Source organism: Jaculus jaculus, chromosome 1 (assembly GCF_020740685.1).
Source record: "Jaculus jaculus isolate mJacJac1 chromosome 1, mJacJac1.mat.Y.cur, whole genome shotgun sequence".
NCBI classification, from domain to species: Eukaryota; Metazoa; Chordata; class Mammalia; order Rodentia; family Dipodidae; genus Jaculus; species Jaculus jaculus.
In genome coordinates, this window is record NC_059102.1 from 34,682,060 (window position 1) to 34,825,149 (window position 143,090).

At 43.5% G+C, this 143,090-nt stretch overlaps 5 protein-coding genes across 6 annotated transcripts; 2 read left to right on the plus strand and 3 right to left on the minus strand.

The window, feature by feature from the left end:
* Window positions 1-330: 330 nt before the first annotated feature.
* On the minus strand, window positions 331-15,911 carry Hif1an (hypoxia inducible factor 1 subunit alpha inhibitor). The gene is made up of 8 exons (XM_004659446.3): window positions 15,724-15,911; window positions 15,243-15,493; window positions 11,510-11,658; window positions 8,234-8,379; window positions 7,294-7,400; window positions 6,840-6,903; window positions 6,464-6,574; window positions 331-5,721 (listed from the first exon to the last, which is right to left on the minus strand). The coding sequence occupies exons 1-8, from the start codon at window positions 15,898-15,900 to the stop codon at window positions 5,677-5,679; spliced, it is 1,050 nt and encodes a 349-aa protein (XP_004659503.2). The 5' UTR covers window positions 15,901-15,911; the 3' UTR covers window positions 331-5,676.
* A 6,687-nt stretch (window positions 15,912-22,598) lies between these two features.
* On the plus strand, window positions 22,599-27,884 carry Ndufb8 (NADH:ubiquinone oxidoreductase subunit B8). The gene is made up of 5 exons (XM_004659447.3): window positions 22,599-22,746; window positions 22,979-23,105; window positions 24,788-24,887; window positions 25,262-25,417; window positions 27,690-27,884. Exons 1-5 carry the CDS (start codon window positions 22,662-22,664, stop codon window positions 27,780-27,782), a joined length of 561 nt encoding a protein of 186 aa, XP_004659504.2. The 5' UTR covers window positions 22,599-22,661; the 3' UTR covers window positions 27,783-27,884.
* Window positions 27,885-34,405: 6,521 nt separating this feature from the next.
* LOC123457647 (uncharacterized protein C14orf119 homolog) lies at window positions 34,406-35,365 on the minus strand. Its single transcript, XM_045141748.1, has one exon. It carries the CDS (start codon window positions 35,332-35,334, stop codon window positions 34,906-34,908), a length of 429 nt encoding a protein of 142 aa, XP_044997683.1. The 5' UTR covers window positions 35,335-35,365; the 3' UTR covers window positions 34,406-34,905.
* A 443-nt stretch (window positions 35,366-35,808) lies between these two features.
* Window positions 35,809-65,082, plus strand: Sec31b (SEC31 homolog B, COPII coat complex component). Its single transcript, XM_004659448.2, has 26 exons — window positions 35,809-35,847; window positions 36,376-36,499; window positions 38,541-38,664; window positions 42,811-43,006; window positions 43,192-43,287; window positions 44,122-44,265; window positions 44,946-45,088; window positions 46,604-46,703; window positions 46,843-47,004; window positions 47,911-48,045; window positions 49,455-49,685; window positions 52,217-52,291; window positions 52,517-52,615; window positions 52,938-53,037; window positions 53,534-53,712; window positions 53,938-54,064; window positions 54,357-54,502; window positions 55,444-55,617; window positions 56,176-56,337; window positions 59,452-59,626; window positions 61,514-61,828; window positions 62,060-62,118; window positions 62,918-63,064; window positions 63,316-63,435; window positions 63,832-63,903; window positions 64,135-65,082. The coding sequence occupies exons 2-26, from the start codon at window positions 36,409-36,411 to the stop codon at window positions 64,312-64,314; spliced, it is 3,552 nt and encodes a 1,183-aa protein (XP_004659505.2). The 5' UTR covers window positions 35,809-35,847; window positions 36,376-36,408; the 3' UTR covers window positions 64,315-65,082.
* Window positions 65,083-67,628: 2,546 nt separating this feature from the next.
* Window positions 67,629-99,281, minus strand: Wnt8b (Wnt family member 8B). 2 transcript variants are annotated; one of them, XM_045139196.1, is made up of 6 exons: window positions 99,097-99,281; window positions 72,138-72,171; window positions 71,277-71,415; window positions 70,389-70,514; window positions 69,483-69,625; window positions 67,629-69,387 (listed from the first exon to the last, which is right to left on the minus strand). In XM_045139196.1, exons 1-6 carry the CDS (start codon window positions 99,162-99,164, stop codon window positions 68,842-68,844), a joined length of 1,056 nt encoding a protein of 351 aa, XP_044995131.1. In that variant the 5' UTR covers window positions 99,165-99,281; the 3' UTR covers window positions 67,629-68,841. The 2 variants fall into 2 exon arrangements, with proteins under 2 accessions (XP_044995131.1, XP_004659506.1); XM_004659449.3 differs by lacking the exon at window positions 99,097-99,281 and adding an exon at window positions 76,376-76,392.
* Window positions 99,282-143,090: the final 43,809 nt, after the last annotated feature.

Genomic DNA, 143,090 nt, shown 5'->3' on the forward strand with positions numbered 1-143,090 from the left:
GTGTCCTGAGCACAGTGCCTCACTGTGAGGGGACAGCAGCTTCTCCAGGTGGAATGGGCCCAGTCAGCCCACAAAGCCAGCCAGTGAGGATGCTCGACCCAATGGTTCCTCACCAAGGTCCAGGCTGCTGTGTGCAGCTAGTCAGGCTGACCTGGCAGGAGAGGCATCAGAAACTTTTCTGGGATGGGTTTTAGGTACCAAAACTCTTTTATCTGCCCCCAACTCAACAGAAGTCCTTCAAGCGTATTTCTTTTCTTCCATTTTTCTCAAGTGGAGGAAATTACTGAACCCAAGCTTTTGAGTAAGACACATAAAAAAATGTAACGACCACCACCACCACAGCCATTTATTAAGTGCTTGCCAGGCACTGTGCTAAAGCTTTACAGACACTGTTTCAGTTAATCCAACAACCCTGAGGTAGATAATTCCCTGTCCCCCACCCCACATGTGATAATAGTTAAGGAAACTGAGGCTCAGACAGGTGAAGGGAAATTAACCAAGATCAAACCCAGCTGGTAAATAGCAAAACTAGTGAACTGAAGATACACTCTAAAACTCATGCCTTTAAACACTATGCCATTACCTCTAGAAGTTAATGAATACACACTGCTGAGCACAATGAGACCAGAAGGGAGGAGGCAGTTTTCTTTTTTAAACTTGAGTTAGTTCTTATACTTTTAGTAGAATTTGTTTTTGTACTTTTGTAGGAATGGGAAGAGTCTGGATATAAGCTGACCACTGGGACCTTTTCCATTTCCCTTCCATCCAGAGCCTTTCTCATCTGAGGTCGCCACTCCTGACACCAGATCATTCAATATGCTGCTTCCATTCCAGCAGCTTCTGGAATGCAGAGGTGTTACCTGGTAACATGGAGGCAAAGACCTGAGAGAAATTAGGGGACGTTTAGGAAATGAACCTCATTTGTAAACTACTGGACCTGATGGTACCAAGACAGGTTTAGATGGAACACAAAGGCCAGCTCCTCCACTCTGGTTGACGAAGCCCATGTCCCTTCTTGCAGTCTCCTCACTAACTCACTTTACAACTCTAGGTCTCTCCACAACCCATCTGAGGCCTCACCAGTCATAGGCCCATGGGCCTTGAGAATGCCAGTTTCTGAGCCTTTGTCCACCCAGAAATACACCCAAAGTGTTCACCAGGGCTCCATTCAGGTCATTATGACCTAAGACTAAACAGAGCTGGCTAAAAGATAAATGGAAAGGGCTGTTTGAGCCAAAGGGAACTATTCCACGTAGAGACAACAAAGGAACGGCAAGAGGACAGAGCAGACAGAACACAGACTGATCAGGGTAAAGCAAGAGACCTACTTGAGGTCAAGCAGGAGATGAAGAACAGGGGAGATCCCAGAGAGTAGTTCTCATAAAACCAAGCTATCCAATGGGGCAGGGACCTTTTTGACAGGGCCACCATAGAGTCTGGACAAGGGGAAACTGAAAAATCTTTTTAGAGCAGGCAGTGTAAGACAACAGCAAGTGGGCAGGAGCTGTAAGACAAGTAGCTGGAGGTTTTCAAGGTGAGGGTGTCCACTGAAAAGGGCAGACCCTCTAGAACCCTAAGCTACTTCCGTGCATATCCCATCTAGGTAAAACTGGTCATGGGGGCAGGGGGTCACTGCCTGCAGCCCTTGCTAAATTCTGCACCAAGGTTTTGAAGGGTTGAAGAATCAGAGGTAGAGAACTTTCCAGGGAGTGAAACAGCACCATCCTTGAAAAGTTCACATTATAAAAGGAGAAAAGGCCCCTCATCCCTCCTCCTGAGGGAGCCTGGGATCTAAGGATCAAACCACAAAATTCAGAAACAAATACTTGGTGCAACAGTTCTTCAAGTCTGAAGAGACAGAGGGGTAAGTGGTGAGGTAACTCAGACATGGGATAATCTAAGCTTGGTTTGCCATACCTTGAAGACTCAGCCTACTGGCCTTATCACTGGCTCACAGGTCTGGGCCAGGGTCCTCCGTGCCCTATACAGCCATGGCAGCACTGATGGAAGCCTGGAGGACAGGTCCCTGCCTGACCCCAGAATTCAGAGGAGCCTGGAAAGAGCAGTGCACACTTGCCCACCAGCACCAGTCATCTTCCTCACCAGCCCAGATGAGATGTTACTCTTGCACGCTTCCTCTCCAAGCTCCCCGGGGTCTGGTAAGACCTATGCTTCCTTCACATCCTGCAGTGCTGGAACGTGACAAATACTTATCACAGGTAGGGAATCAACAGTGTTGACGATTACAGAAACATTTCCCTAATAGAAAGCACATGTCACATCTCTCCTATTGTTATTCTTTGCCCTCAGGCTTGTATTTGACACTCATCTATCTCCATCTTTGCTGGCTCCTGACCAAAGATGTGTTTCTATATCCACCTCGGGCAGGGGACTGGCCCTGTGATCTGCGAAGAACAAGCCCCACCTACTTGCTGGAACTCCAGAGGGTAGTGGGCTCAGAAGACACTGGCCGTCAGAAAGGGAGTGTCTCCCCACACTGGGCTGGCCCACTGCTAAGGATCCTTCCCCTCTCTGTCTCCTAACAGATTCAGATTAATGATGGCTCATTCCTAATTGTCAAATTTCTTTTCCTTCATCCTGTGTCTAATCACCAGTGACAGAAACCATTACGCAAATGAGAGCATACGACTTCCCCCAACTGTTCACGTTGGTAAAAACCTTGTAATTTAGAGCTCTGATTTGTAGGGGAAGCTGGTCTCCCCCAGGCATCCTGGGCATCTGCTCAACTGATGCCCAGAACAGCTCCTCCTCCACCCTGTAACTCCAACCCTCCAGCAAATATTTGATTTCACAAAACAGTAATCCTCACTGTACTGCTAATATGAAAACAGGATCATGCAACATGGTTGACCTCTACATAAGTTGGCCAAGTCTCTACCTTCCCTTCTCATGTCTGCCTCCCATGCTACCGGCTAGAATGGGGTAAATGCAATGTTTCCTCTGTTGCAAGCCAAACCTAGGTAAGTGAAGGTAAGAGCATTCCTCTCATCCTTGGAGGGTACAGCAAGAGCCTGAATCAAGTGAGTAAGCATCTAGAAATATAACTTCTACTGGATGCACATGCATGTTTGGAGGAGTTATGAGGACCCCTTCAAGGCCACATAATAAAGCCCCAGGATCTACAGCTCAGCCTTCCACAGATCCTCTAAGCCCTCTGCTTGTAATGTGTCTTCACAGTTTCCCCCGTCTCTAGCTGGAGCCCAGAAGGGCTTTCACCCTGAACTGCACCCTCATGGGCTAGGCATGCCTACAGACACTGCCACATGGGTTAGCTCTTAGGGCAGGGCATGTGTGGTTCCAGGGGAGAGAGGCAGGGTGGAGAGTCAATAGAGTTTGGTGTAAATAGAAACAGAGGGCTTGCAGCCGAACAGCATTAGTTTTGAATCTTGATTGCCGCTATTCACTTAATTGCTTTAAGCCAATTTCTTCATCTGAAAAGTGAGAAGCCTACCTTGTAGGGTTGTGAAGAACACATTTTACAAAAGCAATAGGCACAGATTAGGCATCTAAAAATTAAGGGTGGCTACTACCTTACCCAAGGGCCAGAAGCACTCCTGTGAAGACGAACATTAGCCTTCTCTAGAACCCAGCCGCAGAGCACTTGCCTACTGAAGTTGCTCTTCTCTCTCCTCCCCCTCAGCCATCCTAGGCCTGACCTGTGTCAGCGCAGGACACTTGTGATCAGTCAAGTGGCACCAGGCTCCCTGGTGCACTTCACCCACATCTCTGAGGGCAGAGCCACAAATGCAAGAGATCTGCTGAGAATGAAAATAATCTATCATTCCAGTGTAAATGGGCTGTTCAGCCTCCATTTGCCTTGCTCTCTTTGCTGCATTTCTTTTTTTCAAGAAAAGAGATGGAAGCATGGAGTTCACTGCAATCACATTTTTCAGCATTGGCTGTATTTGAAGAGCTATACTTTAGAAGGTACTGTCTGCACACCCACATTGCATTAGAACCCAGAATAGGGTATTAAAATATACACTCCTCTGCAAAATACATGCACAGGTGTACACAAGCATATATGCACATCTTCTCAGTCCATCAGGGCACTGTAAAGTGAGCTAGCTTCAGGGGTAAGAGCCGTAACTCAGGTATTGGTAGTAAACCTTTGGCAAAAAAACAAACAAACCAAAAACACAACAAAAAAAAAGGAGTTATGTATGTGAATAAAACCAGACTACCACTCAGACTTTAGAGGATGATGATAGAGGAGGGGGAGAAGGGACTGGAGAAAGTGGACACAGGACCACCACTCCACCCAATTCCACGGGCCCCATTTCCTCTGAATATATGTGAACAATGACCCTTTGAGTTGTGCAACACTGAGCTGCCCAGCGGTAGGCTGCAGCTCTGATGAGGGTTCCCATGAGTAGCTACTGACAGAATAGGAAATTCTACTTCCATGCTCTACCAGCTAGCTGCCCCACTGGGAGTGTCATGGGACATTACAGCAGGTTTGGCAGAGGCGCTGGCTTTAAAAGGCAAGAGCACACTTTTGCCCTTGCCCTGAGGTGGATGAAAGGTAATGAGTTAGCTGCCTTAGCCTGATCCTGTTGCATCTACTCAGGAAGCCCAGCAGCAGAAGGGGATGTAGCCTGAACAGGAAGGGGAGTTGCCAGTCAGCCTCAAGTAGACTTCAGTGAGACTTGACCAACATAGGATGGCTAAAATCCAAGTTTAAAAGCCGTAGGCTAAATCAGGCAGTATCTGTGACTCACAATGTGTTGTCACACCAGACAAGATAAGCAGGGAGGTTGGCCAGTGAGGACGGACACACACATACAAGTGCGCAAACAAGTGCACACACATAGAGAGATGTATACCCTCGCAGCCTGAAGAACCAGAGCCAGGATAACTCCCTTAACACCTAGCACATGGGCAAGAGCTGGTGCTGAAAGAGAAATGCTGCATGTGTCTGTAATTTGGAACATTTGCACAATACTTGGGTCTTATGTCCCATGGTTCCTCTCTATGTATGGCTTGAGTTTGTAGGTCCCAAATGGAACCCTATCTAATCCTCTCCCACTAGAAGGCTATCCATGCTCCCTAAGACAAGCCTCCTACCCAATTTCCCCATTAGAGTCCCAGCACTGTTCCTACCTGGCCGAGCCCAACTATGCTGCAAAAACTGGCAGAAGGCAGACCGATTTATGGGCAGACTTTGGTCCCCCCAGTCCAGTTGCAGAGGGGATTCAGGAGCATCTCCTGTCTCAGGCTGAGGCACTGAGGCTTCAGGAGATACGGCTGAGAGCCAGAAGTCACAACCTGACTCAGAGGGAGGGAACAAGAATCAGATACATACATGTGTGCATACACACATATACATACACGCACGCGTGCACCCTGAGGTTGACAGACTAACAGAAAGACATGATGACAACCAGAAGCCAGGACTCCACACACTGAATCAGGACTTTAGGTGCAGAGACAGAAGGTGCTGGAGCATAAGAGGCAATGGTGAGAAGTCCTTCCAAATGGGAGTGGAGCGCCAACCACCCTGCCTCGTCCCAAACACCTGCCTCCAGGGCCATGGCAAGAGTCCAGTCCATTAAGTGCAGCGTGCAATACTAGTGCTTGGAGTCTCCTGTCCTCATCAACAAAGCGTGTGGACGGGATAGCAGTCACCTGGCAGGAGGCCTCGATCCCTGGCAGCTAGTTGTAACGGCCCTTGATCATTGTGTTCAACAAGGGCCCCACCTGTGAAGAAACAGAGAAGCCCATCAGAACTGCTTGTCCTTTAGTCCGGGAGTAGGACTGGGAAGCCAAAGACAAAGTGATCATTTAATCTTGTAAAGCTTTTAATCAACCTTCCTGAATGTCAACTCACAATTCTGGGTCTTGGTCCTTTCCTGGAGCCTACTGTTTTACCTTCCCCCTTGTTATGTAGGACACAAAACACGGTGCAGAGAGCTAATAACCCCAAAACACCTAGACTCAATCTGCATGCTTCTCTAGTGTTCCTGAAGAATTTTAACTACTTCTCTATCATCAACAAAAGGCCGCCTGCACTTGGGTTTGGTGCCATCTCCCACCTCTACAGGCATGTCTGAATGCCAAGGCTACCGATGAAGGAGGCAAGACTATTACCATACAAACCTCCCTCCCTTTACCCAATGTGCCAGTACAGAGATGCACCTGGATGCCAAGTAGGACTCTACACTACCTAGAGCAGCCCTAGTCCAGCTGGAAGAGTGCAAGAAGATACTTTATAGCACACTCTCACTCCAGATGAATCCCCTCAGGGGTCCCCAGATGGCACACAAGCCCCATGGGGGACATTACTACCAGCATGGAACAGATTATAATTGATCTGCTAGTCAAGTCCAGCCCTCACCAGAAAACAAGGATTTCCTAAACATGCATATAACCTCTATGGAGAGAGGGCATCAGCGACTGAGACAGAGGAACTATGGAGAATGTCAAACCAACACTGACTTACCTCTTGTGGGTTCCCCAAGGCCTCTCCAAGCATCTTCTCAATGTTTCTCATGATAGCCACTTTCTGATGAGCTTTGAGAGGATATTCAATTCTCTTAGGGGTGGGAGCCCCCTACAAAACAAGCAGTAGCTCAGGAAATGCCTTTAGTAAGCAGGTTTCAGTGTTACCCTTCTGCTCCTAGGACCATCCTCCCTTCTAAAAAACTAATTCCATCCCATCACTTTAAACTCCCTGGAAATCACTTCTGAGGTTGGTCAGCCATCCCTCCAAGCCAAAACCACTTCCTAAACCTACTTCTCCCCAGCCCAGTTCCATATGGGCAAAACACCTAGAGCAAAAATCAAAGAACAACCAAAAAGTCCCCAACAATATTCACCTTATACCAGAAGTTCACAGTGATGGTAATCCCCCCATTCAGTAAAGACTCTATATGGTGCCACCTACAAGAAAACAAATAGGCTCCTGTTTACTTTTCAGAGACGGGATGAAAAACTAGGAAGAGCCCAGTTCAGGGGAACAGCAGAAACATTTTTACATTCATTCTGTAAAACACAGTGGGCAAGAGACTGTGGTGTACAGACTCCAAATACCAAAGAAGTTTCTCTAGCTATAAGCTTCTGGGATCTCTTTAGATCTGAGGAATTATTCTCTGTTCTTAAGAGATAGGATTGTCATGTCTCCCATGCTCAGTATGTTCACACTTGGACAGATTAATCTTGCAGACCACATAAAAACAACCCTGCCACAACTCAAAAGGGACACAGATAAAGCTTTCCAGGGAATAGAGCAAGAAGTCTTCAAGAGGTCCCCGTCCCTAGCCTTCTCCTCACCAGTACATTGGGATGTAAAGAACATCACCAGGGCCAACCACTGTTTCATAACCAACCACATTTTGGAAATTGGGGAACCTCTCATAGTCAGGATTGTCAAAGTCCACCTAAAGATCAAAAAAAAAGAAAAAAAGATCAGTCAGTCACCAAAGCTCTACCAATGATTCCCATGTGCGACTAGCAACTATGTGTGGCAACTTAAAAAAAAAAAAAAGTCTTAAAAATGTCTAGAACTTGCATCCAGCAAAAGATTCAATACACAATAAACTCCTCTCTCCCTCTTCTTTCAGAAAAGTTCAGGCAGTTCATGCTTGCATGTTACATGCTAATGAATCTTGGGCTTCAGTGCTCCTAGGATCTGAAGACCTCAACAGTCTGAGGATAGGAGGAGTTAGAATTCATCCATCACCTCTAAACCCTTACAAACTTTCTCCCCAAAACAAATTCTACCAGAAAGGACTCCTATATGCATGAAGTAACTAAGCAGGAAAGAGGAGGATTTCTCAGCTGGCCATAAAAGTCAACCATATGCTTCACTTAGATCCAGAAAATATACAGACAATATCTCAATTTCATGTACCCATCTTCATGTCAAAAATAATAGTACACATGACAAAAAAATTAAAGTGACAGAGACATACATATTTTGTTCAGTCAAACTCAATAACCCAAGTCTACCAACATTAATGATGGGGTCTGACCCCAACAATTAGCTCTACAGGCTGTTTATACTTACAAATATCTGGGAACCACCATAAAAGCCTGGAATAGGAAAGCTACACTGTAAAATTATCCTGTGGGCTTGTTTGTAAGGCAAGACCAGACAGCAATCCAAACCTGACATACCACCAAAGGGTAAGGCAAGAACATTCCAGCCTTTGATCTCAAAGGCATTCCTAGGATTTGAGTTCTATACCCTCCTCGGACCACATAAGCTCACCTGGCTCTGTCTGTCACACGGGTGATGGACAGGGTATGGATAGAGGCACTCAAACTGATCTGGAGGAAATAAGATGCATCGCTTGTGGCCTTTTATCTGAGCAAAGAAGTTCTGTTGCTCATCATAGTGAGCAGGTGTCACATTTCCTGTGGGAAGAAAGACATCTCAGTTGGCTCTTACTGCATGGATGAAATGCAGAGCTCAGTGCTGGAGTGAAATCCAGCTTACTCTCCCAGCTAAGGGCTCCAAATCAAATCTGAGGCAGAATCAAGGAAACTAACTGTATATCTTAGCAAACTAGGTGTTACATTTTATGGGTAGTAACACCAGAAACAACCAGTGGATAAGGGGCTATCATCGGCTAGTAAGGCAGACTTTCTTAAATGATGTCTGATGTCCTTCAAAATGATACTCACAAGTGTGGGAGGGCACTATACTGTGCATACTTGCACTCTTCTTGACTATGGCAAGAGTCAAGGAAAGCAAGAAAGTCAGCAATGACTGAATGACTGGTACCAACAAAGCACACACCATCTATTCTGAGGAGTTAGCCAGTCATTTTAAGTGCTTTGAAGAAGTCCTTGCTCTTCTGGAGCCCAGAGGTTCTCAACTATTGCTCATCTTTTAGCACACCTGTGGGATGCAGCACTTCTCAAAGCAACACTGGGACTCAATGGAGCTGCTGACTCGGGAAGATCACGTTACCTTACTGAAGAGGAAGGTTATAGTTTAAGTAAGATTATATAATTTAAAATACCACCTTGGCCAGGCTTTGTACTGTAGACCTGTAATCCCAGCTACTAGGGTGGTTGAGGCAAGAGGATTGTAAGTTCAAGGCCAACCTGGGAAACTTAAGAGAGAGCCTGTCTCAAAATACAAATTCCGGGGCTGGAGAGATGGCTTAGCGGTTAAGCGCTTGCCTGTGAAGCCTAAGGACTCCGGTTCCAGGCTCAACTCCCCAGGACCCACGTTAGCCAGATGCATAAGGGGGCACACGCGTCTGGACTTTGTTTGCAGTGGCTGGAGGCCCTGGCGTGCCCATTCTCTCTCTCTCTCTCTCTCTCTCTCTGTGTGTGTGTGTGTTGCTCTCAAATAAATAAATAAACAATAAAAAAATTAAAAAAAAAATACAAATTCCATGGAAAGGACTAAGGATATAGTTCAGTGGTACATCATTTGCGTAGCATGTGCTAGGCCCTAGGTTCAATCACCCTCCCCACCAAAATATACACTACATAAATGACATACATAAAATGCCACCTTGAATTAGTTCTGACCTAGTGCATGTGTTCTATCTACTCCTGTGTAACAGAGGTCACATTCTTTTCCTTTGTATAAACCTTGCGTTTTAAAAACATTCCCATATGGGCATGGTGGCACACACCTGCAATCCCAGCACTTGAGGGGCTAAGGCAGAAGAACTGCTGCAAGTTTGAGGTCAGCCTAGACTACATAAGGGAGTTGAAGGCCAACCTAGGATTAAGAGCAAAACCCTGTCTTAAACAAACAAGCAAATAAATAAAAAGTAAAAAAAAAAAAAATTCCTCAGGCCTGCTTGGGTATGCCAAAACATCCTCAAAGGAGAGTTGCTCTTGTCTCTACTAGAGGAATCCACTTCCCTGTACTTTACCACAGGGGAAAAAGCAATAGTTACGAATAACTTAGAATCAAGGAAACCAGAACTGACTTCTTGGTAGACCAACCAAAAGCTGGCTTCAAAGGAGCAGGTCAGTGTCAACTCATATGTTGCAATGCTGGAAACCTTTTTACTATTGCTAGCAAAGGGTCCAAATCTGGGAAAAAGGACAATCAAAAGAGAGGAGACTTGAGCACTCAATCAGGCCAATGATAAACGTTTATTCACCATTTACGAAACACCTACTGAAGACCTAGCACTGCTATAGTGTTTCTTCTCCAGAATACAGCTTATATACATTTTCCATTTTTTATTAAAAAAATCAGAAAAACACATTCAAATATTTCTTGTGTGCACCTAAAATTGTTTATCAGGAAATGCTAACAACCATAACATGCAGTACCTAAAGGGAGGAAAACCTGAGAAAATGGGAGACGGAGGAAGGAGAGACTCATGGCCAATACCTACTTATACCTTTTGAACTCCATAAATACATCACTTATTTAAAAGACAATCTTAAGGACTAGGAAAATGGCTCAGCAGTTGAGACGCTGGCTTGCAAAGTCTGCTGGCCCAGGTTCAATTCCCCAGGACCCAAATAAAGACAGATGCAAACAAGTAGCATGTGTATCTGGAGTTCATTTACAGCAGCGAGAGGCCCCTTGTGTATCCTTTACTCTCTCCACTCAATAAACAAATTTTTTTTTAAAACATAAAAGATGGGTCAGGGAGATGGCTTAGCAATTAAGGGGCTTGCCAGCAAAGCCAAAGGACCTAGGTTTGGTTCACCAGTACCCACATAAAGCCAGATGCAAAAGGTAGCACATGCATCTGGAGTCCATCTGCAGTGGCTGGAAGTCTTAGTGTGCCTATTCTCTTCCTATCTGCCTCCCCCCCCAAAAAATATATAGTTTTTTTTTTTTTTTTTTAAAAAGAGAGAAGGTTGTATCTAAATTAGAAAAATAAAGTTTAATTTTTTTTTGAAAAATGGATAAAAACCTCAATACAGACAGACGTTAACAGAGAAACAGCAACATTTCAGTATATGCACTCACAGAAGAGCTAAGGGGGGAAAGGTTTGTGGTATGAGTACACGTGTGCATATGGGCATATGTGTGGGCAGATGCACATGTACATGGCCAGAGGTCGACTTCAGGTGTCCTCCTCCCTTACTCTCCACTTCATTTACTGAAGTGTCTTTCAGATGAACCCAGAGTGCACTGATTCAGTTAATCCAACTGGCTGGCTCACTCTGGGGAGCCTGTCTCTCCCTCCCCCAGTAATGGGATTATAGGCAGGCTGCCATGCCAACCTGAGATTTACATGGGTGCTGGGGTCCAAACTTAGGTGATCATGCTTGTGCAAAAGCACTTCATCAGCTGAGCCATCTCCCCAGACCCAAGGGAACTGTTTTGTAAGAGTGCATGACACTATCTTAAAATTTTAAGACATCCATTATTTCATTTAATCACTTTCAAATTATTACTATGTTCCTTTTCCAGGAAGGAACATGAGGAAGCCAAGGCTTTAAAAGTTCAGTGACTTGTTTAAAGGCATGGAACTAAGTAAGTGGTTGAAGCAAGATTAGAAATCAGATTTGCAGGACTCTAAGCCATGCTGCCTTCTGAGGAATTTCTTACCTTCCATGCCGATTAGCAGCAAGTTAGAGGTCAGCTGTCCCCAGCCACGCTTTCCCTGTTGTTTATTAATCCAGTTCCAGTTAAAACCCAAGAAGTCCATGACAATCTTCTTGCCCACGGTGTCATTGAGTGTTTGTTGTAGATATAACCTACATTCCCCAAGAAAAAATTCTATCAGTGCATGCAACAGTCCCTGGCATGACCCCCTACATCTGGAAATGCAAGTGAAAATCCACACCAGTATCTCCAACAGAAAACAGCTAGTCAGGTTAAGTCTTGAAAAATATGGATTCTCACAGAACTGAATTTGTACCTTTCCACTGTAATGGACTGTAACACTGTTCATCAGGAGTAACTCTTCCCCGTGGGAAAGTTACTCTTCTCTGCCTACTGAAGGCAGGTTTGCTTATTTAACATATTTTGACCAATGAAATATCCAAAGAAGGGATATGTGTTGCTTCCAAGTGTAATTTAAAAGACACAGTATACACAGCCCTATTTTTCCCTAAGCTACAACAGCTAAATTCAAAATAGTAACTACTGGGATAATCTGGGTCCCAGAATCAACTATGACAAACATGTATAGGAGAGGGAAAAATAACAAAACCAAAACTTTGTTTCAGGCCACTAGGCTTTGTTTGAAGTCTAGTTTATCTTAACTGATTTAGCCAGCTATCTGTAGCAGCCTTCTACAGATGTGATATAAGTAGGGGATCTCATCTGGGGCATGCTCAAGGTGCCTAGATACCCAAAGGTCACAAGTTATTTAAGAAAAGTGTGTGTCTCTGTCTCTCTGATTCATAAATAGGTAAACAAGCAAACAAACAGACCCAAACCAGTCCTGTCCTGGTCCTTCGAAGGCTCCAAAGCGTTTCATGGCCCAAATTTAACAGATATGACAGTATTAATTAGAAATTTTACTTACCCAGTTAGAAAAACTATTATAAGAAACCTTAACAACTCAAATATAATCTTTAGACTCTTTCTAAATTATAATATATGTAATTTTGTTTCTTTCCTTATTTTGTTACAGAGTCTGTTGTTGCTCAGGCTGGCCTCACACTTACTATGGAATGGAGGCTGGCCTTGAACTTGATCCTCTTGCCTCTACCTCATTAGTGCTGAGATCATAGGCATGTGCCACCATGCCAAATATAATACATACTTACAGAAAAATTATGCAAGTAGGACTTAGATAAGCCCAAGAGAGAAATGTAAGCATTTCTACTGAGTAACAAATGCTTGAATAGGATTCTAACACTTTTTAACCAATCTGAACAGCATGTACAATTTATAGTAGAGTTGGCTGGTGTTAAGATCAGATAATAAGACAAAACTTGCAAAAAGTATTAAGTTTCCTTGAAGATTCTTTAATCACAGCAAAATGCAAAGTGCCTTTATCACACATGTATCAAGACACAAAGTACACTAAGAGGCAAGAAATTTCAGAAGATTCATGTGTCTAATCTCATGTTCATTCTAGGGCCTATGCACTGGAATTACACACTCCACCAGCACCATTCAAACAAATTTCTCCCTTAATGTTGAGTGTTTCTGGAACCCTACACATGCTACACTGTATTAAATTTGAGGAAGCTAATGTAGGGGACTCAAATCAGTCTTTTTAAAATATTTTACTTATGAAAGGGAGTCAGAGAAAGAGAGAAAATAAATATGAATATGGGTACACCAGGCCCTCTAACTCCAGATGCATGTGCTACCTTATGCATCTGGCTTTACATGGATAACTGGAGAACTGAACCTGAGTCCTTAGGCTTTGCAGGGAAGCACCATAACCACTAAGTCATCTCTGCAGCCCACAAACCAGTTTTGGAAAGACATAAAGGACAGATCAATCACAGTGCAGACTTCGTAAACACTTTTGGTAAAGTCCCAACAGGAAAACTGCTCAGTGTCAAGAAGAAAAAAAGACATTTAAAAATCTATTTGGGGCTGGAGAAATGGCTCAGTAGTTGAGGTGCTTGCCTGCAAAGCCTAATAACCTGGGTTCGATTCCCCAGTACCCATGTAAAGCCAGACGCACAAAGTAGCACACATATCTGGACTTCATTTGCAGTGGCTAGAGGCCATGGCACACCCATTCTGTCTCTGCTTCCAAATGAATAAATGAGTTTTTAAAAATTGAAGAATCACTTTCCTAAGTATATCTATTTGCTAACATAAGTGCAGCATGGAATATCAACAACCAGTCTAATCTGATCAGAGAACCTTAAACCCAAAACCAAAACAAAATACTTTTCAGCCACGTATGCTGGTACATGCCTTTAATCCCAAAACCTGGGAGGCAGAGGAAGGAGGACTGCCATGAGTTCAAGGCCACCCTGAGACTACATAGTGAATTCCAGGTCAGACTGAGCTAGAGTGAGACCCTACCTTGAAAAACCAACACACACACACGCATATTTTTTTTTCCAGCCTAAACTGTCTCAAGCACCATACTTGTCTTTTAGGACAAAGGCTGCAAACTGGCCATCTTAGAGCTAAATTCAACAATAATTCTGTTGTCCCATACATCTTGTTTTTTTTAAGAATATTATTTATTTATTTATTTGAGAGCGACAGACAGAGAGAGGCAGAGAGAGAGAATGGGCTCTCCAGGGCCTCCAGCCACTGCAAACTAACTCCAGACGCATGCGCCCCCCCCCTTGTGCATCTGGCTAACATGGGTCCTGGGGAATTGAGCTTTGAACTGGGGTCCTTAGGCTTCTCAGGCAAGCATTTAACCGCTAAGCCATTTCTCCACCCTATTGTTTTTGTTTTTTAAAATTGGGTGAGCTGCCTTATGATTTAAAAGTCATAAGATATTAAGGGGGAGCTGAAAAGATGGAGTATAGCTTAAATGTGCTTGTTTGTAAAGCCTGCCAGCCAGGGTTCAATTCTGTGTCACTCATGTGAGCTGGATACAAAATGTGATACAAGTGGAGGGACATACACACACACACACACACACACACACACACAAATACACATACGTGAATTTGTTTGTTTGTTTCTGTTTTTCAAGATAGGACCTACTCTAGCCCAGGCTGACCTGTAATTCACTATGTTGTCTCAGGGTGGCCTTGAACTCATGGCAATCCTCCTACCTCTGCCTCCCAAGTACTGGGATTAAAGGCGCGAGTCACTAAGTCCAACTCCTACAATTTTTTTTTTTTTTATTTAAGATTCCTCATGTTGCAACACTAAGACAACACTCCCAAATGAAAACAAGCCAAGTGGGCTGCCCGTGAAGCCAAAGGACCTAGGTTCGATTCCCCAGAACCCACGTAAGCCAGATACACATGGTGGCACATGCATTTGGAGTTTGTTTGCAGTGGCTAGAGGACCTGGTGTGCTCATTCTCTTTCTTTCTTTCTCTCTCTCTCTCAATAAGTAATTTTTTTTAAATAAAAAGCCAAGTAATGACTTCTCACATTGAAAAGCTATATGCCTTCAGCTTTACTGTAATTCCCAAACAGACACGTTCATCTGCCTGATCCTTCAAGGCAACTGTGACTCTCAGTTAAATGCGAATAATATCCTTCAAACTAGAAAACTGCCTGTAGCCTCAAGAACCACTAAGAAGTCAAAGTCCCTACAGGACAGAAGAGCAGAACACTCGTTCAGCAGGACATTAGAGGCATGAGAGACGGCAATCTCTTCTCACTAAACCTTCAAGTACAGGAAGATGGATGCCTCAAATCTACTGCAAAATGGAGACAGAGCAACTTACCTCTCTTCTCTTCCTCGCTGCTGTATGTCCTGCAGCTTCTCCACAAACTCATGAAATTTCATCTCTTCCCTGTTGGACCTCGGCTTAAAGTTCTGGAAATTAGCCATCTTCTTCTCATCATAGTATAAGAACTTATGGGTGCTGGCACTGTACACAGAGAAATCTCCGTTGCCAATATTCTCTTGTAGGTAGTCAAGGTCCCACTTCAGAGCAGGATACACAAGATTTGTGTCTGTGAGCACCACAGGCTCCTAAGCAAAAGCACCAGGAGGGAAAAAGCAAGTGAAGTCACTCCGAGGAGCTGGCGGGTCCTTCTTTTTTTTCCAACTACTTTTCAAAATCACAATTCCTCCCAGTCCATGCCAAGAACTCGCGTACCGGTTTGCCTGCCTCTCCAGCATCCCTTAAAGCCCAGCCCCGGCCCGGCCACTTTCCCACCGCTCCTCCCGATTGGGTCCCTTCGCCCAGCCCCGCCCCCCACCTCGTTCTCAATGAGCTCCTCCGCCCGGGGGTCGCTCTGACTCAGACGCGGGATGGGCCGGGTCGGGAAGCTATAACTTCGCAGCTGGGACTCGTCCCAGGCGGCGCTCGGGATTTCAGCCTCTTCCCGGGGCTCTCCTGAGCCAGAGGCGGCAGCCTCGGCCGCCGTCGCCGCCATCTCTGCTCCGGGGATAGCCCACCGGAAGCGGAAGCCCCGCCCCTTCCGGATGCAACAACCACGGACATCATAGAGATGAGCTGCAAGAGAGACCGGTCCAGACACATGAAGAAGGTGGGGTCGTGGTCTGGACGAGCGCCTCCACATGGTCACCTGAGGCTCTACATCTTAGGTTCCACTCCTGCAGGACTGGAGCTGCAAGCTATTCCTTAGAATTCTACAGCCCAGGGATGCACACCTGGCTAGCCAGGGTACAGAATATCGCTACCTCAGTAGGCCCGGGTCTACACAAGAGGCAACGAAAAGGACAAGACTTGTTAAATTTTAAACTTTACACTAGTTTGTGGGGAGAGAAGGAAACGCCTTTTTTGTTTGTTTTTTCAAGGCCAGGTTTCACTCTAGCCCAGGCTTGACCTGAACTCATTTTGAACAGCCCAAGCTCAAACTCACAGTGATCCTCCCACCTCAGCCTCCCAAATTCTTGGACTAAAGGTATGTGCTACCACACCTGGCTAAACTCTTGAGCTACCTAAAGAATCACCAAGTGAGGTAACCCAGACCCAGAAAGTCAAATGTTGTATGTTCTTTCTCATATATAGATCCTAGCTACAAATGTTTAGATTTGTATGTGAGTTGGAGTAAAAGTCAGTAGTACAGGCCAGGAAACTAGAAAGGGACCCTGAGAGGGGAAGGGGTAGGGAGGACATAAGGGGAGGGTATTGTATATGTAAGTAGAAGAGTAGGTCACTGGGGATGGAATGGCCTAAGTGGGGTCAGGGGAAGGGATTGAGTAAAGGAAGGGTAGGAGGAGAGTTAATCAAAATTTAAGATATTATGAATAAGCCATATGGAAACCTACTTGTTTGGATAATTGTACACCCAGAAGGCATAGACTGTTACTAGAAAAATTTCAGTATCAGGGTGGGATACCTTCCTGTGAGTTGTTGGCCAGGGAGGTCCCTGATGCCCCAAAACAAAATGGGCCATTTCTAAGACTCTTGGTTACCCACCAGAACTAGATGGTAGTAAGAACCTATGGCTGAAGACTCCAAATGGTTGGGCTACAGGTCACAGAAATCAAGCTGGAGCTGAGCTGGAAAATTCTTCCCTGTTGACTAGCTGTCAGAAAGCTGGAAAAAAGCTATCCTGCATGCAACCCTTTGGAAGAAAGAAGTCATCATTGGTGTTAAACAGCAGTGGACCTTGAAAGCCCTAAGATGGGTGCGAGCCAGGACAAATGTGCCAACTGGTACAATAGTGGCATGTCTGTTATGGAGGAAACCAAACACTCTCTAATTGTACTGAAGGCCCACTCCACAGGTAGGAATACATGCCTAGTACTGCAAATGAAGTCTATGGCTGGGGAGGTCATGAACCCTAGGGGAGTAACACCTGCTATTGTTTGATTAAATGCATATATTATGCCCACCAAACTACTCTGTAAGCACTTTTAAATATTTATATCCATATATATATTGGTTTTTCAAGGTAGGGTCTCACTCTAGCCCAGGCTGACCTGGAATTCACTATGGACTCTCAGGGTGGCCTCAAACTCACAGCAATACTCCTACCTCTGCCTCCCAAGTGCTGGGATTAAAGGCGTGCGCCACCACACCCGGTTTATATCCATATATATATATTTTGTTTGTTTGTTTGTTTGTTTTTGTTTTTCGAGGTAGGGTCTCACTCTGGTCCAGGCTGACCTGGAATTAACTCTGTCATCTCAGGGTGGCCTTGAACTCATGGCAATCCTCCTACCTCTGCCTCCCGAGTGCTGGGATTAAAGGCGTGTGCCACCACGCCCGGCTCATATCCATGTATTTTTAACTTTATTGACAGCTTCCATAATTATAAACAATCAACCATAATAATTCCTTCCTCTTCCCCATTCCCTCCCCTCTCAAATCCACCCTCAATCATATCTCCTGTCCTTTTCAATTAGTTTCTCTTTTATTTTGATGTCATCATCTTTTCCTCCTATTATGAAGATCTTACGTAGGCAGTGTCAGGCACTGTGAGGTCATGAATATCAAGGCCATTTTGTGTTTGGAAGATTGCATTGTAAGCAGTCCTAACCTTCCTTTGGCTCTTACATTTTTTTCTGTCACCTCTTCTTCAATGGACCCTGAGCCTTGGAAAGTGTGATAGAGATATCTCAGTGATAAACAACACACTCTCACTTCTTCTCAGCACTATGGTGGCTTTTGAATCACTCCAGTGGCCACTACCATCTGAAAAGAGAAACTTCTCTAACCAAAAGTGAGAGTAGCATTAATGTATGGGTATAAACATTTTAAAAAGTGCTTACAGGGAGCCAGGTATGGCAGCTCATGCCTTTAATTCCAGCACTCAGGAGGCAGAGGTAGGAGGATTGCTATGAGTTCGAGACCACCCTGAGACTACATAGTGAATTCCAGGTCAGCCTGAGCTAGAGTGAGACCCTACCTCGAAAACAAAAACAAAAAAAAAAATAGTGCTTACAGGGCAGTTTAGTGGGCATAATAACACACATTTAGCCAGACAACAGCAGGTGTTACTTCCCTAGGGCTCATGGCCTCTCCAGCCACAGACTTTTGGCTAGGTTTTTAGTACCAGTTATGTATTCCGTCCCATGAAGCGGTCCTCCACTCCAATTAGACAGTGGTTGGTTTCCCCATAACAGACATGCCACAATTGCACCAGTTGGCATATTTGGCCTGGCTGGCTCATCTTAAGGCTTGCAAGGCTGCTATTTAACACCACTGATGACATCTTTGCCATAGGGCTGCATCAGCATAGCTTTTTTCAGCTTTCTGTCAGTTAGTCAACAGGGAGGATATACCCATATCCTAATGCTACTCTTAGAACTCAGTAATAAAAAGAAAACTCATGAGCTGGAGAGATGGCTCAGTGGTTAAAGGCACTTGTTTGCAAAGCACGACAGCCTATGTTGAATTTCCATTACATGCCCATTCTCTCTCTCTCTCACCCTCTCTCTCTCTCTTTGCAAATAAATAAAAAAAAATTTTTGAAAAGAAAATAGTTAAAATGGACAAAAGACTTATTGGTCATAATATAGTAGAAAAATAGCCACATAACTACATGAAAAGGAAAGAACAGGAAAGTTTGTCCCAGAGGATCATAAAACTTTCTGTATACAAGAAAGAAAAAAAAATTACAAAAACATGTGGTATTTTTTTTTCCCCAGATCTATGGAAAGAACAGGTGCATATAAATGGAATCCAAGTCTTGGAGTATATCAGAAAAAAATTCTCAGCTAATTATGGTGGCACATGCCAATACTCCCAGCACTTGAAAGGTTTAGGCAGGAGGATCAGGCTAGTTTAGGCTACATAGATCCTCTCCAAAAAAAAAAAAAAAAAAAAAAAAACTTCCAGGTGTGGTAACACATGTCTTTAATCCCAGCACTTGGGAGGCAGAGTTAGGAAGATTGTTGTGAGTTCAAGGCCACCCTGAGATGACATATTGAATTCTAGGTCAGCCTGGACTAGAGCAAGACCCAACTTCAAAAAAAAAAAAAAAAAAAAAAAAAAAAAGAACTAGGGCTTGGGAGATGACTCAGCAGTTAAAGCACTTGCTTGCAAAGTCTGCTGGCCTGGGTTCAATTCCACAGTACCCATGTAAAGTTATATGCATAAGGTGGAACATGTGTCTGTAGTTCATTTGGAGTGGCAAGCAGGAGGCCCTGACATGCTCATACTCTCTTTCTCTCTCTCTCTCTTACTCCCTCTGCTTACAGATCAATATATGAAAAAAATGTATATATTTATATTTGTTATTATTCTTATTTTTGTTTTTTTGAGGTAGGGTCTCACTCTGGTCCAGGCTGGCCTGGAATTAACTATGTAGTCTCAGGGTGGCCTTGAACTCACAGTAATCCTCCTACAACTGCCTCCCGAGTACTGGGATTAAAGGTATGTGCCACCACACCTGGCTGAAAATATATTTTTTAAAAACACAGAAAATAAAGAGAAATGAATTCCCAGGTCCTTTCTTGTATAACCTACCCATTCACATCAACATATATACACTCACTTTATTCTTCCTAATAAACTATCTTTCCTTCATTTCCTCCCTGTCTCTTTCTGTTCATTCTTCTCTCCTTTTTCCTTGGCTCAACATTAGTAGTCACCAAGGTTGTACAAATTAAAATGACAATAAGATACTAACATGGTTTGAATGTGTCCCGCAAAAAAGTCTGTGTTGGAAATTTAATCTCTAATGCAAGTATGGGAAACTGGAGCCTGATGGGAGGCATTTAGGTCACAAGTACTTCTTCATGAATGAGTTATCCCATTATAAAAGGGTTTATATTAGGAGGGACTAACACATGCACATTCAATCTCTTGCCCTTCTACCTTCTGTTGTCATGGAATGACAATGGCAAAAAGATCTCTTAACCTTAGATTTCCTAGCCATCAGAACTGCCAGAGATAAATCTCTGCTCTTTTAAAAGTTCCTAATCTCCAAACATACTCAACATTCACACTCACTAGGATGGTTACGATAAATTAGTACTCTTCATATACTTCCAGTAGAAATCAAAAGTAGTGTAACTGTTGTAAGAAATAATCTGTGAGTTTTTCAGAAAGTAAAACATAAAGATAGCTTAAGACCTAGGAATTCTTCTTTTAGAACACCCAAGATAATTGAAAAGTATACATCCAAGTGGGGCAAGATGGTGCACAATGTAATCCCATCACTTGAGAGGCAGGGGCTGGAAGATTTCAAGTTTGAGGTCATCCTGGGCTACAGAGTGAATTCCAGACCAGCCTGAGTTACAGAGTGAGACCTTGTCTCAAAAACAAATGGGGCCGGGCATGGTGGCACATGCCCTTAATCCCAGCCCTTGGGAGGCAGAGGTAGGAGGATCATCATAAGTTCGAGGCCACCCTGAGACTACATAGTGAATTCCAGGTCAGCCTAAGCTAGAGTGAAACCCTACCTCAAAAAAAAAAAAACAAAAACAAAAACAAAAAACAACAACAACAAAACAAACAAACAACAACAAAAAAAAAAACAGGGCTAGAGAGATGGCTTAGTAGTTAAGATGGTTGCCTGCAAAGCCAAAGGATCCAGATTTATTTCCCCAGTACACAGCTAAGCCAGATACACAGGGTGACACATATATCTGGGGTTTGTTTGCAGTAGCTGGAGGCCTGGTGTGTCCATTCTGTCTGTCTGTCTCTCTTTCTCTCATTACCTCTTTCTCTCTCTCAAATAAATAGACCTTTAAAAATGATTTAAACAAACAAATCTCCAAACCAAGTTAAGCCCACAAAAATAAGAAAAAAAATACATGCATCCACGTAAAATTTTTGTACAAGGATGTTTATAGCAGTATTATTCATAATAGCCAAAACCATGGAAATGACCCAAATGTTCATTAACTGATGAATGTATAAATAAAATGTTGCAAATCCATATAATAGACTATCATTAACATATATTACAACATAATCTTTGAAAACATTATACTGAGAGAACACACATACATTGTATGATTCTATTTATATAAAATATACAGAATAGGCAAATGCATAAAAACAGAAAATAGGTTAGTGGTTACCAATGTATAGAAATAGGGCAATGTGCTAATGGGTATGGAGTTTCTGTTGCAGTCAGCTTCTTATTAGTGGCAGAAAGCACCTGACCAAAAGCAGCTTGTGGGAGGAAAGGGTTTATTTTGGCTTACAGACATGAGGGGAAGCTCTAAGATGGCAAGGGAAACATGGTATGAGCAGAGGCTGGACATCACCACCTGGCCAACATCAGGTGGACAACAGTAGGAGAGTGTGCCAAACACTGGCAAGAGGAAGCTGGCTTTACCACGCATAAACCCACTCCCAAAAATACAATACAATGCCTCTAGGAGGCTCCAGTTCCCAGCTGCCACCAGTGCTGGGGACCTAGCATTCAGAACACATAAGTTGGTGGGGGACATCTGAATCAAACCGCCACACTTTCTTTGGGGAGTGATGAGCCATTTTAGATGGTGATGGTTTCACAATTTTGTATTATACATTAAAAACCATTCACCTACACTTTTTTTGAGGTAGGGTCTTGCTCTAGCCCAGGTTACCTAGAATTCACTACATAGTCTCAGGTTGGCTTGAACTCACAGCAATTCTCCTATCTCTGCCTTAAGAGTGATGGGATTAAAAGCATGTGCCCCATGCCAGAGAGAGAGGGGGGGGGGGAGAGAGAGAGAGAGAGAGAGAGAGAGGGAGGGAGGGGGAGAGAGAGGGAGGGAGGGAGAGGGAGAGAGAGACGGGGGGGGGGGGGTGTGTGTGCAGAGAATGGGCACACCAGAGCCTCTAGCCACTGCAAATGAACTACAGATGCATGAACCACTTTGTGCATCTGGCTTTATGTGGGTACTGGGGAATTTAACTCTGGTCATTAGACTAAGGAGAGGAAAACGGCAAGCAGCCAGAGAAAAGAACAAGGCTCACTTTATTTTGGTCAGCTGTCTATTTGAAACGCTCATGCGAGTCCTCTTTATCTCGGGATTGGCCTCAGTCACCTGAGGGACAAAACAACTTTGAAATACCAAATAAGTACTCTCCCGGGTTTTCTTTCATTCCCACCGTTCCTCCTGGTCGCTAGTCAACCGCTCACCTTACTAATGGATTTCAGCACAAAGTTTAAAACCCGCCCAGCTGGCACCCGAAGGACTGTGCTTCGGCTGCGTTTGGTCCCGCTCGGCCGCCGTGGCTGGCCTTTGCGCATGTGCGGGGTGAACCGGGAAGAAGGTGAAGATGGCGGCGGCCAAGGCTGGGACCTTGGGCGTCCGGTGGCTGCAAAGGGCAACGAGCAGCGTGGTGCCATTAGGGGCACGGACAGGTCCGCAAGAACGGGGATGTCTGGATTTTAGTGTCGGGAGGGAACTTTCTGGGTACCAGGCAGCGGTGTCCTGGCCGGGGGCGGAGGTGAATTCGTATACCCAGAAAAGGGGTGGGCGGTGGCGCCGATCCCGCAGAGGTTCAGGCTGCGACCACGGCAGCCACTACAGCTTGGAGCCTTTCGGTGGCTGGAGAACCGAGATCATTTGACCTGGTATTCTTGTGCGCTCCAGCCTCCCACTTTACCAAGGACATGCTGCCCGGATCCTACCCTAGGACCCCAGAAGAACGAGCCGCCGCCGCCAAGAAGTATAATATGCGCGTGGAGGACTACGAGCCTTACCCGGATGACGGCGAAGGGTAAGGAAGAAAGGGCTGCTCGCGCTTGGGGCAGTAATGGGAGAAGACTGCTGGGGAGCGTGGGTCGACTCTGATCCTTTCCTCCGAACCTTCTTGTGGCTGCTCCGAGTCATTGATGTGGATGCTTTTGTTGATAGAGGGAGGTGGGAGTGGTGAGTGAGCAGCTGCAGCCGAGAGGACTTTAATTTTCTCCTTGGCTCGGGCTGTTTCCTCAAATGAGGAAGCTGAGGCTTTAATGGCTCCCTCGAGGACTCCCGAATAACAAAAACCTTCTTTGGCTCCATTCAGAGCGCTGGGTTTCTTTCAGATTGAGCATCTGCTGGGCTCAGGTGCGATCGTCCAGGCACGTGATCAGGCTGGTGTAGTGCTAGACTTCTGTCATGTGAACCCTATTGTGGATGGAATATTCATTCTCTCTCCTTCCCCTGTCTCGCTCTCCCTTCTCTTGCTGTGGAAAGTTCAGCAACTGGAGCTGGAGAGATGGCTTAGTGACTGAGGGTACTTGTTTGCAAAGCCTACTGGCCTGGGTTCGATTCCCAAGCTTCCATGTAAAGCCAGATGCACAAAGTGGTGCATGCATCTGGACCTTGCAGCAGCAAGAGGCCCTGGTGAGCCCATTGTCTGTCTGTCTGTCTCTCTCTCTCTGTCTCCCCTCGCAAATAAATAAAAATATATTTTTAAAAATCAGCAATTGCAAGGCAGATTAAACAGCCAACACTGTCTTGTCCCTCCCATTCATTATGTATAGTTGTGTGCTCTCACCTTAATTCTTCACTTCCTTGCTCTTCAGATTTGTTTTCAGTGGCTCCTGTTCTTGTATTAAAAAAAAAAAAAAATTAGCCCGGGCGTGGCACACACCTTTAATCCCAGCACTCTGGAGGCAGAAGAAGGAGGATCGTAGGAGGATCGCTGTGAGTTCTAGGCCACCCTGAGACTACAGAGTGAATTTCAGGTCAGCCTTAGCTAGAATGAGACCCTACCTTGAAAAAACAAAACAAAAAAAAAAAAACACAGAGAGAGAGAATATGAGAATGAGTGAATGAGCCTGCCAGGGCCTCTTGCAGCTGCAACTGAACTCCAGATGCATGCACCACTTGGTTTCTCATTATTTATTTATTGTCCTTTTGAGATAGGGTCTCACTGTAGCTCAGGCTGAATTTACCTGACCTGGAATTTACCATGTAGTCCAGGGTGACCTCAAGCTCACAGTGATCCTCCTACCTCTGCCTCCCAGATTAAAGGCATGTACCACCATGCCTGTCTTATCTTTTTTTTTTTTTTAGACTTTTATTTTTATTTATTTATTTGAGAACAACAGACAGAGAAAGAGGCAGATAGAGAGAGAGAAAATGGGCACGCCAGGGCCTCCAGCCACTGCAGATGAACTCCAGACACATGTGCCCCCTTGTGCATCTGGCTAATGTGGGTCCTGGGGAATCGAGCCTTGAACCAGGGTCCTTAGGCTTCACAGGCAAGCGCTTAACGGCTAAGCTACCTCTCCAGCCCTCTTTTTTTTTAAGTTAAAAAAAATTTTTTTTAATTTATTTGAGAGAGAGGGAGAAAGAGAAGCAGAGAAAGAAAGAAAGCCAGCCAGCCAGAGCCTCTTGCCCCTGCACACAAGTTCCAGATGATTGTCCTAAGACTGCTCAAAGTCCCTTTCAGAAGTTCTTGTTGTTTTTCAGGTTTGGTGACTACCCAAAGCTCCCTGACCGCTCACAGCATGAGAGGGATCCATGGTATAAATGGGACCACCCAGACTTGAGGATGAACTGGGGTGAACCGGTGAGAAAACCATTGCCTATTTCACCTTTTTTCCCTCCTTCTCCTTATTTTGTTCTGGGGATTCTCTCTCTAACTTAATGGTACTTTTTTGTCCAAGTAACATTAAGCCTTACTGCTTAAGGTAACAAGGTCCAGTGATAATGAGACCTATATGCTGCATTTGGAATGGGATTTATGGGAGTAACCAAAGCCCTGTACTGTAAATGTTGTGCATTTTATGATTGGGCTGTCTCTGGTGAGACCAACATTCAGTTGTGTGTCGGAGGCCTGACTCTTACAACATTGCCCCCAGGGAATGGAATGCTACTGTTAAGCCTTATATCATGCTGTGGCCACTCTGGTCTTTATGACAGTTACTTGTCTTTCTGCCGTAGTTACACTGGGACCTAGACATGTACATCAGGAACCGTGTGGATACATCCCCCACACCTGTTTCTTGGAATGTCATGTGTAAGCAGCTCTTCGGCTTCACAGCTTTCATGATTTTCATGTTCTGGGTGGGGGAAACATTTCCCTGCTACCAGCCTGTGGTGAGTATCTGAGAAGAACTCCCAAAGCACATTTGCCTAGCCTTCTTTGCTGAGGCAGTACAGTCTGGAGTAGAAAGCCAGCCAATACCACATTTGGCTATCTGGAATCTGAGGAAATGGGAAACTAGAAGGGCCTTACCCCTGGCCTGGCACAAGTACCAGAGCATTGCTCCACCCCTACTTCTTGGACCAGCTTGGGGGAGAAAATTTATTTTAGCAGCAAGTAGTGAATGAGAATGTGAAATCTTCAAAGTTGCCATTAAAGGATGTATTTACCAACTTCATCTCAGTAAGTGATCTTTCAAAGCAGAGTCCAGGAATCTAGAGTGGAAACTATCCTTTGTTGGATTTGTGAAGGGAACTTTCTATAGGGTACTAGAAGCAACTGTCTATTGCAAGAGAGACAATTAGAACAGAAAATATACTCTAGCTTTAAAGGAGTTTAGGAAAATTTAGATAAATGATATGATGAGCAATATTAGAACACATATGTGTGAGTTTGGCATGGTTTGTGCATATATGTGTGCAGTGAATCAACAAAATGGAATTAGCTGTTGTCAGGAAGTAGGGTAAAGCAAGATGCTAAAAAATAGAATTTTGAGCTGTCATGGTGGCACATGCCTTTAATCCCAGCACTCGGGGGGGCAGAAGTAGGAGGATTGCTTTTAGTCTGAGTTTGAGGCCAGCCTGAGACTCCATTCTAGGTCAGCCTGGGCTAGAGTGAGACCCTACCTTGACCCACCCCCCCCAGAGAAAGAGAAAACACCATAATTTTGGTGGTGGAGAGAAGTTGGAGAAAACATGGGACAAGAGAAAACAAAGGAGAGAAAGGTGAAGTGGGATAGATATATAAAAATGGTTCCTAGGGCTGGAGAGATGGCTTGGCGGTTAAGCGCCTGCCTGTGAAGCCTAAGGACCCCGGTTCGAGGCTCGATTCCCCAGGTCCCATGTTAGCCAGATGCACAAGGGGGCGCACGCATCTGGAGTTCGTTTGCAGAGGCTGGAAGCCCTGGTGCGCCCATTCTCTCTCTCTCCCTCTATCTGTCATTCTCTCTGTGTCTGTCACTCTCAAATAAATAAAATATTAAAAAAAATGGTTCCTAGAGAATCAGTTGTGTTGGTTTCCTAAAGATCTGCAAAAAATTTAGATTCTTTGGCCCCAGTTCTTGGAGGCCTTAATTTAGTGACTCTGCAGTAGAGTTCTACAATCAATATTGTCAGTAATCTCTGAGTAATTCTGATATGCTTCTAGAATTGGAGATCACAGTATTAAAAAATATTGTGAGGTGAATGAATCATTTAGGTTGGGTAGGATTTGATAGTGTAGTGATGTATTAGTTCAATGAATGTTCATGTAACACCTACGATGTATCAGATACAGACTTTGTTAGGGGTTGGAGATGCAGGAATGGCTTGGTCTGCCTCCAATAGCATGGAGCCATTTTCCTTTTTGAATAGAAACGTGACATGATAAGAGTTGGGTTTTTAGGAAGATTAATCTGAGAGTAGTGTCCAGTATAGATTGGAAGAAGAGGAACTGAAGGCAGGGAGGCTGCGGTGTTTGCAGTTGGCTGCCCAGTGCTACCTCTGCAGAGATAATCAATGTCCTGAAGGCAGTGGGTATGTCTCTGTGCTCTGACACGAGCCTTCCTGTCAAGCCCCAAGGGGCTCCCTGCTGGAGAGTGCACGTGGAGATGGGGTGAGCACTAACTTCACTTCAGGAGAGCAAGAAACAGTATGGCTCTTCCATTTTTCAGTTCTGTAAGCACATCACCCTTTTCTCCTCCCCTTGAGCTGTGTTCTCTGACAGCTGTTTGTTAGTAAAACCAGCAGCCCCTAAAGCACGTCCCAGCCATGTCTCCTCTGTGTTTTCCCCTACTGCTGCTCCTGCACGCCTCATTTGCCAGGCCACTATAGTGGTGGAACCATTAGAGGCTGAGTGACTTAAAGGAGATTGAGTCTGTCTCGACCCCGAGAGAGAGTAGGATGGATGGATGCATCGTCTCATTTAGAAAGCTGTGACTGACTCCCCCCCTTCCCACCTTGCACTTGCAGGGCAGACGCCACTTCTACAATTTAGGCTGTGCTGTGGGTTGAGTGGGGAAGAACACTGCTGCTGCCATCTTAGCCCAGCTGGGTCTGATCTGAGGCTGCTGCATACCCTTTGCTGTGCATGATTGTTAACTCAGAGTAGGGTGTGGTCAGGTATTGGCTGGCTGGATATTGTTCTTGCTGACCTGTGTTTATTTTTATTTTTTGTTTCTTCTTTTAGGGGCCAAAGCAGTACCCCTATAATAACCTGTACCTGGAACGAGGCGGTGATCCCACCAAAGAACCTGAGCCAGTGGTTCACTATGAGATCTGAGGATGCTTCATGGGCTTTCTTGCCCTCTAACTAGGACTCCTTCATTCCTAGAGATTTAACCTTAAAGAAATCCTTAATAAAACTCAGTGCTGTGGTATCTGTCTCATATCTCCAGGAATAGTCACTGCTGTGAGGAACCTCATCCTCATATTTTTTTCCTCACTCATGCCTACTGCCTGTCCTCTTCCCCATTCTGTTCTGCGATTGGAAGGATGGGGGCTTTATAAGCATAATAAGTACCTGATTTTGTTAATTTCATTGGAGGTGTGAAGGTGGTTGAGAGTTCCAGTTGTATAGCAGGTCATAAGGATTGATTCTTTCCCATTTATAGGGGCAAAGCAGGAGGAAGATACGTTCTGATTTCCCAAGTTGGGACAAGACTTATTTCCTATAAAAGCCCTTTTTGGGAGCCTGGTGTGGTAGCTCACACCTTTAGTCCCAAAGCACTTGGGAGGCTGAGGTAGGAGGATCACTGTGAATTTGAGGCCTACTTCAAGAACCCCCCCAAAAGCCGGGCATGGTGGCACATGCCTTTAATCCCAGCACTTGGGAGGCATAGGTAGGAGGATCTCCAAGAGTTTGAGGCCACCCTGGACTATGTAGTGCCTTCCAGGACAGCCTGAGTTAGAGTGAGACCCTACCTTGGAAAACAAAACAACAGAAAAACCAATAAACTTTTGGGGCTGAGGAAATGGTCCAGCCTAGGTTCAATTCCCCAGCTACCCACGTAAAGCCAGACACAAGGAGTAGTGCAAGTGTCTGTTACTCATTTGCAGTGGCAAGCAAGAATTCCTGGCACACCCATATACACCCACAATTTACAAAGCTGTTTTATAGTGTACACCTGTAATCCCGTCAGGAAGTTCAGGTAGGAAGATTGCAAGTTTGATGCCAGCCTGGGCTACATAGACTGTCAAAAACAAAATTTTACAGGGCTGGAGAAATGGCTTGGAGATTAAGGTGCTTGCCTGCAAAGTCAAAGGACCCTGGTTCAACTCCCCAGGACTCAAGCCAGATGCACAAGGTGGCACATGCGTCTGGGGTTCATTTGTAGTTGTTCTCTATCTGCCTTTCTCAAGTAAATACAATATTTGGGGAAAAAAAAATTTTAAGCTAAAAATAACAGACACCTATCTGGATGTGGTGGCATATACCTATAATCCCAGCCCTTGGGAGGCTAAAGCAGGAGGATTTCTACAAGTTTAAGGCTACCCGGTTGTATAGAGAGTTTAGGGCCCGCCAGAGCTATAGAGTAAGACGCTGTCTCAAGACAAAAAGAAACCAAAAATAATAGTGGCTAGTTTAAAAAAAAAGTGTTTCAAGTAAATTATAGAATGGTTAAGTGTTTAGGAGGACTAATCAGCCCTGACCTGATCTCAAAATATTTTTAGTTTTTTTTTTTTAATTTTACTTTTCTAGCTGGGCATAGTGGTGCATGCCTTTTAATTCCAGCACTCAGGAAGAAGAGTAGGAGGATCACTATGAATTTGAGGCCACCCTGAGACTATGGAGTGAATTTCAGGTCAGCCTGGGCTAGAGGGAGACTACCTCAAAAACAAAACAAAAAGTATTGAGCTGGACAGACAGATGGCTTAGCAATTAAGGTGCACTTGCCTGCGAAGCCCTAGGAGCCAGGTTTGACTCTCCAGCATTTATGTATGCATAAGGCTACATGTGTACAAGGCTACACGTGCACAAGGTGGCACATACATCTGGAGTTCAATTACAGCGGGTAGAGGTCCTGACCACCAATTAGTTTTTCCTCATAAACAATAATAAAAATGAAATTATTAACAGTTATTAAGATGGACTGGCATCTACAAGGTAGACAACGTTTGCACTGTTGTGGACTAAACAATAAGGCTTATTAAGTAGAATATACTGAATCTTGGAAGTATGGAATTGAAGGCAATTTAAGCAGGTGTTTAACTCCAGGGAAGAACTGGCAGAAGGAAGCCTGGGAATGGTGGTGCAAACCTGTTGTCCCAGCAACAAGAAGGCAAATTATAACACTTTATGATTTGAGTTCAAATTTCATTTGTAGTATCTATTTGGTGACACACTTCTGCCTCATTTCCTAATTCTAGGTATTGACTAAGATTCAGGCCGTGTGTGTGTGTGTTTGTGTGTGAGAGACAGGGTTTAATGTATTCCAGGATGGCCTCAACTTGGTATGTAATCGAGGATGAACTTCTGATCTGCCTGCCTCCACCCCACCCACCAGGATTACAGACAAGCACCATCACACTCAGTTTAGGCAGTGCTGGGGGTTGAACGCAGGGGTTTGTGCATGCATGGCAAGTGCTTTATCAACTGAGCTACTTCTCTATCCCCTAAAGCTCAGTTTTTAATCTTGTTCACTTTTCCTCAGCTCTTATCTACTTTTGTAGTGCCAAAAAGTTCAAGGAAAGTATAAGGAATGTGCTCAGAAGGTAGAAAGACTGGTCCAGGCACAGATAATCTCAGAACTCCCATGTCCACATTGTGTTACAATGAGTTGTCTCATCATCTCATAACCAGCAACCCAGCTTCAAAGATAAATTGGGATTACAATGCAATTCTTGCACTATGTGGAACTTTGGAAAGCTTCAGGTCCAATATCTCAAGCTGCCTGTGGAAATTTTTTATTTGGAAATGCCATCAATCCCACATAAAAAGCATTAACAATCTCTTCACATCCTTTTTCCATCTCGTCATCTTTAGCTCTGTTAATAGGACCACATTTTCTAGTCTCTCCTTTGGCTCTAAAGCCAAAGCAGTCTTGAACGTTTTACCTTTCTCAGTCACAAGAGCCAGTGCGGCTCTCCTTTATGATCACCACTCTATTAATCCAGGCTTTCATCACTCTAGCCCAGGTTGACCTGGAATTCACTGTAGTCTCAGGGTGGCCTTGAACTCAAGGTGATCCTCCTTACCTCTGCTTCCCGATTCATGCCCGGACTACTTTGCATTTTTAAAAGATTATTTATTTGTTATTATTTTGGCTCTCCGAAGTAGGGTCTCACTCTTGCTCAGGCTGTCTTGGAATTGACTATGTAATGTCAGGGTGGCCTTGAACTCACGGTAATCCTCCTACCTCTGCCTCCAGAGTACTGGGATTAAAGGCGTGCGCCCCCACGCCCCCGGCTGTCTTAATTGTTTTAAATTAAATGGGCTGCACTGAGATGCCCTAGGGCTATGGCTGGATCCTCTCCCTGTTTAATAACTACGTAATATGTTGTACTAGTCCTTTTCCTTTGACAGGCAATCCAAGGAGCGTGGCTCGAACTGAATAGACTAGCGTTTGCTAGGATGTGACTCCCAGCGCTAGAACTGCGCAGTCACAGGGCAGGTGATGCAGGCCCTATTTGGAAACGACCTCTCAGCGGGTCGGGAGGGATTCGTGCTGCGCTGCTCCGCGGGGCGCGTGGGGAGCAGTCCCGGCCCGAGTACGGCCACTTTTGGCCCTCGGCAGCCGCCGTTCGCCGCGCCAGCGGAGCCCTGAGGCCTTCCTCTCGGAGCCCCCGCGGTCCACGCCTGACCCCCACCCCGAGCTGGGCCCTCCGCACAGGTGGGTTTCCCCGGGGCCCGGGAGAGCCTAGACATCGTGAAGGGACCGGCCTAGGTGCCTCGGGAGCACCCACTGCGAAGCCCGGTGGGGACGGAGTTCCTTCCGTCCTCCCGGCCGCGCCCGGGTCCTCCGGCCCACGAAGTCTGCCTGTGCGTCTTCTGGCCGGCCTTGGGCCTAAACTGACCCCTGGCCCGGAGCCCATACCCGAGTCACCGTGTCCTGGCCGGCCTGGCCTGGCGGGACCCTGGTGCGCCTCCCTTGGCAGAGGGTGGGCTGTCCGCCCCAAGGATCGGGGCTTCCGAGGGTAGTGCGCTCCATCACCGCCTGTCTGTTAGGCTGTTGGTTAAATGGTCCTAGTTCCCAGATCCACACCACATCCACCTACCCCAGCCCTGCCACAGCCATTCTGACCCCAGAGAACAAAGTGGATTAAAAGTCCTTTTAACCGGGCGTGGTGGCTCACGCCTTTAATCCCAGCACTCGGGAGGCAGAGGTGGGAGGATTGCTGTGAGTTCAAGGCCACCCTGAGACTCCATAGTGAATTCCAGGTCAGCCTGGGCTAGAGTGAGACCCTACCTCGAAAAACCAAAAAAAAAAAAAAAAAAAAAAAAAAAACCCAACAAAAAACCCAGTCCTTTTAGTTACCTTCTACTTGACTTAAGCATGTCATGCAGTTTTATATAGATTAATGTGATATTTACACCTATACTTAGTCAGTTGTCTTTTCTATAAACTGGGAATAATACTTTATGGAGCCATTGAGAGAAACAAATGAGATAAGTATGTCAAATGCATGGTTGGTGATCACAGCCCCTACTTTTGTTATTAAAGGATCTTTCCCCAGAAAGGTGAAAATGTCCTTGACCTGTAAGTGGCGCTAGTGATTGAGTCGTACAATCAGCAGGTCAGAAGACACCGAATAAAGAGTCAAGTGTCTAAGAGAGTCCCTGAACATTTTAGCTTAACTGACAGCTTTAAGCTTTCTTCAAGATGGAAATTCAGTAGAGATTAAGTAATACTATCTCTTGTTTTTCTGTGTGAGTCTGACCTGACTGGCTTGCTCAAGAAGGTCACAGTAGGTTCCAAGTTTCCTCCTCCAAGTTCAGCATCATTTAAGAAAAACAAAACAAAACTTTATGTCCCTTTGCTAGTTTATTGGAATGGGACCTTGAAGGTACATTAGAATTGGAAATTACAAAGTTAAAATGAATGTCTGAATCCAGCATTTGGAAAGTAGAAACAACAGGATCAAGAGTTCAAGGTCAACCTCAGCCTCAGAGACTTTGAAGTCAGCCTGGGCTACATGAGACCCCAACTCAACAAAACAACAACAATGACAAAAAGTAACATGAATGTCTATATTTATCCGTCCAATAATGAGCACTTACATGACAGTCATTGATCTGGGGCAGTAGTTATGACATGGTGAGACATGGTGCTGGCTTTTGTTTACTTCTTCCCATATGCATGTGTATGCGCTGCGCGTGTGTGCGTTTGCTATGCTGGGGATCCAAACTCAGGTCCTCATGCTTGCACAGGCAGTCACGTCAACTGAGCCATCTCTCCAGCCCCAGTGCTGGCTTTTTTTTTTTTAAATTGTTTATTTGAGAGAAAGAGAAAGAGGCAGATAGAGAGAAAGAGAGAGTGGGTATGCCTGGGCCTCTAGCCATTGCAAATGAACTCCAGACGTGTGTGGCCCCTTATACATCTGGCTTACATGGGTACTAGGGAATCGAACTAGGGTCCTTAGGCTTTGCATGCACATGCCTTAACCACCAAGCCATTTCCCCAACACTCCCCTGTCCCCTCCCCCACAGTGCCGGCTTTTATGGGGTTGCATGTCAGTGGAAGAGATTGACAATTGAAATACTTTTAAATTACTAGGAAAAAAACAATTGAGACTGCTTTAGATTCTCATCTGCCTTGACTGGGGAGGTCACCTCTCTGATGAGGCTCAATGCTATACCCAGAAAGTTGTCATACAGAGCTAGTCATGCAGAGAGTGAAGGGAAGAACATGGAGAGTAGGTAGGGAACACTATTTGCAGAGGCTCTAGTGTAGGAAAAAAAAATCTGGAGATAAAAAAGGCTAGTGTGGCTGGAATATAATGATTAAGGGTAAAACTAGTAAGAGATGAAGTGGTGAGCTAAAACTTGAATTTTATTCTGAGTGTGATAGATCACCGATTTTATGTACAGAATGCCAACATCCTTTTTTTAAATTTTATTTTAGAAGTTTGCTCCTGCTTTGATGTAAAAGTAATTGGGGATGGCATGACAGATGATGGTACCTAAAAATGGGTTTGTGGCAGTGAAGATAGAAAACAAAAGTAGATTAATGGGGTGGAGAGATGGCTCAGCAGTTAAGGCACTTGCCTGCAAAGCCCAAGGACCCAGGTTCATGTTAAGCCAGGTGCACTAAGTGGTACATGCATCTGGAGTTCATTTGTAGTGGCTAGAGGCCCTGGTACGTCCATTCTCATTCTCTCTTTCTGTCATAAATAAATATAGAAAAAAGTAGATTAAATTACATTTTAGAGATAAAAGGAAGAGGAAATGATAGTTTGGAAGAGAGAAATGGAGGGATGAGGGTGATTTTCAGGATTCTGAGCTGAGCAGTTGGGTTGGTAATAGTGCTATTTACTAGGCTGAAGAAAACTGGATGAAGGACAGAAGAATGTGGGAAAGAAGTGGTGGAATAGAGAATTCAATTATAGACAGACTAACTTAGGTATCCTTGCTATATCCAAATTGAAGCAGGGTCTTACTCTAGCCCACATTGACCTAAACTTACTCTGTAGCCCATGCTGGCCTTGAACTCATGGTGATCCTTGTACTTCAGTCACTCAAGTGCTAGTATTACAAGCATGAAATATCATACCCAGCTTATTTTTTTTAAAAAATATTTTATTTATTTATGAGAGAATGAGAGAGAGAAAGAGAAAAAGAAAGAGAATGGATGCACCAGGGCCTCTAGTCACTGCAAATGAAACTAGACATGCACCACTTTATGCATTGGGTTCTTAGACTTCATAGGCAAGTGCCATCTATCCAGGCCTCATTTTTTTTCTTTCTTTGATCTACTTTAATTTTATTAAGTCTTCACTGGGAAACCCAGTAGTTGGGATGTCACATAATCATGCTAGAGTACGATAAGGGTGATTAAGCCAGCCACCTGAATCTAATAAAATATAAAAATGCTTCTTATTGTTCTCTCCTATTTCTGAGAAAGGAAAGTTCTAATTTATAGCCTCCATGGGCCAAGAGTAGGCTTCAGTTATAAAGGGTAGGTTCCTTTTGATTATAGTTGCAAAGTGGTCAAATTCTTGAAGTTTCAACAGTCCTTGGAAAAACGCAATGAAGGTGCCTGACACAATCAGGATTTGCTTACATGGATTATGTTGACACAAGGAGTCCACCTGATATACCATTGTTATGCTGAAAAAACGATGCCTGTGTTCATCAGCAAGTTCAGTCAGATCATGCCACCCCCTAAATCTTTAAGCAACACATCTCCATTGAGTTCTCACTGCAGTCATGTCCTTGGTTCAATTAGCTGTGGTTACTTTCTTGATCAATCCTTTCCAGCTGTAGCAGCCACTGCTTGGTAAAACTTTGCCACGAAGTCTGGCTCACTGACCTCCAGCTGCCTGACAAATTCATTGCACTCTTGTTCAGCCCAACCTCGAAACCACTGATCCCAAAGATGGAGCTGGCACTCAAATATGCAAGGTGGTCGATTTGGCCCAGACACACTAAGCTGCTCTAGACCATCCACCAGGGGCTGTAGTTTTCCTGGCACTGCTTTAGCTACCAGGTCCTGTAGAAAACATTCACGCTGGGGAGCTGACCAACTGGCAAACCACTGAAGAATACATTTCATTTCCTGGGAAGTGATGTAAGACATGGGAGGAGGGGAAGAATTGCTAATACTGTCTGGTACTGAGGGTAATGGAGAAGGGAAGGATGGTGATAATGAAGAGGAAGATGATTCCAGTGACATCCTCCCCTTTCCTCTCAGAAGACGTCCAAAGATCACAAGACTCTTTCAACTCCGGCTGGGGTAGCAGCTTCCATGTTTCCTGAAAACACTAAGCAAAGCCAGCCTGGCAACCCACGCACTTCCGGTCTTGAACCAGGCCCAAACACCCAAGTGCCCTAGCTCCTCCACTCCAGGCCCGGAGATAGCCGAATGTCTCCGATTATGGTTATGCCAGAGTCGAAGTTTTCCGAATAGATTCGATTCATAGCCTCGGCAAGACGAAGATAACCGAGCCTGAAAGCAAGGTGGGAGGGGCGGCTGAAGGGCAGATCCTCATTTTTTTTTTTTAATATTTTCTTTATTTGAGAGCGACAGAGACAGAGAGAAAGACAGATAGAGGGAGAGAGAGAGAATGGGCGCGCCAGGGCTTCCAGCCTCTGCAAACGAACTCCAGACGCGTGTGCCCCCTTGTGCATCTGGCTAACGTGGGACCTGGGGAACCGAGCCTCGAACCGGGGTCCTTAGGCTTCACAGGTGAGCGCTTAACGGCTAAACCATCTCTCCAGCCCTCTCATTTTTTTTTTTTTAAGGCAACATCTTGCTATATATCCCAGGCTGACTTAGAACTTGTGATCTTCCTGTCTTAGCCTCCTAAGTGTTGGGATTACAGGTATATAACACAAGTAGAAATACTTAATTGGTAACTGCATAAGAAATTTGTGCTCAGAGGAGAGATTTGTGTTGGTGATACAAATTTTCAGATCATAAGCATATATACAATATATAAAGCCAAGGAAATGGGCAGAATCATTGAGAAATTCTGTATTTTTGGTAGTCATCACTGAGCCTATGGCCACCAGTATGGTTAAATACTTTTGGGGTTTAGAGAATTAGATTTCGATAATTGGGTAAATGAACTGTCCTTAGATCTGCAGATGGTCTTGCTGTTCTTACCCTGTGTTGTCCTGAAATGCCTCTATCATGGAAGGGAGAAACAAGATCTTATCTCCACAGATGCTCCCTGGATCTCTAGTCCTTAAACTTGTTGGTTTCTATTTTCAGTGGGTAAAGGGCTATATCAGTTTTCTGTAACCTATGGGACTGACCATGAAGTTGAAGGAACTGCAACGGCCAGCTGTCCAGGTGTGGAGTCCAGCTAGCCAGTACCCTGTCTACCTGGCCACAGGTATGATACTACCCACCAGGAGATACTGGAAGTGTATAGATTGAAGAGAAACTTAGACTTTTTTTTTAAGTGAGAGGGTGAGAGCAAGAGAGCAAAAGAGAGAAAATTGTCGACCCAGGGCCTCTAGCCATTGTAATCAAACTCCATATGTATGTGCTACTTTGTGCACATGTGCAACCTTACATGTTTGCGTCACCTTGTACATTTGGCTTACGTGGGATCTGAACAGTTGAACATGAGTCCTTAGGCTTCACAGGCAAGCACTTTAACCACTAAACCATCTCTCCAGCCCAGAAACTAGAGTTCTTTAATGAGCATGAAGGAAAGCTTTTGGATTATAGAAAGTAGGATACTGTTGCAATCAGGTTCACATTGCTGGCAGAAATCACCAGCTTGTAGGGGGAAAAAAAGTTTATTTTGGCCTACAGAGTTAAGGGGAAGCTCCATAATGGCAGGGGAAAATGATGGCATGAGCAGAGAGTGGACATCACCTCCTGGCCAACATTAGGTGGACAACAGGAACAGGAGGGTGTGCCAAACACTGGCAAGGGGAAACTGACTATAATACCCATAATCCTGCCCCCCAAAATATACTTCCTCCAGGAGGCTTTAATTTATAATTGCCATCAGCTGGAGAACCTAGCATTCAGAACACCTTAGTTTATGGGGGATACCTGAATCAAACCACCACATTCCACCCCTGGCCCCCATAAACTGAAAACCATACATGATGTAAAATACAATGTATTCATCCAACTTTAAAAATCCCCATAGTTTTTATCAATTCCAATGATGTTCATACATCCCCATAGTCCAAGATCTTTTTTTTTTTTTTTCTTTTTTGAGGTAGGGTCTCACTGTAGCTCAGGCTGACCTGCAATTCACTGTGTAATCTCAGGGTGGCCTCAAACTCACAGCGATCCTCCTACCTCTGTTTCCCAAATGCTGAGATTAAAGGCGAGTGCCACCGTGCCTGGCATTAGTCCAAGATCTTTTAATTGAGCCATAATACCAAAAAATACCCCCCAAACCATAATGGCACAGAATAAGCATTCATGCTGAAAAATGTGGCATTGGGAATAGCAAAGAAATACTCAAGCAATATATGATTCAAACAGGACAAACACCAAACTCTGTAGCTCCAAGTCCAACAACTCTAGCCAGTGACAAGTCTCGGAGTCCGATAATTCTAACAATAACAACAACAGTAACAACAAGTCTCTGGAGTTCCAGAGTTCCTCTCTAGCTAGGCTACTCACAGTCCTGGAAAACTTCATTGGGGCTGGAAGCTTTTCTTAGCAGCCATCTCATGGTCCTGGCATTTCCACTGGGTCTCCACTGCAATCCATGGTTCATCCTCATGGCTCCATTGGGTCTTTGTGTAGGCATCCAGCAGACCTGTTTCACATTGTCCATAACTGTTTCCAAAACACAAGACCATGTTGCAAACTCAATGACCCTATCTTTCCTAAATTTCTTAAATTTCACAATACTAGGTAGAGTGCCAGTTTGTTAATCCAGGGGAGAATAGTGCAGACTTTGAAGAATAGGACACTCTTTGAGCACTCAGGCCCCTTCAAAAGAGTCTGCATTCTTCCTGTTGTCCCAGTGCAGGTCAGCTGGCCCAATCTCAATGGTTGTAATCTCTCAATTGCAGCTTAACGGGTAGCAATTTCACTCAAATATTTCATTTTTTCTGTGCTATATCCCTCTGCACACACAGTCCATTTCTATGCAATGCAACCTGGCACAACTTCTCAGGACACAGGCATAACAGCAAGTCTCTCACACAAACTGCTTGTGGCCTATATACTTCTGGCATACACTAGGAGTATTAGTTGGTTTTGATACTTGGCAGCAGTCTTGAACTTTAGCTTAACTCTAGGTACTTCATGCTTTGTTTGAAGTTTCCCTTGGAGACAGGACATTCCTAGCTCTCTCCTGTTCCTTTTCCTCTCCACTCCATGCCCCATTTATACTGTAAACTCATGCATATGTTGTTGCTCTTATGCTGTCTCTTCTTTACTTTTCTTGTGCCTAGGAACATCTGCCCAGCAGCTAGATGCCTCCTTTAGCACGAATGGCACATTGGAAGTCTTTGAGGTTGATTTCAGGGACCTGTCTTTGGACTTCAAACACAAAGGCATTCTTTCTGCCTCAAGCAGGTACTTTGGACTAGGCAGAGCAGACCCTTATTGACTATGCTGATGGGGAACCCTGGGAGTAGTGCCTACAGCTCAGGGATTGTAAGAGGGAGATAAGAAAGGAGAGAAAAGCAGGGTGTGGTGGTGCACTAACCTTTAGTCCCAGCACTCAGGAGGCAGAGGTAGGAGGATCACTGTGAGTTTGAGGCCACCCTAGACTACATAGTGAATTCCAGGTCTGCCTGAGCTGGAGTGAGACCCTACCTCGCAAAACCAAAATATAAAATAATTTTAAAAAGGAGAAGGAGCTTTGATCAACCTTAAAGGAGCTAATTCTGGGTATATTTTGCAAAAGAATTTAAAACCAACCCCATTTTTCTGGTCAGTAGCAGCAGGCTGAAGGCAAGCGATAGAGCTGCCTTCGCAAACCTGGCCCATGTGTACCTGTTCTTTCTTTGGACTCAGACATGTTGACTCCTTCCTCCCTTGGCTCTTGTGAAGATCAAAACCTTACACAATACCACTCGCCAACAAGGAGAAGAGTGAATGATCCTCTCCTCATTGCTGTTAGGTACTGATTGGGTACTCATGATTTCGTAGCTCTGAGAGGCTGCACACTGAGGGATTTCTTGGGTGACATTGTGTAACAGCAGTGAGGAGAGGATCATTTATTTTCTCTCACTCATGCTAGGCAAGTGTTCTGCCTAGCTACAGCTTCAGCCCCAGTTAACATTTTTGCTGTTAAGTGTTTTTGATGTTGAACATTTCATTTCTACTTTCTTTCCTCCAGCCCAAAACCTACTTTGAAAAACCCTACCTTGAAAAACCAAAAAGAAAAAAAGATAAACAAAAACGTGAGATTTATTTATTTGTTAACAGAAAGGGGAGGAGAGAATGAATGAATATGGGTATAACAGGTCTCGCCACTGCAAACAAGTTCCGATGCATAGGGCACTTTGTACATCTGGCTTCACATGTGTATTGAACCTGAACCAGAAAGGCTTTCCTTGTGAGTACCTTTAGCATTGAGCCATCTCCCCAGACTGATTTTTAGCTGCTTTTTTTTTTTTTTTTAAGTAGGGTCTCACTCCAGTCCAGGATGACCTGGAATTCACTGTGTAGTCTTAGGCTGGCCTTGAATTCACAGCGGGTGCTTGGATTAAAGGTGTGTACCACTATGTATTTTTTTTTTTTTTTACAGCCCACTGACTTTTCTTGCCCACTTTACTTTAGAGATATCTGGCTTAGGAAGCCTTCCATCTGGTGACTGATAAACCTTTTGTGTATTTTTCTGGTTCTTCTGAGAGATTAGTTAAATATTTAGGCAGAATATGGGCTGGAGAGATTGCTCAGTGGTTAAAGTTGCTTGCTTGCAAAGCTTGTTGGCCTGCATTCAATTCCCTAGTACACACATAAAGATGCACAGTGTTGCATGTGTCTGAAGTTGGCAGCAGCAAAAGACCCTGGTATGCTCTCTTTCTCTCCTTTTCTCCTTATAAATAAATAAATATTACAAATATTTAGTGGGGGTTAGAGAGATTGCTCAGTTGTTAAGATGCTTGCCTGTAAAACCTGACCGGCTTTAGTTTCCGTACAAAGTGGCACATGCATCTGGAGTTAAGTTATGGTGGCTAGAGGCCCTTGTACACCCATTCTCTCTCTATCTGTATATCTCTCTCTGCTTGCAAATAAATAAAGTAAAATAATTAAAAAATGTTTAGGCAGGATCGTATTATTTCTGTGATTTAACCTGAAGATCATTTAGGGCTTACCCATTCTCGGACTCAGCTCTTTATGACAGCATTCTTGTTTCACGGTGTTTTACATTTCTTTGTATTTCCAATACCTATACCTTTGAGAAACAGGCACTTGAGCCCTGGAAGGGCTGAGGTAATTCAAGAATGCTTATATTCCTGGAGGTAAACTAAGAGGGAAGCTGACAAGAGCTCATATGCAACAGGACCAACACAGTAGTGCTTGGTCAAAGGCCCCTAAGAAACTGGCAAACCTGAAACTGGAATTAAAAAGTTTTTTGAATCTTTTTTTTTTTTAAATTTTGGGCTGGGTGTAGTGGCACATGCTTTTAATCCCAGCACTTGGGAGGCAGAGGTAGGAGGATTGCCAAGAGTTTGAGGCCACCCTGAGACTACATAGTGAATTCCAGGCCAGCCTGAGCTAGGGTGAGACCCTACCTCAGAAAACAAAACAAAAAAAAAAAGATTTGAGAGAGAGACTGAGTGAGTGTATGGGTGCACCAGAGCCTCTTACCACTGCAAACAAACTCCAGATGCATGGGCCATTTGTGCATCTGGCTTTATCTGGGTATTGGGGAATCAAACCCAGGCCACCAAGCTTTGCAATTAAGTGCCTTTTACTGATGAACCAACTCTCCAGCCTCTTCAGGAGATTTTTTTTTAAAATTTATTAGAGAGAGAGAGAAAGAGAATGAATGCACTAGGGCCTCTAGCTATTGCAAACAATCTCTAGATGCATGTGCCACCCTGTGCATCTGGCCTATGTGGGTACTGGGGAATCGAACCTGGGTCCTTAGGCTTCTCAGGCAGACACCTTAAATGTTAAGCAATCTTCCCAACCCCTTAGGAGCTTTTTAAGGGTGATTCTATCAGTTAGCTTTTCAGCAATGTTGAAGGGACCAGCTTTGAATTATAAAGTACTCAATTTTACCTCATGAGCCTGCTCTGTCCTGAAAGGGTTTGGGAACAGGAATCAAAATAAAAAGCACAGGGCTGGAGAGATGGCTTAGTGGTTAAACGCTTGCCTGTGAAGCCTAAGGACCCCAGTTCGAGGCTCGGTTCCCCAGGTCCCACGTTAGCCAGATGCACAAGGGGGCGCACGCGTCTGGAGTTCGTTTGCAGAGGCTGGAAGTCCTGGCACGCCCATTCTCTCTCTCTTCCTCTATCTGTCTTTCTCTCTGTGTCTGTCGCTCTCAAATAAATAAATAAATAAATAAATAAATAAATAAATTAATTAATTAATTAAAAGCACAGCACATCCCTTCTTGTCAGCATTGACATGACAGATGCATTCTATCATATACAGCTTCATGTGAGTTCTAGGGATCGAAGGTCAGCTCACACACATGTAGTAAATGCTGTTCACACTGAGCCATCTCCTCAGCCCTTCCACCTTTTCAGAGTCTTTCATTGGCCTAGAGCTCACCAAGTAGGCTACATTGGCTAGTGAACCTCAGGGATCCACCTGTCTCCACTTCTCCAGCACTGCGTCCATAAGCTCAGATCATGCCTGCCTTTCTTTCTTTCTATCATTATTTATTTATTTATGGTTTTTTGAGGTAGGGTCTCACTCTAGGCCAGGCTGACTTGGAATTCACTATGTAGTCTCATGGTGGCCTTGAACTCATAGTGATCCTCCTACCTCTGCCTCCCAAGTGCTGGAATTAAAGACATGCACTACCATGCTTTTTAAATGTGGAATGGAAGAATGCCAAGTACTTTACTGACTGAGTTCTCTCTCTAGCTTTTTTTTTGTGGGGGGGATGTTTAAGGTAGGGTCTCTCTCTAGCTCAGGCTTTCCTGGAACTCACTCTGTAGCCTCAGGCAGGCCTTGAGCTCACAGCAGTCCTACCTCTGACTCACTAGTAGTGGGATCAAAGATGTGTGCCACCATGCTGGGCTCTTTAGCTTCTCTCTCTCTCTCTCTCTCTCTCTCTCTCTCTCTGTGTGTGTGTGTGTGTGTGTGTGTGTGTGTATTTCTAGAGATCATATCCAGGGCTTCATACCTGCTAGGCAATTGATCTACCACTGCCAAAGACCCTGGCATGCTCATACACAAACATTTCTCTCACATATTCTCTCTCTCTTCTTTCATAAATAAAAAAGTTTAGAAGCTAAGTAGTTGTCATAGGACCTATGTAACCCTATGCTAACTTAAAAACAAATAGCATTCTAATACAACCCATGAACAGTGGCTTCCTGGTTTCTAGTGTAACCTAGGTGGAATATTTTTTTCTGAAAAATGGAAGGGCCAGACAAAGAAAACTCCTTCTGTGTGAAAATGGAGTTAGGCAGATTTAGGCTTGGACTGGGGCTGCCTGCATGATGGCATAGGCTCTAATGACCAGGATGTCTGCCCTTGCATACTGAAATGTACCTAAGTTGTGCTGATGCCAGTTCTTCCTCTTTGTAGGTTTCACAAGCTGATCTGGGGGAGCTTTGACAATGGGCTTCCAGAAAGCTCTGGGGTTATTGCAGGCGGCGGGGACAATGGCATGCTAACTTTGTACAATGTGACCCACATCCTGTCTTCGGGAAAGGAGCCTGTGATTGCCCAGAGACAGAAGCACACAGGGGCTGTCAGAGCCTTGGACTTTAATCCTTTCCAGGTACTATGTTTCAGTTACCACGCATGGCCAAGGTATGGGTCAGCATGTCACTTATTGCCTCCAGGTTGTAGTTCTAAACCCTTTCTAGAATGTAACAGGGAGGCTTTGGATGTCCCAACTGTAGGCCTCCCTTTCCAGCCCTATTTCTGACATGGAGTGTCTGGAAATACTTCATATTCACACAGGGTAATCTCCTGGCCTCAGGAGCCAGTGATTCTGAAATCTTTATTTGGGATCTGAATAACCTGAGCTCTCCAATGGTTCCAGGACTCAAGTCACAGGTGAGAAGGTACTCTCTGACCTGGGGCTGTGGCTTAATGTATGCGATGGAAGCAGCTGATTTTCCCAGGTAGTCTTGAGTTCTGGAGCCAGCCACAGCATAAGAGATTTCAAGCTTTACCACTGGAGGGCAATAAAAGCCCACAGATGGGATTGCTACCAGTTCCAAAGCCAGGATAGAGGGTGGGGCAGGACTGTTTGTGGAGTGGTTAGCCTGTGTCATTAGCTATTCAGAGTTTCTGGAAAGAAGTAAAGGGCTGGGAGAGCAAGACACTGAGAAAGGTGTCAGGAGTGATATTTTTCATAGTTTAGGTGAGCAGGGTTGGGAAAATGCCTTGGGCTTAGCTGAATGTGAGCAAGAGTGGAACCCTGGACATCACTGTTCTTTTTGTGGCAAGGGCAGCTTGGTCTTGTCTGTGGCTCTCTCATGCAGCCAGGTCTGGTGGTTGTGGTTTCCGAGTGTGTATCTCTGTCAGTCTGTAAGTTGCCTGCTGGTTTTTCTCTATCTAGCAATCAAGTATCGTGGGATAAGTTAAATGTGAGTTTGCCGGCACCGTGGCACTGAAGGAAACACTGGGTTTTCTTTCTGCCTCACTCTCTCTGTGGGTCTTGGTATCTGCCTCTCTGTTTGCCTGAGGCAGGAGGGCTGTTTTCAGATCATGGCTCTCAGGAACTCTTACCACACCAACACCTTAAAGGATCTTTCTGGGAAAATGCAGCTTCCAGCTCCCCATCCCTTGTATCCTCTTGGGCTTGTTCTGGGGCTGGCAGCAGTGAGATGGGAGGTGTCACCTGATTCAGGGGGTGACCAGTTGTCTCCTCACATCATGCCTCAGCAGCCTCCAGAAGACATCAAGGCACTGTCTTGGAACCGGCAAGTGCAGCACATTCTGTCTTCTGCTCACTCCAGTGGCAAGGCAGTTGTGTGGGATCTCAGGAAGAATGAGCCTATAATCAAAGTCAGTGACCACAGTGGCAGGGTGAGTAGTGGAGCCAGAACATAGGCTTTGCCTGTATCTTTTCTCTTGTGCCAAGCAGTTGGAGCTCTTCCCTAGACCAGGGATCTACTTTCAAGTACTGGACATGTGAATTCAGCCCCTTAGCAGAGCTTCCACTTAGAGTGAATGTTAAGACAGGTGTGGTGGCCCACACCTTTAATCTTAGTACTTGGAGGCTGAGGTAAGAGGATTGCTATGAGTTTGAAGCCAGCATGGGCTAGAGTGAGACCCTACTTCAAAAAAAAAAAAAAAGAAAAAGGAAAAAGAAAAAAGAAAAGAAAAGAAAAAAGGAGTGAATGCTTAGTTAGAGAAGCTAATGTGAGCTAATCTGGATCTGGGAGGTGGCTCAGTGGTTAAAAGTCCTTGCTTGTAAAGCCCATTTGCTGGTGCAAAGTGGTGCATGTATAACACACATGTGCCTTCTCATACAAATAAATAAATAAAACAAATATATATATATATTTTTACAGAGAGCTAATCTGGAAGCTTTGGTATTTCTTACTTATTCATGGCCATCACTTGTACCCTGATGACTTTAGTACCCCAGTCATATAAAAGTGACAAAGAGTATCCTCAGAGCAGTCCCACTCCAACTGGGCAGAAAGTGTTTATTCCCCAAAGGGTCGGGTTATATCAGTCATTGGGATCTGCTTTGTTCTCAGATGAACTGCTCGGGCCTGGCTTGGCACCCAGAGATAGCCACCCAGTTAGTGCTCTGCTCAGAAGATGACCGGCTCCCGGTACTTCAGCTGTGGGACCTGCGTTTTGCTTCCTCACCCCTGAAGGTGTTGGAGAGCCACAGCAGGTAGCGTCTCACACCCCAGATACATATTTAGAGGCTTAGCCTGGAGAGGATAAAATTAAAGCCTCTCTAGTTACTAGAATTCTTCCCTGGCTTCAAAGCCATTGCAGTGAACACAGCCAATACTAGCTCTAGCCCTAAGCCCTAAGTTCTTTTAGAGCCTGAGGTAATGGAGAACAGCCTGTGAATCCATCTAACTTTTAGAGATGGGAGTGAGGATATAATCATGAGAAATATTTGTGCTGATTAGTATTGATGTTGATTTTCTGTTACTATAACAACTTCTTTTTTTATTTTATTTTATTTTTTAAATTTTTATTAGCATTTTCCATGATTATAAAAAAAATCCCATGGTAATTCCCTCCCTCTCCCCCCACTTTCCCCTTTGAAATTCCATTCTCCATCATATTACCTCCCCATCACAATTATTGTACTTACATATATACAATATCAACCTATTAAGTACCTTTCTCCCTTCCTTTCTCTTCCCTTTATATAACAACTTCTTGAGGTAATTGTCTGGTAAAGAACAAATGTTTATTTTGGCTCACTGTTTTCTTCATTCATGATTTGAGCTGGTGATAAGGCAAGAAGTTAATGCAGGAGTATATAGAAGAGTAAGATCTCATGGCCAAGAAACAGAAGATAAGTGGGAAGAGTTGGGGTCCCAGCATCCCCTTCAGGGCATGCTTTCAGAGACAAAAGGCCCTATCTCTCACCTGGAGGTTTCACTACTTCCCAGTAATGCCTCTGAGTATCAAACTGTAACACATGAGCCTTTGGGAAGACACTTAACATACAAAGTATAAAACTGGTATAGTGGCTCATGCATGTAATCCTAGCACTGGGGAAGCTGAAGCGGAAGGATTATTGTGAGCTTGGGTAACTTTGGACTACATAGTGAAGTTGAGGCCAAACCAGACTTAGTGAGACCTTATCTCAAAACAAACAAACATACAAACACAAACAACTAAAGTATAGCAGTCCCCCTGAGAAAGTTAATGTTTGCTCCTTTAAGTGATGGGGTAGTTTCCTGCAAGACTTCTTCTTAACAAAAGCAACTTGGCTCCTATCTACCTATGAACAGGCCCACTATAGTTCTTGGGATCACAACAGAGAGAACAGCTCTACAGTGTATTCTTTCTAATCCAAGGGCCATGTTGCCACTCTTCCTCCTTCAGGAATTTTGAAGGGTTCACCCCTTTTGGGAGTGGATGTTTTAGCCACCCTAGGGATCAGTGTACAATTCATACTGATTTCTGATCTTACTCTAATTGCTGAAAAGCAGGCCACTCAGCAGTGACCTGTGGGAGGCAGAGTATTACAGGGCGTAGTGCTCAGGTTCTATGTTTAACATGGGTTCTGGCTGTGCAGCTATCTGAAAGCTACTTAATTTTAAAAACCTTGTTTTACTCATTTAGACAATGATATTAGGCCAACCATTTTATAGGGCTAAGCCATAGTTAACATACATAAGGCCTTCAACAAATGTAAATCCCTCTTCCTTTTCCTTTTTAGGGGGATCTTGTCAATGTCCTGGAACCAGGCCGATGCGGAGCTGCTGCTTAGTAGTGCCAAGGACAACCAGATCTTTTGCTGGAACCTGGGGAGCAGCGAGGTTGGCAGGTCCTTCTCTGGGAGTGCTGGGATAGAGATGAGACAATGGAAGAACCCCAGCTGTGTGTTTTCATTTATTGTCCCTAAGTCAGTGTTTCCTGGGCTGTGAAGTCCCTGATGGTTTTATTCCCTCATGGCAGGTGGTCTATAAGCTACCCATGCAGAGCAGCTGGTGCTTTGATGTTCAGTGGTGCCCTCAGAACCCTCCTGTGTTCTCTGCTGTCTCCTTCGATGGCTGGATCAGTTTGTACTCTGTGATGGGTAGGAGCTGGGAAGCCCAGCACATGAAGCAGGTTGACCAGGTATGAATGGTTTGGTGGAGATCTGGAGGGAAGGGAGATATCAGAGTTTTAGGAAAGAGAAGACACAGCCCAGGAAGAGAAGGATGAAGATGAAGATTAAAGATGAAGAAACTAGGCCCTGGGTTTTGGAGGGCTATGCCTTAATTTAGTACTTAACCTCCTAGGTAGAAGTCACTTTGGGTCACATTATAAGGGAGACCTTCATTTGACTCTGTGTATGTGTGTTCATGTGTGCAGGAGCAAGTGTACATGTGTTCTTGTTTGTATGGAAGCCAGAGGACAAATTCAGGTGTCCTTTTAGTTTTTTTGTTTTAATTTTATTAACATTTTCCATGTCCTTTTTGTTTTTGAGACAGGTTTTCTCACTGGACTGGAACTCACCAAGTAGGCTATCCTGGCTGGTCAGTGAGCCCAAAGGGTCCACTTGTCTCTACCTCCCAGCATTGGGATTACAAGAGCACATATGTGCCACCATGCCTAGCTTTTCTTTTGGCTTGAGTTCTGGATTGAATTCAGGTCCTCATGCTTGCAAGGCAATCATTTTACAGAGTGAGCTATGTCCATCGCCCTGACTCTTGTTTTCAGGTGTTTTCTCTAGTACTTCAAGGACATTGGACCTTTATGCTAGGACAGTCTCAAGTGTATGGACTATCTTATGTCTTGCTACTAAAGATCTATTTTGTCATTCTCTGTAGAAGACTTCAAATGTAGTAGGCTTTCCAACAGCTGATGATATAAAAAACTCCCATTGACTTCTAGTCTCGTTCCATCCCCTAGAATATAGGACTCTGACCTTTCTAGGTTAAATTGAACATGACAAGGATATGTCCCAAAATAGAGTTTATAAGTAGAGTTCCTGCTAAACTACCACTTCTTGTTGGTTATACAGGTGTCCTTTCCCCTTAGATCTCCTCCTCCTTCAGCAAAGGCCAGTCTTTTCTACCTCTGCAGGTGCCAGAGCAAATGGCCCAAGCACCACTGATACCTCACTTGAAAAATCCTCCCAAGTGGCTTAGAAGGCCAGCTGGTGTTTCATTTGCTGTAAGTATTGAGGGCTTTTTATGTGGTTGTGTGTGTGTGAAGCTTTCTATGTGCCCAGCAAGGAGAGAAGTTCAGGATTTTTTTTTTTTCAACTTTGTTTTATTTATTTATTTGTAAGGAAAGAGGGGAGGTGGAGAGAGAGAGAGAATGAGAATGGGTGTGTTGGGCCTCTAGCTATTGCAAATGAATTCCACATGCATGCACCATTTTGTGCATCTGGCTTTACATGGGTACGTGGGAATCGAACCTGGGTCATTAGGCTTTGCATGTGAGCACCTTAACTACTGAGCCATCTCCAGCCCAAGTTCAGGAGTTTTATTCCCTGTGCCTCTGTTTCCTATCAGGTCTCACTCCACCTCTTAAGCAAAAGCTCATTTGGCTTCTATCTTTACCTCATTAACCACTTTGGATTAACCTGCCTTGCTGCTTTGGCTTACAGACAACAGCCTGAGGTTCCACCTGAGATTTCTCTAATTCTTGTGTCTGGACTGGTGGCAAGAGAGACAAGGAAGGAAAGAAACATATATGGATTTTCTCCTGTCATTCCTCTACTCATAACCTTTGAACCTCCCATTGCCTTGTAGTGTCAAGGGTAAACATTCCCAGGGTTCCATTTAAACTTTCAGTGTCTCCATCTTATTCTCCAGTTCTTTATGTGCAACTGCACATATGTGACTTCTGTTCTGTGCTTTGACTCCACCTTATCTTGCAGTTTCTCTCTTGTACCACTAAATTCCAGTATGGACTTTCAAGACCTTTTACTTAAATACCATCTCCATTCTGTTGTTCTAAGATTTGCATCCCTGTATACTTCTGTAATACTGTGTTCTATCTGTATTAAAGTGATTTATATACATGTATAAAAACCCTCCTAAGTAATAAACTATAAGGCTAGACACCAGCTGCTTCTCAAACTTTAAATGCATTCAGATATTTGAAAGATGCTGGGCTAGACAGGCTTGGCCCTACATCTGTGGAAAGGATGTAAAAAGACAAAGGGTGTCAAGCGCTTCCAGTAATGTCAGTGCACTAGGACAGACAGTGGGGTGGAAGGGACCTACATGAGAGACACTTAACCAGAAGAGGGAAGTTTTTGTTGTTGCTAGGCTGTCGTGGATATAAACTAGATAGTATCTTATTTAGTCCAGGTTCCTAAGAGAATGGTGGCTCTAGAACTGGGGAGAAAGAGTTGTATAACGTGGTGACAAAAACTTAAATTTACGGGAGTCAGAATGTAGAAGTAGTTTTGGTTCTGAACACACTCGGTACTCCGTTTATGGCCCTGTTCCACTCTAGAAACTTGCTTTCTATTGGTACCCTACACAGGGCCTGACTAAGACACAGATCTACTTGGTGTTGGTTTTTGGCTTAGAAATATGACCTTTTCTCTTACTGCTTTTTCTTACCAGTTTGGGGGAAAACTTGTTACCTTTGGCCTTCCAAGCACCCCTGCCCAGCAGGTGCCACAGCCTGGTCCCCATCTTGTCTTCATCAGTCAAGTAACCACAGAATCTGAATTTTTGATGAGGTCAGCTGTGCTGAAGGAAGCCTTGGCATCTGGAAATCTCCTGAATTATTGTCAGAACAAGATCCAGCAGGCCTCCCTACCATCTGAAAAGATGCTCTGGCAATTCCTGAAGGTAGGAAGCTTGAAGGCTGGCTACTCAGAAATGCTTTCCAAAAGTTTAGAACGCTATCCTCTGTCAATTCTTGGAGATGCAGCAACCATACTGTAACCCAAATAAATTCTGACTCTGTTTTTTCCTGTGCTCCCTGGGCACAGAATCGTCACTGTTTACCAGAGGCTCAGAGGCAGTTTGTGAAGCTGTGAAAATGGGAAGTACAAAGGAAGGTTTTCTTTGTTGATGCTATTGCTGGTATCTTTGAAACTTTGTCAACCAAGATGAAGGCTTTCACAATATCATGCTGAAGGGCAGATAAGGTGATGAGAACTAAGAAGAGAGGTAGGAAAGAAAGAAAAGGGGTGAAAAGATTTGTTGGAAGAGTACATGATCATAAAAAGGCTTTGAGTGTGTTTCAGATAATCCAAGGTAAAGGTAGGCCCCACTGTTCAGGTGCCACTCTACTTCAGAGGCAGGGATTTAGATCTAATCCTAATTGTATCAAATTGCTTATGACACAGGAAGAGTATCACACCTGCCAAAGGAGGTAAACAGGGTTGGAGGTGTAGCTAGTTATAGAGTACTTGTCTACATGCTTGTGGGCCTGGGTTTGATTCTCAGTACACAACACACATCAGAGGAGCAAAAAAGTGATCTGAAGGAAGAAAGAGAAATTGCTGACTGGTCAGATGGTAGCAGAATTGTGAAACTCTTTGGAATTATTAGAGGAGGCAAAATGGAGAACAAGACCTATCCCAAGGACTCTGAGAGGGACTCAGTCTGTGCTTCAGACATAGTTGAGCTTTATGAAAGGACTATCAGGAACTTGGAGACATAAAAGGATTTGGAAATAACATGGAAAGTTCTTTTTGTTTTTTAAGATTTTTCTTTTATGGAGATCGGAAGCAATTAGAAAGTTGTAAGCAATCTGTCTATTTTTTTTCTCTCACATGGGTGCTGGGGACTGACCTCAGGTCCTCATGCTTGAGCAGTAAACACTACTACCCACTGAGCCATCTCCCCTGCCCACAGAAGACCTTTTAAGAAATGATACTTTTCTACAAGCAAGAAACAAGCTCCAGGAGTGGTGGTGGATTGGGAAAGATAATAGAGGAATGATCAAGAAGTCAGTCTTGCTGGCTGTGATGGCTCACGCCTTTAATCCCAGCACTCATGAGGCAGAGGTAGCAGGATCACCGTGAGTTCGAGGCCACCCTGAGACTACAGAATGAATTCCAGGTCAGCCTGGGCTAGAGTGAAACCCTACCTCAAAAAACAAAAACAAAAACAAAACAAACAAACAAACAAACAAAAGCCAAAAAAAGAAAGAAGCCAGCCTTTGTTCAGCTGAACAAAGTGAACAAAGGAACAAAGGAGGCCACAGTGTCCAAGGACACTGGGCATCTGCTTTAAAAGCTACTCACAACTGTCCATCATGCTGGTTTCTCAAGCTGAGTGTGGAGAAACATTTCCAAGGGAGAGCATGGGAGGAGGAGGGAACCAAGAACGATTATAGTCAGAGTGTGGAATAAAGGAAGACCTGGGTCAGCTAACCCAGCTTGTTGGGCTGTTGTTGGGATACTGAGTGGGAAGATGACTTTTGTTTATTGTACTATGCAACTCCTATGAGTGGTCTTCTCAAATCTGCATTTAGAGTCCTGACATGACTGAAGGCTACACTTAGAAACAGTCTCTTCAGAGGGACCTGGGACAGGGAACACAGCTTATCATCAGGCAGTTCTCTCTTGTGGGTATTTTTTTGGTTGTTTTGTTGTTTGTTTGTTTTTGAGGTAGAGTCTCACTGTAGCCCAGGCTGACCCGAAACTCACTTTGTAGTCCCAGGCTGGCTTCAAACATACAGCAATCCTCCTACCTCTGCCTCCCAAATGCTAGGATTAAAGGCATGTGCCACCATGCCTAGCCTCTTGTGGGAGTCTTTTTAGCAGTCCTTGTAGCAATTCAGAGTTCTCCTCAGCTCCCCAAATACCTCAGATGCAAGGAGATTACATGTATACGTCAGGCAGATGTGGAAAGTGCTTTGACTTAGAAACCTCTGGGTGCAAGAGCCAAATAGAATCCCCACAGAGATCTGTCCAGTAACAAGAGAAACCATGATATAGTGTTCACATAAGTTATTCATGGTTTATAGTTCCAGCTTAGATGAAATTTGCCAATCACAACCAATGTTGTCTAAAAACAATTGACTTTTACTTTTGTCAGATTATTAGGGTAACAACGTTAGGAAGTCAACTAATGGTAAAATTTTTATGCAAAAGGGGCAAAGAGTTATGTTAACACTGTCTACAACCCACTGATAAGCCAAACCTAGGGACGAAAGAAGTGACACTACCTTTTTCTGGGCACTTTTAAAACATGTATAGAATGTATTGTGTTCATACTTGCCTCGTCATCATCCTCTCTTGTTCGCCTCCTACTCTTCCTGATCCTCTTACTTGGATAGTGCACAGAACGATATTTGAGGGTATGCTGGCAGAGATGGCTAGCATGGTGTAGGAGATGTGCCATTCATGTATTTTCTGATTCCTTAGGTGACTTTAGCGCATGACTCTAGGGTGAAATTCCTCAAGCTATTAGGATTCAACAAAGATGAGCTTCAGAAGAAGGTAAGCTTTCTGCAGCTGAAATACACACTTTCTGTAGAGAGCAGTAGAAGCTTGCTTGAGAAAACTCTGAGGATAGTTGGGCTTAATTAATGCAGTTATGAACATTTTACCCCCTGGAGTAAGGCTTTTTCCCAATAAAGTAGATGATGGGACTTAGCATATTTTGTGGGGTGTGTCTGAGTTTGCACTGGGAAGACTGGTGTATTCATAGGTCTCTTCCCACAGGTGGACATATGGTTGAAAAGCGATTTGTGGTTAGAGGAGAGCCCTCAGCCTGAGGCAATTGACCTCAAAAGTAAAGAGCAACAAGCCTTCTGCAGTCAGGTATGCTAGGAGCCCAGCCAATCTGATGTAAAATAACAACTTTAGGGAAGCTTCTCCTTGCTGACCATTTGCTTTGTTCTCATAAGTGCTCATTTTCTGTAGAGGTATTCAAACTCTGCTCTCTTGGAACCAGAGTAAGACAGAGTCCATAAGCTCTTGGATTGGGAATAGAGCTGTTTGAATTTCCCAAACCTTACCTGGTTAGTCTTTTAGTTTTACCCAATAAGGGCCAAATATTTGAAATCTTGGTGAGAGCCACTAAGCACACAGTCTCTGTTTTCAGGGTTTATTTTACACAGCTCACAATCTATCCTATGTACAGACTTCCAAGCATAGCACAGAGGACACCTCTACATCCTCAGCCTTCTTTGATGAATTGGTCCCTCAGAACGTGACTCCTTGGGAGATTCCTGTCACAGAAGGTACCCTGACTCTGAGGGAGAGAAACTCATTGCTTGGGATCAAATAGGCCCAGAGGTTTTGTCTCTTGTCCCTTTTTGTCTTCTGCCTCCCTCCCAACATCTCAAATACTGGTGAGTCTGTTGCTAGTTAGTGCTGTCTCTGGTCATAGCTGTTAGTGGATGGATGCTCCCTGTGGAAGGCCTTCCACCACGGTTTTTCCAGGCCCTGTTTTCTTGCTAGGAGGGCAATGACCTGCATGTGCTGGTAACACACATTATACATTGATCCTGGCTCATAGGTCTCTCTAAGTCTTGTCTTCAGAGAGTGACAACTGGATATGGGCATCTCTAAGATGCTACATTTTGTTGCCTAGAAATGAAACTTGAGAGGTTTGTGTGGAGTCAGGGAGCCTGAGTGGCAGAGATGGAGGGGGTGGGGTTGCTGTGGGTCCTGCAAAGCATAGGAAGGTGAGGGTATAAGGGCAGATTAATGTGTAAGGAATACCTTTGTCTACAGACAGTGATGGACTCCTGAGTCAGGCCCTGCTGCTTGGGGAACTGGGCTCTGCCGTGGAGCTGTGTATGAAGGAAGAACGATTTGCTGATGCTATTATCCTGGCCCAGGCTGGAGGTGCAGATCTTCTGAAGCGGACACAGGAGCGCTATTTTGCCAAGAGGAGAACCAAAATCTCCTCGGTACTGCCCATCACTCAGAATAAAGGCCTTGTCAGGTGGAGGCCTACACTTTAGGACTGGATTTTAGAGGGCCTGGCTCTCTCTAAGCTAACCACCTTACCTTACTGCTAGCTCTATTTAGTGGTCTAACAGAGTGACTTTCTTAGAACATCTCGGTGTGTGTGACTCCCACTGCCTATGCTGGATGGATGGCTGAGGGCCTCCTTCCCTCTCTGCCCAGTACAGCTTCTAGCCTGTGTTGTGAAGAAGAACTGGAAAGACCTGGTATATACCTGTAGCCTGAAGAACTGGAAAGAGGCATTGGCCTTACTACTGACATACTCAGGGCCAGAGAAATTCCCTGAGCTCTGTGGTATGTGTGACTCCAACTCTGAGTCAATAGACATATGTAAGGAGGAAGCAAGGGGCAACCTGAGCTTTGGGAGGCAGGGCTAGGGTCTGGCTCAGCCAGGAGACAAGGAGTATAGTACCTATCCCTGCTTCCATGTTACATTTTAGGCTTTCTTTCCCCTTCATTGGAACAAGGCTAGCTGAAGCCATTGTAGCTTCTTGTCCCCTAGCTATGATCCTCCACTTGTTTCCAAACAGGTGAAGGAATAGCACAGGGAAGTTGTGCCCTTAATCAAGTTTCCATCTCTCCACAGACATGCTAGGAACTCGAATGGAGCAGGAGGGGGACAGGGCACTCACTTCTGAAGCCAAACTCTGTTATGTGTGCTCAGGAAGTGTGGAGCGACTGGTAGAATGCTGGGCAAAATACCACCAAGCCTTGTGCCCCATGGCTCTGCAGGTACCTTCTCTCGGCTGAGTTCTGTCTGTTCTAATTTCTTGGTTAGTGTGGTGGGAGCGGGTGCATAGATAATAGAGGCAAGTAAGCTGGGTAAGCTGGAAGCAAGTGCTGGTAAGGAGCAAAGGGCTCTCAGTGCCTCAGGCCTTCTCCCAAGGGTGAACTAACTATCTTCTTCCCTCAAAGAACACAGCTGCTTGGATATTAGTCTTCATAACTTGTTCCCATTTCATGTTTGATTATATAGGTTAATCCTATTATTTATCAACTGTGAACCTGGATTTTCTATTAGCTTCTGTGAACTACTTTGTGACTATAATTGTACCAGGTGCTATGTGAGTGATTGGAGAAGCTGAGGTCACAGACTTGTGAGGAGATAAAAGCTACACATAAAATAATTAATATAACAGAATCTATAACTGGTGATATACTAATAGAAAGAGTAAAGAAAGGGCTGAAGATATGGCTTAGTGGTTACGTCACTTGCCTATGAAACCTAAAGAGTCAGATTCTATTCCCCAGGACTCAAGTAAGCCAGATGCACAAGGTAGCACATGTGTCTGGAGTTTGCAGTGGCTAGAGGCCCTGCATGCCTGTTCTTTCTATCTGCCTCTTCCTTTCTCTCTCCCCAATACATAAATTAATGAATAAATAAGTAAATAAGACATTTACAAAGAAGAAAGAGTAGGGAAAGCAAAAGAGAATGTATAAGAATCTAAGACTGAGATGGATACAGTTGATCCCAAGGCCAACAGCTTTGGTGGTGAAGCCAGGTGGCCCTTTTCTGTCATGCTTCCTGTGTATCATTAGTGGCTATCTTCTCCTGGGTATAGCCAGTTGCTTTTCTTTCCACCCATGGTGGGATAGTCCTGGTTCAGCCACTTGGACTGAGATAGCAGGATGTGCTTTGAAGAGATTGATTATGCTCATCCTTGTCCCTACAGGACCTGATAGAGAAGGTAATGGTCCTTAACAAGAGCTTGGAATCACTGCAGGGTCCTGACAGGATAAGCCCAGGTCCTTTCACAACCTACAGGATGATCCAGTATGCCAATCTCCTGGCCGCCCAGGGCAGCCTTGCCACTGCCATGAGCTTCCTACCCAATGATTATGCTCAGGTGAGTGTGGCCATGGGGAAGAGACAACCATTTTATTCATCTTATTTACTTGTTTATTTATTTATTCATCCATTACTTGCATTAGATGATGCATTTATTCATCTAATGTTGGCTGAACATTTCCATGTTTTAGGTCCTATGCCAATGCTGAAGCTTCTAGAACAAATAAGAACTTGTCTCTCAAGCAGCTCACAAGCTATTAGAATAGATCACATGTCAGTAACTTAGAGTACCTTAATAGAAATTTATACTAAGCAGTGTGTGACTTCAAGGAAGAGGCATATTTTGTCTGGAGAAGTCAAGGAAGGCTTTTCAGCAGTCAAAATAGTTGAATTGGATCTTTATAGAGAAGGACCTTACCAGGGCATTCTAGGCAGAAAGAAGAGCCAGGAGGCAGGTGTGCAAGTATTTGCCAGGGATTAGAGAAGTTTGAGTAATTTCAGGTCACTAAAGTATAGAGGGTAATCTGATATTTGTTAAAAGGCCAGACTTGTGAGAGAAGATGTTTGTTTATTTTGATTTCCTTAACATATCTCTTCTTTATTATATTACTTGTAGCCAGCAGTTCAACAGCTTAGAGATCGGCTTTTTCATGCCCAAGGCTCTGCTGTTTTGAGCCAACAGACACCCACTTTTCCTTTTCCCCGGGTTATTGTAAGAGCTGCTCCCTTTTCCAAAGAGACCTCATCTTCCAGATTAGGATACCAGCCTTCTTACCAGGTGAGGCCTTATTTGATATTTCATTCAAAAGTCTATCCATGCAAAAGTCTAGGCACAGTAACCTAGATGAAAATCCCTACCTTCATAGAGCTGTCCTAGTCATTTTTCTGTTTTAACTGTTGTTTGAACAACTACTAGGATCCTAGACTGTAAGTGTACACAAACCAGTATCCTTGTCCTCAAGGAGGTCATTATCAGGTGGAAAAACAGATGTGTAAAAAACTATAATAAAATCAGAAATGCCTTCATTAGAGCGTAGCAAGTTGCTATGGGATTACACAGAATAAAAATCAATTTTCTGTGTATGTGTTGGAGATGTAATTCAGGGAATGTTCCAGAAATAGTATGATATTTGATCATCTGATCTGAGTAAAAGTTATGTAGGCAAAAGAATGGATAGATGAAGGCTGTTTTAGATACAGCTAATAGCATGTACAAAGGCACTGAAACAAGAGTAAACAGAGGGCTTTTGAGGGACTATAAATTATTGATGTGTAAAATGCATTTATGGTCATAGAAGGAAGTTAAGTGAAAGAATAATAGAATCTGGTGTTCAGTGCTAAAGAACTTAGACTTGACCCTGAAGTCTGGGAGAAGCTACTGAACAGTTTTGTATAGTCCTAGTGCTAATGACTAGCTAAGTGTTTAGGAAGGACAAGACTTAAAGTGGTTAGGAGGCTATAAGAAATTATGATGAGAACATGAAAAACATAAAACTGAACCATACGATAGGATTTGAGATATTTAATAGGTATAATTGAAAGAAACCTGTGATAGATTAGAGGTATGCCTGGTGAAGGGACAGGGAGAAGGAGAAGTTGGAAATAATCCCCAGGTCTGGCCAGAGTGGCCAGGTAGACTGAGTCATGCTAACCTGTGAGACTGGGAGCTTATGGGAGGGGTGAGGGAACAAAATCTAGACAGATTTGAGGAGTGTTGAGCAGAAGTATGGGATGGCTCATTCTGTTCCATTTTCAATTTGTATCCTAATTCCATTTCTCCCCATCTTTCTTCCCCCTTTCTCATCTCTACCTTTAGAGAGGAGGAATAGTGTATCATAACAAGGCAGAATAGAGTCTATCCACTCCTTAAAGCTCTTAGTAGAATGCATTTTATCCATTAGTGAGGGCAGAGCCCCAGAAGGCCCCATCTCTAGACACTTGTATTGGGAATAATTATGTTTCCATTGGATGAATCTGGGTGGCAGTGGCAGTGTGTGTGGAGGGGCACATTCAGATCATTACACCTAATGTCTAGATCATGACCATATTGAATTTTGTTCTGTTTTTTTTTCTGTGCCATTTTATATGGTTGAATTATTATTATTATTTATTTATTTGATAGTGACAGACAGAGAAAGAGGCAGATAGGGAGAGAAGAGAGAGAGAATGGGCGTGCCAGGCCCTCCAGCCACTGCAAATGAACTCCAGACACTTGCGCCCTCATGTGCATCTGGCTAACGTGGGACCTGGGGAATCAAGCCTCAAACCGGGATCCTTAGGCTTCACAGGCAAGCGTTTAACTGCTAAGCCATCTCTCCAGCCCTGGTTGAATTATTTTTTTTCTTGTAGATACACTTGTTGACATGGTAGATTATAGGATTACACTGCCTTATTTTTAAATACATTGGGCCAGCCTTGCCTGACTTGTAATAAATCCCACTTGGCTATGGAATATTGTTTGCTGGATTTGACTTGTTAATTTTTATTAAAGGTTCTGGGGCTGGAGAGATGGCTTAGTGGTTAAGGCACATGCCAGCAAAGCCTAAGGATCCAGGTTTGATTCTCCAGGTCCCACATAAGCCAGATACACATGGTGATGCATGCGTCTGGAATTTGTTTGCAGTGGCTAGAGGCCCTGGAGCACCCATTCTCTCTCTCTCTCTATCTCTTTCCTCCCATGTCTCTAATAAATAAATAAATAAAAATAAATCTTTAAATTTTATTAAAGATTCTGTGTCTAAATTTATGATAAATATTGATATTTTTATTTATTCTCTTTGTGTGGTATTGATATCAGAGTAATATTAACCTCAAAAAATGAGTTAGAAAAGTATTTCTTCTGCCAGGCGTGGTGGCATACACCTTTAATCCTAGCACTCGGGAGGCAGAGGTAGGTGGATCGCCGTGAGTTCAAGGCCACCCTGAGACTACATAGTGAATTCCAGGTCAGCTTTGACTAGAGAGAGACCCTACCTCAAAAAAAAAAAAAAAAAAGAAAAGAAAAGAAAAAGAAAAAGAAAAAAAGAAAAGTATTTCTCCTATTCTCTGGGAGAGATTGTATAAACTTTGTGTCAATTCTTTGAATATTGGTAAAATTCTCCAGTGAAACCTTCTAAGTCTGGGATATTTCTTTTGAGGGAGTGAATTTTTAAATTACACATTCAATTTCTTTAATAATTATATGAGTATTCAATGTATCTCTAATTTTGGCTGAATTTTGGAAGTCTATGGTCCTTGATAAATTTATTTCTTCAAAGTTGTTAAATTAACTTAAAGTTATTTATGTATTACTTTATTATCATTTTACTGGATTCAAAGTCTGACATAATAGTCCCTTTGCCATATCTAGTACTGATGACTTATTTATTCTCTATTTTTATCTTTTGTGTGTGCATGTGTACTTCTGAGGATCCAGCCCATTGTCTTGCAAATATAGACTAGGACTGTACTACTGAGCTACATCCCCAGCCCTTTCTTTTATGTTTATCATTCTGTTTAAACACCAAGCCTTTTTAAAAAATATTTTTATTCATTTATTTGAGAGCGGGACAGAGAATATGTCCATACTAGGGCCTCTTGCCACTGTAATTGAACTCCAGATTCATGTGCCACTTTGTGTGTCTAGTTCTATGTGGGTACTGAGGTATTGAACATAGGCTGGCATGCTTTGCAAGCAGGTACCTTTAACCACTGAGTTATCTCTCCATCCATATCATTCTGTTGAAAGGTAGACTCCAAGGAACCTCATTAGCGCAGTAGGTAGCATGTCAGTCTCATAAAGGTGTATCCATTTCACTGATATTTTTCAAAGAACTAGTTTTTGTTTCATTTATTTTCTGATTTCAAGTACTTTCCTTTCTTTCTAAGAGCTAACTCTTTTTTCTCTTCATAGATTCTAACACCATCTGCAATGCCAAGGCTGGCAACTCAGTCATCATTAGTGATGCCCTTTGCATCCTCCCATCCTAGCCCTCCTCAAGGCTTAAGTACACAGACTATAAGTAACTACAGATCACCTGGGTCCCAGGCAGCCCAACCTTTGCCTTTTGGCCCTGGAGTAAGCCCTGGTGAGTAAGTGAAAATCTGAGGTCCCAGTAAAGATGGACATATTGTCTCCCAAATCCATGCTATTGATACCTAGAGAGAAGACACCTTTTTTTTTTTTTTTTTTTTTTTTGATGTAGGGTCTCAAGTAACCTAGCTGGCTTCAAAATTACTATGTAGCTTACTTCAAACTTACTATGTAGTACTTTGTAGGATGATCTTAAACTCCAGATCCCCTTACCTCTACCTCCTTAATGCTGGGATATGGCAGTGTTCTTAGCTTGTCATCTTTTCTTCTTTTGGTTTTGTCTTTTTATTTATTTACTTTTTTGGGGGCGGGTTGTAGAGGTAGGGTCTTACTCTAGCCTAGGCTGATCTGTAACTCACTTTGTAGCTCCATACTGGCCTCAAACTCAGGGCAATCCTCCTACCTCAGCTTCCTGAGTAGTGGGATTAAAGGCATGTGCCACTATGCCTTGCTAGGTTTTGTCTTTTTACAAGGTTTAAAGTTTTTATTTATTTGCATTTGTTTGTGCACATGCATGCTTGTTACCCCTGAAAATGAACACCAGACACATGCACCACGTTTTTGCATCTGTTTTATGTGGTTTATATGGACAGCTTGGGAATTGAACCTGGGCCTGCAGACTTTGCAAGCTAGCTCCTCTAACTACTGAGCAATCTTCCCGGCTCCTTGGTTTGTCTTTTTTTTCCTTCATAGCTTTGTTTTATTTCAATTCTTTTTGTTGTTTCTTCAAGGTAGAGTCTCACTCTAGCTCAGAGTGACCTGGAATTCACTCAGGCTAGCCTTGAACTCATAGTGATCCTCCTACCTCTGCCTCCTGAGTGCTAGGATAATTATTTCAATTCTTTAAGGAAAGCAGTTTGCATTTGAATCCCCAAAAGTAAATCCCATTTAAAGGGTATCTCCAGCTCCTTCTCTTATGAAATTACCAGAGGGTAAATTTTAAAGAGACTTTACTAGATTAAGAGAAGGAAAGAGAAGAAAGTGCAGAGAACTCCTGCCATGTGGAGGGCAGGAGGGTGTAGGGAGCCCACATGGGAGTAGAGGTACCCTGCCCCCACATCTGGGCTGAGACAAAAGAGGCTTACCAGAGCAGGGACCTGGATGTTCAGGAGAAATAAACAGCCAAAAGATTGATGTGTCTATTTAATTAAAAGTTTTATTATTTTCTAAAATATTTTATTTATTTATTTATTATTAAGTTATTTAAGTTATTTATTTATGTGTGTGTGAGAGAGAGGCAGTAGACAGACAGAATGGGTGTACTAGGGCCGTTGCCTGTGCCCCATTGTGCATTTGGCTTACGTGGATCCTGGAGAATCAAACTCAGGGTCTTTAGGATTCACAGGCAAATGCCTTAACCACTAAGCAATTTCAACAACCCAATTAAAATTATTTTTGAGAAAATTGCTTGGAGTCTGAATTTATAATCCTATCTCTTAGGTGAAATTCTTTGTATCTTTCAGTAGTATACCAAAAAAGTTATGTTGATCATTTCAATCCTACATTATTTTGAAGGTCAAGTAAGGAATATGGTTTAAAGTATTTTGTAAATTGTAGATTCTTATATACATACTAATCATTAATTATTATTGGTTTTAGGTATTTTTTCCTCTTCTCTCTCTTCCTTGCTCCCTCCCTCCCTCCTTTCCTCTCGCCTTCTCTCTCCCTCATTCTTTTTCTCTTTCTGAGATGGAATTTTGATATATTTCCCATGCTGGTCTTAGACTACTGGGCTCCAAGATCCTCCTGCCTTAGCCTCCCCAGTATTTGAGACTACTAGTGTGTGTTACCACATCTATGCCTTTATTTATTTTTTTAATGCTGACTTATTCTTGCATGTAATAAATTTTATGGCAAATGCTCTCTTTCTATTCTCCTTCAGCCTTGCCTCAGCCACAGCTGTTAGAAGCACAGAGGGTTCATGCTCCAAATCCTGTGGGATTCCCTGTAACATGGTCTCTTCCTGGTCCCTTTCCATCGCTGGCATCCCCAGGCATCATGCAACTTGGCTCTGTCTCCCTGCCTGAGAATCCTGGACTACTCCCTTGTCATCCCATGGGACTAGCAGGTCCCAGCTCTCCAAGCTCCCAGCCCCCAGCCCCTCCTGTCAGTCTTCCTGTGACTTACCCTCCTGGAGGACCAGGAGCTCCATGCTCTAGTGCCCTCTTAAGCACCTGCATCTTGACTCCTCATCCAGGTCAGTCTTCTTTCCATGGCTGCTTCTTGTGGGTGATTGCCTCCCTTTCCTCCCTATCGTGCCACAACTTTGACAGTCTTTTTCCCTCAATCCAGTGAACCAGGATCTCTGTCAGATAGGAGTGTGACTGACTATGGTGGACAACTGAAATAATTTTTCCAGTCTTTAGAATAAATATTTCCAATGTTCCTGACCATATCCCCACAAATCCCTGTCTTGTTTGCTCTATAGGACCTCAGGATTCCTCAAAAGTTGGTCCAGCTCCCAGGGGAAATTTTCAGAGAAAAAAGGTCTGCTTCTTTTTCTACCTACACACTCATATTCATCTGTAATCTACTTTCTGTTTTTATTTTTTTTTTTAATTTTTATTTACTTATTTATTTATTTGAGAGCGACAGACACAGAGAGAAAGACAGATAGAGGGAGAGAGAGAGAATGGGCACGCCAGGGCTTCCAGCCTCTGCAAACGAACTCCAGACGCGTGCGCCCCCTTGTGCATCTGGCTAACGTGGGACCTGGGGAACCGAGCCTTGAACCGGGGTCCTTAGGCTTCATAGGCACGCGCTTAACCGCTAAGCCATCTCTCCAGCCCAACTTTCTGTTTTTCTTAAATATTTATTTATTTATTTATTTATTTATTTATTTATTTATTTATGAGACAGGAAGAGATAGAGAGTGAATGTGTATGTGAGAATGGGCACACTAGGGCCTCTAGCCACTGCAAACAAACTCCAGATGCATGCTTCACCTTCATATGCATCTGGCTCACATGGGTACCCGTGAAGAGAACCTGGGTCCTTAGGCTTCACAGGCAAGTGCCTTAACTGCTAAGCCATTTCTCCAGCCCTGTGATCCACTTTCTAATTTCCTAAGAATTCAAGCCCAGGCTGTCAGTCTTACTCTCTCCCAGTTACTCTCCCCACCTCAGCGTCTCCCCCTCCCCCTCCTATATGTAATCACTAAGTTTTGCATTTCCAAATTCCCCACTCATTATCCTGTTTCCTTGTTCCCTGTAATTTTTGATCCTCTACCAAACCAGAGCCTATGCTATTTTGTAGTTTACTTATATGCATTTATTTCTCTCTTTAGCTTCCAGAGACATTTGTGCCTCCAGCACCAATTACAGCTCCAGTTGTGAGCTATGGCCCTGAACCACAGTGGGCCCTGCCATCGCAGTCCTCTGTCTCTAGAGTGAGTCATGCTCCCCCTGGAGCTCCAGGAAAATCCAACCTACAGGTGACAAGAACAATATGTTCCCTTTCCCTGGGAAACCTATCCTTGCTTGGGTGTGGAAAAATGGGCACATGATAGTTGGGCTCATTGCTCAAGGAAGAGGCAATCCTTGAGCTAAAGGTATTATTACTGCAGAGAAAGGGAGGAACCTCTCTCCTCAGCTCAGCTCAGCTCTCCTCTGCGGACCAGATCTTAGGGAAGCTATGAGGATAGCTTGCCTTTATTCAAATCCTTTTTGCCTGTTCCTTCATTAGCAATGTCAGCAACTGCTTCCTGAGAAAATGGAACAGAAAGTGTTGCCCCCAGAACATCAGTCCTTGAAGGACAGCTTTGAGGCACTTCTTCAGCGCTGCTCCCTGTCTGCAACTGACTTAGTAAGTCCGAACCTTCCTGTGAGGGCATCACACATCCTCTGGAGGTTCTAGAATATCTCAATGTAGACCAGTTTCCTCACTGTCCTTGGGTATGGTGACTATATCTTGTAATTGTACAAGGAGTCTTGTCTGAAGACCAGCTCCTGATTAGCAGAACCAGAGTATGGTGATTTATAGGCAGCAATGAGTACTAGAAAGTGTGGAGTCAGTAGTAAGGAAAGCTGCCATTCTTTCACTAGCTTTGTCTACCTGAGCAAGTCTTGCAATCTTTGGGTTTCCATTTCCTCCTCTGTGATAGGAAGTAGCACTGAACCCTTCTAGCTTTAGTATACCATGATTTTTTATAGTCTCGTATAGTGTAATACTCAGCAGTGGGCTCCATTTCCTTCTCTGCAGAAGACAAAAAGGAAGCTGGATGAGGCTGCCCGACGTCTAGAATGTTTGTATGAAAAGCTGTGCCAGGGAACAGTAAGTAACTAGTCATGTTCTCTCTACCTCATGCCCTTCCACCACCAACCTTGGCCAAAGGAAGCCCAGTGTTTTTCTTCCTAATAAGTATCACTGCCCTGCTCCCCCCACCCCACAAGTACATACATCTTGCATGACTGGGCTCAGGAGCTTGAGTCCCCTTGTCTCTTCCTTGCTGCCAGGGTAGGCTTTGGGCTGGATTTACTAACTTCAGGGTCAATCCCTCCACAGCTCTCACCCCATGTTCTGGCTGGGCTTCACGAAATTGCCCGATGTACGGATGCAGGAAACTTTGAGCAGGGCCTTGCAGTTCATGCCCAGGTGGTGGGCTGCAGCAGCTTCAGCGAGGTATCCAGCTTCATGCCTGTTCTGAAGGCTGTCCTCACCATTGCACATAAGCTGCAAGGCTAAGCCCAGGAGGCCACTTCTGCAGTTTCTTAACTCTTCTGGCAGAAAAGGGGAGTTTTACAACAGATTGTGTTTGTTTCTCCCAATCCTCTTCCCTTGGTGCCAAGTATGTGATGCTGTGGACTTGGCTCACCAGCTGAGTGCCTGACTTTTGTCCCTTCCAGCCTGGCCCCTGCTGTCTCCCCTAAGTGCCCTTAGCTCGGGAGGCAAAGCATTGCAGCGGGTTTTACTTTGTCTAAAACACTACTGTGACCGAACCTGCAGCAGGGTCCCAGGGATCTTTTCAAGTGGCTTAGAGAGGTGAATAGGGTTGTGACTTCCATGTCTACCTCTGTTGGGGCCCATCTCGTGGGTCTTTTCCCCCTTCTGGAGTTTATGGGCTTGGCTTTGCCTTTGGCTTCATATTAGAGGCCCATATTCCAGGTGTGTGGGGAGAGCTGGTTGCTGCTCACCCTTTGAACCATTATGGAAGAGAGGATTGGGTGCTGAAAAGGAACCTCTTATAAACTAGCATTACTGGTGGGGGCCTATGCTCAGGGGGAAAATGGAAAGGATAAACTGCAGCCCACAGGGATTACCCCTTGACTCCACCTAGGTCTGAGCCTGGCCTAAGGCCTTACATTATCCCTTCTCTGATTTGTAAAGACCTGTTCTGGAATGGGGGTCCTGATTGTCAAAGGGCTGGAGACTCTTCTCTCCCTCAGTTACCACATGTCTTAGGGCTTCCTTCTCTGGCTGCATGGTTGGGTGTAATAAAATGACTTGATTTTGTTCTGTGGTCCTCTCCCAGTCATTGTCACCCCTGGATCCTGTTTTGCCATTACCTGTCTTTCAAGTTCTCTCTGTTCTTACTCCCTGTACTGTAGACGGCAGGGAGGAAGTTTGGGGAGAGACAAGAACTCACATGAGTTGAAGAAAATAACTTCCATTTGTAGTCCTATGGACTTGGGCTGTAAGGCTTTCTCCTTACAAGATCTGTAACCACATTTTGTGTGTGTGTTGGTCTGTCTGTCTGTCTGTCTGTCTCCATCCATGCCCGATGGTTAGCTTCAGGGTTTTCCCCACACCACTTCAGGACTGAACTCAGTTGAACAAAGGGTCTGGGTGTGAAGCCAGGGGGTACCAGCTCTAATCCTGTTGTCGATCCCATCATGTCTACAGGCTAGATGTGTGTGTTTGGGAGGGAGGGATTGTTAGGCAGTATTTGTTTGTAAAGCCACTTGCTCTTCAGATAATACAAGCGCTAACTTCTATTGATGAAGCAGTGTGAGCCTCAGCAAAGTCCTTTCCCAAAGTGTCTTTGAAGCCAAGAGCCCATTGAAGGGAAGAAAGGCCAAGAGAGGGGATTAGTTTGTTCAGCAGCTGTGAATTTCAGTGGGAGGTTGATGAACTCTGAAGTCTTTGTTTAATTTAAAGTGGGGAAGAAAAAAGCCTCAGCTGGCTGGAGGGAGAGCCCCACTTGGGGCCCTGAACTAACACAAGGAAAAGTCTGAGCTGCAGGGAGCTGTGTACTGACTGCGAAGACTTTTCCCAAACACTTTCGGAAAAGGTGTTGTGAGAAGGGAAGGGGGCGGAGTGGCGGATTAACATGTGAAATGAAGTTTTCATTGACTCCAGTGGGGGTAGAAGGCTGTTTTAATGGCATTTTGTTCCCCTATTTTCTCTTCTTGAGCTCTTTAGAGATATTGTTTTGCTAAGACAGGCTTTCTTCCCTCTTCTTTCCAGTCTGAGGATTGCCTCTATGGGAGCCAACATAAATATTTCTCCTCCAGGAATGCAGGTTAATTAAAAGGAAATGAATGAGTGGAAGCATCCAATCCAGATCCACAATAGGCGAGTGCCCTGGCCTGCCCTCCCCTCCCCACCACCACCAGCGCTACCAGCATGTGGAGGATGACCCTTTCTCTGTCTTGGCACTGACCTGCTGCTAAGGCCAATTGAGGCTGGGATTCTTTTCAAGAAAAGAAAGTCCTGCCTGTGTGTAGGCTTACAGACCAGGGACAGGAAGGAGACAGTGTTTTGCCCACCCCATCGAGTGTTCTTGTCACTTCTCAGGACCTCCCTCCACTTCTGTCCGAACACTCAGACAAATGGGCTCCCAGAGAGCACACAAGAGGAGGGAAGGAGCCTGGGCGCCTGTGCTCACCCACACAGTAACTTACAAGCCTGTCTTCCCCCCCCCCCCCCAGCATCAGTTCAAATCTGTGAAACAAATGCAAAAGGTTTGGCTAGCTGATCTCAAAGGTGTCTCATCTCCCCAGCCAACAATTCTGGAGTTGTCCAAAAGGTCCTGATGACTGAGTATAAGACAACCCAGGAGCTCAGGGATGTTGGTGTGTTGTTCACTGTGTCTCCCCTCTGGTGTTTATTGAATGAACAAATACATGAATGAATAATGCAAAGGGGAAGAAAAATATATTTCAACAGTGCTTCCCCCCCCCCCCCAACAGATAGGAGTATATCTAGTGTCAGTAATATCCACTTGGAAATACAAAACAACCTAAGAAAGAACTTTCTGGCAGTATAACTTATTTAGAGTCTGACTTGGTGTTATCAGATGTAAAGCATGGTGGTTCATGCCTGTTATCCCAGCACTCAGGAGGCTGAGGCAAGAAGATCAGGAGTTCAAGACTGACCTAAGCTATATGAGGCCTTGTCTTAAGAAGAGATGAAGCACAGTAGTTCTACTTTTATACTGAGAGACCTTCTGGAAAAAGGAATTTTACTTTCTACCATTGTTCTTTCACTTTTTCTTACTGCCTTGTCATATTGTCTTCCTGTACTCCAACAAGTAACCCTGCCAAGTGGGACAGCTAGGTTACCACATGCTGCTGCTTGATTAGGAAGGAGGCACAGATAAGAGCTGGGGGAAAAGCAAGGATCTGATGCCTATAGAGCTGGAAGTAAAGCACTCAGAAACCTTGCAGGGAAGAACCTCTCCCAAGTGAGTGATTATGGGGGTCTGACTTAGCCACTATCTGAAATATTAGAGCACTTCTACTTTTCCAGGCTGGGCCCTGGAGCCTTGTCTTTTGTGACCTTTGCACTTTGGAAGAAGAGGAATGAGATTGTCTCGAATTTGGCCAGCTCTACTCCAGACCAGTACAGCCCAGGGCAAGGAAGCAACTGCCAAACTCAGCTGCAGAGCATCTGTCAGGCATGGGCTCCCCCCTCTTCCCCCCCCCCCAGCGCCACTTCATAAACAAGTCTCTGCTGAACTGCCCCTCTTGGAGAATGGAACCAGAAGACTCAGGCACCAAAAGCAGAAAAAAAAAAAAAAAATTGGCTTCAGAATGAATGCATTAGTGGAAAGTTTATGTAGTGGATGATTAAACTCTGCCAAGTCATGCTACCTATTGAGGCCATCAGGGAAGCAAGGCTATAAAGAGGATGGTATCCTGGCAAGGTGGGAGAGTAGACAGGGCCTAGAGGTTCTATTTCCATACCACTCTCCCTTCATTATCCTCAAAATAAGTTCAGTGCCTGGAAAATGAGCACTCAGTAAATAAATTAACAATTCAAAGCACTGAAATTCCCATTCCCAACAATTTCAGTGCAGGAAGTTTACCTATTGAAGGAAGGCACCAATGCCCTGAACCTCCCTGTATGAGAACCAGGCAAGTGAAAGAAAAGCTGCCCCCCCCCCCACTTCCTACCTGCTTTTAGAGGTACAGACTGGGAAATTGGCTTGATTTACCTCACTCTTGGCTTAGGGGAGCAAAACTCCTTTGGGGGAAGGAAAAAGATGAAGTTGGTTGCTACAAGAAGGGAGAAAGTAGCTTTCAAGGGAAGAAAATGACAGGTTAATCTGCCCTTCCAGCACTATTATACCTCTTGAGTATATGTGTCTGGGGGAATGTATGTGAAATATGTAAAATCAGGGTGATTGTTTAGGAAGTTCTTGCCACACTGTTCATGACATGGTGTCACAAGGAATAAGAGCTTATTTGGTGTTCGAGCAGCTACTTCTTCCCTCACACTCACCCTGTGCCTCTAGGAACCAACCCCAAAGGTGTGTTTGTTCCCCGCCGAGTTTCCGCAGAGCTTCTTCACAGGGCAGTTTGGGAAAGGAGAAGAGAAGGGAAAAGGGTCAAATTCCTGAGCAGTCAGTGTGGACAGCACTCTGCAACAGGGAGGGAGAGGCAGCTGTGGTGGAGACCATGGGCAAAAGAGAAAGGGCATGGCTCTCTAAATTTACCTGGGTTCTGCATGTCTCAAGGAGGTCTTTTCCTACGCCTGATAGGGTAGCTAGGAGGTGGGGGGGGGTGTTGGATCGCCTGTTGTGTTTTTCTCAGGAAGATCAACAGTGCAGAGTTTCAGAACAGTTCTCAGATCTAAGTATGGGCTGCAAGGACTATGGAGCGCAGAGGAATCCAGAAAACCATGTTCATCGTGGCAAGTTGCGAAGACTGCAGTCTCCCGGTCAAGATCTCTGGGCTACGTAGTGCGGAATCCCCATTACCTGGGTTCCTCTATTACTGGGGTTTCTAAACGAAGCCAAGGACGGGGAAGGAGGCAGGAGAGGTGCCCCTAGGCTTTTCTCCCAGGTTTGTGCGCAGCGCCCCTCCGCGGCCGGTCGGCGCGGCTGCAGAAGTACTTGGTGACCCGCCGGCGGCACTGCTCACAGCGCACCGCGCAGCACCAGTGGAACTTGCAGTTGCAGCTGGACACGGTCTCGGCCCGGCGTTCCTCCACCGCCAGCCCGCAGTCCCCGCACAGCCGGCGGCAGCTGCGGCGCTCCCAGCGGCCCAGGGCCCGTCCGCGCCGCAGACACTCGCGGCCTTCGGTGCCCAGCAGGCCGAGAGTCTTGTTCTCCAGGCAGTAATCCGGGGAGTCCTCCAGGTGCACCAGCTCGCGCGTGGAGATGGAGCGGAAGGTGTCGGCGATGGCGCCGCGGCCCGCCGCACTGTTGCCCGCACCCTGCAGCAGGTCCACCTTGAGAGCCGCGTGGTACTTCTCCTTCAGGTGCGCGCCCACCTCCCGGAACTCCGGCAGCTGCAGCCAGCAGGTCTGGGTGGTGCAGCTGCCGGACACGCCGTGGCACTTGCACGTGCGTTTCATGGTGCCCTTCACGGCCTGCGGGGAGAGCGCCGGTGAGACGCCCCGCGCAGCTCGTCCTCCCCCTGCAGGGTAGGCCTTCCCGGCGCGCACCCTGGGGGCTGCGGACTTACCTTGCGGCCGGCCTCGTTGTTGTGCAGATTCATGGCTGCCCGGGCATCCTGCCCCGTCTCTAGGGCATCCACAAACTGCTTGGAAATCGCCTCTCCGAAGCCCACGTTGTCACTGCAGCCTCCCCACAGCCAGCCTTGGCCCCCTGAAAAGTGCAGAGGCAGGAAGGGTCACTGAGCAGGCAGGCTCCGGCTTCCGGGACTGCTGTTTCTAATTGAGTTGGACTGGGAGGTGGCAGGAAAGCGATCTGGGATAGGAAAGGATTAAGGGGTGAGTGCCCTGTTTCAGGATTAGTTTCAGAAGATTTGTTTTTGCCACCTTTGTGGGCGCTCCCAGCCTGAGCCAATCCCCTAGCCAGGCCTTCGTGACGTAACTAGTTGCCTCGTGGATTCTCCACAGGTGTGCTCCTCTGCCTCGACTTAGAGGCACAGAGGCACGTATCCAGCGGGCTATTGAGGTCCGAATGGGGCAAAATGGTGCGAAAAGCTAGTGAAATTTAACCGTCATGTAAAGAAGAGGGGCGGGGCGTGGTGGCACATGTCTTGAATTCCCCCAACACTCAGGAGGCAGAGGTAGGAGGATCTCTATGAGTTCGAGGCGACCCTGGGAATACATAGTGAATTCCAGGTCAGCCTGGACTAGAGCAAGACCCTACCTTGAAAACAAACAAAGAAACAAGAGGAGGAGGAGAAGAATATGGAACAAGTAAACTGGAAATTGGAGGCAAAGAATGGGAAGGACACCATGGAAGGAAGTCCCTCCATGCCTGAGAGGAGCCCAGTGGTTGAACCTGTAGGACATGCCATTCCATTGTCATTATGTTTATGTTTAATGTCAGGAAATGAAGCAGTGGGAGAGGGGAGGGTCAAACTACATTGAGCCGGCGGTCACCCCCACATCTCACTCACCCAGCTGCCCATTTCGGGAGTCGTCACAGCCACAGTTGTCAAAATCTCCAAGGCTGCAGTTTCTAGTCAGGGTGTACATGACTCCGGCGGAGCTGATGGCATGCACAAATGCTGTCTCCCTGTTAGCTGGCAGGAATTAAAGACCCTGAGAGTTAGAGGCAGAAGTTGCAGTCCAAAGAAATGTCAGTTCTACTTTCCTTTAATGCCGTCATTATACCCACCCTTCCCAGCTGTAGCCCATTCATTCCTCCTTTGTAATGTAGTGTGTACCATAACGGGCCTCGGCCCTATTGTTCTGCCCTCCCATCTTTTCATTTTATGAGTAGGTGGCTAGACTATTGGTGACATATATGGCTACAAAGGATTTAAGGGGAAGAGCCTTAGGAAGAAATGGGGGAGATGGATCACTTCCTTTGGCAGCACGGAAGCCTGGGGAGCGTGCGGTTAGGCCTAAACAGCGTGGCTGACAGGGAGCTCTTTCATCCAGACTGTTATCTTCTCTGTGGAATCGGGTCTCCAGTTGCCCACTAACTCTGCTGAGTCTGCCAAAGGACGGGGCTAAGCAACAAGAGGAATTATGACCCTGAGCAAACCACCTTGTGTAACGTGTATGGTGAAGAAACCTTAAGCCAAGTGGGCAGTCAAGGGCACTATAGAATTGGTGGTAAGACAAGGTCCATCTGTGGTGTAATGAGTGTTGTGAAAGAAAGAAAAACCAACTCTGCAGGTAGCAAAAAAGAAGTAGAGAAGGAAAAAAGATCTCAGGAGGGGGTCTGTCACAAGAGAAGAGACTAGTGAAAATTAAGTTATGGAGCAGAAATGGGACCTCCCTAAGGTTCTAACCCATGACCAGGTGGCTTGTGGAGCTGTGGCGAAAGCTTTCCTTACCACTGCGGAGTCCACTGTGGCTGGATAGCTGCAAGGCTCTCTCAGGGCAGTTCCAGCGGTCCCAGGCAAACTGATATTTACATTCTTCAATACCACTCTGGGCACCAGCGGCCACACTGCTAGAGTAGATCAGGTAAGCCTAAAGGGTTATGAGGTCAAAATTTAGTGTGAACTAAGGAGGCATTGCCTAGTGCTGGTCACATACCTGTATTCCTGCTTGCTCTCCCATCCTGTAAAATAATGACTCAAGAGGCACTATCTCATTTAATTCTGCAAGTAACATTGAAAAGAGGGACCATTCCATAGGCTAGGAAACTGAGGCTCAGACTGGGGAAGTAAAGTATTTTAAAGGCTCAAGACTTAGCAAATGGCAAAAGTAGGAAGTAAATTCAGTCTTATCAGGCTTGAGTTCCCACCTGCGTTTATTCATTATGCAAACTACCTCTCCAAAATGAGTCTGAATCACAAGATTCTTGAAATTTCAGTTGTCCTCACCCCATTATTTTTGAGGAAATAGGATTTTATATCTGGAAACCCTTTCCATGCAATGTGATCCAGCACTAAGAAGGCTGGGGAACTGCAGTGTGGCATTTGGGAAAGGCTGGGGACTTCTGACTCTGAAATTCTGCTCATAAATTCAGAGTTAATACTCCTGAGTTATTATTTGGGCTCAGACATTAGCTTGCTGAGTGGTTTTGGAGCTGATCCAAGTTCTTTCTTTTGCTCAGATTTTCTATCTGTGATATACAAATAATGAAAGCATAATGAAAGATGTGGATATAATGAAATTGGCATATACCATCTTTAGTCGGCAAGTTAAGATCAGTGACATGCAAGTTAATCAAAGGAATTTTCCCTTACCTTTGGACCAGTCATCAGAAAATTGTTCACTGACCTAGAAGAAAGAAAAAAAACCTAAAACTAAAACAGATTACAATGGATGGACAGCAATTGATTTCTGCTTCTAAGAGTCACAAAGATTCCTTTACAATATCACTAGAAGCATAGAAGTAAAGGAAACTTTATGCATGACAAACCCAATAAAGATAACTAACCTAGTAAAAAAAATATGATACAATATCATAGGATTTTAAAAGTCAGTTATAATTTCTAATACCACAGAAAGTTTAAAGTCTAGGGCTGGAGAGAGGCTCAGTGGATAAAGTGTTCCCCACTCAAACTGGAGCATCTTAATTTAATCCTCAATGCCCCACATAAAAGGCCAGAAACTGTGGCAGGCTTTTGTAATCCCAGCATGCTGGTATTGATGGCAATGGAGAGATGGGAGGCAGAGACAGGAGAATTTTCCTGGAAGCTTGAGGCAAGCCCAGCAAAGAATAGCCGAGCAAGAATCCAGAACAAGAAACCCTGCCTCAAACGAGGTTCCTAGGAAAGGACCAACCTGAAAGTTGACCTCTGACCTCCACTTGCATGTCTTGGCACATGCACACCCACACAGACACAAAAATTAGAAAATAAATAATTAAAAATTTAAAAAATTGATCTGCAGGTTGTTGTAGATGCTGGAGAAGGGCAATCTCTCCAAACAAACAAACAAAAAAAAAAAAAAATAGAGAATTGGGAAAGGGGAATAGGGAAGGTGGTGGGAGGGGGTATTGTTAATATTTATGGAAGTTGTCAAACCAGTTTTTTAAAATATCATATATTTATTTATTTATTTATTTGACAGAGAAGGAGTAAGGGAGAGAGAGAGGGAGGGAGAAAGAGAGAGAGAATGGTCACGCCAGGGCCTCCAGCCACTGCAAATGAGCTCCATATGCATGCACCCCCTTGTGCATCTGGCTAATGTGGGTCCTGGGGAATGGAACCTTAACCAATGCCTTAACCATAAGCCATTCCTCCAGCCCCCAAACAGTTTTTTAAAAAGAGAAAGTAATAGGGGGAAAGTAGGGGTTCACTGGAGGCAAATGGCCTGGGTTCAGTTCTCCAATACCAACATATAGCCAGAGGTACAAAGTGACACATGTATCTGGAGTTCATTTACAGTGGCAAGAGGTCCTGCTGTGCCCACACTCACTCTCTCTCATAATAAAAATATTTTCAAAATTGAAATAAAAATTTAAATGCTCTTAGCCATTTCAGAACCCTATTTTCAGTTATTTATTTATTTTTGTTTTTCAAAGTAGGGTTTCACTGTAGTCCAGGCTGGCCTGGAATTCACTATGCAGTCTCAAGGTAGCCTTAACTCACAGCTATCCTCTTACTTCTGCCTCCTAAGTGCTGGAATTCAAGGTGTGCACCACTATTCAAGGTGTGCACCACTATTCAAGGTGTGCACCACTATTCAAGGTGTGCACCACTATGCCCAGCTATCTATTTTCAGTTTTTAAAAAGAAAAAAAAAATCTGTAGATTCAGCTTTTATTTGGAGACTTAATTATGACAAATCCCAGATATTTCACTGTTTACGTCTTCCTGGTAAAAGAGGCATCCTTCTAACGTCAGATGACCTGGATTCAAATTCTACTTCATTCATTTATTAGCTGGTGAGCTTAAACATAGAGCTAGCTTCTTATTTTTTGTATAATCTCAGATCCTCTGTGTACAAAATAGAGTTAATCATGCTTGAGAGAGTAAGCATTTTTTTCCTCAATTTTTATTAACATTTTCCATGATTATAAAAAATATCCCATGGTAATATCCCCCCCCTCACTTTCCCCTTTGAAATTCCATTCTCCATCATATCCCCTCCCCATGAGAGTAAGTATTTAATAAAACCATCATGTGCATCTGGAGTTCGTTTGTAGTGGCTAGAGGTCCTGGCGTGCCCATTCTTTCTCTATCTCTGTCTTTTTCTCTCTCTGTCTGTCACTTCCAAATAAATAAATATAAATAGATAAATAAAAATTTTTTAAAAAGGAAAAAAGTTTTAAAACTGAGGTGAGCTGGCTGTGGTGGCTCATGACTTTAATTCCAGCACTTGGAAGGCAGTGGTAGGATGATCTCAGTGAGATTGAGGCCACCCTGAGGCAACATAGTGAATTCCAGGTCAGCCTGGGCTAGAGTGAGACCCAACTTTGAAAACCAAACAAACAAAACAACAAAAAATGAGGTGAATGGCATGCCTGAGGAATGACACCTGAGGTTGACTTCTGGCATCCGCACATATACATACACACACGTCCCCACACACATTTACCCACATCCATATAAACACACATATACATGAAGAAAACCAACTAAAAATGGGACTTGTCATATAATCTATTGGTTGTACTTTTGGGTATTTATCCTAGATAAAGGAGGCTTATTTTTAACTTGTATTCTTTAACCATTGAGCCATAGCTCCAAACCAGAAATTTGCTTTTTTTTTTTTTTTTTTTGGTATTTCAAAGTAGGGTCTCACTCTAGCCCAGGCTGACCTGGAATTCACTATGTAGTCTCAGGGTGGCCTTGAACTCAGAGCAATCCTCCTTCCTCTGCCTCCCGATGCTGGGATTAAAGGCGTGCGTCACCACTCCTGGCTTAGAAATTCGCATTTTTGTGCTCATAGCTGCTTTGTTCATAAAAGTCCCAAATTGAAAACTATTTAGTGTAAGTAGCATGAAAAACATCTATGGCCTTGCCTGGTGTGGTGGCACACACCTGTAATTCTAGTTCTTGGGAAGTAAAGGCAGGAGGATCAGGAGTTCGAGGCCAGACTCAGCTACACAGCAAGAGACCAGAGAACATGAAAACAACATAAAAATAACACAAAAAAATGTAGCCTTGCTTAGCATACACAAAGTCTTTGAGTTTAATTCTTAACACTGTACAAAACAACAAAAAATTCCCAATAAGAACAAAAGTCACTAAGTATAAAAACCCAAAAATGAAATACTAAAACTGGCATACTCATACCAGCACTAAGGAAATTAGACAATGATTCAAGTCATTCTCAAAAGGGTCCATACAGCCAGGTCTGACGGTACAGGTCTATCTAAAATTCCTGCTACTTAGGAGGCTGAAGCCTCAGGCCACTTTTCCGATTTGCATTCAAGGCCTGCGTGGGATATGGTGAAAGTTAAAGATCATCCTTGACAACTTATTGAGATTCTGTCTCAAAAACAAAACAAAAGAAGAGGTCTGGAAATATAGTTTAGTGGTCAAGCACTTACCAAGCATATGTAAGGCCTGAGGCTTAACCCCCAAAAGGGTGACATCTATGCGACAATGGCAAAGGACATAATTACAGAACTAAGAACAGATTAGTGGTCTCCAGGAGTTTGGGATGGGAAGATGAATGTGCTATTACGAATAACACTAGGGCTGGAGAGATGGCTTAGTGGTTAAGCGCTTGCCTGAAGCCTAAGGACCCAGGTTTGAGGCTCCATTCCCCAGGACCCACGTTAGCCAGATGCACAAGAGGTGCATGCATCTGGAGTTCATTTGCAGTGACTGGAGGCCCTGGTGCACCCATTCTCTTTCTATCTGCCTCTTTCTCTGTCGCTCTCAAATAAGTAAATAAAAATGAACAACAATTAAAAAGAAAGAACAACATGAATGACGATTTTGGACTATGTATGGCTGAAAGCAATCTGAAAGATCTGAATAGAAAAAGTAATCAAGTTAAAAACTGCAAAGCAGTGGCTGAGGTCCTGGTATGACAATTCTCTCTGTCTCTCTCTCTCTCCATGTCTCTCTCACATTCTCTCTAAAAGAACACCGAAAAATAAAAATAACAAAACAAGACTGCAAAACTACAATTGAGCTACTTGGGTGCTCTGATCCACAGAAACAGCACATTACTGACGATCCCTATTACCCTATTACAGCAATGACTCCTACACTGAGCTTGGTGTACCAACAGGGCCTTCATGGAGAAGGCCTCCTAGCTACACCTGTTCCCGATGGCTGGAGACTTGCCCGCCAGTCCTGCACACAGAATGGTGGTGTTCCTTAGCTCCAGTTCCCACCTGTCTCTCGCTGACTTAATTTTTACCTTAGAAATAATTGCAGGTAGAAATTAATTGTATTTATGGAAGAATAAAAATTTTTTGAGTTAGTTTGAAGTACAGCATTCAAAAATAAAAACGTATCCAGACTTGGTGGTACACACCTTTAATCCCAGCCCTTGGGAGGCAGAGGTAGGAGGATCACCATGAGTTCAAGGCCACCCTGAGACTACCCAGTGAATTCCAGATCAGCCTGGGCTAGAGTGAGACCCTACTTTAAAAAACCAATAAATAAATAAAATAAAAGTATGAATAGGTCTTGGTGATGATAAGTTTAAGTGTTTTACCTATAGTAGTTGTTATACAAGGTGTACCTGTGGGAAGATTGCATCAAACTATAACACACACAGGCAGGAGAGATGGCTTAGCAGTTAAGGTACCTACGAAGCCTCATGTTTGACTCTCCAGATCCTGTGTAAGTCAGATACACAAAGCGACACAAGCATGCATGGTCACACATGCACACAAAGGGGTGCATGTGTCTGGAGTTCAATTTCAGTGGCTGGAGGCCCTGGCATGCCAATTCTCTCTTGCTCTCTCACATTAAAAAAAACTATAACACACACACACACACACACACACACACACACACACACACACACACACAGAGGAATCCATGAGCCTAGAAGTATGGGTAAAAGTGATAAAGTCTAAATAAGTTCTATAATTATTCAAGAGTTGTAAGATATTAACAGAGTGGACAGGGCACATGGGTCTAACTCTGACAACTTGGCAACTTTTGCAAATTCATAGTTACATAAAAAGCTAGCTGGGTATGGTGGCACACGCCTTTAATTCCAGCACTCAGGAGGCAGAGGTAGGAAGATTGCCATGAGTTTGAGCCCACCCTGAGACAACATAGTGAATTCCAGGTCAGCTTGGGCTAGAGTGAGACCCTACCTCGAAAACAAATCAAAACAAAACAAAGCAAAAAAAAAAAGTTAAATGCACATGTGATCTGCAATGTTGAAAAATGACTTTGGAATAGACATTGATATTAGCCAAAATATATTATTATATATTATACTCTTTCATTATTTTCCATGATAAGGAAGTAATGTGGGAACCAGTATGTTCCGTACCATGAAAGCTGGTGTGCCCTTGAAATTCTGAAGACTGATCAGATGTTGGATATATGGAAGGGGATAGGAGGGACTGGGAAGATAACTCAGTGGTTGAAGGTGCTTGTTTACAAAACCTGCTGGTCTGGATTCAATTCCCAAACTGCTCATGTAAGCCTGACACAAAAGTGGTACCACCATCTGGCGTTTATCTATAGTGACAAGAGGCCCTGGTGCGAGCATGCGTGTACCTGCACACCTAAACTTAAAAGAAAAGAAAAGGGGTTTGAAATTAAACAGTAAACTCACTCTTCTGTTGGAGGTCAAAAGGGCTTGGTGGACTTTCTTCATGTAAAACATAACATCTAAAATGTGGGCTGTAAGAAGCACTATTAACAAACTAGAAGGTTTCCATTATAAGAAGATGAAGATTTTGAAAAATAAAAGTCAGGAATATATAGAATCCAGTAAAACTAATGTCTCTACTAGACAGAACTAAGTCAGCTGCAAGAAGCTCTGTTCTGGGCCAGAGAGATAGCTCAGCAGTTAAAGGCATTTGCTAGTAAAGCATGCTGGCCCAAGTTTGATTCTCCAGTACTGTGTAAAGCCAGATCCACAAAGTGGTACATGCATCTGGAGTTCACTTGCAGCTGCAAGAAGCCTTGTTACACCCATATTCATTCTCTCTCTCTCATAAATACAATTTTTAAAAAATTGTTTTTTAGTTTTTAAATTTCTGTTTATTTATTTGAGAGAGAATGGGTGCGCCAGGGCCTCCAGCCACTGCAAACGAACTTCAGACCCATGCACCCTCTTGTGCATTTGGCTTACGTGGGTCCTGGGAAATCAAACTGGGGTCCTTTGCTTTTGCAGGCAAATGCCTTAACTGCTATGCCATCTCTCTATCCCAGATATATATATGTATGTATGTTTAAAAAGGAAGATCATGAATACAACTGTAACTTTGTGTCTTAAAGACAGTGTTCCTTCCAAAGCACTACTCCCATCCTTGGGCTCTTATAGTCTTTCCACCACCTCTCTTTTTAAAAACAAACAACCAAGATTGGTCTGAGACTACATAGTGAATTCCAGGTCAGCCTGGGCTAGAACAAGACCCTACCTAGAAAAAAATAAAAAAAATAAAAAAAATAAAAAAAATAAAAAAAAGAGGAAGATCAGTTCTACTGGGAGTAGTAGTACCAGCAAAACTCCAAAAGAAATTCAGGTGATGAGTTTATAATTGTCAAAGCCCTTGTGGGTTATTCTTAAAGACTGGTGCAGGAGAGCCAGGCATGGTGGCACACGTCTGTAAGGTTGGGAGGCAGAGGTAGGCATTTAAGTGTCTTTACAGGTGCCACCTAGGCAGTCACATGCTTGAATGAAAAATGCTACTAGCAGTCATAAGAGAGAATTTTTCTGGGCATGGTGGCACATGCCTTTAATCCCAGCACTCGGGAGGCGGAGGTAAGAGGATCTGCATGAGTTCAAGGCCACCCTGAGTTTACACAGTGAATTCCAGGTCAGCCTGGAGTACAGTGAAACCCTACCTGGAAAAACCAAAAAAGGAAAAAAAAAGAATATTTAGTTAATACATTAATACATTGTGGCTTCACCACAATGGAACATGATACAGCCTGAATACTTACAGAGATGCAGCTTTCCATTTCCCATGAGGATGCACAGTAGGTGGTAATATTATCCAGATTGGTGCCATTCAAAGGGGTTGTACCTTCCTGAATCTTCCCCAACCACCTTCAGACCTTTGCTTAACCTCTTAGACTTGCATATCCAACTATATGCTTGACATTTCTCCATCATTAATAGGCATACCAACTTAATATGTCCAAGCATGTCCTTTTTGTTGCTATCTAAGTGAAGCACAGTTATTTCCTCCCAGTTGTTCAGATAAAAATCTTTGAGTCTTTTTTCATATCCTGCATTCAGTCTGTCCTCAAATATGACCAGCTCCACCGTAATATATGTTCAGATTCTAACCCATTCCCAACCTGATTCAAGCTACTATCACCATCTCTTATCTGAATTCCTGGAAAGGCCACTGATTATTATGCAAGTCTGGCATGGTGGTACACACCTGCAAGCCTAGCCTAGACGACAGAGTGAGACCCTGTTTCAGAAAACATCACCACCACCAACAAGAAAGCCCATTAGTTGATCTCCTTGCTTTTATGCTTATTCTCCTACATTCTAGTGTCAAAGTGATTGACTCCCTTAAGGATTAATAGCTTTGTATATTATACAAATAAAGTTTTTCCACTCTATGCTCCAAATTCTCCAATGTTTCCTACCTTGTCCAGCATACAAAATTGTCTCTCTCTCTCTCTCTCTCTCCCTGTTTTCTCAAGGTCTCCCACTAACCCAGGCTGACCTGGAACTCATTCTGTTGCTCCAGGCTGGCCTCCTACTCATGTCAATCTTTCTACTTTTACCTTTTGAGTGCTGGTATTAAATGCATGTGGCACCATGGTGGTGAAAAAGTGAAATTCTTATGGTTTTTTTTTTTTTTTTTTTTTTTTTAAGATCTTATACAGGCTGTAGGTCTCCAGCTCTACCTCTGACCTAAGCTCTTCCTACATTCCATGGATACCCTGTTGCAGCCATGCCAATTTTCCTGTTAGTTTACAAACACACTAGGCACTTTCCAGGTTTCAGATCCATGGCACTTGCCTTTATCTCTTCCTGAAATAGTGTTTACTTAGATATCCATTTGTTTCTTCACTGGTACCAGCCTCTTGCTCTAATGTGTTATTCTCCTTGAGGCTTTCCTTCATCATCTTATTTAAAATTACAACACTCTTTCTGTATTTCATTTTTATCTATAGCCCTTTTAAAAAATTAATTAGAGAGAAAAAGAGGGGGGAGAAAATGGGTGCACCAGGGCCTCCTGCCCCTGCAAACGAACTCCAGATGCATGTACCACCTCGTGCATCTATCTTATGTGGGCACTGGGGAAGTGAACCTGGGTCCTTAGGCTTTGTAGGCAAGTGCCTTAACTGCTAAGCCATCTTTCCAGTCCTGTATAGCGCTTTTAATTATCTGAGCACTTTATGTTGTAGATATTTATATGTTTATGGTTTGCTTCCTGCCACTAGACTATAAGCACCAATAAGAAAGATGTCTCTTTTTTTAAAATATTTGTTTTGTTCTTTTTTATTTATTTATTTGAGAGTGACAGACACAGAGAGAAAGACATATAGAGGGAGAGAGAGAGAGAGAATGGGCACGCCAGGGCTTCCAGCTACTGCAAACGAACTCCAGATGCGTGTGCCCCCTTGTGCATCTGGCTAATGTGGGACCTGGGGAACTGAGCCTCGAACCGGGGTCCATAGGCTTCACAGGCGAGCTCTTAACCGCTAAGCCATCTCTCCAGCCTGAGAAAGATGTCTCTTTTTGGTCTGTATTGTTCATCCGGTATTACCAGTGAATGTTGCTTGGAGATAAGAATTTAATAATATTTGCTGAATGAAACACTGAAAGAACTCACATTTAGGGGGTGAAAGTAGAAAGAATATCATCTAGATCGATAGGGCAGTAGGAAAGAAGGCTTCATGTATGAACTTGGCTTTAGCTATCATGATCATGAAAAACCTTTCCGTTCTTGAGATTCCAAGTTGCATTCCTAAATTAACACTAGATTTCTCCCATCCAAAAACCTGCCAGGCCCAACCCTGCTTAACTTCTGAGGATGCTAGCTTTCTCCACTGAGATTGTTTCAATTTGTAAAGCAATTTGTCTAAAAACTAACCCATTTTTTCCCACCACACAAGCAACTGACCCCAAATATACTATTTTTTGGTAACAGAACCATTATTTTCCCAAGTTGCTTTCAATCTGCTCTCATCACTCAATTAGTTACTAAGACCCAGCCGTATTCTGCCATGGTGGTTTGAATGTAACTATCCCCCATAGCCTGGGGCATTGATTTAGTCTCCAGCAGCTGAATCCCTGCTGGAGGAGTTGTGTCACTGCTGATAGACTTGAGTATAGCCCACTGTGTGTTCAGAGCCAGCTTGAGCTCTGACCTTTTATTGTCTCTCTGCTGTGGATATGTGGATATTCCTCTGCCATGAGAAAACTTACCCCTCAAAACTGTAAGCCTGAAATGAAACCTTGCCTCCCACAAATTTACTTTTTGCCTCTGATCTAAACCATGGTAGAAGCATCATGAACCTACTTCCCTACTTATAGTCTTAACCTCATTCCAATCCAGTATAGTCTGCAGCTAGATCAGCCTTCTGAATGACTGATTCCAATATAATCATTCTGCTCAAGAAGTTTTCATAGTTTCCCAACTTCTGACACTGAAGGCCTGCAACAACCTTCCTCCACCTACCTTTGTAGCCTCATTTATCATGAAATATCCCTGCTTGTTCAATCTTTTTTTGTTGTTGTTTTTGAGAGCGAGCGATAGAGAGAATTGGCATGCCAGGGCCTCTAGCCACTGTAGTTGAACTCCAGATGCATATGCCATCTTGTGCACACGTGTGATCTTGTGTGCATGCATCACTTGTGTGTTTGGCTTATGTGAGTTCTGGGGAGTGGAACCTGGGTCCTTAGGCTTTGCAGGCAAGCACGTTAACCACTAAGCCATCTCTCCAGCCCCCTGCTTGTTCAGTCTTATAGTCAAAATGAACCAGGTAGTATTCTTGGGCATGCATATGCCCCAGCAATTCTACTCCTAGACATACATAGCTGTGTTTTTGTGTATGCTGTTCTGTTAAATTGTATCTATTTTTAATATCTCCAACCAATGGTGCTGGGACAACTGGATATTCACAGGTAAAAGAATGAAGTTGGATCCTCACCTCACACCATGTAGAAATATTAACTTGGAATGAATCATAGATACACATGTAAGAGATAAAACTTCAAACAAAGCAGGGGTGAACATTTTTGTGACCTCAAGTTGAGCGAAGTTTTCATAGATTCAATACAAAAGCTCAAGTGAGCTGGAGGTCCAGTTCAGCAGTAGAGTGCTTGCCTAACATACACAAGGCCCCAGGCTCAGGTTCCAGCACCTGAATAAATAAGTAATAACAGAAGCTCAAGTGACCAAAGAAGGCACAGCTAAGCTGGTCTTCCTTAAAATTAAAAGCTTTTGTGCATCCAAAGACACCATCAGGACAGTGAAAGATGAAACACAGAATAGAAGATTTTTTTTTTCAAAGCATGTATCTTATAAGGAATTAATATCTGGGGAATTATTTTTCTAATTATTTATTTGAACATGTGTGTGTGCACACAGGCATACACAGATGCACACATACCGGGGTCTCTTGCTACTGCAGTCAAATGCCTGTCTGGCTTGATGTGGGTGGCTGAGGAATTCAATCCATGCTAGTAGGCTTTGTAAGCAAGTTTTTTAAACCACCAATCCATATCCCCAAGTCTTAATGTCTGGTTGATATAGAAATCTTCTTAAACTCAGCAGCAACAAAACAAACAACTCAATTTTAAAATGGGCAAAGGGGCTGAAGAGATGGCTCGGTGGTCAAAGGTGCTTGTATGCTAGGGCTTAATTCCCCAGGACCCATGTAAAGCCAGATACACAAAGTGGTGCATTTGCAGAAGCAGAAGGCCCTGGTGTGCCCAAAGTCTCTCTCTCTCTAAAATAAGTAAGTGAAAAAATAAAAATGGAAGCCGGGCATGGTGGTGCACGCCTTTAATCCCAGCACCAGGGAGGCAGACTTAGGAGGATCGCTGTGAGTTCAATGCTGTCCTGAGACTACATAGTGAATTCCAGGTTAGCCTGAGCTAAAGTGAGACCCTACCTCGAAAAATACATTAAAAAAGAATAAAATAGCCGGGCGTGGTGGCGCACGCCTTTAATCCCAGCACTCGGGAGGCAGAAGTAGGAGGATCGCCGAGAGTTCAAGGCCACCCTGAGACTACATAGTGAATTCCAGGTCAGCCTGAGCCAGAGTGAGACCCTACCTCAAAAAAAAAAAAAAAAAAAAAAGAATAAAATAGGGCTGGAGAGATGGTTTAGTGGTTAAATGCTTGCCTGTGAGGCCTAAGGACCCCAGTTCAAGGCTCAATTCCCCAGGACCCATGTTAGCCAGATGCACGAGGGGGCGCTTGCATCTGGAATTTGTCTGCAGGGGCTGGAAGCCCTGGCGTGCCCATTCTCTCTCTCTCTCTCTCTCTGCCTCTTTCTCTGTCTGTCGCTTTCAAATAAATAAATAAAAATAAACCAAAAAAAATTTAAAAAAATAAAATAAAAATGGGCAAAGGACTTGAATAGATATTTTTCCAAAGAAGATTCAATGGTCAACAAGCACATAGAAAGTTGTTCCATGTCATGCATCACCAGAGAACACAAAACACATGGGACACATTCATAGCCACTGAGATAGCTAAACTAAAAAACCATGGTTCACAAGAAGTGCCAATGAGGATGTGGAGAAACTGGACTCCTCATACCTTGCTGGTGGTAGTATAAAATGATGTATGTTCTTTCAAAAATTGTTTGGAGAGGCTGGAGAGATGGTTCTGTGGTTAAGAGCAGTTGCTGTACAAACATGAGGGCCTGAGACTGTCTTAGTGTCATTCTCCAGCACCCATGTTAATGGCTGAGTGTGGCTACAAATGTCTGTAACCTGCTGAGGGCAGAAATGGGAGAGTCCCTAGGGCTTGGTGTCTAAAAAAGAAAAGAAAGAGAAAAAAGAAAAAAAAAAAACAGAGCACAAGAGTTCTGGGTTGAATGAAAGACTCTGTGTGAAAGAAACAGACAGAAGAGTGCAAAGAGCACACCTGGCGTCTGTGTTCATGCACACAGGGCACGTGCATTTGTGCACACATGTGTATATACAAATAATCACATCGCACACACAGGCCAAAAAGTAGTTTGTAAATTCCTCAAAAGGTTAAATATTCTACTTCTACCTATATATTCCACAAAAATATACATCAATATTCATAGCAACCTTATTTATAATAGACAAAAAAATAAAACAACTTCAGTGTCTATCAGTTGATGAATGGGTACATACAATATAATCAATCCATGATGGACTATTATTTGGCCATAAAAATAAATGAAGTATTAGTACATGTTACAGCATTGATGACCATCCCTCTAAGTGAAACAATCCAGGCACCAAAAGCCATAAATTATGATTCTGTGTGCAAAGTCCAGAAAAGGCAATCCTACTGAAACTAAAATTAGCAGTTGTCAGGAGCTGAGGAGAGGGGAACAAGGAGTGACTCTCACAGACCGGCATGGGAGAGGTATTGGGGAGGAAGATGTTCAAAAATGAACTGTAGAGAGGGCTGCACAAGGATGGGAATTTACTACAAAACATTGCTTTGTATTCATTAAAGGGATGAATTTGGGCTGGAGAGGGCTTAGTGGTTATGGTATTTGCCTGCAAAGCCCAAAAACCTAGTTTTGATTCCTCAGGACCCACATAAGCCAGATGCACAAGGTGGCACATGTGTCTGGAGTTTGTTTACAGGGGCTAGAGGCCCTGGTGTGTGCCCATTCTTTCTCTCTCTCCATCTGCCTCTCTCTTTCTCAAAAAAATAATAAAAGGACAAATTTTGCTATATAGAGCACATTTCAATAAGGCCATTGTTCAAAAATCTTACTTATTCTGGAGTAAATATCTAATTCAAAAGCCACATGAGGCACTTGTTGAAAAGCCTCACAGCCACTTTTTTGGTGCTGGTGACTGAACCCTGGGCCTTGCACTTAATGTAATTTGTGCATAAGGAGTATTTTTCATTTTTCTTAGGTAGGTTATCACTTACTATATAGCTCAGGCCATCCACCTGTCTCAGCCTAATCAAAAGCCTATGACTGTGGTGGTCATAAGCCCTAGAAGGGAAACTATGCTGCTGTCTGGCTAAGTGGGTATATTATGCCCATCAAACTGACCTGTCAGTATTTATGCTTATGCATATTTGAGACTGACAGACAAAGAGAGAAAGGCAGATAGATAGAGATAGAGAATGGGCACACCTGGGCCTCCAGCCACTGTGAACGAACTGCATGCGCCACCTTGTGCATCTGGCTTATGTGGGTCCTGGTGAATTGAGCCTTGAACCAGGGACTTTAGGATTCGCAGGCAAGTGCTTAACTGCTAAGCCATCCCTCCAGCCCCTCATGCCCATATATTAACGCCACTCTCACTTTTGGTTAGAGAAGCTTGTCTTTTCAGATGATGGTGACCACTGGGGTGATTCAAAACTCACCAAAGGCTGAGAAGTGACAGTGGAGTATTCAGTAATAAATGAGATATCACTATCACATCCTCTAAGGCTCAAGGATCACTGTGGAAGAAGTTGTAGAAAGTATGTAAGAGGCAAAGGAAGGGGAGGAATACTTTGCGATACTGTATCCAGATACAAAGTGGCCTTGATATTCATGACCTCACAGTGGTAGATGCTACCTACACAAGACCTGCCTGAGTGGGGGGTGGGAATGATGACATCAAAACAGAAGAGAGACTAGTTGGAAAGAAGAAGATATTCATTCAGTGGAGGGAGGATTCAGGAAGGAGGAAAGGGAGGGTGGTGGGAGGAGATTATGATCATGGTATATTATTCTTCCTATATAGAGGCTGTAAAAAAAAACCTTAGAAAAAGAATGTTTTACAAGAAAGATTTTGGGGGCTATGAGACGACAAAAGTCTGGGGCAAGTGGAGCTCCCACTTCTGTTTGGACATAGTGAGCAGATGACTTGGCTGCATCAGTGGATGACCATAAGGTAGGGTCACAGCAATGAGCACTAAGCACATGTGCCCAGCCCCTTTAGAATGCTATACGTGGCTGTTATGCTTCATAGTAACTAAGATGAGTGGTTGGTAGGCAAGCTACACAAGTAATTGCATTAGTTTTACTTTCATATTGCTAAGTAAATGTTTTATCATTATTTCTTTTCCTTTTTTTTTTTTTCAAGGGAGGGATCACTCTAGCCCAGGCTAAACTGGAACTCACTCCTTAGTTCCAGGCTGACCTCGAACGCACAGCGATCCTCCTACCTCTGCCTCCTGAGTGCTGGGATTAAAGGTGTGTTCCACAATACCCAGCTGTTTTTTTTTTCCTGTTGTTACTCTTTTTTTTTAATATTTTTATTTGTTTGAGAGCAATAGAGAGAGAGAAAGAGGCAGACAGAGAGAGAGAGAATGGGCGCACCAGGGCCTCTAGCCTCTGCAAACAAACTCCAGATGCGTGCGCCCCCTTGTGCATCTGGATAACGTGGGTCCTGGGGAATCAAGCCTCGAACCTGGGCCTTTAGGCTTCACAGGCAAGCGCTTAACCGCTAAGCCATCTCTCCAGCCCTTTTGTTACTCTTATATGAAGACTAATGTCACACCAAATGTAATTCATATCACATAATAACTTGATAACAACATTATCAAGTACGTGAGGGACTCTTATAATGTTTTACCTGTACCATGCTTTAAATTTTACATAATACCTTAATGAAGTATTTATTTTCAATACAATAATGTATTTGTTTTTTGTTTTTGTTTTTCGAGGTAGGGTCTCATTCTGGTCCAGGCTGACCTGGAATTAACTCTGTCATCTCAGGGTGGCCTTGAACTCATGGTGATCCTCCTACCTCTGCCTCCCGAGTGCTGGGATTAAAGGCATGCGCCACCACACCCGGCACAATAATGTATTTGAAGTGTATTCACATGTTTGAAGTTCATGTAATTATCACAAATATATGAAACAGAAATGAGTCTGTCTTCCAATTCACAGCTATGCAAACTGAATCATAGAATAGTCAGGCAGCCTCACTAGCTAAGTGGCACGTTTGGAAGCTACGTGTCTGATTCTACAGCAGTCAGTCCTTAACATGCTCCAATTCCCTTTGTTCCTGTTCCTCTGCCAATCCAGGACTCCTGATTCCTGAAACAGTCATAATGAGTACTCTGGGAGGTCTCAGTGTTTGGCCTGCATTCAATAAGGAAGTCCAGATAATGATTACATCATCCCTGCTACTTATTTTTTTAACTGCTCCTGCTGTCCCTTCTAGAAGCTTACATGTCCCCAAAGGCAAGGTTTCTGGGAACTACCACATGCTCTGGGCACCTTCTCTGGAGACTGATACTACTCACACTTGTTACCATCTATACACAGTAGGCGTAAACAAATCATAAAGGAATGCTGTGTGATGGGGTAGGGAAGGGAATATATGGAAACACTACTCTTTAGTCAGTTTTACTCTGTAAATCTAAAACTTCTTTTTCAAGAATATTTTTCTTTATTTGAAAGAGAGTGAGGGAGGAAAGGATGGAGGGAGGGAGGGATAGAGAGAGAGGAGAGAGAGAAGAGGCATATCTGGGCTTCTTGCTATTGCAGATGAACCCCAGATGCATGTGCTCTGTTGTGCATTTGGCTTTATGTGGGTACAAGGGAATCATACTTGGGAAGTTGCCAGAAAGTCCTTTAACAGCTGAGCCATCTTTCCAGCCCTGAAACTATTCTTTAGCAGTAAGTATAGAGCCAAGTGTAGTGGTCCAAGCCTATAAGCCCAGCACTAGGTAAGCTGAGGTAGGAGGATAGCTATGAGTGTGAGGCATGTTACAGAGTGAGTTCTAGGTCAGCTTGGGCTAGAATGAAACTCGGCCTCAAAAATGTAAGTGTGGAGAGGTAATATGAAGGAGAATGGAATTTCAAAGGGGAAAGTGTGGGGGGGGGAGGGAGGGAATTACCATGGGATTTTTTAAATAATCATGGAAAATGCTAATAAAAATTTAAAAGAGAAAAAAATAAAAAAAATGTAAGTGTATTAATTTTAAAAAGTAGAGACAAATGTCATTTTGGCTCCTAGGGTTTCATTTTCCATGTGGATATCAAAAATGTCATTTGTGCACAAGTGTCTTACAGAGTTTTGCTTACATAATTGTTTCTGTTTGGGCTTCTAGCACCCTCTCCCAGTAACCCACCCCCACAACCCCTTCATTGGAATGACAGGCTACTAACAAAGTCAAGTGACTAACTTTACTACTGGTTCTTCTCAGCATACTTCCTGAGCAATGTATTCTTGAGAAGAGAGTCCGGAGTCATTAATCTGATAAACGTGCGGTACCTGCAGCCCAGTCAGTTCTCCTGGTATGACTAGATATGCAGAACCCATGCGGTGTTACCTCAGAGTCCCACAAAAGATGGTCCTTCCAAGCAGTGCTGTTCTTAGGAAGAAAAGGGACTTCAGAAAATAGTATAAATGGAGTCTCTGGGGTTTTGCTGCCACGCTTTGGAGATGAAAAATGCCTGCTCATCTGTGCTGGGCCCCCTTAGGCCTGTTCACCACAGCACAGAGAAGACATTGAGGCTCATTATTACCTTGGAAGTCAGAAGTTTCCACTGACTCTACCAGGTGGGTAATCTTTGACGTGATGATATGACATTATCATCTAAACATTCAGGTACAAGAATTACTGGAGTTACAAAAAAATTTTCATGTCTTAAGCATGTTTATGATTGTATGTTGAGCTGCAGGTAGCACATTCCTGGAAGCAAACCCATGAGCAATCCGGTCTCTCAGAGAAGCAGGACAATTCCTCAACAAGTTCTAGCCCTGCCAGTCAGTGTCCCTGTGTGCCTGAGGTGGTAGTTTTGGTGACAGCATCTCCCCTCAGGTGTGCCACTGTGAGATTCAGTGGGAAAGGGCAGGAGTAACAGCCACTCTCCATCTACCCCCATGGGCTAGCAGAGGATTGAGGAACCTGGCTCAGTTAGGACTGGACTCTCTCCCTGCTCTGCCCCTATTTCTTGTGGTTCTCCTTTGTAAGGTCAAGTGCTTTCCTAGTTTTATGGTTCACTCAGTCCTTTATTCCTCACACCAGAATAAAATACTTTCAGGGCTGCAAGGATTCAGAATCTTTCCAAGGCCCAGCTGTCCCCTGGCCCCTCCAGTCATTGCCTCTATTCAGGGACATCTTTAATGAAGCAGCTAGATTCTTATTTATATACTAGACCATCTTTGCACTCTTGTCACCAGTCCTGAAGTGAGTTGTCAGCACATACGTGTGTGTGTGTGTGTACACACTTCCCATGGCATACATGCATGTGAAGGTCAGAGGACAACCTTGGGGCATTGATCCTACCTTGCACTTTGTTTGAGAGAGGGTTTCTTGTTTGCTCCTGCAAACAGCAGACTCGCCTGTCTACAAGCTTCAGGCTTCTGTCTCCATCTCCCACTGCCATAGTGCATTGGGATTACAGACATGTGCATCTACTCCATGTAGGTTCTGGGGAGTGAGAACTTCAGATGTGAGGCTTATGCATCAAGGGCTTTAACCACTGAGCCGTCACCCGAACACTCCCTTTTTCTTTTAAGCATTTAATGCCACCTTGCTCTTACAAATTAATTTATAGTAAGCACTTGGGAGAGCAGTCTGATCTCCCTCCCTCAGCCCCATAGTTTGCACCGAGTGGAGTTCTCACAATGATGCTTTACTGCAAGCACCTCTGCTGTCACTTGCTCCCAAGCTGCTTAGCCAACACCCATCCTCTTGTCCTCGACCCCACAACCCTCAGCCATAGCTCACCTAACATCAGCACTTAGATGCTCTTTCCTGTTTAATGTGTATCTAAATCCTCACCCTGCTTGTCATCACTAAATATCTTTTCAGTGGCTAAAGGACCACCTGGGACCCAGCTGCATGCATAGTGGTAGGCCATAGCAGAGTCCTGTGGAGTTCACCTCACTCATTGCTTCTCTGCTCCAGGGACCTTCTTACCTGAAGATGCCTCAGAGGCTAGATTCTATCCAAAGTCTAGCCAGGATTCACAAGGTTTTTATCTGAGGCCCTGTAGCTCCTCACTTATTTCTCTTAGCATCATGTGGCCTGTCTCACAGGCCAGGCTTACTCCTGGATCCCCTTTCTCACAATCAGCCTTACCCCAAGGAAAAGTTTTAGCCAAGGATCTGGGACAGGAGGAGAGGGACTTGGAGCGACTCAAGTACAACTGCTGTTCTTTCAGCTCTTGGGAATTCTCCATGTTTCTTTGTATATTTTATGTATTTTTTTTCTAACATTCATTAACTGTGCAGGCTCGCATGCACACACGCATGCACACAGTCAAAGCCCTTCTCTACCTGACCCTCTGAAGTTTACATTCTTTTACCCCCTTGGGGAGCACAGAGACAATTGTAAGTTTCCAATCTTCTGATGGGAGTGCTTAAGCCACTATCTAACTCATTCCAATAATTTCTCCCTATTTTGGGCTGGTTCTTCAAATGTGCAAATTATACAAGATGGTCTAAGCCATGTCATTTTGTAACCAGCAGATGATCAGCCATTGTCAGGATCCTGCCTTGCTGTGGACAGATGGGCCTGGTCCAGGAGTGTCGAGCACATGCTCTGTTTGCATTTGCTTCTAGCATGATTAGTAGTTTGTTACTAGGTCACTTTTGGATACCTGGCTCCCTCTCCCCTTCCTGTGCACGTGCCTTCCCAGGAGGCCCCTCTGTCTCATGAGGTGAGCTCCCTGTAGCCAGCTCCTGAGTGGCTTTATGTACCTGCCTGGAGTCTAGTGGTGGATGCAGTTTATACTTAAGATCCCCCTTTACTCTGCACCATCCATGTCTTATTGTTTTTAAGTACAGGTTTTTAGGATGGATCTCCAGAATTTGAAGCTTTCCTTGAAACATCCACAACTTTCATCTTAATGCCCTCCCTCTGCCTCCCCCACTTTGTCCTGATTCTTTTCTCTTTCCATGTAAGTCTTTGAGTGACATTTTTGGCTTCTCCCTCATCTTTAATTGCATTTCTCAACATCCATAAAAAGTCCAGAGTTCATGAGGCTCCCATTGGTCTCTCAGTGCAGATTGTAGGGATATTAAAATTGTGTGGCAGACCAGGGGAAGAGATATGATGGTGACTGTGGGCTCTAAGTCTCACTTAGAGACACAGCGAGGGATTTGGGGGACAGAAAGGTCCAAGGAGAGCCCAGAGCAAGAAGCTGCCTGGGGCTCCAACTAGTAGATGCCCCAGAAACCAGTAACTTTCTCTTATAATGAATCTTGACAGAAACTTTTCGCTCTAAAGTATTCTCATCTTGCCTGGGGCTGGCAGAGCTCAGAGTTGGCTCCTTAAGGGATTTCCTTTGTGACTCTCGAATTCATGTGAGCACACGTGCACAATCCCACACTGATGGATGCACACAATTACACAGACAATGAGGCTTCCTAATAACTGTGAAATAGGATCCCAGAGTTCCAAAAGCTTCCTTCACTAGCTTCTGACAATGACCAAGGGCATTTAAACAAGGAGCACAACCAGAGGGAGCTAAGTTGAAAAAGTAAAAGTTTTTCATCAGCAAACTGGGCAACTACTTCTTATCCATTGTAAACTACAAATAATCAAGATTGATCTCATTGTAGCTGAGGAAAAGTTATAGGAGGAAGTAGAAGGCACAGATATCTGAAGTTTAAAAAATTTAGTTTTGAATGTCAAAGGGGAAGGTGGGGGGGAGGGAGGGTATTACCATGAGATTTTTTTTATAAACATGGAAAATGTTAATAAAAATTAAATTAAAAATTTTATTTTTAAAATTTTTATTTATTTATTAGGGAGAGAGAGGAGAGGAAGAGAGGGGAGTAAGAGAATGGGTGCACCAGGGACTCTAGCCACGGCAAATGAACTCCAGATGCGTGCACCCCCTTGTGCATCTGGGGAACTGAGCCTCAAACCAGGGTCCTTAGGCTTCACAGGCAAGCGCTTAACCGCTAAGCCATCTCTCCAGCCCCTTTGAAGGTTTTTTTAAAAAAAACATTTATTTGTTTGAAGTGGGGGAGTATGGGTGTACCAGGGCCTCTTGCTGCTGCAAAGGAACTTCAGATACATGTGTGAATTTTCTGTAACACTGAAGCATCCTAATAGATATAATTAAGTCTCATAAACCAGTTGGCTAAAACAAACAAAAAATTAAGAATTTCTATCCTCATGATAGTCCTTATATTAAATGACTTAAAATCCCACATTATTTCAAATCCAGCCTTTGCCAAGTTGTTACTGGCAATGACCACGAATGATTTTTCCCTCCAAGCAAATCAGTACTTTTCAGCCTCCATTTGAAACATGGCCTATGTGATAGGCTATGAAACTTGCAATCGCTGTGGGAAACAAGATGTAAAGCACAGGAAAGTTGTACGTTAATGTGCTTTTATAAATGAGTAAATAAATAGTATACAACTGCACTGCATACTGAATATCTGTGATAGATTCAGTATATTTGTTCTAACCTCACTTTTTTTCTAGCCTTTTTTTTTTTTTTTTTTTTGTGGGAGGAAGGGAGAGAATTAGTGTGTCAGGGCCTCTAGTCACTGCAATCAAACTCCAGATGTGTGCACCATTTTGCACACATGCATCACCTTGTGCATCTGGCTTATGTGGGTTCTGGGGAATTGAACCTGGTTCCTTAAGCTTCACAGGCAAGCACTGTCTCTCCAGTCCCTAACCTTATTTATTTATTTGTTTGCTTTGAGGTAGGGTTTCACTCTAGCCCAAGCTGACCTGGAATTCACTATGTAGTCTCAGGGTGGCCTCGAACTCAAAGCAATCCTCCTACCTCTCCCTCCCGAGTGCTAGGACCTAACCTTATTTTTGATTTTGGGAGTTCAAACAAGATAAAAGAAGTAATTAAAAAAATATATATGCCACTAGTTTTCAGGGGAATAGTCTTTTTCCCTGAAGGGAACATGTAGCTCTGGAGTCAGAGGCTGTTCCTCCTCTTCCTTGCTCAATTTCCATTCCTCTTTGTGTACTGCAGCAAGCTCTCCTGAGCTGTAGAAAAGCCCTCAGCACTTAGCATTTAAATAAGGAGGGCAAGGGATCCAGCGGCTCACTGCCCTCTGCCAGTTCTCTCAGGGTGTGAGTGCTGTCGAGGAGCAGCCCAGGCCACTGTCCCCGGAAGCTTGGCATCATGGCAGCTTCTTGCCCTGTCACTGTGGAGTCAGAGAGTTTCATTTCCTGATCTGCTTATCTAGGTCCCCGGAAGTCTAGACTTGAAAAGGAAGGCAAAACTGATTACTTCCAAAACCAGAAGGCTGGTGTAACCCTAGAAATTATCATGTAAAACAAGCCCATCAACAGTTCAAAGGAGCAATATCAATCAATAGGCTTTGCATTTTAGGAACCATTTTCTTTTTCTATCCAATGGAGCTAAATCCAAGTGAATGACTCTCCCAGCCTGCTCCAATCAGCCATTTCTGTTGCCTGTGCTAACCAGCCACTACTTCAGCAGAAATAAACACAACCCTGTAGTTAAATGACATCTCATTTTGTTAATATGTATTCTGAATTTCCCTCCGAGGGCAATTATAACTATACACTGTTCCCTGAGATTCTTTCTACTTGCTGGCTTTAGATCCCTCAGACATAGGGCAGGAGCTTATTTTTTCCTTTTCTTCCTCTTCCTGTTTTGAGCTGCTTGGAAGATTTAAAGTAGGAGAAATATATGCAGCCTCCCCTCAAAACAACAACAAAGCTACAGAAAGTGTAGGTGAAGCTGTGTAGACAAGATTGACACTGGCTAGCTGAATTTCAGTTATGGTAGTTTGTTGTATACCTACCTGTCAACTCCACTTTTATGGAGAAGAAGGGAAACAGAATGAGGAGAAGGAGGAAGAATAGGAAGAGGGAGTCCATAATATAAAATATAAACCAAACAGAGTGCTCCTGAGGCAGCAATCTATGTAACCTACACTCTACAGACACCTTGCATGAGGTGAAGACGTGTCAGACAGGGTAAGGTGGACAAGCTATTGTTCACCATTGTCCTGGTTGTTAGTAGGGACCGAAGCCCTCTGAGTTCGACACAGTGAACCAGGAAAGCCCGAGTATAGGAAAATGACTGAGATTTAGAGAAGGAAAGGGTAATTTCTTTTCTTTCTTTCCTTTTTTTTTTTTTTTTTTTTTTTTTGAGGTAAGGTCTTGCTCTAGCCCAGGCTGACATGGAATTCATGAAGTAGTCACAGGTTGGCCTTGAACTCACAGTGATTCTCCTACCTCTGCCTCCCAAGTGCTGGAATTAAAGGTATGTGACCATCATGCCTGCCCAGCAAAAAAGGTAATTTTGAATAAAGGAGAAATTCTTACTCAGGCAGGATGTCTTAAATTGGTCATAGAGAAGACAAGAATTTCAACCTTGGAGTTGGATAGAAAGACCTAGCTACCCTCTTATGGGGCCTTACTGGAACAGAGGACAATGATGAGTTTAAATGACTCCTTATAGTCTGAATCTCTTGGCCTGGAGAAACCTCTAACCTCAGAAGCATATAGAGATTATTTCATCAATAATTGGAGCTTACAATAAAAGTTGAGAAAAACTAAAAGTTTGGTTCAAAATCAGACTGCCATCCACCCTCAATGAATGGTCTTTTCTTGCAAAAGACCTCAGAGTGTAGGCATATTTCAAATGGGAGGCAGTGGAGACTGTTACCAACATGAACCAAGCTCATAGTTTCCCCCAGCTGTTAACCTAGCCTGATCCTTTCCTTACTAAGAAAAATCTGCTTTCAGAAAAAGATTTATCCTAAGAAAAATTGTCCTGACCTTACTCTCTAAGCTATATGAATTCTCCTCTGCCTTTCTGATGGAAATAGAAAAGAGACCTTGGAGCCCAGGAAGCAGAAATTTTATAAATCATCCCAAGAGGAATAGTATCAACCAATATAGAGTAGTATTAAACCAATAGTGCACCTGGGGAAAAAAAAAACAAACCAATCATCTCCTTCCACAGAAGAGAGATGGCATGGATGAGGATTTCTTTTTTTCTGCCCTTTACTATGTCGTCTTTATCTCTGTGCAGTATCACAGAGCTGTTACATATTATTACACACATGCATGCACATATACATGCACACAGACACTGAAGGTGCCTCAAAGCGTCCTGCTCACTACCTAATCTGGGTTCATAAGAAAAGCTGTTGAAGCATCTCTTTCCAGGACCCATACGCTTCATTGTTCATAACTATTACAATGCTAATAATTTTCATTGTCATTCATGATATGAGAAATAGGGCTTGTGAAAGGAAACATGGGCTCCCACTGTTGAAGAAACTGAGGGTATACTGAGAGCTGACCTTCCCTGATCGTGGCTCTAGCCCCTGGACTGTGTACAGTGTGACTACTCACATCAGCCACCTCAGAGTTGTTCCACCATCCCCAGGCTTGCTTGTATTATGTAACTTAAAAAAATCTATTTATTTATTTAAGAGAGAGACAGAGAGAAAGAGGCAAGGAGTAAATATGGGCATGCCAGGGCCTTCCACTACTACAAACAAATTCCAAATGCATGTGTATCTGGTTTACATTGGTACTCAGGAGTTGAATCCAGGCTGTCAGGCTTTGGAACTAAGTGCGTTTAACTACCTAGCTGACTCTCCAGCCCATATATACCTTTAAAAATATTTTATTCAGGTGTGGATGGTGCACATCTTTAATCCCAGCACCCAGGAGGCAGATGTAGGAGTTCATGGCCACCTTGAGTCTACATAGTGAATTCCAGGTCAGCCTGGGCTAGAGCAAGACCCTACCTCAAAAAATCAAAAGAATAAATCATTTTATTTTCATTTATTTGACAAAGAGACACAGAGAGAGAGAGAGAGAGAGAGAGAGAGAGAGAGAGAGAGAGAGAGGGAGAGAGGGAGAGAGAGAGAGAGAAATGGGCACACCAGGGCCTCCAGCCACTGCAAACGAACTCCAGATGTATGTACCACAATATGCATCTGGCTTATGTGTGTACTGGGGAATCGAACCTGGGTCCTTAGGCTTCACAGGCAAGGACCTTAACCACTAAGTCATCTCTCCAGCCCCCATATGTATCTTTTTTTAATGGGTGACGGATGCTATTGGGAGAGTCCATCTTTTACATTAAGCAAAGCATTTTTCAGTGTACAAAGCAGTTCCTCACATGTCACTTCTTATCTCTCTAACTTCAGAAATGCCTTGCCTCTCTGAAGAGAACAGCACCTTGCTAGTGTGACAAGCTAAATGGATCCTTCCTTGATTGGACTTTCTCTCTGTGTATCTTCTAGTTTAGTATGAGAACATGATAAAAACTTATAACTTATATCAGTTCAGTAGTTTTAAATGAGTTTTTGTTCATAATATACATTTGAAAATATTTGTAGTTGTATTTTAAGAATAGTAATTTCAGCTATATAAAATTTTTTGTGAGATTATGAATATAAAAGTCCTCCAACAATACCTGATTGCTGAATTGCAGTGTGGCTCTCTGGTAGAGCACTTGGCTAGAGTACACACGAGGGCCCTGGGTTCAATCCCTAGCATCTCTTTCTCTGTGTCACACACACACACAAATCTTGATTCATTCCCTTTCAGAGCTTTAGTATCTTAATATCAGGTGAAATTTCTGTAACCATAGAAAGGTTACTGAGAACACATCAATCCTGAGAACCAAGGATGCTTTTCAAACATTGTTTTAAAACCCAAAGATTTTGTAGAAATTCTCAGAACAGAAACCAGCTCTTAAATCCACGTTTAAATTCATCCTTCTAACCTTTGGAAAGAAGCTGAACAATGAGAGAAAGGCATGGTTTCTTGAGAGAGAGAGAGAGAGAGAGAGAGAGAGAGAGGGAGGGAGAGAACAAGGTGGGCAAAACCTAGTATCACTATGATTCATTTCTTAGAGTAAAATGGGGTGAACAGTTAAGGAAAAACATGTCATGGGCCTATTCATTCCAGATGAATGGTGTACTGGAAGAGAAAAGTAATATTGGTTCATCTCTGAACCATTACAACTATCACTATCTGCTTGGCTGTTTCGTGCATCCCTATTCTTTCTCTCTCTCTTTAAGAGCCATAGGGATTAAGAAAAACAAAAGAAAACATTCTCAAATTACTAATGGATTTCCTCAGAAATGTCCCACCAATAAGAAATGGTAGCAATTAAAATTCTATTATGCTGATGTCATGAAACTTATATTGTAGGTGCAGATCATCATTATTCTCTTCAAGCCCAGGAATTTCTGTTGCTGGACTCTTTTAAGACAGTAATTTCAAGCAGTCCAACCATTGAACGGGCAAGCAGAAATTGTGATTCTCTATTTGTCAAATGCTTTTGAGGTCCTACATAAAGGGTTGATAATGCAGTATTAAAAGAAACATCTCAAAGGCTGAGGTTGGTCAAATTTCTTTGCCTGGCACAAAGAGGATGATGACCCTGAGTGTTTCATTATAAGAATAACAAAGATTTAATGTGAAATTTAAAAGTTTTCAGATGTTACCAAAAAGCCAAATCTAGGCAAAGTATAAATGTTTGATTCAAATTGAGGCTTGTAGAAAATAACAAAATCTAATTGCATTACATAGGAGATTTGCACATTTTTCTTCTCTAAGTCAGGCCAAGCAAAAAGAGGTTCTTAAACCCTGTTTTTAAATTAGAACTTTCTTTCTCATTTCTTTTTGAATCCAGACACTTGCATCTGGACAGACAAGCAATACAGCCACCTTTCAGTGTGGCTGTGTCAGTATCAGAATGAAATGAACATGACCCCCTTCAGCAGGGAAGGGAATGCGCAGTAAAGGTATTTTTATAGAACAATTCTTCACTCTGCCCTGGTGACTAGGGAAAGGAATCTCGTGGTTCTCTTTTGCTGATCCTGAGTCAGCTGAGGAATACTGTGGACATCAGTAGACGTGCTCTGACATAGTCTCCTTTCCCTTTGGTCTTTTCGTTCTAGTGGGGCAGAAATGACCTTTTACATGGTGAAATGTTCAATTAAAATGCCAGTTAAAACTGACCAATTATTCAGTGGTTTTGTGAACACTCAGAAATGTTGCAAATCATTATATTTACTTGCAAATAGCTGTGCTAGTTGGAGTACTTTGAAAGCATCACTTCAGTAAAGATGTCCAGCTTATTTATGATTATAATATGCTCTCAATTAGCATAAAGAGCTTATTCCAGCAACAACATTTTGATACTAGTTCCCTGGACAGTTTATGGGATAATTGAATTTATATTTAGTTAAGAAGATAATCAAAATGAGAAATGATAGAGAGAGGGGAAAGAGATTGCATCTGGAGGGAGAGACTCCAAGTAGCCTAGCGACATGCATTTTCCAGCTGTGTTTCCCTATGTGATTGTATGCTTGCTTATTAGCAATGACATGTGTGGACACTTTACATAGCTCCAAGAGTCAGCGAACATTTGTGTACAAGTTTAGAGTTTGTAAAGCACTTTCTCATACATTATTTTGGTTTCTGAGCTAAGTAGCTCAGAAGTTTTATAAACTGAACAAGTTAAATACATTTATAGAGAATCTTAGGTTTCTAAAATATTTCATTTCAGACAGGTTTGCTAACCCAATACCAACTCAGTAGTTCAAGTTAACATTTACTATCCAGGAAGTGACAATATGAACAGTTACTTCAAATATTTTAAAGAAAAGTCAGAAAGTGCAAAACAGATCCTGTCGGATTTTGTCTGCAGCCTTGCCATCAAGAGCAGGTTGCACATACTGGAGAGCTGGCTCTGGAGTCCTTCCTCATGTCCACATCAGGGTTTAATGCACCAGGCTGCTGTCCATTTCTCCCTACATTACTTGAAATTTGTGGCGTAGTAATTTTTAAAGATATAGTAATACTCTATCTTTTAATGCATTCCTGTGTTGGTAGGGAATTTAAAGATTTACTAAAATCAACCATCAGCTTTGAGAGACAGCTCTACTTCATAGAATGGCTTTTCCCAGGAGAGATCTCAAGGCCTCCTACATTTCTGGAAACAAAAATGAGTTTTCTGCAGCCTATCATGTACCTTCTATATTCCCAGTCCCAGATAAGAGTCCAGATTACTTACCAGGTGTGGCTAAGTTGGATGACACAGGTGAAAAGGAAGATGCACACAAGAGGATTCGCAGGAAACATAATCCTCTGAGAAACAACAGAAATTCTGAAAAATTAGGAGACAGAGAAGATGGGAAGTATTCTCCTCAGAGGTAGAGAGATGGAATTCTCCTTAAAGCTCAACTTCCTTGGTGTGTAAGCGATCCCAAACAGAGTTAAGGGGAGGTGAAATAGAGCTTCCAAACGTCCAAAGAAGAGATTATCTACTTAATTAAAGTTTTTTTTCCCCCTCTAAGTCCTTCAGCCAATCAGAACTCAAGTGCCAGAAAAAGATTGAGTTGATCAAAAGAGCACTCCAGGATCCTCCCAGACAAATGCAGAAGGGGATGAGGAGAAAGGGGACAAAGAAGGAGCGGGGGAGACACATAGCAAATCCCTCCACACAATCACTGACTGGAGTTTCTCTTTCCCCACTCTGCCCACCACACCACAGCCGTGCCCTCACCCCACCACGTACTCACAGAGACTCACATGCACAGAGCCTGGTCCCCCAAAGAGATTTAGAAGGACTGTGCTTTCCTGGCTGTTCTTTGTAGGGCTTAGAGACCGCATTTGCATTCAGGATAGCTTTCCTGAGAAAAAAATATACCATGATCTGTTGAACCTCAAACCTTCTAATTTGAGGATACATGCTGGGCTTTCTAAGTGAAAAGAAAGTTTAGAAACCCCAGGAAGTTGACTTCCTGTCCACTTTTCCATCAATTCCTTATTGAGCACCTGTTATATTCTCAGCGCCACAGTAGGCACTGCAAACCTTTTAAAACTAAAACATGATTTCTACCTGAAATACATTTGTAATTTAATAATGTGATAATCAAAGAGTATGATTTGATAAAGTGTTACATTGCTACATACCGCTTATAAATCACACAAGGTAATTTAGGGAAAGTTTTCCGAAGGATGTAGAAATTGGGTTTCAAAGCAGGGATGAGATTTCAAGAGACAGACAGAAGTGACCTCAAAATTCCTCTTCTGAAACATAGGTGCTGGGACTAGGAGGGTACCCAAGCCCCCTGCTCACACTTCTCTGAGTGCTTCCATGAGGAAGAAGTCACCTCAGGCTTAGGGCAAGCCTTCTGACCTTACTCCCTTCATCCACATCTTCTATTTCGGCATCCCCACCACCTTTCTTCACGGCTCCCTGGAGACAATGGTCTGTCGTTCTCTTCCTTTATCCTTGCTCCTCTTGCTTCAGCACTCTGTAGCCAGATCAATCCTGGCACGCTAAGACAGAAAATAATAATAATTTTTTTCTTTGGTCTTTTCAAGGCAGGGTCTCACTCTAGCTCAGGCTGACCCCAAATCCCCTCTGTACCCTAGGCTGGCCTCAAATTCAGAGATTCTTCTGCCTCAGTCTTCCAAGTGCTGGGACTCAAGGTATGTGCCACCACACCCAGCTCAGAAAGTAATCATTAAGCTGGTAAGTTGGATGTCCACTTAGAATTTTCCAGACCAGGCTGTTATTTGATATTTCAAGCCTTATGATGAGCTCAGCCATGCTAACAACTTTGGGAGACCAGGGTTGACACTGGGTGTCTTCCTATATTTTTATGAGATAGAGTCTCTTGCTGAATCCAGAACTCACTGATGCAGTTAGAAAAGCTAGCCACAAGTCACGGGAATCCACTTATCTCTAGCTCCAGGAGTACAGGCACATGCCAACAAAGCCTGGATTTTATATAGGTAGTGGGGATCTGAACTCAGGTCATCATGCTTGGGTGGTAATTGCTTTACCCAGCTTACTATAGATATTTAAAAATAATACATTCTCAGATCTCCTAGGGTTCCAGCCTAGCAACTCACTTAATAAAAATCTTACAGCTAAATAACTTTACTTAGACATTTTTTGTTGGTATCTATTAATTGTACAGAATAATATTTCATTATGATATTTTTATATATGTATATAATCTACTTAATAAAAACATATTCAACCAAAAAAAAAGACCAAAAAAAAAAAAAACAAAAAAAACTAGGAGGATCACTGTGAGTTCAAGGCCAGCTTGAAACTAAGATCTAGGTTCGCCTGGGCTAGAGTGAGGTCCTACTTTGAAGCCCTCCCCCCTCAAACCAAAACCAATTTCACCCCTTTTATACTCTTTATAACAAAATTTCTTTTTTTTTTTTGTATGTTTTTATGAGAGAGAGGAAGAGAAAAAGAGAGAGAGAGAGAATTGGTGCATGGGAGCCCCAGCCACTGCGATCGAACTCCAGATGTGTGTGTCACCTTGTGTGCATGTGTCACCTTCTGCATCTGGATTACAAGGGACTTGGAGAGTAAAATATGGGTCCTTAGGTTTCACAGACAAGTGCTTAACTGCTAAGCCATCTCTCCAGCCCATAACCAAATTTCTTAATCTTCTCCTATCTTGCTTTACTTTCTTTAGGTCTTTATTACCTTAGAACTAAGAATGTGAAAATTAAGATGTGCATATACCATAGTTTCTGCATTTAAACTATTGTGCAACATTCCCTCTATAAGTCCCTGAAACTCATGCATTACAGTTTCTGCAGAAGAGACAAGTAGAAATGGAATTACCTGCCCTAACTTTACCAGATTCAGCTGAATTTTTCTCCAGAATGTTCACACCCATCTATTGTCTTACAGGCTGTGTGTAAGCTTTTGTTTCTCTTTATCTTGATCCATGCTTAATTCCTCCTCTCCTTGTACCAAATGTGTACTGTTAAGGAAGAGATGGAGGGAGCAAGCAGAACGCAATGTGACAATGTTTCCAGAGAGAAATTTGAAGATGCTATGCTGTGGGGTTGAGGCTGGCCAGGACAATGAGCTGGGCCATGAAGCTCATAGAACAGATTACAGATTCTCCCCTAAGCCTCTCAAGGAGCATGGCCCTGCTGTCACTTTAATTTTGTTTCACTGAAGCTGATCTCAGATTTCTAGCCTCCAGAGATGTGAGGGAATGAATGTGTGTTGTTTTAAGCTACCATGCTCATGGTAATTTGTTACAGCAGCTGTAGGTGTAGGAAACCAACCTTGCATCTCTTATAATTGATGGACCTCACAATCCCTGACAGCCAGGTAATGAGTCATGATGCAGCTGCTATCACCTGTACAAACAGGAATTTGATTGTTACTCCTGATCTCATTGCTGGGTGACTTTAGTCTCTAACAAACTCTTTAAGCACTCTGTGGTAAAGGACTACTGTGTGAAAATATCCTGTTAAGACACATGTTAGTATCTAAGACATTGATGAAGGTCATTATAAAGTGCCACTAAAAAATATTATAATATTCTACATCAAGGCCTTAGATGTATTGTGTTTGGTTTATTTCATGTTACTATAACACTATACTGTAAAAGAAAACATTCTTTAAATTGCACTAACAGAGTGCTGCTGGCATAATGAAGTTTTGAAACTGAGGTTTTCTTTTTTTATTTTTGAAACAAGGTATTGCTATGCAGTCCAGACTGGATTCCAACTCACCATCTTCCTGTCTTGGCCTCCTCACTGCTGGAATTATAGATAGGCACCACCACACCTAGCTGGATATTGTTATTTTTTGTTTTTTTAAGGTAGGGTCTCACTCTAGCCCAGGCTGACCTGGAATTCACTATGTAATCTCAGAATGGATTTGAATTCATGGTGATCCTCTTACCTCTGCCTCTCAAATGCTGTGATTAAAGGTGTGCACCACCAAGCTCAGCTGGATGTTGGCTTTGTATCAAGAGATATTATTCACCTAGCCGGGAATGCCTCTTAGATTTTGATTAGCCCCCCTCCATCTTCCCTTTACTCAATCTCTTTCCCTGACCTCACTTAGGCCTTTTCACCCCCATTAGTCTAGACTTCTACTTACATATCCACAATACCATCCTAATATATATATATATATATATATATATATATATATATATATATATCCTAATATATATATTATATATATCCTAATTATATATATATGTGTGTGTATAGATACACACACACACACACACACACACACACACACACACACACACACACACACATATATATATATATATATATATATATATATATATATATATATAAATAAGTAGAGGACTTCCGGTTAAGATGGCGGCGTAGGTACCACGCCAAAGCAGCCTAGGGGGGAAAAAAGACCAAAAAAACTCAGCAAAATACACACTTTTACTAAAAAGTGAGGTGTATAGGAAATTGAGGCGGCAGCGGAGAAGTAGAAGAGTTATAGAGCATCCAGAGCCTGCACAGGCGGGAAAAGCGGCTCCGGCAGCTCGGCCAACCCCCGCAGCCGCGCAGCAGAAAGCCGCCAGACTCTCGGCTCGAGCCGCAGGAAAAGCCAGGTGCGGGATTTTCCCCTCACACCGCGCTCTCCGCAACTCGGGAAACGTGAGGGGAGAGCGGCAGCGAGCAGCGGAGGAGAAGACCGCGAAATAGAAGAACACGTGGAGCAGCGAGACAACCAGAGCAGCCGTGGCTCCCTCCCCTCCCCCAATGCCTGAACCCAGCTCCAGCAAACACAGCAGCAGCCCGGGACCCGGCCACGCCAACTTGGGCTGACAGCGGGACCCAAGCAGGAGCAGAGTTCGGCAGCAACTTCAGCGGCTCCAGCACCGGTACCAGCGGCCCCAGCAGCAGCGGACCCAGGAGCGGCAGCAGCAGCAGATCCCGCAGCAGCGGCTTGGGGGGAGCAGCGGCGGCGGACACGGCAGCGGCAGCTTCAGCAGCGGTGGTGGCTCCGGTGGTGGCAGCTACGGCAGCAGCAGAGGCAGCAGCAGCGGCTCGGTTTGCCCCGTAGGAAAAGCAAGTGCCCAGCTCCAGAAATCAGAACAGCAGCCCGACGACCCAGGCAGCAACTTGACTGAGACCAAAATCACCCAAGGTAACTGGGATTGCACCAGGGAATGGTCTCACTTGGTCACAAGCTGACTTGGATCCCTCAACAGACCAGAAATCTAAACCTCTTTGTTGATAGAGGATCTGGTCATTATAATAACTACTCTTGCATACATACTCGGGGCTGTTTCTGATTGAATGTGTACAGTGTTTAGTTAAATTTTAGAATCTACCTGTATTTTATTCCACTCAGCCTGCTTGAATACTCCTATAGCAGGGAAACTCAACCCCTAAGAACATCTTTGTAGATACTCTGAGAGTCTTAAGAGCCACACCTAATACCTTAAGGTCCTACCCTGAAAATATATTACATCAAATCAATTGATACAGCTAAGAATACACAGCTAGCTAGAAAATCCAAGCATTAACTTAATCCAAGATGCAAAAATATATACATTATAACACAAGAAACACTAAAAAGCAAGACGATATGAATCCACCTAAAAGTATTAATGCATCAGAAATGTCCCCCAGTGAGAAAGAGTTAGAGGAAATGCCTGAGAAAGAGTTCAAAAGAATAATTATAAATATGTTCAAAGAGGTCAAAGAACACATGAAAATCAAAGAAGAAATAAATAAGTAGAAACTCTGTATGGACACATCATATGTTGGTACCATCATTTTTCTCTTCCTTGCCTCCACTCCATGCTTAGTGGGATTGCTGGTATTCACCATATAGTTGTAGGTTATGAGTTGTGAGATCAATAGTCTGTCATTGTGGGGAGGGCTATGTCTCTGGATGTTCCTTCCCACCCCATGGCTCTTATCTTCTTTTTAGCCCCTCTTATGCAAACTTCTCTGAGCCTTGGTGGATGTGTTTTTATTCTACTTTAGTATTGAGCTCTCAGTAGCTTCAGGATTTCTGCTTTGGTGCATTTTGAGTATTCTCAGTGTCAGTATCACCTTGGCCCAGGTTATCAGGCTTGCTGTGAAAGCAGCACACTTGCTCATATCTCCAGTTCTCCTGTGGTTTCACCTGGGCCCTGGCTGCTATAGGAGGGGTGGTTCATCTTCTGTCAGGGAGTCAGCTATCCATTCTTTCTTGTTGGTAGATTATGGTTGTCCTCAGTTCTTGTTGTTTTCTGAAAAAGAGAAAGATTCTCCAATGGAGAGTGAGATCAGCATAGGTTAAAGGGGATAGGTATTGTTAATTTAGAGAGATTTTGATGGGTGTAGCCTCACTTTTGGATGAAGGCTAGTGGGAGCATCTCACTGAAGTCCATTATCTTGGTCTCCACAGGGTTCCGACTTGATACCTAGTTCCAGTTATGGATTCCTTTCCACTGAGTGGTTCTCATAGCCAATTAAAGAGCTATTGGTTGCTCACCTAGGCTGTGTGCCACTATTGCACAGGTGTGTACACCTTGTCAGGTTGGCTGTTTTCATATAGCAGTGTCCCCTGCTTGCTCATAGCATTGTTGGCCATTTTCCTCCAGCAGCACATGTAGCACATTTCAGCACTATAGAGCTAACCATCTGGGAACTGGCCTCCCTTCAGATTCAGATGGATCTCTCAATGTTCAGCATTGGCAGTGTATGCAGTATCTTCAGGTCTTACCTTTTACCTCAGTTAGGTAGTAAAGTGCTCTTACAGAAGCCTGTCTTGTTTTGGGGACCTCATAGGTCTCTCCAATCAACAGTTAAACATGGGTTGTAGCCAATTTCTGGTACTAGGAGTTGCAAACCAGAGCCACATGATTTAAGGTTAGGCTTCATCCCACCCTATCCAGAGCCCTTCTTACCAGACCATCATGCTTCTACTGAGGGTTATATCTTTTAGTCTACTATCCAGGAAGAAGGTTTTTATGGTACCAATTCATTTTGGGTTTGGTTTTGTGTATATTTCTCCCCTTCTTCCCATTCCCCACACCCCAAGCCCTTCCATCCCTCTTGTATGTCATTCAAGTTGTCTTCAAGGCATGCCTACAACTCAAATTATTCACTTAAGAACCACAGATGAAAAGCCGGGCGTGGTGGCGCACGCCTTTCATCCCAGCACCCAGGAGGCAGAGGTAGGAGTATCGCCATGAGTTCGAGGCCACCCTGAGACTCCATAATGAATTCCAGGTCAGCCTGGGCTAGACTGAGACCCTACCTCAAAAAACCAAAAAAAAAAAAAAAAGAACCACAGATGAGGAAATACGTGCAGCATTTGGCTTTCTGTGCCTGTGTGAATTCACTTAGTATAATCTATCCCAAGTCCATCTATTTTACTACAAATTTAATTATATCATTTTTTCCTTAGTGCTGAGTAGAATTCCATTGTGTATATGTCCACATCTTCATTACCCATTTGTCAAATGATGGACATCTGGGTTGATTCCAGTTTTTAGCTATTGTGAACTGAGCAGCTATAAATATGGTTAAGCAAATCTCTTTACAGTGAAGAGTGGAGTCTTTAGGGTAAGGAATGGCTGGGTCAGTTGATAGCTCAATTTTAATCTTTTTCAGGAGTCTCCTTGTTGATGAAATAAGATATTTGATATGTTATGATGTCCAGTCTTCACAATGCCCATGTGTGTGAATGTGAGGGTGTTTGCATGCCATGGCTAGCATGTGGAGGTCAGGGGACAACTTTTGTGTTGGTGCTTGTCTTTACATCTTATTTTGAGGCAGGTTTCTCTCTCTTTGGATTCTTGCTTCTCTACTACTGTTCTTTGCTGTGTACACCATGAGTTTCCAGGAAATTCTTCTATCTCCATTTCCATCTCCCTGTTAGCATGCTGGGACTACAGAAGTCCATCAAAGTTGCCCAGCCAGCAGGGAGTTGAACAAGGACTCCGGGAGAAGCTAACCTGAATGGGGGAGGCAAACAGACACAAGAAGGAGACCAAGCTAGGTATTTGTCAAGGTCTCAAAGTTTATTTTTACACATAGGTTTTTATAGGGTTGTAGGGGAAGGAGTCATAATCAGGCCAGAGATCACAGGGTTTTATTTGTTTCTGCATCAATTACCGGCAGCACCAGGAGAGGCTATCACCCAGGCGTAACGGCTCCTTCATTTCTGGTACAAGATCATTAGATGAGGAAATAGAAACTTAACTTGCTATATGGCGGTTCCTGTCAACATGGCCAAGGTTTGGTTCATAGCTCCCAACACAAAGTTTTAGGCTTTGGGGAACAAACTCAGGTTCTCTTGGTTGAGCTATGATCACTTTATCTGCAGAGCCATCTGCCCAGCCCCTGACTGATCTTTTCATAATGATATTCACACCCCAAACTAGAATAAAGCTCACCTGTGGAAATGATAGCATGTGACCTGCAAGGCTAGGTTCTAAAAGGCATTGGTTTTTCTACCTTGATCTTTATTGTTTGTTTGTCCTGGGGAAGTTACTTCCTGGATTGGAAGTACAGTCAAGCAGCTCTGTGGAAGTATGATTGCAACCAAGAGGCTTCTAGTCAACAGCCAGCATCAGTGTGCCAGTGCTGAAAGTGAGTCACCTTGGGGCCAGCCCAGTCAGGCCCTTCAGGTGTCTGCTGTGCTAACAACCATTCTTTTTTTTTTTTTTATGGGAGAAAAAGGTTTATTTAAGGCTTACAAATTCCAGGGGAAGCTTCAACATGGCAGAGGAAGCTGGCTCACCTCATGACATATCCATAGTAGAGAGATAAAATGAACAGCAATAAGCATGAGCAGCCAGAGCTCAAGCTGGCTTAGAACACACCTCGTAGGACTGGACCTACTGTATCTACGTACTTCTTCCAGCAGGGCTCTGCCTTCCAGAGACAAGTGGAAGCTTCTTCTCCATCAGAAAACAACTCAGGACAGTCAAGCCACCACATCTCACCTCTGACCCACATAGACTCATGATCATCTTACAATGCAAATTGTACTCAGTCCAACTTCAAAAATATTCTGTATTAACTTTAACATTGGTCAAATTCCAAAATCTCATCTGAGATTCAAGACCATCTCCTAACTGTGAGCCCTGTAAAATCAAAACACAAATTACATACTTCCAACACATAAAGACACAATGTAAACATTCTCATTGTAAAAAGGCATAACAAGGAGAGACTGGACCAATGCAAAATCAAGAACCAGCAGTCAATCATCAAACACTTGTAGTTCCAAGTCTAATATCTATAACCAGAGATGAAATTTCTGGGTTTTCAATTCTACCTTTTTAGCTGGGCTGCTCACAGATCAAGAAAAACTATCCTAAGCTGGCAGCCCTCCATGTCAGCCATTCTACAGTCCTTGTATATTCAAAGCATACTCAGGTCTACATGCAAATCATAGTTTAGCTTCATAGATACACACAATGGCTTTACTTGATACTGGGATTTCGACCCTGCTTCACATTGTCACATGTCAGCAGCTCCTGGAACCATGTCCACTTCACAGCCTGCTGCTCTGCGTTTTTCATGCTTTTAAAACTGGTGCTTGGTAGGCTGCATAGCCAAAATTGAAAATCCAGAGGGGAATAAGCCTTGACCTTGAAGATAAGGATGCTCCTTTACCATTCTTGGCTGAAACTTCAAAAGAAATCCTGAGCTTAAGCAGTGTATTTAGGCTACCCTAATTCCTAGCCCAGAGAAACTGGGTGTGGTGGTTTGATTCAGGTATCCCCATACACTCAGGTGTTCTGAATGCTCCAGCTGATGGAGATTTGGGAATTAATGCCTCCTGGAGGCAGTTGTTGTGGGTGGGTTTATTATAGCCAGTTTTCCCTTGGCAGTGTTTGGCACACTCTACTGTTGCTGTTGTCTACCTGATGTTGGCCAGGAGGTGATGTCCACCCTCTGGTTGTGCCATCAATTCCTCCTGCCATCATGGAGCTTTCCCCCAAGTCTACAAGCCAAAATAAACCCTTTTACCCACAAGCTGCTCCTGGTCTGGTGTTTTCTGCCAGCAATGTGAACCTAACTGCAACAGTAAGGTTGTCACCAAGAGTGGGGTCATTGCTGCTTGAAACCTGACTGTGTGGCTTTGGCCTTTTGGAATTGATTTTCAAGAGGAATGTGGAAGGATTTGAAACTTTGGTCTAAGAAACATCTCGCACTGCTGTAAGTACAGCTTGATGGACTATTCTGGTCAGGGTTGAAAGACCTGAATGCAGTATAAGAATTATGGACTGTGAGGTTTGGTTTGTAAGGGTGAGAAAGAGCTATGCCTGAACTATCCTAGAAGCAGCTCGTGTGAGAGGCTTGCCTTTATGCCTGTGTACTGAGAATTTGTGCAGGGTTGCATTGCATAGAAATGGACTGATATGAGCAGTGGGATATGGCACAGAAATGAAATCTTTCTGCCCGTTCAGCTGCAATTTTATGAGATTACAACCTTTGAGATTGGGCCAGCTGACCTGCATTGGGGCAACAGGAAGCATGTATATTCTTTTGAAGGGGCCTGAATGCTCAAGGGGTGTCCTGTTATTCAAAGTCTGCTTTATTCACCCCTGGATTAACAAATTGACACTCCACCTGGTATTGTGTTGTATAAGAAATGCAGGAAAGTGAGGGTCATTGAATTTGCAACATAGTCTTGTGTTTTGAAAACAGACATGGGCAGTGTGAAGCAGGTTTACTGGATGCCTGCATGGAGACTCGATGGAGCCATGAGGATGGACCATGGGCTGAAGTGAAGACTCAGTGGAGATGCTGGAACAATGAAATGGCTGCTAAGTAGAGCTGTCGGCCGGGGATGAAGTTTTCCAGGACTGTGAGTAGCCTAGCTGGAGGGGTGGAATTGGAACTACAGAGACTTGTGGCTGGTTAGAATTATCAGACTTGACTTGGAGGCTTATTATTGGATAGAGTTGTTAGACTTGAAGCTACAGAGTTTGATGTTTGTCCCTGATGTTTGCTTGTATTAGTTGAATAGTTCTTTGCCATGCCCAATGTCATCTTTTGCAGTGTGAATGTTTATTCTGTGCCATTATGGGACTTGGGGGATATTTTGGTTTTATGGCTCAGTTAAAAGATCTCATACTATGGGAATGTTTGAACATCATTAGGGTTGATAAAAACTATGGGGACTTTTAAATGTGGACTGAATGCTTTGCATTTTATATCATGTATGGTTATTAGTTTATGGGGGCCAAGGGCAGAATGTGGAGGTTTGATTCAGGTGTCCCCATGAACTTAAGTGTTCTGAATGCTAGATTCCCAGCTGATGGAGATTTGGGGATTAATGCCCCCTGGAGACTGTGAATTGTTGGGAGCAGGCATATGGATATTATAGCCAATTCCTTTTTGCCAGTGTTTGGCACACTCTCCTGTTGCTGTTGTCCATCTGGTGTTGGCCAGGAGGTAATGTCCACCCTCTACTAATGCCATTGTTTCTCCCTGCCATCATGGAGCTTCCCTTTGAGTTTGTAAGCTAAAATACACCCCCCCCCCCCCACCACCACAAGCTGGTCTTGGTCGGGTGTTTTCTGCCAGCAATGTGAACCTGACTGCACACTGGGAGAGAACATAGGCTTTGTACCAGTTACTTTCTCATTGCTGGGACAAAATACCTGACCAGAAGCAGTTTATGGAAGGAAGAGGTTTATTTTTGTTTTCAGGTTTGAAGTAAATGTCCATCATGGTGGGGAACGCACAGCAGGGTCAAACAACCAGCATCATGTCTTCACATCCGCAAGGAGGAAGTAGAAGAGTGACAGCAAGCAGCTCTAGACTTGCCCCACTGACACACTCTCCAAGCATGGCTCTACTTCCTAAAGGTTTCATGGCTGTTACAGATGCCTTTGCATTGCTAGGACAAACACATGACCAGAAGTAGCTTATGGAAGGAAAGGGTTCACTTCAGGCTTATAGAATTCAGGGGAAACACTATCAATGGCAGAAGCAGCTGGCTCATTTCCATAGATTATAGCAGAGAGAGACAACCAGCCAGCAAATGCCAACAGTCAGAGTCCAAATTGCTTTTTATAAACCTAGTAGGGCTGGACTACAAGATCCACCCCCAGGGATATACCTCTTCCCCAGTAGTGCTCCAATCAAAACACCTGAGCTTATGGGGCTATCTATTGAAACATACATTTGACAGCTTTCCTAAACAGTGCCGCCAACTCGGGATTAATTATTCAAATGCATGAATCCATGGGGAATTTTTATATTCAGACCACCACAAATGTTTAATATTGAATTGAACTATTAAGCTTTGGGGTAATTTATTATGTGCCAGTAGATAACTAACACAGGTATTTTTTTAGTTTAAATTTCTTAAAAATTTTTTTTTATTAACAACTTCTATGATTATAAAAACTATCCCATGGCAATATGCTCCCTCCCCCAACTTTCCCCTTTGAAACTCCATTCTCCATAATATCCCCTCCCCATCTCAATCACTCTCTCTTTTATTTTGATGTCATGATCTTTTCCTCCTCTTGTGATGGTCTTGTGTAGGTAGTGTCAGGCATGGTGAGGTCATGGATATACAGGCCATTTTGTGTCTGGAGGAGCATGTTGTAAGGAGTCCTACCCTTCCTTTGGCTCTTATATTCTTTCCGCCACCTCTTCCACATTAGATCCTGAGCCTTGGAAGTTGTGATTGAGATGTTACTCAGGACTCCAGTCACTTCTTTCCAGCACTATGATACCTTCTAAGTCATCCCAAGGTCACTGCCATCTGAAAAGAGAAGATTCTCTACCCAAAGTGAGAGTAGCATTAATATAAGGGTATAAATATTAAGAGAAGTGCTTACTGGGCAGTTTGATAAGCATAGTATATACATTTATCCAGACATCAGCAGATGTTACACCCCTAGAGCTCATGACTACACCAGTTTTAAGTTTTCAGTATCAGGGATGATTTCCCCACCCCCCCATGGAGCAGGCCTCCAGTCCAATTGGAGGGCAGTTGGTTTCCACCATGATAGACCTGCCACTATTGCACCCGTTGGCTCATTTGGCCTGGCTGGCCAATTATAAGGCTTGCAGTGTCCACTGTTCAGTATCTTCACTGGTGGTATCTCTTTCTCCCATTGAACTACATGTAGAATGGCTTCTTCCAGCTTTCTGTCAGCTGGTCTACATGGAGGAGGTTATCAGCTCAGTTCCAGCAGGCTTTTTCAGTGGCACAGGGATTTTTTTTTGCAGAGACTTACTAAATTAAGGAAATACACATCTATGCCTAGCTTTAAAAAATATTTATTTCATTTATTTGAAAGAAAGAGGTAGATAGATAGATAGATAGATAGATAGATAGATAGATAGACAGACAGACAGACAGACAGACAGATAGATAGATAGGTGTGGGGGGTGGTCACACCAGGGACTCCAGCCACTGCAAACAGACTTCAGATGTATGTGCCACCTTGTGCATCTGGCTTATGTGGGTACTGGGGAATCAAACCTGGGTCCTTAGGCTTTGCAGAAAAGCACCTCAACCACTAAGCCATCTCTCCAGCCTTTTTTTTAAAAAATATTTTTCCCAGCATTCCTTGTGATATATTTAAATTTTTTTTTATTAAGAGCATACTTTGTATGGATACATCATGTGTTGGTAACATCTTTTCCCTCCTCCTCCCTGCTCTCATTCTGCAGAGGGCCCTGCTTAGTGGGGTTGCTAGTATTCCCCATGGGGTTTTGGGTTATGCATTGTGGGAGTAGCAGTCAGTTGTTGGGGGAGGCAGTGCCTCTGGACATGACATCCCAACCTGTAACTCTTACAATCTTTCCTCCTCTTCTCCTGCAAAATTCCCTGAGCCTTGGTGGGTGTGTTTTAGATCTACTTCAGTGATGATGTCTTAGGAGCCTGTGGATTTCCGCTTTGGTACATGTTGTGTATCCTCAGCATCTGTCTCCTTCACCTTGGCTCAATTGTCAGGCTCACCATGGAAGCAGAACTCTTGCTCATCTCCCCACTTGCTCTATAGTTTTGAGTGGGCCTTGACTGAGATGGTTTGTCTTCTCAGGTCTCTCTACTGTCTGAAAAAGGAAAACAGATTCTCCAACAGAGAGTGAAGTCAGCATAGGTTAAATTGGATAAGCGTTACTAATTTAAGAAGAGTTTGATGAGTGTAGCCCCTCTTTTAGCCAAAGACTGGTGGCAGTTTAATATTGGAGAGCATAATCTTTGACTCTATAGGATTCAGACCTGGTTCTCAGTTCCAGATATGGGTTCCTTTCTGCTGAGTGGAACACTTAGCCAATTAGAAAGCTATTGGTTACCCACCAAGGCTGTGTGCCACCATTACACTGGTGTGTACTTTTTGTCAGGCTGATTGCTTCTGAGTAGCTTAGACCCCTGCTTGCTCAGAACTTGTAAAGGTGATTAATTCCTTCAGCAAAGTGTCAGGATAAAAAAAATCAATAAACAAATATCAGTACTCTTTTTTTTTTAAATCCGTAGCTTTTCTATATGCAAAGGACAAATATACTGAGAAAGAAATCAGCAAGGTTTCCCATTTTCAACAGCCACAAAAAAATTAAATACCTTCAAATATCAGTAACCAAGGATGTGAAAGATCTATATAATGAAATCATAAAAACATTCAAGAAGAAATTGAGGAGGATTTGAACAGATGGAAAGACCTCCCATGCTCCTGAATAGGGTAGAATTAATCTTGTGAACATGGAAATTCTACCAAAAGCAATATACAGATTTAATGCAATATCAATAAAAATCCCAGCATTACTATTCACAGAGATTGAAAATAAAGATCTCAGAATTCATATGGAATGGCATTGGGCCTTAGATATCTAAACATATCCTCAGCAAAAGAAACACCTCTATAGGTATCCCCATACCCAATCTAAAGCCATATTACAAAACCATAGTAACAAAAACAGCATGGCACTGGCATAAAAACAGAAATGTATGGCTGGAGAGATGGCTTAGAGCATTTGCCTACAAGGCTAAAGGACAACAATGATTTTCTTCAATTAAGTCAAGCCTAGTGACAAAGGCTGAGGGCTGTAAGATAAAATTCTGCTCAATTTCATTTATGCAATTGTTGGTTTGTTTGATCATTTGCTTCCAGTTCAGCAATTCTCTTGATCAGGGTCACAAAACTTGTTGTGTTTTCATTTTGGGTTTTAATATCTCTTATTTTCTCAATGATTTCATTGGAGGCTTCCATTGTGAGACTAGGCCTCCTTGGTAGAGATCTCAGTTTTTGGACTTTTGTTGGTTTTTTGCATTCTGGTCTACCCATCTCAGGGTAAAAGTCTTATTTTATTGAGAAGGAAGCAAGGATTTGTCCTTTGATCTTCAGTGAGTGTTCTGTTTTAAATGTGAACCAGATTGGGCATACCAGGGCCTCTAGCCACTGCAAACGAGCTCCACATGCATGTACCCCCTTGTGCAACTGGCTTATGTGGGTCCTGGGGAATCGAACAAAGGTCTTTTGGCTTTTCAGACAAATTCCTTAACCACTAAGTCATCTCTTCAGCCCTATAAGAGATTTTTGAAGTAATGAATTGCTTTTAAGTTTATTCATATGTGTTTACCCATGTAGTAAATTATCTTTCTTTAATATGGGGATATAACAAGCCAGGCATGGTTGCAAATGCCTTTAATCCTGGCACTTGGGAAGCCGAGGTAGCAGGATTGCTATGAGTTCAAGGACAACCTGGAGCTATAGAGTGAGTTCCAGGTCAGCCTGAACTAAGTGAAACCCTGCCTCAAAAAAAAAATCTAGGGCTGGAGAGACAGCTTAGCAGTTAAGGCATTTGCCTGCAAAGCCAAAGGATCCTGGTTCAACTGTCCAGGACCCACATAAACCAGATGCACAAGGGGGCACATGCATCTGGAGTCTGTTTTCTGTGGCATATGCATGGAGGTTCAAGGACAACTTTCAGGTCAGTCCTGCTCTTCCTCTTCATTTGAGGCAGAGTTTTTCTTTGTTTAGGTCAATTTATGAGGCTGAATATATTTTCATTCATTTCCCTATAGTAACTTGGAAATTAGTATTCTTTAGTATGATGGAGTTATAACCACGGGTACACAGATTGTGGAGATTGTAAGCACATCAAAGGCCCCTGGGGAAACTGGAAGGTTAAGAACAGGGAGCTTTGGCCTATTCAATCTACTTGCACATGCTCTTCAGCATAGGAGAACCAGAGGCTGGGGAACCAGGAGCCAGGAAGCTGGAGATCCAGGGGCAAGAGGCCATCTACCACAGTGCCCCATGTGCCCTCTGGCTTAGGAAAACAGGGATTTGGGAACCCAGGGGCCAATCAGGAATCCAGAGTAAAAGGCCTGCTTCTATAGCACACATGAAAGGTTCAGGCCATCCCAAGACAGCAGCAGGGGTACTGGAACCAGGGAACTGGGAGTGGGGAATGAACAGGGAGGTCTGTCCTACTCACTTTGCACATGCTAATGTCTTAAAATTTCTTTCTATTTTGACAGAAAGAGACAGGTGTGTGTGTGTGTGTGTGTGTGTGTGTGTATGAGAGAGAGAGAGAGAGAGAGAGAGTGTGATGGGGGTAGAATGTATAAGAGATTTAAAAAATTATTTGTTTATGAGAGAGAGAGAGAGTGGGCATACAAGCTTCTCTCATTCCCAAATTGCTTGAATATAAGTCATGCATTCACTGAGCACATCTGTGATGGGTGTGTGTAATGTGCTAGATACTGTTTCTGCACTAGGGATTCAAGTGTCATGAAGTAAACAAACATGCAATGTAGCTGGTGGTGGTTGTAGGGGAATAGAAAATGAACCAATGGCAGGTAATTTCACATCATACACACTATGAAACAAAATAACTAATTGAGTAATTAAAGTCCTACTGTAAATGAGGTCAAAGAGCTGATTTCTGAGGAAGTAATATATGACATGAGACCTAAAAAACAGAAAGGACAGTCTTGCATAGACCAGGGAGGAGCATTCTATGTGGGGGTAAAAGAGCCTGAAAGAGAGCCAGGCAGGTCCTTGGAACAAAACGTCTCTATGGTGAAGCATTGTAGGGAAGAAGAGGGAGTGGTGGGCCACAGCTCAGAGGTGGGTAAACTAGACCAGCAAGAAACTTCAGAATGTTTGCTTTTTTCCAAGAGCATTTGGAAGCAGGAGGAGAGGTTTTACTTAGAGAGGTATCATGATATATTTTAGAAGCATGTCTCTGGTTGCTGTGTTCAGAAGGAATTAGAGAGGTCTGAAGACAGAAATGGGGAGAAACATGCAGGCAGGTCCATCATCAGTCCAGGTGAGATGAAGGTGGTTGACCAAGGGTGGAATTAGTAGAGAGACATGGAGGTGGACAGACAGAAATTTTTTCCAGCATTTTAATTCTGTTATTTCCAAAAGGAATTATATTTCCATTATTTAAAAAAATAACTGGGCATGATGGCACATGCCTTTAATCCCAGCACTTGGGAGGCAGAGGGAGGAGGATCACCATGAGTTCAAGGCCACCCTGAGACTACATAGTGAAATCCAGGTCAGCCTGGGCCAGAAAGAGACCCTACCTCAAAAAAAAAAAAAAAAAAAAGTAGATGTGAAAGAGTAAGGACATTTCCCTCAATGCTCTGACATCCGGATCATATGTTCATTTTCATTGCTTGGAGCTAGGAAAGGCTCATCAAAACAGTGTCACAGTGGTGTCGATGGAGACATGCTCTCCACTTTGCACATTGACAGTGGCTCTTGAGAAGGTCTAAGCACTTTCACAAAAGCCTAGCACATATGGGGCCCATAGGCAAAGAGATTAAGAAAGAGGTGGGGTGAAGTCATAGCGAAATTATTGAAGATAAAGTGACAAAGATTAGTTGGGGTAGGTCATGTAGAACCTCATCTACATCATGTTTTATTTTTGTTGAAGGAATCATGGAAGGTTTGGTTTGTCTTTGCAGAGCTGGGCATCCAACCCAGGACCAGGCAATCATAGACAAGTGTTCTCTCTGCCACTAAGCTATATCCTTGGCCTTTGGTTTTTTGAGATGATGTATTGCTGTGAACTCAGTATAGCCTTGAATTCATGCTGTAGGTCAGGCTGGTATCAAACTTGTGATCCTCCCACAGATGCCTCCCAAGTGCTGGGATTACAGGAATGTACTGCCATGCCCAGTTTCATTGAAGGTGTTTGTAAACAAAAGAATGCTATGGGACTGGAGAGCTGGCTTAGTGGTTAAGCGCTTGCCTGTGAAGCCTGGGGGCCCGGTTCAAGGCTCAATTCCCCAGGACCCACATTAGCCAGATGCACAAGGGGGCACATGCATCTGGAGTTAATTTGCAGTGTCTGGAGGTCCTGGTGTACCCATTCTCTTTCTCTCTCTCCCTTTTTCTCTCCCCCTCTATCTCTCCCTGTCTGTTGCTCTCAAATAAATAAGTAAAAATAAACAAAAAATTAAAAAATACATAAAAGGAATGCTATGACCAAAACCTCTTCTTTAAAAACTGCAATAGGGGCTGAGGAGATAGCTGCACTATAGTACCTGCCTTGAAAGCATGAGGACCTGAGTTCAATTTCCCAGTGTCCATGTAATTATTCCAAGCATGGTAGCACATGCCTATAAACTCAGTACTGGAGAGGTGGAGACAGGAGGATTACTGGGGTTTACTGGTCAGACAGTCTAGTCTAAATGGTGGATAACCTTTAATCCCATCACTTGGGAGGCAGAGGTAGGAGGATTGCCATGAGTTCAAGGCACTATGAGACTATAGTGAGTTTCAGGTCAGCCTGGCCTAGAATGAAACCCTACCTTGAATACCAAAAAAAAAAAAAAAAGAATAAATATGTGAGGATGACATTCATGGTTACATTCTGACCTTCATGCACATGTATTCTTACATGCATGGCTACTTGTCCACATAAACATGCACATGGAACATTAAAAGATATTTAGAGCAGAAGAGGAGAAGTAGAGGAAGGAGTGGGGCTGGAGGAAAAGAGGAGAGGAGAGGGATGGAAGTCAACTAAAACAATTGCATCTGAAAAATTCCAGAATGAATGATACCTAGATCTCTGTTTGCCAACTGAAAAATAAATCAATAAACACAATTTTAAAGTGTAATTAGGATTTGTAAGGTCCTGGGGTTTCTTCCTGGCACTCTCTACACCCCTACAATTAACAAGGTAAAGAATGTGTCAAATAGTGCTGGCACAAGGTGACTCAAAACTCACCACAGTGCTGAGAAGAAATGACAGTGGAGTGTGCAGCACTGCGTGAGACATCTGTATCACACAGCCGAGGCCTTGGGAGCATTGCAGAAGAGGTTATGGAAAAAATGTAAGAGCCAAAATAAGAGTTTTTGCAATACTGTCTTCCAGACACAAAGTGACCATGGTATTCATGACCTCACAGTGGCTGACACACCCTACACAAGACATGCATAATAGGAGGGGAAAAATGATGACATCAGAAGAGAAGAGAGACTAGTTAGAAGGAAGAAGGGGATCAGTGGAGGGGAACTTTGGGAGAGGGGAAAAGGGAGTGGAGGGAGGGGATTATGATCATGGCATATTGTCTATGTGTACAGAGGTTATCGATGAAAAGTTTAAAACAGGACTGGAGAGATGCCTTAGCAGTTAAGGCACTTGCCTGCAAAGCAAAAGGTCTCAGGTTCAATTCCCCAGGACCCATATATGCAGACACACACGGTGGCACATGCATCAAGTTCATTTGCAGTGGTTGGAGGCCCTAGCATCCCCATTCTCTCTTTCTAGTTGCTTCCCTTTTTCAAATAAATAAGTCCCCCAAAACGTTTAAAATAAAGTATGGATCAAAAACGTGAGATTGCTGGGTGTGGTGGCGCATGCCTTTAATCTCAGCATTTGGGAGGAAGAGGTAGGAGGACCCCTGTGAGTTTGAGGCTACCCTGAGACTACATAGGGAATTCCAGGTCAGCCTGGGCTAGTGAGAACCTACCTCAAAAAACAATTAAACAAATCAGGAAAATCACTTATGAAACTTGGAATTGTGCAGATAAGAAATAATAAGGGGGCTGGAGAGATGGCTTAGTGGTTAAGTGCTTGCCTGTGAAGCATAAGGACCCCAGTTCGAGGCTCAGTTCCCCAGGTCCCACATTAGCCAGATGCACAAGGGGGCGCATGCGTCTGGAGTTCGTTTGCAGTGGCTGGAAGCCCTGGCTCGCCCATTCTCTCTCTCTCCCTCTATCTGTCTTTCTCTCTGTCTGTCACTCTCAAATAAATAAATAAAAAATGAACAAAAAATATTTAAAAAAAGAAATAATAAGGATTTAGACTTGAATGATTTAAAAAGTACTGGAAAGGAATTGATGAGATGGAAGATTCTGGAGAATGATTCAAGCCACAGAAGCGGGGAAAGTCCTGGTATGAAGTAGCATAGAAGTACTCGAGAATTGACTCAGATTTTGAATCGGGTTGGCCAGCCTGCCAAGAAAGAATAAGATACTAGAAAAAAGAAAAGAAAGATTTGGGGGCAAAGCAAGTAGACCAGATGTGTTTTACGACCACGTGGAGGATATACTTAACATTACTGAACAGCATTTAAAATGGCTAAGGGTGCACTGGAGAGATGGCTTAGTGGTTAAGGTGCTTGCCTGCTAAGAATAAGGACCCAGGTTTGATTTCCCTAGCATTCACATAATCCAGATGCACATGTGTCTGGAATTTGTTTGCAGTGGCTAGAGGCCCTGGTGTACTCATTCTCTCTTTCTTTCTCTCTCTGTCTCTCTTTGTGTGTGTGTTTCTGTCTCTCTCTTAAATAAATATATATCTAGAACAATTAAAAGACAGATGACTTGCTGTGTGCGCGGCGGGCTCGCGGGGCGTGTGGCTGCCGTTGCCTCGCAGCCGCCCTCCGCCATGGGCCGGAGTCGCGTGCCACCCGGCCCCGTGGATGGGCCCAGTGGCGCGTCCTGCTGACCTGGAGCCCGCCGGGACATGGAGGTTTTTAAGATGTGCACTGATGTGCTGTTGAGCAAAGACTGAGTCTGGAGCCTACCTCTACACAGAGATGGCATGCTGACCCGAGGCCTGCATTCTTGGGCTCTCCTCTGGTCTTGATCTGTCTTGAGTCTGACAAGCCCACTGTTGCTGTGGAGTCTGCAGGTACAAGGGTTCATCTGAAGTTGTGCTGGGCCTATCCTGTGAGCAGCTGTTGGCTTATTAACTGTGGTGGCAGATAACTATTGCTGCCTACATTGGGCTATGAGCCAGAGTGTCACATGTCAAGATCAGCCTGAACATCTGAGAGATGGTTCATCACCTACAGTTCGACCAAAATGATCTAATAAAATAAACTTTATGTTTATAAAAACAACAACAACAACAAAAGATAGATGACTTGCCAGGTGTGGTGGCACATGTCTTTAATCCCAGCACCTGGGAGGCAGAGGTAGGAGGATCGCTGGGAGTTCATGGCCAGCCTGAGACAACACAGAGAATTCCAGGTCAGCCTGGGCTAGAACGAGACCCTACCTCAAAAGAAAAAGGTTATAAATATTATATTGCATTGTTTTAGTTAGCAAGAGAAAAGAAAAATAAGAAAAAGAATAGACTAATGATGGCAAGCTGTTCTGTGTCAGAAAAAGCAATGTACTGGAGTGAAGAATGCCTGAGTGGTGAATTGTTGGACAAGTCAAGCAGACAAATGACAACCTTCAGCTTAAGTCCTGCTAAAGTGAAGCCTGACTGCACAAGCCTGTCCAAAGCCAGTGTTCCCAGACGCTCTGGGTTCTCGTTTCACTCTGTATGCCAGAAGGAGTATGTTTCAATCTCTCTCTCTTCATTCATATATATATATATATTTGCTTTTTTAAAATTGACAACTTACATGATTGTAAACAATGTCCCATGGTAATGCCCTCCCTCCCCCCACTTTTCCCTTTGAACCTCCATTCTCCATCATATCCCCTCCTCCTCTCAATCAGTCTCTTCTATTTTGGTGTCACCATCTTTTCCTCCTATTATGATGGTCTTGTGCAGGTAGTGTCAGGCACTGTGAGGTCATGGATATCCAGGCCATTTTGTGTCTGGAGGGAGCATGTTGTACGGAGTCCTGCCCTTCCTTTGACTCTTACATTCTTTCTGCCACCTCTTTCGCATTAGACCCTGAGCCTTGGAAGGTGTGATACAGATATTGCAGTTCTGAGCACTGTGGTCATTTCTTTCCATCACCATGATATCTTCTGAGTTGTCCCAAGGTCACTGCCATCTGAGAAGAGAAGATTCTCAACCAAAAGTGAGAGTAGCATTAATATAAGGGTGTGAACATTAACAGAAGTGCTTACTGGGAAATTTGATAAGCATAGTATATACATTTGGCCAGACATCAGCAGATATTACACCCCTGGGGCTTATGACTACCCCTGTTTTAAGTTTTCAGTGTCAGGGATGTATTCCCTTCCCATGGAGCGGGCCTCCAGTCCAATGAGAGGGCAGTTGGTTTCCCCCATAACAGATGTGCCACTATTGCACATGTTGGCTCATTTGGCCTGGCTGGCCAATTATAAGGCTTATAGTGTCCGCTGATGAGTATCTTCACTGGTGGTATCTCTTTCTCCCATTGAACTGCATGCAGAATTGCTTCTTCCGGCTTTCTGTCAGCTGGTCTACATGGAGGAGGTTATCAGCTCAGTTCCAGCAAGATTTCTCAGTGGCCTTGCAGCCCAAGTATATGGAGTCTTCAGCAATAGAGTCTTACTATCTATTCCTGGTGGGAAACTGAGGGCCTCTGCAATGGCCTATAATGTTTTGGGGGCATCAGGGATCTCCCTGGCCAACAACTCACTGGAAGATATCCCATCCCTGGCACTGAAAATTTTCTAGCAACAATCTATAGCTCCTAAGTGTTCCATTGTCCAAAAAAGTAGTATTACAGGGATGGAGAGATGGCTTAGTGGTTAAGTGTTTGCCTGTGAAGCCTAAGGACCCCGGTTCGAGGTTCGATTCCCCAGGACCCACATTAGCCAGATGCACAAGGGGATGCATGCAACTGGAATTCGTCTGCAGTGGCTGGAAGCCCTGGCACGCCTATTCTCTCTCTCTTTCTCTGTTGCTCTCAAATAAATAAATAAAAATAAACCAAAAAAATTAAAAAAAAAAGAAAAACCAAACCAAACAAATAAATAAATTTTCAAAAAAGTAGGATTACATATGTTTTATTTATATCCTCTTAGATTTTGATTAGCTGTCCCTCCACCTTTCCTTTACTCAATATCTTCCCCAGACCTCATTTTGGGTCTTTTCACCCCCATTAATCAATTCTTCTACTTACATATATACAATACCATCCTATTAAATTTTAATTTAATTAATTTATTTATTTGCAAGGAGAGACAGATAGAGAGGAGACAGAGAGAATGGGTGTGCCAGAGCCTTCAGCCACTGCAAATGAGCTCCAAATGCTTACACCAGTTTGTGCATCTGGCATAACGTAGGTCCTGGGGAATTGAACCTGAGCCCTTGGGTTTTGCCAGCAAGCACCTTAATTGCTAAGCCATTTCTCCAGCCCTCAAGTCTATATTTTTAAAATTATTTTTATTTATTTACTTGAGAGAGAGAGAGTATGTGAGCTGGGCACACCATGGTCTCCTGCTACTGCAAACAAATTCCAGATGCATGTACCAGCTTGTGCATCTGACTTTATGTGGGTACTGGGGAATCAAACCTTGCCATCAGGCTTTACAAGTAAGCACCTTTAACCACTGAGCCAGCTCTCCAGCCATCATGCCTATGTTTTTAAGTGCGCACCAGTGATACACTATATTGGTACAAGGTGGGCTCTGAGATGGCCCAGGTATCTCAGGTGATGTGCTAGCAGAGGAGAGATGACTGTGGCCACAGGTGCCTTCTTCTCTGATGGGTTTTCACAGGTGACCAGCCCAGGTTCTCCTGAGCAAGTGTGGGCCACCTGAGGCGCTTTGCTGGCGTGTTTCCACAATTCAAAGTTGTCATCGCTTTTTCCCCAGTCATCCCCTTGCCTTTGAAGAGAAAACTGTGATGCCTGGGTAGAGAGGTAGAAGTTGAGTGACAATGTTTATCCTCACGTGTGTTCTCATGCAAACTCATAAGAATTTCTACTGCACAGAGTGGTCATTATTTCGTATGCATTCGCTCTTTACAGATAAACATGCTGGGTCCTTCCTGGCTTGTGATAATCTGCAAACTACTAGATTACACTGACATCTTTTAAGCAATTGGTAATTATCATATTTATGCAATTTAGAATTTTAGCTTTACTTGAAAAAAACTGAACAGTTTTACAAAGCTGGTGTGCAGTGAATTTTAGGTCAGTTTTTTTGTTTGTTTGTTTTTGTTTTTCAAGGTAGGGTTTCACTCTAGCTCAGGCTGACCTGGAATTCACTATGTAGTCTCAGGGTGGCCTCGAACTCACAGTGATCCTCCTACCTCTGTCTCCCTAGTGCTGAGATTAAAGGCGTGCGCCACCATGCCCGGCTCAGTTTTTTTTTTTTTTTTTTTTTGCTTTCCCCCTGTCCCTCCATCCCTTTCTCCTTTCCTTCCTTCTATGTGGCTAGAGATTAAACTCAGGGCCTTGCACAAGCTAGACAAGTGCTGTACCAGTGAGCTACCCTCCTACCAAGCTGAAAATGTCCCTCCCCCGCCTTTGGTTTTCTGAGGTGGGATTTCACTATAGCTCATGCTGATCTGGAATTCACTCTGTAGTTTCAGGCTACACTTGTCCTCCCAGTGATCCCCCTACCTTTGCCTCCAGAGTGCTGGGACTAAAGACGTGTACCGCCACACCTAGCCAAACTGTAAGTATTTAAAAGGCACAATTCGATAGATTTTGACATATACCTGTGAATGCTTCACCACAATCTAAGTAATGCACATATTCATAAGCTCCCAAACTTTCTTCTTTGTAGCATCACCACCACCCACCACCAGCCTCCCATCACATATTTCAAGCCGTTACTGAGCTGAGTTCTGTCACTGTAAGTTGCTTTTAATTTTCTACAGGTTTATGTAAATGGAATCATACACTGAATACTATTTTTGTCTGGGTGTTTTTTATTTTTTGAACATTTTTATTTTTATTTATTTATTTATTTGAGAGAGACAGAGAGATTGAGAGAAAGAGGTGTGGTGGGGAAGGAGAGAATGGGCATTTCAGGGCCTCCAGCTGCTGCATACAAACTCCAGACACATGTGCTTCCTTATGCATCTGGCTTTACGTGGGTCCTGGGAAATTGAGCCTGAGTTTTTTGGCTTTGCAGGCAAGCACCTTAACTGCTAAGCCATCTTCCCAGCCCATATTTTTTATTTATTTAAAAAATATTTTATTTATTTATTTGAGAGAGAGAGAGGGAGGGAGGGAGAAGTGAGGAAAGGCGAGAGAGAGAAAAAATGGGCACACCAGGGCCTCTAGCCACTGCAAATGAACTCCAGATGCATGAGCCACCTTGTACATCTGGTTTACATGGGTACTAGTAAATTGAACCTGGGTCCTGAGGCTTCATAGGCAAGCGCCTTAACCACTAAGACATCTCTCCAGCCCAGGGTTTTGTTTTGGTTTTGGGTTTTTCAAGGTAGAGTCTTACTCTATCCCAGGCTGACTTGGAACTCACTCTATAGCTCTAGGCTGGCCTTGAACTCAAGGTGATTCTACCTCAGTCTCCCTGAGTACTAGGTTTAAAGACATGCGCCACCATGTCTGGCTTTTGTCTGAGTATTTGTATTCAGCATAACATTTTCAGATTCTTTCATGTGGTTGCATTTGTCAAGAACTCATTTATTTGGGCTGGAGTGGTAACTCAGCAGTTAAGGTTCTTTCCTAAAAGCCTAAAGACTTGGGGTTTGATTCTCCAGTACCCACATAAAGCCAGATGCACAAAGTGGTGCATGCATCTCAGTTCATTTGCAATGGCTGGAGGCCCTGGTATGCCTATTCTTTCTGTGTTTCTTCTCTCTCTCTCCTTGTAAATAAATAAAAAATTGTTAAAAATAATTCATTTGGGCTGGAGGGATGGCTTAGTGGTTAATGCATTTGGCTACAAAGCCAAAGGACCCAGGTTCGATTTCCCAGGACCCACGTAAGCCAGATGCACAGGGGGGCACATGCATCTGGAGTATGTTTGCCGCAGCTGAAGGCCCAGTTGTGCCCCTTCTCTCTCTCTCTCTCAAATAAATAAATAAACTATTTTAAAAATAAATAAAAGTAAAGTGAAAAAAATAATTCATTTATTCCATTGCTGAGTAGCATTCCATTGTGTAACTATGCCACATTTTGATTATCCATTTACTTGTTAATGGTCACTGGAGGGCTTCCAGTTCCATAGCTTTTATCAGTCAAGCTGTTGTGAAATCTGACCCAGGCAAATGAACACTGTGTTAGTTCTCTGTTACTGTAACAAATGCCTGAGATAATCACTGTAAGGAGAGGGTGCTTATTTAGGCTCATGGCTTCAGCAGTTCCAGTCCACACTTAGCTCATCCTGTTGCTCTGAGGCCTGTAGTGTGGCAGCAAGCCACGGTGGGAGTTGTGGGAGAGCAAAATTGGTCACCTCATGGTCAAGAAGCCAAAGAAAGTGAGGCAGTCAAGGGCCCCATAATCATCTCCAAAGGTATGCCCAAATGACCTAAAGACCTCTCATTAGGTTCCCACTCTTAAATGCTTCATTACCTCCTAAGAGGGCTACCCAGGGACCAAGCCTTTAATATGTGATCCTTGGGCTATATTCACTATCTAAACAGATATACTTTCATGGATCTAGATTTTCATTTATTTTGGATGAATACTTATAAATGAAATTGGTTGGATAACATTTGAAGAAACTTTAAATTTCAAAATGGTTTTCCAAAGTGATTGTACCATTTTCGATTTTGACTAGAAGCACCATAGCATTGCATGAGATTGTGTAAACACTACAGCATTCACACTACAACAACGTTCAAGAACGCCTAGGACCCCGGTTCGAGGCTTGATTCCCCAGGACCCACGTTAGCCAGATGCACAAGGGGGCGCATGCATCTGGAGTTCGTTTGCAGTGGCTGGAGGCCCTGGCACGCCCATTCTCTCTCTCTCTCTCTGTCACTTTCAAACAAATAAATAAATAATAAATAAATAAACCAAAAATATTTAAAAAAAAAAAAAAGAACGCCTAGGTTCTGGAGGTGCAGTTGTCAACAAGACACCATCATCAGCCTAAGGGCGAGCAAGATGAGCAAACAGGAAATTGCCACTGTGATGGGAACATGAAGGTGGTGAGGGGTGAGGGCAAGGAGAGGAGGTGGCGATCAGGCAGTGCGAAGGATGCCGAGATCTGGACGTGATGCTCAGATGATGGACACAGAGGGCCTGCTTTACTAATTGCTCCTGCTTGTAATTGTGAAGTGATCTTTTACCTGCTGTGGAGGTGCTCTCCTTAGGGCTTGTGAGGGAGTTGGATAGGTTAAATAACCCTACCATTTCATTACCATTATGTCATATCTCCATTTGATCTGTTGGAAAATGTACAAAAATAATATAGTTTACTTGTTTAAAAATACTCAGAGGTATCTAAGATAAAAAAGGAATTTCCTCCCATCCCAGGCCCATCCTTCTGAGGTATTTACTGTTAAGATTTAGATATATATCTTTCCAGATGATTTCCTATCCTTTCACTACAGGTTTATTTTTCTTTTCTTTTTAAATATATTTTATTGATTTATTTGAGAGAGAGAGAGAGAGAGAAAATGGCAGAGAGAGAGGGAAGGGGGCAGAGAATGGGTGTCCTTGGGCCTCCAGCCTCTGTAAACGAATTCCAGATGCATGAGCCCCCCTTGTGCATCTGGCTTGCGTGGGTCTTGGAGAGTCAAACCAGAATCCTTTGGCTTTGCAGGCAAATACCTTAACTACTAAGCCATCTATCCAGCCTTTACAGGTGTACTTTTTATATCACTTTGCTACCTGCAATTTTACCACTATTGTGGTTTCCACTTAATACATTGAAGAGACCACAAAGGATTAGCTATGCCTGATAATTCTTGTCACCTACCACAGAACTGTTTTCTTGGGAAGGATAAAAATTGCTTTGGGGGCTGGAGAGATGGCTTAACAGTTAAAGGCACTTGTCTGTGAAGCCTAAGGACCCAGGTTTGATTCCCTAGTACCCATGTAAGCCAGATAGATGCACAAGGTGGTGCATATGTCTGGAGTTTGTTTGCAGTGATTAGAAGCCTTGGCACACCCATATTCTCTCTGTCTCTTTCAAATCAGTAAAATTAAATTCTTAAAAAATACTTCTAGCCAGGCGTGGTGGTGCTCGCCTTTAATCTCAACACTCAGGAGGCAGAGGTAGGATTGCCAAGAGTTCAAGGCCAGCCTGAGACTACACAGTAAATAGTGAATTCCAGGTTAGCCTGGGCTAGAATGAGACCCTACCTCAAAAAAACAAAAAAAAATAAACAACTTCTGAGCCAAGCATGGTGGCATACGCCTTTAATCCCAGCACTTGGGAGGCAGAGGTAGGAGGATCACCATTCGATGCCACCCTGACACTACATAGTTAATTCCAAGTCAGCCTGGGCCAGAGTGAGACACTACCTCAAAAAAAAAAAAAAAAAAAAAAAGAGAGAGAGAGAGAAAGAAAAAAAATGTAATTCTGTCTACTACTTTGAAAATAAGCATTTCCTAGTGTTCAGGTCTGTCACAAGCTCTGGAAGGTGTTTGCAGCAGTTTGAGAGACCTTGCCCCTTGGGGCCATAAGGCAAAGCTCTCCACAGGAAATTTAAGGCTTCTCTTCTATAAAAACCCTGTTGAGGGATGTAGCCATGATGAACATCTCTGGCTTGAGAGACTTTAAAGAGGGGATGACTGGATGGCTCCCCAAATTTATGAATCAGAGGTTCTTGGGGTAAAATCCAGGAACCCTTTAACAGTTCCTATGGTAATTCTGTTATGAGCCAGGTTGGGAACTATTGAAACAAAGCTCCCCCAAAATTAGTTCACAAGCCAGGCATGGTGGTGCACCAGGAAGCTGAGGTAGGAGGATCACCGTGAGTTCAAGGCCAGCCTGGAACTACAGAGTGAGTTCCAGGTCAGCCTGGGCTGAAGTGTGACCCTGCCTTGAAAACAAGCAAAAGAACAGACAAAAGAGAATGCGTTGTCACAAAGAGGAAAAGTTTTCCTCATTGAAACAGCTCAGATGGGGAATCCTCAGGAAGCCCCATGTAGCAGAAAGCTCTCTCTTTTCCCTGTAATTTCTCCCTTCTACGTCTCCAGCGACTTCCCTCACTTGCTTATAGCCGGTTTTCCTACCCTGGCTGGACACTGACACCTGGAACAGCAGCGCCTCCTGGTGGAGAGAAACACCACCGCGTCGCGAAACAACAGGACGCAGCCCTAGCGGCTCGAGGGACTGCAGGCACCAGCGTGTCCTGCAGGGGGCGGCACGCACCTACGTTCTTACCTTCCTGGGTAAAAGGAATCCCTGGAGAGCGCGCGGGGTGCAGCTATGTGTGCCAGATGAGAGATCACAATCCTCCACGTAGTAAAACCAGAGCAAACTGGGAAGAGTCTAAATGCAGAGGCATGGTGTGAAAGCCAATGTCCGTAACTGTCCTGCTAAGTGTAAGACCAAGGGCATCACCAGGATTCTGGGTGACTTCATACACGTTTGACGCGCACCCACTCAGTGTCAATAAATGCCTGGTAGAGTTCTTTTTCATGCGGCACACATAAGTCAGGCAGTAATTAATAGATGTCTTGTGTCTTGGCTGATAACAGGTTTGTGATGTGCAACTGTGTTGACTCACTATAGTGTTCTTTTTCTTCTCCCTCTCTTTTTTTTCTTCATCTCCTTTATTGCATGTGTGTGTGTAGATTAAGTGTGTGATGTGGCGTGTGTGATGCCCATGCCCATGCGCATGCCTGCAGAGGTCAGAGGAAATCCGTGTCCTCTCTTGTCACTCATCCACTTATTACCTTGGGACAATAATGCCTTTTCTTCAACCTGGAGCTGCTGTCAGTCAGCGATTCTCAGCAAATCTCTGTCCCAGTGACTGGGCTTACAGACACGGGTGACCAAGCTCAGCTCCCTTCCCTCCCCTCCCCTCCCCTCCCCTCCCCTCCCCTCCCCTCCCCTCCCCTCCCCTCCCCTCCCCTCCCCTCCCCTCCCCTCCCCTCCCCTCCCCTCCCCTCCCCTTCCCTTCCCTTTTGTTTCCCTCCCTTCCCCTCCGTTCCCTTCTCTTCTTTCTTTTTCTTCAAGCTCTGTCACTCTGGTGTGTAAAGAAGAACCATAGTGATTCCTCCACTCCAATTGTATTTTTTATGGAACTTATTTCTCCCCCACTTCCTTTCCCAATCTGTAGTAACTACTATTCAATTCCATTTTTTTCAAGATTAAGTTAATAGCTCCCACAAATGAATGAGAATGAGGATGTTTGTTTCTGTGTCTGGCTTATTTCATTCGATGTAATGATCTCCAGCTCCATCCATGTTGCTGCAAATGAAAGACTGCATTTTGTTTATGATAATATTCGTTTTCTATAAACACCACATGTAGTGGTTTGAATGTGAATGTGTGTCCCTCCCCCCATAGCCTGAGGTGCTTTTTGATCAAGACTGAGCTTGCAACTTGAGTCTCCAGCATTAGGAGATGTCACTGGGGGTGGAATTTTAGTCCAGCCCTAAGGTGTGTTTAGAGTTAGTTGGAGTCTTGGAGCCTCAGTTGTTTGTGTTTGCTGGATGTTGGCGCTGTCTCTCTGCTGTGGATCTGTGGAGGCGAGCCAGCTTTTTCCACCATGAAGAAACTTCCTCTGGAATTGGAAATAAACCTTTTCCTTCCACAAGCTGCTTCTGGTGGGATATTTGTTTCAGACACAAGAAAGTAACTGCAGCACCACATTTTTAAAAAATCCAGGGACTTCCAGTTAAGATGGAAGAAAAACAGTCTTTCCAAAGAAATCCAAGAAGGAAAAAGAGCCAAGATAACAAACAATACCCTCTGTTTCCACAAGAGACAAGATCTGTAAAGGAACTTATTAAGTCAGGTCATTCCCATGCAGAAGGCAGAGGGAGCAGCTGCTAACCTGTGTGGATCTGCTCCAGCTGGCTGCTGGGAAGCTCTTCTTTCTCACAACTGCTGTGCCTGTCTGGTCCTCCAGCACCACTTGGAAACTACAAGAAAGGGCTTCTCTCCACTCATGCCAACCCTGCAAAATCAGAAGGACATGAAAACAGAGACCAGAGGAGCTCTGCACGAGCAGCTCCAGTCAGCATTCCACAACCTCACCACCTCCCTGATACACCAGCACATTGACACTGGGAATGCAGCAGACTGCAGGAAGCCAGGGGAGCCCATGGACCTTCCTTCACATCATCAAGAAGAACTGATCCAAACTGCTGCCCAAACTAGCCAGCTGAGACATGTACACCAAGGAGGGAATCATCTTCACAACACAGCATAGGTGAGATAATAACATGGTCCAAAAGATAACAGGGTTTATTTCTACTGGGGCAATACATGCACACCAGGGCCTCCAGCCACTGCAAACAAACTCCAGAGGCATGTGCCATGTGTATCTGGCTTACGTGGGTCCTGAGGAATTGAACCTGGGTCCTTTGGCTTTGCAGGCTTTAACTGTTAAGCCATCTCTCCAGCCCCAATGGTGGTTTTGATTTTCATTTGTTTGATGATTAACGAGATTAAACATTTTTTCATATGCTTATGGGTCATTTGAATGTCTTTTGAAAAGTATGTTTTGTTTGTAAACTCATTTTTTAAATTGGATTGTTCTTTTTGGTGGTCAGCTTTTTGAATTTCTTATATATTCTGGATATCAATTATATACAGAAGAATTACACTAGATTCTTTTTTTCTCCCTGTGCACAAGAATCATTTGAAAACATGGCTTGTGATTCGACTCAGCACCTGCACATGCTAGCAAGCCCTCTACCACTGAGTTACATCCTTCCTCCTGACTGTACTGGGGACCCACTTTGGAAGGCAGCACGCAGAGGGATGTATTGTTCTGCAGATTGCATAACATTTCCTGGTAGATGAGGTTGGTTGATTTTGTTCCTCTCTTTTGACTCTCCTAGCTTCTTAAAACTCTAAAGTTATCCTGAAAGCCACAAAACCCTGAGAGCCAGGACTGTGTGGGTTAATGAAATGGGACTTCTGGGTAAAAGCAGCATACTAGCCCCACCAAAGCAGCCTAGGGAGGGAAATAAACAGAAACATAGCAAAACACACTTTTCTACTGAACAGTGAAGGTGTATAAGTTATTATCAACCACAGCAGAGACGTAGGAGAGACCAAGATCTTCCAGAAAGAAGGAACCCCTCCAGAAACCCTCTGAGACTCCAGCAGCCCTGATCCAGGAGCCCGCCCGCCCGTTGGTGCAGAGTGGCAGGAGCAGAAACAAGGTGAGGGGATCTTCCACTCACGTCAGTCTCCTCCCAAAGGCAAGAAACCCGAAGGGGAAGACAGCAGAGGCCAGCTGAGCAGCTTCTGAAGGCGAGTACAGACGGGACCAGTAAAGCAGCTGCAATAAAACTTCAGGCACCCTGCAAATCTCCCATCCCTCAGATGTCAGAGTCATGAGAGCCCAGAGAACTCATTCACCCCGGCCACCCAGCAGTGACAGGGTAGAGATGCGCTCAGTGTTGGTGAGATTGGAAGCCATCCCAAAAGGTAACAGGGCTTAATTATACAAAGCCAGATACATAATCCTGCACTGCGCTAATCTCTCTTTCCATGTCGGGAAAGGTTATGTATTACACTTGAGTGATATATTCTTGGTTCGCTTTATCCTTCTCAAATAAGCTGTATTTTGGTGTTCATTGTTGTTGCCTTTGATGTTTCCTGATTTTTAGGGCCTTTGTCTTTGTTTTTTCCCCTGTCATTATTGAAGACAGGGACTGACTGGCCCCACACTGACTTGGAACCCATTTAAGACTAGAAATCTCAACCTCCTAGTTGACAGGATTAAGAGTGTGGGATAACACACACCCATAGAGACTTTGGTTTTACTAGATTATCTGTTTTGTTTAATCCACATAATTGTGTAAATACTCTGTGTTGGTTTTGATTGATTGAATGTCTATATTGCTCAGTTGGATTTCAGAATTTGCCAGTAATTTGCTTACCTAGTCTACTACAATACTTAAATAGCAGGCAAACTCATCACCTAGGGTCACTTGCTATTTCTTTTGGAGTATGAGAGCTACATCTGGCACCTTAAACTCCTACACTGAAGATATATATAAAGTCGGATTTATACAGCTAAGAACACTACAGATAATTAGAAAACCCAAGCATCAAATTAACTTGACGCAAAAATCTCTACATTATAATACAAGAAACACAAAAAATCAAGACAATACAATCACACCAAAAATTATAAATCCACCAGAAATGACCTCCAGTAAGACTGCTTTAGATGAACTGCCCAACAAAGATTTAAAAAAAGAAATGATTATACCTATGTTCAAAGAAATCAAAGAAGAAAACCAACTCCTAAAAGAGAGCACAGGAAACCAACTTAATGAAATAAGGAGGTCAATACAAGACACAAGTAAGGAAATAGAAATAATGAAAAAATACCAATAAAAAATACTAGAAAGGAAAAACAAAGTAAGCCAAGTAGAAGACTGAATAGAAAGTCTCTCCAGTAGAATGGATCAAGGAGAGAACAGAATATCTAAGCTAGAAGACCAGGTGGCAGATCTAATACAGGCCAACAAAGAGAAAGACAAACTAAAAGGAAGGTATGAATGGGAACTTCAAGACGGTTAGAACACTATGAAGAGATCAACCATAAGAATTCAGGGCATAGTAGAAGGAGAATTTCACTCCAAAGGCATAACAGATATTTTCAACAAAATTGTAGAAGAAAACTTCCCCCAAGTAGGGAAAATGATGCCAATGTAGATATAGCAAGCCTACAGAATGCCAAACAGATAAAATCAGAAAAGAACTTCTTACGGTCACATTATAATTAAACTAAAAAACACACAAACCAAAGAAAGTATATTAAAAGCAGTAATTGAGAAAAATCAAGTCACACACAAAGGCAAGTCCATCAGAATAACAGCAGATCAGTCAACATAAACTTTAAAAGCTAGAAGGACTTGTAATGATGTATTCCAAGTTCTGAAAGAAAACAGTTGTCAACCAAGATTACTTTATTCTGCAAAGCTATCCATTCAAATGGGCAGAGAAATGACATTCCACAACAAAAGCAGGCTAAAGGAGTATTTGAAGACAAACCAGCTCTACAGAAGATGCATGAAAGGTGCTGAAACAGCGATGGGCAGGACCACGCCTTGAGTGGGACGGCACAGCTACTTCTTACCTGTGGCCCGTACTAATGCCCAAACCTCACATCAGGACCCCAAAGATGGGCTTGGGTGGGGGCCAGTGGATTTTATTCCTCTTCCCAGCATGGCCTACACTTTGGAGAAATATTTTTTCTGTGTTTCACTATTGTTTGTTTAATTGGCTTATTGAGGATGGGTGGCTTAACTTGACTTGTTAAGGAGCTGTTATGGCTTGGCCGACACTAACAACTCCAGTAACACTCTGCTATGTTAGCTGCGTTCCCAAACAGACTCTGAACCTACAGATTGCAGGCTCCAAGCCAAGATCTCTTATATCATCAGAGCCCTTGCCTCACACATTGTTAAACTCGCTCTGCTTGCTCAATATAAATGCTAAAGTTGATATTTTGAAGAATGAAGAAAGATGTTTTAGGAGAAGGAGAGCTAAGTGAGAGAAAGGAATGAAAAATTATGTCTCTAAAAGACTGATTTACTTCATCAAGGCAAAAGTGCTGAGTGTAATCAGGATGAAGAGAAAATGTTGGGGTCTAGTGTTCACAAAATAGAAATGCTTGGAAGTGGGCAAAAAAAAAAAAAATCTGAGAAACTATTCATGGCCAAAGAAATGGGGTTTCCTCGTTGATTTAAGGAAAACGAATGTTTCAAGGGGCATCTTGTGAAAGAAAACGGTAATGTTGGTTTGTTCTGAGACAGTTTCTATGTAGCTCAGGCTGGTCTTAGGCTCCCGGTCCTTCTGACTCAATCTCCCATGGATTTGCAGTGTCATGCCCGGCTTGAGCATTGTGATGTGGGATGAAAGAGTTCATAGTGATCAATGAGACGACCTACTTGTAAAATTTTATTTACGTTGTGTGTGTGCGCGCGCGTGTGTGTGTGTGTGTGTGTGTGTGTGTGTGTGTACACCAGGGCAAATGAATGCCAGATACAACACATGTGCCACATTTTTGCATCTGGCTTATATGAGTGGCATGAAAATTGAACCTAGGCCTGCAGACATCACAAACAAGCACCTTTAACCACTGAGTCATCCTCCAGCCCCAAGTCTCTAATATTTAATATAATAGGCAGGTCTTAAAATACTCCTTTAATGTTACAATAGAATATTGATTCCAGCTGGGTGTGGTGACGCATGACTTTAATTCCAGCTCTCGGGAGGCAGAGGTAGGAGGACCACTGTGAGTTGGAGGCCTCCCTAAGACTACATAGTGAATTCCAGGTCAGCCTGAGCTAGAATGAGCTCTGACCTCTAAAAACCAAAATAACCAACAAAACAACAACAAAAAGAATATTGATTCCAATACCAAAGCCAGTTTTAAATTGTTCTGCAGTATTGAACCAGTCTAACAACCCACTTTTTTAAAGCTTTACATTCTCAGACGCAGTGAATTAAAAGGGGCAGCTCTTCAGACTTCCAGTCTCCTCATTGGAGATACTCCAGTGTATTCCAGACACTCTTTTTGTTGTTTTAAATTTTTTATTATTGACAACTTCCATAGTTATAGACAATAAACCATGATAATTCCCCCCCCTTTCCCCTTCACAACTTCACTCTCCATCATATCCCCCTCCTGATCAGTCTCTCTTTTATTTTGATGTCATCATATCTCCCTCCTATTATAATGGTCTTGTGTAGGTAGTGCCAGGTACTGTGAGGTCATGGATATCCAGGCCATTTTGTGTCTGGAAGAGTGCATTGTAAGGAGTCCTACCCTTCCTTTGGCGTTTATATTCTTCCCACCACCTCTTTTTCTTTTTTTTTTTTTCTTTTCTTTTCTTTTCTCTTTTTTTTTAGGTAGGGTCTTACTCTAGCCCAGGCTGACCTAGAATTCACTATGTAGTCTCAGGCTGGCCTGGAACTCACAGTGATTCTCCTGCCTTAGCCTCCCAAGTGAGTACTGGGATTAAAGATGTGCCCCACCATGCCAGGCTCAGATACTCTTCTTTGATGGTTTTAATGTTTGGAACAAAAAGAATTAAAGGGTAGAAACAGGGCTGGAGAGATGGTTCAAGGCTTAAGATGCTTGCCTATAAAAGCTAACAATCTGGGTTTGAGTACCCAGTACCCATGTGAAGCCACATACACAAAGTAAGGCATGCATCTACAGTGACAAGAGGCCCTGGTGTGCCCATTCTCTCTCTCTTTCTCTCTCCTTACAAATAAAAAAATATGGAAACATAACCAAATCTAACCACAGTAGAAATAAATGTGGAAGTTTCTTAAAAATTGAACTAGAGGGCTGGAGAGCTGGCTTAGTGGTTAAGCGCTTGCCTGTGAAGCCTAAGAACCCCAGTTCAAGGCTCGGTTCCCCAGGTCCCGTGTTAGCCAGATGCACAAGGGGGCGCACGCGTCTGGAGTTCGTTTGCAGAGGCTGGAAGCCCTGGCGCGCCCATTTTCTCTCTCTCCCTCTATCTGTCTTTCTCTCTGTGTCTGTCGCTCTCAAATAAATAAATAAATAATGAACAAAAAATATTAAAAAAAAATTAAACTAGAATTCCTACATGACCCAGCTATCTCACTTCTAGGTGTATGACCAAAAGAATAAAAGTCAGTTTACTACACAGATACTTGCATACCATGCTTATCACCATGGTACTCACAAGGGTCAAGCCCTAACATCAGCTGAATCAACAGATGAATAAATAAATGTGTTATATAGACACAACAGGTGAATAAATGAACATGTTATACAGACACAGCAGATGAATAAATAAGTGTGGAATACACACACAGAGGATGAGTAAATAAGTGTGGAATACATACACAGCAAATAAATAAATAAATTTGGGATACAGATACAACAGAGTATTATTTGTCACAAAGAATGAAATTATATCATTTTCAGAGAGATGGGTAGAACTAGTGATCATTCTGCTAAGTGCAATAAACCTAACTCAGTAAGACAAGCATCACATATATATTTTTTCATATGTGGAACTGGGAGGAAGAATTACATGAGATAAAGGGAGACAACTAGAGATATGAACAGGGGAAGAGGGGAGTGGTCATAAAAGAAGGTAGTAATGGGCAACTGTGATGAAAGCATCTTATATGTAGTTATGAAAGCATCACAATGAAATTCACTTTTGTCCAATTAATGCCAAGTAAAAATAATTATTGCTTAGTGGTTAAAAATGCTGGCTTACAAGGCCTGATAGCTGGGGCTTGATTCCCCAGTACCCATATAAACCAGGTGCACAAAGCGGCACACGTGTCTGAAGTTTATTTGCAATGGCATGAGGCCATGGCATACCCATATACATTCTTATTCTCTTTCTCTATTTCTCTATGTCTCTCTCAAATAAGTAAAGTAAAAATTAACCTGGACATGGTGACACATGCCTTTAATCTCCGCACTCAGGAGGCTGTTTTATATCTTTTTTTAGACAATAAACTATATCTAGAGGTTTTAAAGCAAAATGTACAGAATCTTACATTTCATTCATGTCTGTTTCTTATGGGAACAAGTGTCTGTCTAAGCGATTGTTTCATTAGAAGCACCTCATATTGTTTGAGGGAGAAAGAATCCATTGATTTTCATGGCTTAGATGTGGAATGGCTGGGATTTGGGTCAGTGATCTGTTCATGACTGTGAAGAAGAATAAATAAGTCTGGAAAGAGTAAAATCTTGGGATGGAATATATTGGTTAATTAGGTTTCTGATTAACTATGGGTTGATGAGAGACACTTTTTGTCTGAAATCTCTCTAAATTGCCTCAGTCCATTTCCTTGCTTTAATAAGTAGCCTAATGAACATAATTAAATCTCCTCTTACTGATTCAGCACCCTGCAGTGCCTCAGGACCGTTGCTATGAATGCAGTATGTTTTTCTATAGTATGCAGCAGTATTGAAGGCCTACTGAAGTTCAGCATGGCTTCTGCTAGACATTTTTCTATTTAAAAATACAGGCATGGAGCCAGGTGTGGTGGTTCACACCTTTAATCCCAGCACTCAGGAGGCAGAGGATTTCCGTGAGTTTGAGGCCACCCTGAGACTACATAGTTAATTCCAGGTCAGCTTGAGCTAGAGTGAGACCCTACCTCGGAAAAAAAAAAAAAAAAAAAAAAAAACCACCAAAAAAATAAAAATACAGGCATGGAATATAGCCCAATGATAGAGCATTTGCCTAGCAGGTATGAGGCCCTTGGATCTATCCCAAGCAAGGCAAAAATAAATAAATGTTAAGTAAACAAACCCACAAGGTTCATGCCTTTTATTTTGTGTATTTGTTGATAGCTAACTCAATAAATGTTTTACATATCCTGGAAAAGCAGATCAAGGCTTCAATTCATAGAGACTTTTGAAATTATGAAGTGTAATGGTGTTACGTAACACATGAGAACAAATATACAATGGAAAATTTGCCAGAGAGACAACCATGTCTGCTGAGTGCTCATTCATAAGCATATCCCTGTACCTGTACCAGCAGCATGTGCCAGTGATGTGGCATTCTGGGCACTTCTCCCCCTTCCTCCAGAAAAATGGAGTGCCTTCACAAAATTGGTTATTTGAGATTTTTGGTTAAATGAGGGTAAATTCTACTAAAATGTCTATCCCACAGTGACTGATTCATTCATTGATATAGTCTCAACACCTGGAACACAGACTGACCCTTAGAAGACCCCCCTCCCCAGTAACTGTTGGCTGAATGAAAGAGTAGAATGATGATTGAACATTTACTGTATATAAGAACTTCATTTTCTGATGTACAGTAAATAAAACATGGCCCTGTGTTTTATAAAATACATAGACTGGTGATACACAGATTACAGGTTACACTCAAAATTTTAAGCTCCCAGTTCCCCTGCTGCCGGTGTGGGGCTGCTGGGCCCTGCGCTTCTGGGACATGAGTAGGCCTGAGCTCCAGGTTCACCTGCTCCCAGTTCCCTGACTTCTGGTTCCCCTGTATTGGTGGGTGCACATATGCAGTGTAAGTAGGCCTGTCTCTTGATTCCCCAACTCCTGGTTTCCTGGCTCCAGTACCTGGTACCCCTGCTGTTGGTGTGGGGAAGCTGGGAGCCCACCTACATATGCAGCAAGATTAGCCCAGCTTCCTATTCTCTGGTGGGGAGGGGACCACAGGATCTCCACATGTGTTGTTGATGCAGGATTTGGGGGCTTAGGAGGGGTCCCTTATAATTTATGAACCCCAAGTTTTGGATTCTGTCCTACCTTTAATAAAGAATTAATAGAGGGCAAAAGTCTGCTTGCTGAGAACAGGTAGCCACCTGGGAAGTGCTCACTGGAGCCAGGGAATTGCAGGGGAAAGAAAGCCTGCTCACTGGGGGCGGGTGGGGGGGGGGAGGTAAACAAAGGTGAACCCACATCCATCCTCAGCTTCCTCTGATTGGCATTAAGTCATGCCTCTGGCCACCTCCACATTCTTACATTCCTGCCCTGTCACATCCACACACCGATGCTCCCACACTGGCTACTTACAGTAGACACTCCGTCAGACCTGGTCTATGGAGATAGGTTCCACCATGCTCCCCCACCCCACTTCCCTTGAAAGGCACCCCAGCTGTCTCCTTAGCACCTTGCTCCTGCCCCTGACAGGAAGCACAGGAGTATTTGGCAAGCCCACGGGGATATCTGTGCACCTCTACAACCTGCTCAGCTGGGGTATAGAGGAAGAGTAGGGTAAAGTGCTTCTGCTCCTGAGCCCCATAGGCAAGGCACAGCTTTAACTTGGGCTGAAGTGATTCTGGCCTCCAAACCAGCTCTCATACTGGCCATCAGCCCAGAGCGGCTGGCACACTTGCAATCTCTACAACCTGCACATCTGCAATTATAACCCCATTCCACTCCAATCCGTTCAAACCTAAAACATGAACTGAAGATCCTACAATCCTACAAGGACAAATACTTGCTTTCTCCTTAATCAAATAAGACTTTTGCCCTGAGATTGGTAGACCCCAACACAAAACAGCAACAACCAAACAACAACAAAAACGAAAGGCATCAGGCTTAAGGATCTCCACCAAGGTTGCCTAGTCCCACAATGGAAGTCTCCAAAGAAAACATAGAGGAAGCAACAGACATTTAATCCCAAAGTGAGAGTGCAATAAGCTATGTGACACAGACCAAGTGAATTGCTAAACTGGAAGCAAATCATCAAAAAAGAAACAAACAATTGGCCAGGTATGGTGGCACACGCCTTTAATACCAGCACTCAGGAGGCAGAAGTAGGAGGATTGCTGTGGGTTCGAGGCCACTCTGAGACCACATAGTGAATTTCAGGTCAGCCTGGAATGAGATACTAACTTGAAAAACAAAAACACCCCTCCCCAAAGACCCAACAATTGCATAAATGAAATGCACACAGCCTTCATCATTAGGCTTAGCTTAATTGAATAAAATCAGAGAGACCTCATAAAAGAGACAAATGAATTGAGGGTGAGTCAAAAAATAGAAAATCAGCTGATTAAGCTCAATGAAGATATGATCGAATGCAAGAATGAATTCCAAGAAGCATTAAGCAAATAAAACTAAGCTGGGTGTGGTGGTGCATGACTTTAATTCCAGCACTTAGGAGGCAGAGGTAGGATGATTGCTATGAGTTCAAGGCCACCCTGAGACTACATAGTGAATTCCAGGTCAGCCTGGGCCAGAGTAAGACCCTACCTCAAAAAAAAAAAAAAAAAACTTTCTGGGGCATGGTGGTGCATACCTTTAATCTCAACAATTGGGAGACAGAGGTAGGAGGATCACCATGAGTTCGAGGCCACCCTGAGACTACATCGTGAATTCCAGGCCAACCTGGGCTAGAGTGAGACCTTACCTTGAAAAACTGAAAAAAGAAAAGAAAACCTCAATCTGAAATTGGACTTCAAAAACGAGATGGACACAATTCAGAAAAACACAATTGAAAACAGAAAACAAACAGAGGTTTTAAAAGCCTCTCCAAAAGCCCTTACTAACAGAGTCAGTCATGTGGAGGGCAGAACCTCTGATCTGGAAGACAAGACAGAAGAAACTGATCATGAGTCAAAAGATTTTGATAAATTTAAAAAAATCATGTGAACAAAATATGAGGGAACTGTGGGATACCCTAAAATGACAAAACATCCAGATCATGGGCATACTAGAAGGGGAAGAAATCCAGGTCAGAGGCATAGAGAAATTATTCAACAAAATTATTGGTGATCATTTCCCCTATCTTGCAAAAGAGAGGCCCATCCAGATATAAAAAACTCTTAGAACACCAAACAGACAGGATCCAAGAAGAAAATCTCCAAGGCACATCATAGTTAAAACTCTAAACAATGAAAACAAAAAAGAGAGATGCTAAAAGCAGCAAGAGAGACACAATTTATTACATACAAAGGCAATCCAATCAGAGTTACCTCAGATTTTTCAATGTGAACCATGAAAGCCAGAAAGGCTTGGAATGGAGTATTTCAAAGCCTGAAAATCTATGGCTTTCAACCCAAATAACTATACCTAGCTAACGTAGCAATCGTAATAGATGGAGAAAGGAAAGCTTCCCATGGCAAAAGCCAGCTCTATGATTATATGAACACAAAGGCAAACCTACCAAGAACACTTCAGGAAAGATTCCACACCATTAGAGTTGAACAACCAACCTCAAAAACCTACAAGAGGATGAACATGATAACCAAAACATTTGAAAACATTCAAAGCACCAAGCCCCGAAAACCCTACATCAAGGCAGGGATTAAATCAAACCTCATAGTTATAACTTCAAATATTAATGGATTTAACTCACGCATAAAAAGATACAAATTAATGGTGGATCAGAAAAATGGACCCTTAAATTTGCTGCCTTCAGGAAACTCACCTCATCATTAAAGATAGACACCTTTTCAGGGTGAAAGGATGGAAAATGATTTTCCAAACAAATGGAAATAAGAAACAAGCAGGTGTGACTATATTAATATCTGACAAAATAGACTTCAAACCAAAAGTAATTAAAAAGGACAAAGAAAGCCGGGTGTGGTGGCGCACGCCTTTAATCCCAGCACTCAGAAGACAGAAGCAGGAGGATTGCCGTGAGTTTGAGGCCACCCTGAGACTCCATTGTGAATTCCAGGTCAGCCAGCCTAGGCTAGACTGAGACCCTACAAAAAAAAAAAAAAAGTCAAAGAAGGCCACTTTTTACTCATCAAGGGAACAATCCAACAAGAGGACATGACAGTCATAAATATGTGTGCACCAAACACAGGTGCAGCTTATTTTATAAAGCAAAACCTACTTGACAACAAATCAAAAATAAATCCCAATACCATCATAGTAAGGGATCTCATGGAGCTAAAATGCTTTTGTACAGACAAACATACCATAAACAGAGCCAACTGACTACCCACAGAATGGGAGAAAATCTTCACTAGCTATGCCACAACAGAAGCCTAGTAACTAGAGTCTATAAAGAATTGAAAAAACTAAGCAATAGAAAATAAAATAATCCACTGAGTGTGGTGGTGCATGCCTTTAATCCCAGCACTTGGGAGGCAGAGGTAAGAGGATTGCCATGAGTTTGAGGCTACCTTGAAACTACATAGTAAATTCCAGGTCAGCTGGGCTAGAGTAAAACCCTACATCCAAAAAAAAAAAAAAAAAGGCTGGGTGTGGTGGTGCATGCATTTAATCCCAGCATTTAGGAGGCAGAGGTAGAAGTATCACCAAGAGTTCGAGTGAGACTACATAGTGAATTCCAGGTCAGCCTGAGCTAGCATGAGACCCTACCTCAGAAAACCAAAAAAATATAATAATAATAAAAAATAATAAATTAAAATTAAACAAATAAAACAATCCACTTAAAAATGGGGCAGATAGCTGAATAGGGAATTTTCCATGGAAGAAATACAAATGGCTAATACTCACTTAAGAAAATGTTCAACATAACCGTCAGGGAAATGCAAATTAAAACAACTAAGAGATTTCACCTTGATCCAGTCAGAATGTCAGTCATTAAAAAGTAAAATGACAGTAAATGTTGGCAAGGATGGGGGAAACAGGAACCCTCATGCTCTGCTGGTGGGAGTTCAAACTTGTTCAACCACTATGGATATCAATATGGAGACTCCTGAGAAAAATGAAATAGAACTGACCCAGTTATTCCTCTATTGTGTACCTTCCCTAAAGGCCCCATTCTTTACTACTGCAAAGATATTTGCTCAACCATGTTTATAGCTGCTCAATTCACAATAGCTAAGAACTGGAAGCAACCCAGATGCCCATTGTTTGGTGATTAGATAATAAAGATTTGGTACATATACACAATGCAATTCTACTCAGCAGTAAGATGAAATGTGTAGAAAAATGGACAAACTTGGAAGAGGTCATTCTAAGTGGACTCACACAAGCACAGAGAGACAACTGCAGCATTGCTCTCTCATTTGTGCTTCTTAACCTGGAACAGTTTGAGTTGCAGGCATAACTGACAGGCAACTTAAGGGTCACATAATAGGAATGGAAGTGTTTGGGGGAAGGGGAATGGGAATGGGGGGGGAGATACACACAAAACTAAATCCAAAATGAACTGGTACCATAGAAACCTTTCTCCTAGATAGACTAAAAGATATAATCCTCAACAGGAGTTGCAGGGATTGCCTGGAGAGGGTGGGATGAAGCCTTGCCTTAAAACATTTGGCTATGGCTTGTAACTTCCAGTACCAGACATCAATTACAACCCACACTGAGCTATTGATCAGAGAGACCTATAAGGCTCCAAAACAAGACAGGCTTCGGTTAAAGCACTCGATTACCCACCCGAGGTAAAAAGTAAGAGCTGATTGCTGAAGATACCACATGCTGTTGACACAGAGCATCAAGAGATCTGGCTGGAATCTGGAAGGAAGCAAGTTCCCAAAGGGCCTGCCCATATAATGCTGGAAAGCACTACATGAGCTGCTGGGGGAAAATGGCCAACAACCTTGTGTGCTAGCAGGGGACACTGCTATGTGAAAGCCACCGGTCTGACAAGATGACACACCTGTGCAATGGTGGCACCCAGCCTACGTG

Coding starts and splice junctions, on each gene's coding strand:
- Hif1an (XM_004659446.3), bottom strand. CDS start 15,900: ATGGCGGCGACGGCGGCCGAGGCTGCCGCCTCTGGCTCAGGAGAGCCC. Junction 11,659..15,242: donor CAGCGAGGAAGAGAAGAGAG/GTAAGTTGCTCT, acceptor TGGGGAATGTAG/GTTATATCTACAACAAACAC. Junction 6,575..6,839: donor CTGTGAACTTCTGGTATAAG/GTGAATATTGTT, acceptor CTTGTTTTGTAG/GGGGCTCCCACCCCTAAGAG.
- Ndufb8 (XM_004659447.3), top strand. CDS start 22,662: ATGGCGGCGGCCAAGGCTGGGACCTTGGGCGTCCGGTGGCTGCAAAGG. Junction 22,747..22,978: donor GCCATTAGGGGCACGGACAG/GTCCGCAAGAAC, acceptor TGTGCGCTCCAG/CCTCCCACTTTACCAAGGAC. Junction 25,418..27,689: donor TTCCCTGCTACCAGCCTGTG/GTGAGTATCTGA, acceptor TTCTTCTTTTAG/GGGCCAAAGCAGTACCCCTA.
- LOC123457647 (XM_045141748.1), bottom strand. CDS start 35,334: ATGTCACTGGAATCATCTTCCTCTTCATTATCACCATCCTTCCCTTCT.
- Sec31b (XM_004659448.2), top strand. CDS start 36,409: ATGGGACTGACCATGAAGTTGAAGGAACTGCAACGGCCAGCTGTCCAG. Junction 52,292..52,516: donor AAGATGAGCTTCAGAAGAAG/GTAAGCTTTCTG, acceptor CTCTTCCCACAG/GTGGACATATGGTTGAAAAG. Junction 63,065..63,315: donor CAGGAAAATCCAACCTACAG/GTGACAAGAACA, acceptor TTCCTTCATTAG/CAATGTCAGCAACTGCTTCC.
- Wnt8b (XM_045139196.1), bottom strand. CDS start 99,164: ATGTTTCCTGCGAATCCTCTTGTGTGCATCTTCCTTTTCACCTGTGTC. Junction 72,172..99,096: donor ATCCAACTTAGCCACACCTG/GTAAGTAATCTG, acceptor TCTTTCTTCTAG/GTCAGTGAACAATTTTCTGA. Junction 71,416..72,137: donor TTCTGATGACTGGTCCAAAG/GTAAGGGAAAAT, acceptor ATAACCCTTTAG/GCTTACCTGATCTACTCTAG.